Raw genomic sequence first — 144,179 nt, forward strand, 5'->3', positions numbered from 1 at the left:
TGCAGCTAATTTTTTTTTATCAGAATAGAGTTTGCATTTTGACAATAAAGCAAAAGCAGAGAGGAGACGATTGGGCATGACAAAAAAAAAAAACTGCACTTTGTTTAATTTTGCTTGGCTGAGTTCTTATCACAAGGGAGACATGTGGAGAGCTCTGCTATCTGGTGCCACAGTAGATGTGTTGTTGTGGAGCTTCTGTTCGTATCACACGCCGTCAGACCGTGGCCTTCGCTGAAAGTTTTGAAGCCGCGCTGCAGAGTTTCACCCGCACGGACGCGCCGTCAACAACCGCATTCATCAAATGCAACACGCTGAGCACACGCCGAGACTTTCAAACCTGCAAGATATTAAAAAAATCGGCTTTAAAAAGCGCCCGGATTCCCTTTATTAACCACACGCCTCCCGCTGGGATTAATGACTGCATCGCTAAATTCAGTGCTATCTAATTTTTATATATTCACACACCACTGGACAGAAGAAGATGAAGCTTTAGAAGCTGGAAAAAAAAAAAATGAGAACACGACTGGATACTTGTCCTCAGATTGCTCAGATCGTAAGATACGGCTAAATTGTAGTTTTTAATTCAAAATGTTATCAGACCTATCTCATAAAAAGAGGAGACGCAGACTTTGTAGCAGCTGAAGAACACAGAATGTCTTCTCTGTGGAATTTCTAGCTCAGACTGAACCTTTAACCGTGTATGTCCAGGTGGATGACGCGTGGGCTGGTGATAAGAGGTTGAGGGAGGAAGAAGAAAAAAAAAAAACCCACAACAAATAATACAAAACAGTATTTCTTCTCTTGTGCAGGAGCACAAGGCCGAGGCAAGGACATGATAACACCTGAAAGAAGTCCTTTGTCTGAAACTGGAACAGGTGGCTGATGAACCTTTAGAGACACAAGGTCTCTGCATGCGGGGACACAACAATGAGGACAAGAGACGCACATGTGGTAGCTGGATATTAATTTTGAATGTATTCAAAAGAAAAGGGATCTAACAATAAAACAAAACAATGACAACAATAAACCAACAAGGCGAGGTAGTAATTCATATACCATATATCTACTGAGTATATTTTTATTTATTGGGGCCAGACACATCGATCTAAATATCGGTAGAATCGATATCAAGGTATTAGTAGTATCGGCATTGTATCGACACTATCGTGATGAGATCGATGCTTTTTCTATACGTCCAGTGAATGACTTACTTCTCCGTCCCCGCCTGTAGTAAAAGGTGGATGTGGACAGAGTTTGACTCTCACATCTAAGCATCACAGCAGCATCACAGCTGGAACTGATGCTGTTAATGAAATACGTCGATATTAGGAAGAGAAGATACAGACTCACTTCTCTGGTGGAAAATGAATGAGGCAACATTTCACTCTGAGCAGTTTTTATACTTATTATTTACATTGTTGCTTTTGTTAATTATTTGCGCAACTGACTTTATTTATATTTTTGTTAATTTTTCTTATCTTGACTTTTTATTCTAAAACAATCGTGTGTAGTAAAAGGGGAATATTTTAATTTGCTACATATTGTAATTAGTTAAAAGGTTTATTTTCCTTCAAATATTTGTCCAGTGTTTCATCATAATCAACTAACTAAAGGCAAAATTACGCAGTTATTCAGTCGCCGATACTGGCCTTGTATTTACTTGGTATCAGATCGATACCAGAATCCCCAGTATCGGCCATCTCTATTTCTTATACACTTTTTAAAAGCTTTCAAATTGCTTTCTGTGAAACATTCCACGCTGTGCAACACAAAAGCTTTTCATTCTTGTGTGTGACTTGTAAATTTTAAAATTATTGTAAAATTTTAACCCCCATCCCGAACTCTACACTGTTTTTTGGATCGTGGGTGTTTAGTTTAATTTATTGTTTTCAGGTGGGCAAGTTTACGTGCCCTGCAAAACACTGACACCACCGTCAAACACGCAGCTCGATCATCACTCAGGATATTTTGAGGCAGCTTCAACTCACGAATCAGAGCAAACACAGAAATCGTCTTTTAATGTTTATTTATACGTATTTTTTTTTTCGTTTCATTTCACCCTCCGTCGCCTGCCGTCACTCATGGCCAACCTCAGAAACCCTGCAGTCACACCCGGAGGCTCGTATGAATGTTAAGCATGATGCTCGATCACGTTACCTGTTATAAATATCCACGCTGTGCAATCCCTGTGTGTGTGTATGTGTGTGCACACAACTCGCAAACCCCAAATCTCCCAGATAATGACATGTGTAAATACACGTTTGTGTTTTCCGGTTGACTCTTCCGATAACATCCATCCCTGTTGCAGCTGATTGCGGCTGAATGCCACGTTGACATATTTCAGGACCCCGGGGACGCTGAGTGCTGCTCCTCTGCATACAAACAAACATATGCAGACACGCTGGCGTTCATGACAAACCACATGTGAATATGTTTGAGGCTGGGTATGAATAAACATGGCTGGATAGATGGATAAAAGAGCGAAGGATTTGTTCATAGTACGTTCTCACCTTAAAGCAACAGATCACCGCATTATCATTAAAGGGTTCTGCTTGCTTTGCTTATTCATTCACGGGAGACATTGACTATGTGCTTTTAATGGAAGTGGTGCGTGGTGGAAGATTGGCTTAGCAGTCTGGGTTTGATAATTAGGTCATGTGCTTTAATCTTTCAACCTTTTTAATACAGGATTTCCTCCTCCGCGCTGTCAATGAAAGCTGTGAACTGACCTGAAACGTTGGTCCATGTTCAGACCTGATTCAGCCTGAGCCCTGAGTGATCAGATCGTAACGGTTAGCTTTAGCTGTAGCGTGTGTCTGTGCTCTACATCTGTCTTACACTGGTCGAACTGAGTGGCCAAATTTTCCCGGGGATGCGGACGACGCCATCTTGAACGTCAAATAACTAAAAGCAACTGGTGGTCGCCATTATCGTGTCAAATAACGAACTAAAGCAAAACATATCCAAAAATAGACACTCAATATTATATTAGCTGCCTAAAATAAATGAAACTATCCTTGGAATAATATATTTGACGTGTATTTTAGTGTTTTAGTTTGATCCAAGTCCCGCCCACTAATGTGGAGGAGGTGGAGCTTATGACCTATTATACTGCAGCCACCAGGGGGAGCTCTACTTGCTTTGACTTGAGAGTCGTATATTAGAGAGAGTCTGTCCAACTCAAATCATGGCGCCATGTTTGCTACATCAGAGGTTAGATTCTACAGTGTAACTCTATGGGGCGGATGTGATATGTTTAAATAAATGTCTTATTTCCACCATTAACAGGTTTATAAATGTTATTACCAATGTCTGTCAATATGTAAAAGGGACCTCACTTAAATATCCCAGCGTCTACTTCCTTTAAATATCTTAAATGAGCTGTAAAATACTTTGTAGCTCAATCACCTCATCAGTCATGGAGCTGTGTTTACCTTCTCCTCAGTCTCCGTGTTCATCCATCACCGTTAAAAGTTTTAAATTACTCAGAAAAATTATAAATACTCAGAAATAGTGAAAACTAAACCAGTCTTACTGTTATTTAGTATTATCATTGTAATATTAGCATGCTAGCCTTAATAACTTAGTAGTAACTGAGGTAAAGTTACGTGTTAATTAAATGTGTCTACATGGACATAAATTACATGAACACATGGGTTTCACAGTATATATGACGCTAGCTACTATTTTTCTAAGCCTTTAGTCTAGATAACTAGCTAGCGTAAGGCTAACTTCAAAGTTTATGCGCCATGTTAGATCCAATATTCCCCAATAGAGAAGTGACAATAACAGAGAACAAAGTTGGATTAAAAGTTAAAATATAACTTTGATATAAAACAAAGAGGAAACTCCACCGTTTCCCCAGTGAACTAAAACAGAGAAAGTTATGGGAGAAGAAGATTAAAAGGAAGAACTGGATGTCAGCTGGTTTCTCTCTATTATGTGATGAGGTAAATGTCAATGTCTCTCTTTGACGTTTGTTAAGATTTTATGTAGAAAAATAAAGTCATACCATCATTAATGTGATCCTTGATCTGAAATGCACTGCTTTACAAATGAATGAAGTTAGCTTAGCCTTATGCTAGCCACTCTTCTAAAGGCTTAGAAAAGGCTCAGTCTTTAATGTGGCTCAGGACACATTGTGTGTTCACTTTACCAAAGGAATGAGACAACACTCACCAGCACTTTCTGTACAACAAAGTTGGTTGGACTTCTCTCACACAGCGACAGGATAAACAGTTCTATCTTTTTTATTTATAAAGCCTTCACTGGTCATTTACCACCATATATATGAACCATGCTGGGTTGGACCACAGGAACTTCAAGTCCCACAGGTTCCTGCATTTATTTATTTGTGCACCAACAGCATGAAACCGTCTCCACTGACTCATTACTCCAGGACACTTTAAGACACTTCTCAAATCACCTCACCTCAGTGTGCACCTGCTTCACAGAGCTCTGAGTCCTGTCTCCTAATGTTTTAGTTTGTTTTAGTCTTTGTTTATGTATTTTTATGTCCTTGTACCTCGACATCGTTGCAAAGGAGGGAAACCTCAATGATTTTCCAGACTTAAATAAAGAAACGATGCAAACACAAAAAAATGCGGTCGAAACCACCTCCAAGTGTTTTATCTCTCACATGCATCTGAGATGTGTTCACACCTGCACTGAGCAGAGCCAGAGAGTCTGATGCCTCCTCAGCTTGTGTCATCTCGCTCTCATTTCATCATACAAACGAAGAATTAAACTGAAAGAGGACACAGAGCTCAGTTAAAGCCAATAGAAACATGTCTGCAAAAGCAAATTTGCCAAAGAAAAGAAGAAACTAAAAAGAAACTAAGGGCGTTCTGTCTTATCTCGTCGCTGGGAGCTGAACTAATAATTACAAAGTCAAAGATATTTAATAATGTATCTAGTTGGTAAAGGCCAGTCGACTAACGCAGTCAAGCAAAGAATCTGTCAATGTTCTTAACCCTTAAGCCATATTTGCACTGGACTAGTTTTATTTGGGGACCTCTTTCTAATAATCACGGAGGTCGTCTGTGATCTTAATCCCGTGCGAATCGTACTTGTCCGTGATTTGTTAGCTAAAAATTCCAGCATAAATTACCTCAAACATGATTCTCGTAACACAGAGTTCCTCTGATAAAACGAATCCAGTCAGAATCGACATCTCTGTGATTTAGAGGTGAGTTTTTACTTTTTCACAACTTTTGCTTGATTTGCGTTTAGAATCATGCTGGATGTGTTATGATTCAAAGTAAAGTCGAGATATCGCTGAACTATTCACCCATTTAGACGAGTGAAATCATTAAATCAATCATCAGTGTGTTCATGTGTAACATAGAAGCTGATTTAAATACCAACAGGCCGTTTGGTAATTAATTCCTCAGGATGAATAGTCAAAAATATATTTTTAGTATCCATTATAATTTGCGAACTGTGTCTGACACAGTGGAGTGAGATGGGAAGTAGCAGAGCCGTAACAACGGAATATAAATTTGAGTAAAACACAGAGTTTGTTGTGTGAATGAACCACATGAAACACAGACGTAGGGACGTATCTGAAGCACAAGACGTCATCAGGTAAAACTAGTCCCGTGCGAATACGGCTTTAGATGCATAACTGACCACAATTTGTTTTTTTTTTTGTTTGCTTGTTTGTTTTTTTGCAATACCTTTTGTAATTTTACATTTTTATTGTTTAATCTTCCATGTACTCCTTGATTAAGTTGTCTTTGCCATGCAGCCATTTGGTTTTGCATTTAAATTGTTATAATTTGAAGTAACTGAATTTGTTTTTGTATCAGCACCACACTTTACCGTAGATGTGCTCAAAAGTGTCCCCCAGTATTTTCTATGGAATATCAAAGGTTAATTCTAGGAACTTTAGATTTTTATTAGCTGTGACCGTCGGGTACATTTACTGTTGATCTACACATCTAATGCCACGAGTCAAACCACCCTGAAGGTTATTTTTACACAGCAACACAAAACGTACCATACATCCTGATATATGTGCTGTTATAAAATAGTAACAGCTCCCCTGGTGGTGGTGGTGGTGGTAAACTACCTCAGAAGTCTTATTTAGAAAATAGATATTTAGAAAAGCGCTACATAAAACCGATTATTATGTAAAATATGAAATCATTCTCATGTTCACCTTTCTGAAAAGCTGATAAAATGTGAATTAAAAAGTGATGAAATAATTCTTTTGTTGACTAAAATATAAAAAACTTTATCTTTAATCACGTCATCATATGAAATTACAGCATAAAACACATTGATTCTAACTGATTCTAAACATTTTTGACTCCACCCATGTAAGAATGTATGTAGGTGTTGGTGGATCATGTGTCTAAGGGTTAATAAACTAAATGTTGGTGCAGAAGCTGAGTCACTCTTGAAAATGGATTCTTCTTCTTCTTCTTCTTCTTCTTCTTCTTCACAGCAAGAACATTTCATCCTGCTGCTGCCTGCATGATCCTTATCAGCCACCCTGGGCTGGCATTAAGTGAGGTGGGGGTGAACACACTGTAAATCAAAGCTAACCCAATGGGGGTTATTACTCCACAACCCTCAGGACGTGTGGGGGGGGGTTAGAGAAACGTGAGAGGCCAACGCTGCTGAAAGAATTTAATCACTGCGGTAAGTGTTGATTTTATGACACCTCCTGCCTCTTTTTCTTTTTTTTATTTTTTATTACTTGCGTGTGTCTGTTTCCAGTGTATTACGTAAACAACACGTTGTATATTTAAGACGCGTTCATTTCTATCTCTGTTTATTTGCGCAGTGCAGACATCTAGGAGATAAAACACACGGGGCTCACGCTACCATGAATATCACGACACGCTGTACTTTGGAGGAATTCAGGCCGGCGTTGCCCTGATCCTTATCGGGTCACATTTCGTGGGAGTTTACAGGTGAATTGTCACATGAACTGAAATATTTTGAGACCAGATGAGTCATTTGGTCAAGTTCTGGTTCTTTTCCAATTGCCGGTACCGTCGTTTAGGACAGTTTTATCGTTTCCGGTTTTTATTGGTTGATAGATCTATTTTTTTACAGCTATGCATTTGGACTTTTTGCTAAATCTATTTACATTCCAACTTTCTAACTGCCGTGCTTTCAATTCTACCAATATTAAACCTCATTTCAGCTGATTTAACATCATCTAACGTCAATATTTCAGCATTCAATCAACCTGCGTTTTCTGCAGTGAATGTACTTTCTAGTTGTCATTTTCCGAAAACAGTTTAGACTTATTCCTTATTCCCCACCCTGACCCCTGTCCTTGTCCTGACCCCACATTCCTGGTCACGTCTGTCAAACGAGAGACCCGAGAAGAAGCATGGCTGTTGACGGACATACTGACACACTTTGAAGAAAAGGTGAGCTGAGGACTATTGAAGGCAGCTTCAGTCCATTACCGCACCTGCGAACTGGTTTGTTCGACATGTGGCGACAGTCTTCCTTTCACTATCCATCGATCTGGAGGCAACAGAGTGGAACTCGAACAGGACGTAGCTGAACCAATGAACTCCGAGCTGTCCCTGCCTTCACACTGAGAACACTTACGATGATGATGATGATGATGAGTTGCTCCAGGTGCATTTTTTTTTAAATGGCATGTCATTCCTGTCATTCTGAAGTGGGGGTTTGGTTGCTCTAAAGTTGCCTTTCAAAATGTTGCAGTGAAACACGAGGAACCACAGCAACAGTACGACTTCTGGTCAGATTTTGGAACAACTTTGCATTTACGTGTTTAACCTTGCCAGGTCTACAGATGGAAAACAGATGAAATGATATGGAAATATCATTTGTCATTTTGATTCAGAGTAAAATATTTGACATATAATTAGTTGCGGAAGATGAACCTTAATGAATTTGGTGATGCAATCATCTGAAATCAGATATGTTTGGAGCTCTAGCCGTGGAATTTGGGTGTCATTATGTGCAGCGTTTCGACCAATCGGGAGAAAAAAAAAATACCTCTACACGCAACTGGATAGTCCTGCAACCAGTCAGAGCAAGAAAGTATGTGACACCCAGGTCATGGTGTTTCCAAAAAACCAAGCTGAGACATGGTCGGCCGGACTCATTCGGTTTCCTGAAGTCACACATTGCATCACTTTTAAAGTCTCTGCATTGACTCGCTGTCTGCTTCAGAATCGATTTTAAGATTAATGGTTTTTAAAGCTCTTAACAGTCTTGGTCCTAATTATATATCTGATTTGTTTTTAACATATGAGCCCTCGAGAAGTCTCAGGTCTTCAGGAAGCAGCCTTTTAATTACGCCAAAAATTTTAATTAAAACATACGGTGAGGCCTCCTTTTACTATCATGGTCCCTGTTTGTGGAATAATCTGCCTGAGGAAAAGTAAAGAAACTAAAGACTGACCTTTTTAGTCTGTCTTTTAACTGAATTCTACTTATTTTTATCTTTTTAGTGTTTTGTTTAGCTGATCTCATCTTCTATTTCCGCTTGTATGAAAATCGCTTTATAAATAAAGTTTGACTGATTGAATTCAACCAGTCTATCTCCCTGTAAAGCCTGAAACAACAGAAATCGGTTGTGAAAACAAATGTATTTAATGTGTACTAGTGTTTTAGTCTGGCCCATCCACTAACATGGAGGAGGCGGAGCTTATGACCTATACAGCAGCCAGACACCAGGGGGAGCTCTACTAGCTTTGGCTTCACTTTAGAGGTGTAAATATGGTGTCGCCACTATCTAGCGTCAAATTGACCAAAAGGCAGCAAGTGGAGACGAGTCATCCATTTAAAAAAATTTTTTTTTTTTGTGGGGTTTATACTGTCGATACTAAAATATCGATACTTCTGATACCAGGTCTTTATGCTCTAAAATCAACTCTTGAATCAAAATATTAATATTTTCGATACTTCAGTGATTGAAGGTGATGTAGGAACACGGTGGAAAAGAACTAAAATACTGAGTTGTGGCAACACAACAAACCTTGTGAAACAAACTCGGGTTAAACCACAACACAGAACACGAGGCGTTAATGATGAGGAGGACAGAAGAGGAGAGAACAGGGTCACAACTAAGATGCAAGGTTTCATTTTATAATAGTTCTTAATAGTTAAATAATAATTTCTTTTAATGGTCTCATTATTTTGCTTATTTCCTTACTTATTTTAACATATTTTGTATGATTGTGTAGGCCTCTACCTCAATATACTTCAGAGTTTAAAATAAATAAATAAATTACACTACTTTTTTTTAGGTTTACCGGACACATTAGGGTGGATTTACATGAAGTATCAGATCAGTATCGAACATACCAGCCTCAATTTTACTCAGTATTTTATTAGTATCAGATTGGAAAGAAAATCGGTGGTATCGAACATCACTAGTGTCCACCAACGAGTTCAGGCTTTTAAGACCATTGTGTTAAAAAATACGATGATCAAATATTTATCTTGTTAGTGAGCCAAACTAATGAAGCAGGATCAAATTTCATGTGACATTCTCGACGTCCGTGCACGTAGCAGCAGGTCGGTGGTCGTGGACGGACCTCGTATTGAAGACGCAAAATAAAACGATAAAAGTCGAAAACACTAAAACCTAACATTTGCTACATTTTGTTCCACCCAGGACGGAGCTCTGGAGCCGAGTGACCCTGGGTGTAAATGTAAACGTGGAGCGGTATGGACCGAGCAGCGTGAGGCGCTGGGTTACACAGGGAGGATTGTAGCTTTTCATTTCCTCCAGGCTCTCCTGCTCTCTGCTCAGGTTCACCTGCTGCCGGTGGCTCCATGCCCACCTTCTGTTGGTGTTTATTTCTGGATCAGACCTCCTCCCTCCTCTTTCTCCTCTCCTCTTCTTCATCTGTCTTTATTGCTCCCCCCCTTCACCTCCCTGTCCACCTCTTTGGATTTCACATTCTCTGTCTTCATCAGCATTTGTTTCATATTTCCTTTTTCCTCCCCCTCCTCCCTCCCATCTGGTTCGGTCTCTCCAGTATTCCCTTTAATTAGCTTTTCCTTTCATTTTACACCTTCTCCTTCCGTCCTCTTCCTCTCTCCACAGGTCAATGTGTCCTCTCTGTATCATTAGGTCTCTTTACCTTGGCCTGGAAATCCTGAACATGGAGCCTCGGGGAAGCTTCTGCTCGGCTCCAGCTTTAAAGGGACAGTACAGAGTTTTAGTCGGCCTAAAGCATTTCAAAATGGAACGCTTTATAAAGGTCTTCAGCTTCAGTTACATTTGAGTAAGAATCACACTGTAGATTTCATTATGGAGCCTATTTCAACGTATTTCATCTCTGCACGCATTTGTATGGTCCTATAACCAGTCAGAACCTCTTCCATCAACAAATTCAAGGTGCTCAGTTATTCAGGTTGTGGAATATCCATAAATCAAGTTTAAGCACCAGTGTTTTAGAACTGAAAATGTTACTTGGATGTGAATAAAGATCTTGAAGAAAGTCCATATCTTTTTCAAAAGAAGCAGTTGTGGAATCGACAGCCATTGTGTCGTAATACTGGCTCTTCCTAGCTTCCTAGCCTTGCAGCTAATAATGCTCTCAAGTTTTAACCTTATGTACTAGTACATTAATCAAATAAAGGACAAATTCCTTTTTTACCAAATGAATTACACAGAGAAACACAACGCAAATTTGATGTAAAGATGTTTGGGGCTGTAGTAGAACAACGTCCAAGTTTGAAATTGTTTCAGAGTTTGAGTTTTAGGTCTCAAAAAGAGGACGACTTATAATAATAGTTCCTCCTAGCCTCCCTGCTAATAGCAGCGCTTCCTAGCCTCCGAAGCTAATATTAGCCCTTACTAGATTGCAATTCAATAGTAGTTCCTCCTAGCTTCGTATCCTCCCAGCTAACAACAGCTCTTCTTAGCTTCCGAGCTAATACTGGCACTTTCTAGCTAAGGGTAGCTCTTCATGGCCTCCCAGCTAATAGTATCTCCTCTTAGCTTCCTAGCTAAAACTGTACTAGCTCTTACTAGGCTCCAATTCAATGGTAGCTCCTCATAACCTCACAGCTAACTGTTAGCTCTTCCTAGCCTCACAGCTAACTGTTAGCTCTTCCTAGCCTCACAGCTAACAGTATTTCTGTACTGAAGTGGTTGCCAGCTTGGATGTTTGTCTTTTTCCATTAACAACAGGCCACTGTAGATCCATAGTGTCCCAGAATCAAACACACTTTCAAATCCCACTCAAATGCCTCTTTCACCTGTTTCTTTGACAAAACTTGAATCCTGATACGTAGAAATTACAGTATGAATGTGAAAGTGAGGTCTCAGATGAATTGTGTTCTGCTCCTCTGTCAAAAGACACCTGGCGTAAACAGAATAGTGTCATTAAATAAGATTTTCCATGCTCAACTGCGCAAATGACTCTAATGTGTGGCATCTGCAGCAGGTTTATTTGGTCGTTGATCACGACTCGGCTCACGCAACAATCCTCCCTTTGTGAATTTCTCTATGAGAAAAGACTAATAACTTTTAATCTAATAACTTTAGTTCATCATGATGATTAATTACGTCTTTATCACCCCGTTGCACCGGAGCCGTAGTGTAATCTGATCTGATCTGTTGTCGGCTACAGGCCGCTTTAAGCCGAGCCTCGGGTTCGTCGGTGATTTTGCATTTCTTTACAAGACAGAAATGACTTAATGCCTCTTTATTCAGACATGTACTGTAGATAAGGAGCCGTCCCCACCACCCTCATTATTCCTCCCCTCATTCCAAACCACTGGTGGCCCAAGGCCAGCAGTTAGGGAGCTATCTGCAGTGAGTTTATTTGTGGTGTTTACACAACAGCAACACAAAGCCTGTGGAGTTTCTCCTGTAACGTTTAATTGCCTCCCTCCATTAGGGGGAAATGGTTTAAAATGAGTATTATCACTTCAGCTCGCAGGTAATTGTCTAAATAATTAAAAAGTTAAAGCATATTTTTATCAAAGTGAAACCTGTGGTTTTCTATTGATTAGTTGATTATGTGGCTCCAGCGCCTTAAACATGAGGAGCTGCTGTTTTGTAGGTTTGTGTTTTGTCTCTGAAAAGTATTTATTTATCTAGACATTTTGTTATTTTATAGACTTCTATCTGAACTATCAAAAGATCGCTCAGGAAATAAGATGAACTGTCAGTGAAGGAGCCAAGTCAACGCCTCAGATCCTCGTGTAAGTTTATTTAACACTAGGACGCACACATTTTGTTTTTCCAGTCGAACTGTTTTGGTCAATTTATTTTTCTGCTCGTCAGTTCTTTAGTTTCTGCTCTTGGGCCTGTTGAAATCTGTGCAGAATCAATCAAACCACTCGCAGCAGAGAAAGGCTGATTGATTAGGCCGTCTCAAATGTTTAGTTGAAAGGGCGAAAAAATAAAAGTGTTTCCCCTTCCCGCTCAAATAAAAGGATCTGTTTCCATCTGTGGTTTCAGCTGAACTAACCCTTTAAGTGTTTTATTGCTGCTGGTTGCCCTTAGAGCCCTTAGACCTGCACTCAGGTCACAGACCCCGTTCAGACCTCGCAATAAAATCTTAATGCAATTGTCCTGCTTGAATCTATCCATGTCCACACCTCCTCCTCCGTTTGTCCCCAGGCAGCACTGGAGATCTGATCTCAGTTTCGTGCTCTGTATGCAAATAAACACCGACATCATGTAGTGCGCTGGAGAGTATTATAACAGCAAATGGCTCCCTAACTACTGCTGTTTCAGAACCACAAACATTTTGTGTCACGACTTGGGGAGATGATACGTATTTTGGAACAAGCTGTAAAGCACACATATTCAGTTATTAATTATTTATTTAATTTAATTATTTTATTTTATTTTATTTATTTTGTTATTTTATTTATTTATTTTTATTTTATTGTATTTATTTTGTTATTTTATTTTATTATTTTGTTGTGGGATTTATTTATTTTTATTTTTTATTGTATTTTTTCAGGTTATTATTATTTGTGCATCTGCACACTGATGTTAATTTGCTCAGAGATCTGCACAAAACTCAAAAAATGATTGAAGCTTCTGAGCTCCATGTACATGATTGCATTAATAATCATCCACATGCTGATAGTTGACATCGCTCAGAAACCCAAACCTTTTTCCCTTTCAGGTGATAATTTCTACTGGTTTTTGAATGAATGAGTTGAACTCCTCTTCTCTGGGTCTTTAATTTGACCCAGGACTCATCGTGTGTTCACACTAACTAAAGGAATGAGGTCAAATGTGTCCCAGACCTTCATCTCCACATGTGGACTGAGACCAGATCAGGTAAATGTTCACACCTGGACTTGAAGCTGGTCACTCATGATCCGATCACACTTTCCTTTCATACTGAGGCAATTTATGATTTACAGCTTAAAAATTAAATGTCAATACTTTGAAAACCTTTACCAGTTTCATTCCACCCAAATAAATAAGCTTACACGCAATAAACTAAAGTATGTCAAAGTACACAACATTTGCTGCATTTTTATTACACATTTTATTTCACCTTCTGCACCATTTTCTATATTTTTATATTTTATATTTTTATATTCTTTATGCATATATGCTCCGGCTTCGTTTGTATGTGCGACACATAAATGAACCTTGAACCTAATTTCCAGCCTTATCTGAACGTATCTGAGCCAGATGATCCTTATTTCATCTGCTGCGTGTGTTTTTCTTGCTCAATTAAAGCATTGTGGCAAAGGGCCGATATATCGGCTGGTTGTTGCTTCATGTTAAATGCCTGTGTAGGTGTTCACGCTTCACTTTTAACATTAATGAGAGAAATAGGTCAGGTCAAGGGTCTGGCAGACGCATTATGTGGACGTGCGTGTCGTCGCCTCCTCCTTTTATAAAAGGTCAGATTTAAGTCGGGGCAGGTACGTTACATAAAGTCTGCAGGGATGGAAGCATGAACCGCGCGTTAGGATATCGGTTTGTTTCCCTTACGGTTGTTGTGTTTGCTAAACCTTTCGGCTAATCCCACGTGCAGTCAGACCAAAGGCGATTTAAATCCCCTTTTTTAACAAATTGCGCTGCCTCGTTAGAGATGTGGTATCTCTTCAGGGTCGTGACATTCGGAGAATTAACTGAAAGCAACACCTCGACGCCAGAAGGCCTCCGGCAACGCTCGGGTCGAGTGAGGTTGAGTAGGAGCGAGTGGAGCCGTTTTCTTGATCCCAGAGAAATGACTGGAGTAGATGTACAGTATCAACACACACACATATATAATTGCACACACACACATGCACACAGCCTAGTAGCTGAGTCCTGGCCGAGGCCCAAAGGCCTGAGCCCACAGGCAACATGGGGGGAGGCTCCCGACAATCTGGGCACATGGAAAGGGTGTGTGTGTGTGTGTGTGTGTGTGTGTGTGTGTGTGTGTGTGTGTGTGTGTGTGTGTGTGTGTGTGTGTGTGCGCGCCTGTGCCTGTGTGTGTGTGTGTGTGTGTGTGTGTCAGTCAGAAAAGAGGTGGGACAGTGTAAGAAGTGGGTGGAGATGGGACTCCTGAGGGAGTGTTGAGGTGTCTCAGCAGCACTTTGTTGCAGAGCCTTTTGAAGAAACACACTCCTCCAACTCATGTGCATGTGTGTTTCCCACAACTTCTTCTTCTTCTTCTCCTTCTCCTTCTTCTTCTCTTTGAATCCCCTCATGGACTTTACGCCGAGCCACCATGGGAGCACGCCGGCCGCCGCCGTCCTGTCAGAGGATTCTTTAAGTTGGTGAAGCGTGACAGGAGTAGACGAGTATTCCTGGAAGAGTGGCCTAACTGGACCTCGGGTGAGTTTTTCTTTCTTTTTTTTTTGTAAACTTGACGCTGACGTGCACGCCACTTCACTCCACTCCACTTCACTTCACGCTGCTGTTTATTATGGAGAATAACACCACTATTTAGTATTACGGTACAGCTAAACACTACCCTGAAGTGTGTGTAAACAGAGTGAAAGTGTCTCTGTTTATACAGATGAACTATTTTTTTTTTTTTACCTGCGAAGCATAAATCTATCGGCTGGAAACGGAAAGTATTTTTTTTGCATAAATGATTTTCTTAAGTTGTGTTCAGGTGTTAATAATGAGCATGCAACCTGCGATTACAAGATTGCAATTATCTAAATATGTTAAAGGAAGCTGACTTGTGTGTGTTCAGGTGCCTTTGTCTGACGTTTTGGCTTTTAATCTGACAGTTAGAGCTCAGAGTGTGAGCACATGTCGATGCGTGCAGCCGAGCTGTCGATCCTCCCTCCCTCCTCTTATTTATTTTTTTGTCCTGGAGCTGAGATGCCGTGCGAGCGCCTAAATTGCTCAATCATATTCTCGCCGCAAACGCAGTCACGGGGGAGAAAGATTTGTCCCTCGAGCTGAAGGTGTATCCACGGAGGTCGACCTCCTGAGTGGCGCGCACCCCTCAGACCGACGGTAACACCCGTGATGGATGGGTGGATAGATAACCTATAGAGATGGTGCATTTATTTAAAAAGGGACATTAATGGAAAGTGACCTGGTTATTGTGTAAACGGTTTGGAAAGAAAACTGAATCTGATGTGACCCACCAGATGCCAGAGGCTACAGAGTCTATAGGCGGCAAATTAGTGGTGTATAATTTGTTTGTTTGGAGACTTTCCTCAGAAAAGTTTCAGCTTTTTAAATGATCTGATGGATAATGTGGCAGACGCTGAGCATCATTAATGATCAGATTAAGTCCAGACCTGGACGGAGGTCTGGACGTCTGCTCTTCCACTGGCCTCTTGACCTGGACGACTGTACGTCTCTCTGGCCCTTTTGAAGGGGAAATGCAGGAAAAATGACCAAGAAAAGTGGTGAAATTAAGCGAAAAGGAAAAGACAGAAAACCTGCCTCTCCCACCCAAAACAAACACACACTTATCCAACGCCTCCACGCCCACTCACCTCACACAGCGGGGTCCCAACGAAGCATCGCGGCGGCTTGAATGACCTGGACAGGGGGTGCTGAAGAGGCATTTGTGACCCTCCCTGTAATTATGGTATTTGCCCCGTGAGACCAGAGTGACCCTGTGGGTGTCAGGGGGTGTAAATGTGTGTGTGTGGGACTTTAAAAGGACCCTCGACCCCCCCTCATCCTCTCAACCTTCTCATGACATGACTTAAACTCGCAGACAGCAGCTCAGAGAGGACGGGCTCAGAGAAATTACAGAGTTAGGAGAGAGAAGCTGTTTGTCTCCTTCTCTTAAATGCTACTTTTAAAACTCTAAATGAATGTGAAAGAAAAAATAGAAGGTCGAACAAGAGCCAATTTGTCGTCCCCGCTTCTTTTCCATGACTTCAGCTTCTTTATGACCGCCGCCTCCGGTGGCACGCCGCTACAACTTTTACAGATGCTGCGACAGTAAAAAGTTTGCGATTGCAGAGCGGAGCTTGAAGAGTTATGCAGAGTCTGTGTTTAAAGGCATAAAAAATAAAAAAAAATAAAAAGTTGTGGTAACTGGGTGTGGGGTGAGAGGAGAGCCACTTGAAAACAAGAAAACAAGACTTTAGTGCAGACTTTAAAATAAAAACGTGTGTTTCTGTGCAAAACTGCAGTAAAACTAATAAAATGTCAGTCAGTATTTTACTACCTCGCGGCGCATTAGATCTCTAAGGACGACGTCGTCAGGGGGAGTTTCAACAAGAATTAACATAAAAGCATAAAATAAATAACACAGAAACAATAAAAAACATTTTCACACAGACCACCATCGTTTTAAACTCAGGGACACGCTATGAGCTTGGACTGTAGTTTGTACTTAAAGAACCACATCCTGCAGCTTTTCCTCAGACTTTAGAATAGAAGAGAACATGGAGAAGTCGTATTGTGTTCTAATTTTGGCGTTTCTCTAACATCTGCGCTCAGACGGTGTTAAGTGCATCCGGACCGAGCTCCGGAGCAGCTCGGGGCTCTTAACTCGTCCCAATATAACCTCCACAGCTCCAGTTAAAGGAATCCTTGTCTGGGCTCCTCTGGTGCTGTGGGTGTGAGAGAGGTTAAGCCCGGGGGCCGCACCCTTCCCAACCCTTGATCCCGTCCAGACAGTCGGGGTTAGCGTCGTAACCTCGCCCTGACATCACCCGCTACGTCTCATCTGAAATTACACTTCTGTCAAAGTTGTTTTTGACCGTTCGTTAACAGTTCAGAGTCATTTTTAGCTTTCACGCAAAATTTACTGCAACTCCCGGATTAAATGCGATTTCATTTTTAAGGAGAGTTGTGAGGAAGCTCAGTGCATTTTGTTTAGCTCTGCACTGATACCTGTGTGAGAGCAGAGTGATGGAGTCCGTGGAGGTGGAGGAAGGGCTGGACTCATCCATCGCTGATAACCATCTTGCAGGAACAAGGCAGTGAAGTCAGAGAAGAGCAGAATGGTTTTTTTGGAGGCAGTTTCCACAAACGAGAGCAAGTCAGAGCGAGGTGAACTATGATGGAGGCTCAGATCCCCCAAAGCCTGGTTTTAATTGGTATCTGGAAGAAGGAATGTGCGTTTCACTCGAGGATTTCTTTCCAACCTACATTTGTCAATTCTCCCTTGAAGGTGTGGATAAGGCTCGAGTAAGCTTTATAAAAAATATATTGACAGTTGCCTCCTTGTGGACGTGGACGTGGGGTATAATGCAGTGTGCAGCAGACCTAACACACTGAAAACAGTAGCACACACTGCACGCACCACCCACGGCCACAGCCTGTAATTATTCCACTCATTGCATCACTGTACATTTCCAGTTTTTTATTTGTCTAAATTGTATAAATGTGTCGTGTGGCGCTGATGCACCAGGTAACATTTCTGTGCGTTAAAGAGATTCTGATGTGTGTTATCGGTTTTCTGGGGCGAACCCGAACCCTAACCATGCAGCATGTAGCCCTCAGGCGCCTTGTTGGATTGAACACAGCTGTGTGGGAACCTTCGATTGGATTCCAACGTTTTCTGTGGGGGTTTCAGTTCTTTTCAATGTTGCATTGAATCGATGGTGCTGGTGGTTTTCAGGCTCGTACATCGGGGCGCGACCTGAGGTGTTTCTGCGTTGGTTCTGGTGGAGGACGTGACTCGGGTGGAGGTTTTGTACGTGGTTGCGTCTTCTCGTGGCAGAGTTGGGACAGTAATTATTGGGTCGAGTCTCCTGCATCGCGGAAACCATGAAATTACCAGAATACCTGTTTCTTCTGAAGAAAACATGTCCACACGTCCCTGCACATATGTCTCAGTCTGTGTCCACATCGTCCTGGTTCTTGCATCTCTTCGCCTTTAACAGCCGTCACCACCATCAGTCTACCAGGAGCCCACTCTTCTCAGTCTTCTCATCTTCTTTCCATCTTCTATAGTAATGTTGAATTTCTGGACTATTTAAAGCCTGACTCATGTAGCTGATCTTTTTTTTTTACCCGGTTCAGTTTGTTGGCTTGCAGATAGATTTGCTTCAGTTGTGGATTCATGAAACGTTTTATTGTCGTCTCTTTCTCACGTTTAGTTTCCTACGTTGTTTTCTCTTTTATTGCATTTTATCCCTTTCTGGGTTTTTTTTAATTTAAGCTCTGTGTAACCTCTTTTTTTTAAAGTGCTGTATAAAGTTAAATGGGTTACAGACAAGCTTCAGTCTGAAAGCACAAGGCACTGATCCATCTGATCTGCTCCAGAACAGCAACAAAAAAAACAGCCAAATGAAATCACGTTTACAATCTTAATGCTTCAGAAAAGTTTCACAACCCCGTTAGAAATAAAAAACCAAACGTATGAGAAAACAACTGTGGATCAGGCTTCTCTATGCAGGCGCTACCAGCATGAAGTGTGAGAGGACGGTTTGTAGATGCCGGCTCTGAGCTGGGACGGCGCACGGTGTTCCTCAAATACAAAACCCGTATCCTGCAAACAGAGTTATTCTGCTTCTGGAGATGGAGACGATGACAAAGTGTTTCAGAAGTCCAATAAGTCAGTGAACGTAGTGGTCGATGGTTTGTCTTAAAAAGGATAAACTGATGAAAAACGTGCAATAAAAACATGTCATATAAACAGACTGATCTGGCTGCTTCATCTGGGCGCCAGTGAGTTTAGCTCTGACCCTGCACCTGCATGGATGGAAGTGAACCTTCAAAATGTCGTTGTGTCAAAAGTTTGTCTGGACTTCGCCTCTAAAGCTGCAGACTGGTCGACCTGCAACAAGGAGGAAACACCTGGAATTAGATTCAACATCTGACCACGCACAGCATTTTATTGAAAGATTTAAATTAATATTATGATCAACTTGCATGTAACAAAATGCCTTCTGGATCTGAATCTGGATGTTTTCCATTCTTTAAACACCAGCAGCGCTGTCAGATAAAACCTTAACAACATCCCTGATGTTAATGCAAACGTTCATGTCGCTCGCACACTTTCTGTTTCTCTTTTCCCTCACTCATCTACTACAGTCACTGTAAAAAACTAAATAATAATATATTTATGAATTTCTTTTATTTATTTAACCAAAAATAGGGGGAAAATATGTATAAAAAATACAAGATAGATGATGATGATGATGTACAACTATATGAGATAAAGAAAAATATGATAAATGCATGAATAAATTCTACCTAAAATGTGCTGTCATACGTAATCATATGAAATGACTCCTGTCTGCAGAGTCCAGGCAGTCGTGGAAATCCAAAATAAAATGCAAAAATCTTTGAGTGCAGCTTTAATTACGCCCAGAATCATTTAAAAATACATTTAAAATCAAAATTCGGAATAAACAAGCATGAAAAATAACTCACAAACAGGAAATATTCACCTCGTGTTTCATGAAAATGCTTTAAACGTTTTCAGCCACGGTGTTTTTTTGTTTGTTTTTTTAAATCACATGCTATGAAGCAGATTCCCACGGTACGAGGAAAAGATTCCAGTCTATAAAGACCTCACATTGTGCAGAGAATAATACGAGATATTCTACAATTCAAATAGCTTTGTACAATTTTCAGCCTTGCAGATGCATGTGGGGATTAGCGGGGATTATAATTATTTGTCAAACCCATCTAAACTCTGTTTTTACCTCAAATGACAGGTTAATAGAAGCTTAAGCTTCAATATTTAGTTCAAACACACTGAGAAAACATCTAATATGCTACTTGAACTTCATTTCGTGTAACAAGTTGTGACTCTTTGATTGGTCGCTGCTCGTCGTGTCTACAAAGACACTTTCCCAGACGCCAGAAATCTTTAAACCGGCTGGAAAAGGCTGCGGGAGTTTCTCATAAAGCCGAGCAGCTTTATGGCTGCGGTGTCTTGTTGTATCTCGTGAATGTGACATTTTCAGGTTAAGAAAACATCACTTTGTCGTCAACAGGTTCAGAGGCGTTTTTGTCTAATTACAAAAAGTGGGCACTTAATAGACTGACACCGGGTGAGGCCTCCCCATCCATCACGGCTCAGTGCGACAACACAGACTCATTACTGCGTTAGATTGAAAGAAAGTGCTGTTGTTTTTTTGTTGTTTTTAATTGAACACTGCAGTTATGCAAATACGAGATTAAAGCCTATAAAAGTCCCACAATGCATCAATTAGTGGTTTGTCTGATCTGTCGTTTTAACTGTTTGTGCACCTTCACAACCTCAGCTGAGTTTCAAGAAGACGCGCTGTTAAAGGTTCATGGTCCGAGTTCGGTTTCACCCTCTAAGATAACGAAAAAGAGAAAATGTAAAAAGAAAATTTGCCTTTTATCCTTTAATATATGAAAAAAACAGGGTTATTTGATAATTTTTGTAAGTGTAGAAGAAGAAGAACTTTTCTCTTGGTCTAAACGTAATTTTGGAACAATATTCAGATGTAATTTTATGCTCATGTTAGCAACTCATTTATGCAGCACCACATTAAGCCCCGCCCCATGCAATTTGATTGGTTCTCACAATAGACAGTATAGTAGTACTAGTGGTATTATATATATATATAGTAATATAGTATAAAGATGGACGACCCAACAGCTCCTCTAAGTAGAGCTCCCTCTGGTGGCTGGAGGCTGCACTATAGGTCATAAGCTCCACCTCCTCCATGTTAGTGGGCGAAACTAAAACACTAAAATACATGTCGTATATATATATATATATATATATGTGTGTGTATATATGTGTATATATAAAGGATGGATTCTGTCGTTTTAGGTAGTTAATATAATGTTGATCAGTTTTGTACATGAGTTTAGTTTTAGTTTCTTATCTGATGCTATAGAAACAGGATGTGACATAATGGTGACCACCAGTTGCCATGCCAACCGTGCCGTAAAGCGGTCCAGTGGAGCCATGAGAGTTGTAAAAAGATAAATTTAAACAATAAGTTCAGTGTATAATCCATTATTTTCTTGTAACCGATGGAAGTAGAACAGAGCACAGCATAATTACAAAAAAATCACGTGTTTGCAAAATAAGTTACTCAATAAATACATTAATTAAAGTTTATAGTGTGTTACAGTTCGTTATACGCCACTTATTAATTACAAGCTGCTTAAAAATTAAGTTAAAATAAAACAATGGTGAGAGACAGTGAAGATGGAGCCACTATATTATAAATATACACTAAACAATGGCAGTAATATACTTAAACACACTGTGCACTGAGCCCGGGGGTTAATATACGGTGGTTTAAAAAAAAAAAGGCTTTTTGACAGATAAATAAAGCATTAAATTAATTTATGTAAATTCACCTTGTCCCTTCGTATTTAATTTTTTTCAAACATTTCCTTAAAAACACCCACCACATCCCAAACAGTGGCACCGGCGGCAGCGATTACAGCGATATTATATTTCAGCCGAGTCCCAGCCGCCGTCTCTCTTTTCTCTGTGAAGAATGGGGGCGTAATCACTTGACAAAAACCAGGAAACGGGTTGATGGGATGAATACAATCACAGAAGGAGCAGGAGGACGAATAAAGGCGTATAGTTTTCCAGCGATAAAAGGAAAATCCTTTCATTCTCTTATGAGGCCACTTAGCATTTTACCTCATTCTACTCGTGAAGAGCTTTTGTGCAAACATATGGAGATAACTACTTATATGATACCGCTGGGGCTGCTGTGTGCTTGTTAAGATCAAACCTCGTGCCCGGTGCTTTCATTATGACCCCCCCCCTCCCCTCCCTACACCCACACTGGTTTTACAACGCGATACTGGCAACTACTACTAGTGCAGCCATGACTGAACTTGTCGTGGCTGCACTAGTCATCAAGCAGGAAACAGGATGACTACCTTTGTACTGAGTCAGGTACCCGGGGGGGGGGGGGCTGGTTGGTTCCCTCAATGAATCAGCAGAGCATGATTTTAATGAATAGGTAAATGATAAGACCGAGGATAAGTGACCCAACAAGAGTGGCGACTAACAGCTACTTTCCGTAACCGATGTTCTACTCTTTTTTTTTTTTTTTTTTTTTAACATTTACCAGCCTCTTTATCAGGTTCTCAAGTAAATATCTTCTGATATAACCGCTCTTCACTGAACGTTCATCATGACTGCTCCAACGTTCACGTGGAGGATCTAATTTGTGCTGCTGTTAAACTGGATTGACTTGGTGCAGGATTCTGAGGCAAAGAGAAGATATGAACAGATTATGCAGAGAGTAATGAAGGATATTCTACGATTCAAACAGCCTCAAAACTATTAACAGTCTTGCAGCCACATATAGGGATCACTGAGGGTTATAACATGTTATTTTCAACTATGACAAAGCTGACTACATGCAGTTTTTACCTTAATTAATAGGAAGTTCCCATAACTCTTTATAGGGCACTCATTGAAATACTTTAAAATCAAGATTAAGTGAGGTTAACATATCTGGTTCCTTGTCCTTCAGTGGTGTAAACAAATATAAACATGTATTTAGAGCATTAGAACATCAGAGCTGATTCAGACACTCGTTAGTCAACATTAGGGCTCTTCTTCTTCTTCTTCTTCTTCTTCTTCTTCTTCATGCAGAGGTGGACCTTGTAGACCACATTAGACCCAGGTTAGTAACCTTCAGGTGTGAGTGATGAAGCTCATGCTGAAGTTCAAAAAGCTGCAGTTCATTGAGTGGCTGCTTTGAGGCTCCAGAAGGGAGTGTTTTTTTGGCAAAGAAAGTCTTTGGCAAATTTTTTGACAGAAGTTCCTGTTGCCATTGTTGAAAGTGACACAGGAAGACTAGTGTTTGGGTGGAGTTGTTACAGAGCGGGTGCACAGAGTGCACAGGTATAAATGGGTTGCACCAGGGCAGGTTATGACGTCTAGTCCTGCAGTACCTTAAAAGAGCCTTACATCCCCCCAACAAAACGATTGACCTGGCAGATCTTTGCAGGAGAATAATCAGGTCCCAACTAAAACAAGACTCCAGACCAACTTTCATGCATACCACAACCAGCAAACTGACATTAATGTGAAATCTGATTGACTACTATAAACTTCAACATATTCGACAGACATGCATGAATTCATGCTGCAAAACCTGCCGTCCGTGAAGTCGTTGCGGAACTAAACGAGATGAGAGACACTGTGTTCGTGTTAACAAAAACATGATTGAAACGACACCCCATAGATCACACAGGACGCTCGTCTTTCGTCGTATCAGGACAGGACAGAAACAAATGAATCCAACAGCTCAGCTTTCCCTTCCGCCTCGTCACCTTTCACACAGTTTTTTTTTTGTTATCCGTTCACGGTGGAGTGCATTTGGCAGTTTTTGCAACTTTTTACTGACAGTTTTAAAAAATCCATCGACAAGGTTTGCAAACAAAGTTGAGATGAGTCTGATTTCAGCTTAACTCTGACTTTAATCCATGAATAAAAATTAGCATTGAGGTTTAATTTAACTATTAGTTTATATCCTTTTCCTTGCACAAAAACGTGTCAAGAACCTTTACATATAAACTTCCAGTTATATCCTGATAAACCCGATAAACAATGACCAGATGAGATAAGAGCTGATGCACCAATCCACTCTGCTGAAAAATGCTCAAGTGCAGCAGAGAGTCGGCGAACATGAAAGATTCCTGAGCTGTGTGAAGTGTATTTCAGCGCTGTAGAGAGTGACACGCTGCTGCCATGCTCACGCTGACAGACAGATTTAGATGAGGAATGAAAAAAAAAAATGAAAAAAAAGAAAAAGCTGCAGAAACTATCTGTACCCGGAGCCTTCGGGAGCTATGGGGGTAATGTCGAAACGCGATCCAGGAAGCCGGAGTCGAACATGTGGCTGCAGGTTGCAGCCTGGAACACACACGGGGAGGGGAGGAGGCAGAATGTGCTGGAGAGCTGACCTCAGTGACGGCGCTAATAGCCCCGAGTTTCTGCCCTGCAGGTCCGGTTGTTTGGATGAAAACATGAACGTTACAAATTCTTTTTTTCAGTGTCACTTTCAGGTTCAGATGTGTTTTTCCTGAGGCGTTGAGTGACAGTTTGTCATGACAACACATGTTGGGAACTCGGATCATTACAGGTTTCGTTCTGACGTTTTAATTATTTGAGCTTCTAATAATAAATAAATGTAAATTATGAGGTGGATTGAAGTTTTATTGTTGTGTCCTGCATCACGGGGACAAGTCAGACCTTTTGATTGTTTCAGCTCAGTGGTCAGAGAGACGGGCTTTAACATGATCATCCTGATCAGCATCATACAGGAGAGGCCAGCTCCGTATTAGCCTCCCAGCTAATAGTAGCTCTTACTAGCTTCCTAGCCACCCAGCTAATAGTAGCCCTTCCTAGCTTCCTAGATAATAGTAGCTCTTCCTAGCATCCTACAGTCTCAGCTAATAGTAGCTTTTCAAAGCCTCCCAGCTAATAGTAGCTCTTACTAGCTTCCTAGCCACCCAGCTAATAGCAGCGATTCCTAGCTTCCGAGATAATAGTAGCTCTTTCTAGCATCCTAGCCTTCCAGGTAACAGTAGCTCTTCCTAGCCTTCCAGGTAACACTAGCTCTTCCTAGCGTCCTAGCCTCCCAGCTGTTTCCTCCTTTGAAGGATGAATTAATCCTTCAACTACTGCCACCTGCTGGTAGGAAGAGTTATTTTCTTTCACACAGTCCCAGGTCGTATGTACCAAAGATTATTGGCTGTAATCTTTACGGTGCTTTCAAGTGCAACGTCAGTGTCTCAGTGAAGCTGAGATACTTGTAAATCCGTTATGTTTTGTGTTGTTACTGTAACAGTCCTGCGTTCGACACAAAGCTCCACTTCACACAAACGGACCGGGACTATGAGCAGGCGATGATGAAGCAGATAATGCTGATTTGTGGGCTTCATTACATGTCTGACGCCGAGTTGATGAGATTCAAATGGAACCAAATATTTTGGGTGTTTTCAGGCGGCGTGTAATCCATCCTCATCTCCGTCTTAAATCACCCTCCTTTATTTCAGCATCAGAGGAGCAAATATTAGTATTTACCCCGTGAGTTATGAACTTGCCAGGTTGCGTTCGATTATCCTGCAGAGCAAAGTGCACAGAGCACGTTTCTCACATTATATGTATTATAGTATTGATAAACCTACTTATCGTAGCGGATTTTTAGACATTGGATATTTGTCTTAAAGTCAAATCTTTTTCCCGTATACTAAAGCAGCGTACGGCTAAATTAGACTCATGTTCATCACAATACTAAGAAGTGAAACCTTTTAAGGATGACGTGTGTAGAAGAGGTTGATATGAAGTACGAAAAGTCTGTATTATGTCCAGAATGAGACAGAATAAGAAAAAGAAACAGTTTCCAGATAATTAGTGTATCCAAACGTAAACCAGGGCAACTGAACTTTCACCTGTAGGAAACCTTTTCCACCAGCTACAGGTAAGAAACCGGGGTTCATGCCATTTTTCAGTGCACAACGCCAACGCATGTTCCTATTTAAACTCAAACATTTAATCTTTCAGAACAAAAGAAGCTACTTGAATGAAACGCCTTCAAGAAAGATCAGTACCCTTGTTTCAGCTTGTCTTTTTTGGCTGGATGATCCTTTTCTCTTTACCCTACTGTCTCACAATAGAGGACAATGGCGCATTGATGCCATATGATAGATTTGCAAATGAAACCAAGTTGCCTCTGCCCAAAATTTTTTCAAGGACAGTCAATGACTCTGCATAAGCTTTTCTAATTGGCTCTGATCTCCTCTGATTTGCTCTGCCGTGCCGCTTTTATCGAGGGAGAAAGATTTCTGAGATAAAACTTTTTTTGTATTGTTCTAAAAGTTTAAAAGCCATTTTCAGCCAAAATTACCAAAAGATTTTCTATTTTTTCTTCTCCATTTGAGACTATTTAGTTTTGTGGCCATTTGCATGAACAGACGTTTTAATCTGAGCCAGATTAGGTAAATTACTGCTTGAGCCAGTGTCAAAATTTGACAGATTTGGTCCTGTCTGCAGGGATAAGCACATCCAGGTTTTTCCCGACGACAAAATCCCTCTTAAATCTGTAATTATTGCACCAGAGGATTGCTTCATGCATCATTGTGACAGTCCTGCAGATCTGTATCCTCGAGACTGAGATCAATGTGAAATCTTATGTATGGGCACGTTCTATAAACTCCGAGCCAAACCCTGAAGTAACCCTGAAGTCCAAAAATAACACGCTGGAGACGGAGAAGAGAAAAGAAAAATGACACAGCAGAAAATCTGATGAGATGCATCAAATCTCTTTCCAAACCCAAACAGTGACCCCCCGACTGTTGTAATCTGATTGAGTGAGTGGAGATAAGCCCCACCACATACCTGTCACCCTCCACTGAAACCACCAGCGCCAGCCTACCTGGAGACGCAGACCTGAACGTTCAGGACGTCCCACGCCCAGGGAGAGCTGCTGTGTTGTAGTTTGTTCTATGCACCCTCATAAATCGAGGCGATGCGTGAACCGCTGTGAAGACATCTCTCGGCTTTGTGTTTAGACATCTGGATACCAGCGGTGTAACTGTCGAGTGGAAGACGTTTGCTCTGCGTAATGAGGATGAGCTCATTTTGATCAAGCTAAGACTGGTGTAATTCATTGGCTTCATTAGCCTTCATGCTTATCCATTCCCCTTATCGATAGTTTTCATGACGAATCTTTACATCCCAATTGCACCTAAAAGTTGTGCCATAAAACGAAAGAAGAAGAAGAATCTTTACTCAAAGCAATTCATGCAGCACTGTTATTTCAAGCAAAGGGCGGCAACACCACCAACCATGATGAAGTATTTGTCGATGACGCACAGAATTAAATATAGAGCGCCATGTCTCTCGCCAAGTCTCAGCGGAGCAGAGCCGGTGACCAATCTCCTATTTATTTTCTTGCACACGCTCTTATCTCTTGTTTAAACCACAAACACCTACTTTTCCTAAACCAAAAATTCACAGTCGCAAGGGAATCGATAAAGAATTGGATCGATGAGCAGAATCGATAATGGCGTCGGTATCTTATCGATGTCCATCCCTAGTGAAGGAGCAGTGGGAGGAGAGGGGAGGGAAGGGGAGGGAAGGGGAGGAGAGGGGAAGGTGGGAGCTTTTCATCGCTCCGATCTCAGCGAGCGGCGTTCCTGCCCTCCAGACTGTTCCGTGTGTGTGGATTGGGTTTTTTTTTCTGCGCTGGATGAGCTGTCAGCGAGGCAGCGAAGGGCAAAGAGTTCTGCCCTCCAGTTCCCTCTCTGTCGAGGCCTTTTTGTGCTCCATTAAAGGGGCACGACGTGCAGATGCACCTCGAAGCGAGTGTCAAAGCAGAATCTGGGGCTTGTTGAGTTTGTTTTAACTCCCCTCCCCGATGCATGCGGCTGAAGCCACGTGAACACCGTTAAGAGTGGAGCCAGCATCATCCCGCCAGCAGCTACTGACACGAACTGGTTCTGCGAATCGCGATTTGCATGTGCAGCGACTTTCCCACCACGTCTTCATGCCAACACTCTGAAGTCTTAAAGATTTACCTGCATAACAAACAAAAAAAAAACATTCCACTTGTGGAATGTGAAATCATGACTTGAATCAAACAACTTGTTCTAGTGAGTCTGATTACATGGAAGCGAGGATTTAGATACAGATTAAGATCAAAAGGATGTTCTGGGATTGTGGGAAGATGCTTTTTTCTTCTATTTGCAGAGGATCAGTTTCAGCTGGGGCGTCCCGTCGAGGACGTAGCTCGTAGCTCGTTCCCTATTATTGGGTAAATTTAGCACTTTTTGCAGTTTGCACTTGCGGTTAGATGCCAAACTACATTTCGTTGTGTACGTTCCTGTATCTGTATATACAATGACAATAACGTTAATTTTAATCTAATCCAGTCTAATCCAGTGTGATTTAGAAATAAGCCCCCTACATCTGAGTTTTGTGAGGCGCATTCACACGGGATAAGTAAACTTTACTGACTTTCCTGTGAGTGGGTCTGCAAATTCCACAGAGGCATCTTGGCTTTCGTCAGAAACTTGATTTATATCGCGGCGTTCTTAATTCTGAAAGGACGAAACAAAACTCTTTTAAGGAAAACATAAATAAATAAAAACACACCCTATATCACAGAGATGCCGATTCACACTGGATTAGTTTTATCACAGGACCTCTGTTAGGAAAAATATTATCGGTAAATAAATGATTTTTACTTCAAGAATTATGATAGATTCCCTCGGGATTAAGATCACAGACGACCACAATTGCTACAAATTACTAAATGTCCCCAGGTAAAACTCCTGTGAGAAAAGGGCATTAAGCGGCTTTAAGCCCTGTTTGCACACGGCAAATTACCTTCCCCATTTTTCCTAACACAGAGGTCCTGTGATAAAACTAATCCAGTTGTGAATTGGCATCTCTGTGGTTTGAAGCGGGGGTGGGGGGACTTTTTGTTATGTTTTTTAAAGAGTTTTCTTTGACTCGCAGCTTTTTCCTGCCTCTTTTCACTAAAGAATTATGAAGGATGTGTTATAAATGAAAGATTCGACAGTGGCGTACGTGCAAAGTTGCACATTTAGAAGTGTGGGATTTTATTTAGTGATGTTATATCTGCTCATCGCATCAGTAAAGGTGGAGCTGATGTAAATACTGACAGGTAGTTGGGTGATTCTTCTCCGGGTTTAATACAGTCTCATTACATCACGTTTTATTTACGAAAAACAGTATGTTACTAATAGTAAACTAACAAATAACTTTACTCTTTAACATTCCTGTGGGTGGTTTATGGGACAGCAGCAGCTTAAAGAACCAATCAGAGCTCAGGACATGAGTTATGTTTGAGTAAATGTCATTTTCTTCTGCTCGACATATCTATAATTTAGGGGTGAATTTTTACTTTTCTGAGACTTCTGTTTGATTTGCGTCTTTTTTTCTGCCCCTCGTGACTTAAGAATCACAAAAGTTTAGACAGATGTTAGAGCACGTAGTCGAGATGTCGCTGAATAATTCACCCGTTTAGACGAATGAAACCATTAAATCAACCATTTATGTGTTCGTCAGCCAAGGTGGAGCTGATTTAAATACTCACAAGTTGTTGGTAATTTCTTCCCCAGGATAAATAGTATCAAAAATATATTTTTATCATCCATTATAATTTGCACGGTAATTTGAGACATGCAGTGGTGTGAGACGGAAAGTAGCAGAGTCATAACAACGGAACGAGAATTCGAGTAAAACGTTTGTTTATCCTGTGTGAATCTGAATCACAGGATGTCCTCAGGTAAAACTAGTCCAATGCAAGTACGGCTTATTCTTCAAAAGAGACCAAGGCCATGCATGAGCTCTAAAATGTTCATAAACAGCATTCAGTTTCATTTTGTGTATGTCCTAAATAGGTGTTTTTGTTTTATTTGGGGTATTTTTTGCTAAAATAAAAAAAAGGCTGGAATGAAAATAGGTAAAACTGTCAAAAAGTGCAGCGGTATAAATAAAAAAAGTATAGCTTAACTCAGACATCAGGTGGACCATAAGCAGGAGAGTTAAATTGTTAAAAAGAGTTTATTTATCCTGTGCGAATGCGTCATACAAACACAGATGTGATGGGGGGTAAAATCATTTCACCTCCGCGGGTAAAACCAGTCATGCAAATATGTCAAAATGCCATTTAGTTTGAGCTTTTTATAAAGAACTTGTTGTTGACAGAAAGAGCAAAACAATGTGTGAGACATGCATGTATTTTCACATCATCCAAGAGTCCATCTCTTATTGGAGACTAATGCCACAGAACGCGTAGCAGACATTTACAATCAGGACTGAACCGCACAATTTCGTGTCATGAAATGTCTACAAATCCCTCGTTGCAGCTCTGCAGTGACAGAAGCTCAGCAGTAATACTTTCTATGAGTGTTTTGTGGCTGGTGCTCGGCCTCCGAGGGAATAATTATGGGGAAGCCACCTGTCTGAAAAGGCTTCGAGGCAACTTGCTGATCCTGAAACAGTGTGTTGTTTTACTAGTTTAACTTTGTTTTCGAGGCAAGTTGGGACACGAGGCAGATACCTCGCCACAGGCCTCCCCTCTGCTGTTGTGTCATTGTGTTCTCTGAGTCCATTTTGTGTTCTGTGTCGAGCTGGAGCTTAGGGGAAATTATCGGACTGTTTGCTAACTAGTGTGGTCGTATTATGGGTTTTTCCTGCAGACACACAAGGTAATATGTGCGGGAACAAATGACTCTGTTGTATTTCTGCTTCTGCTGTTCCTGAATTATGGGACATTACATGAAATGTAATACCCTCCTTTTCTTTTCTTTTTCTTTGCAGGTCTGTGGATGTCCATAGATGTACTGAAGATGGCAACTTCAGGAGCAACTTTCCTCACTTTAGTCACATTCCTGCTGCACGTGGCGAGATGTCAAGGGACACTGGGGAAAGGAAAAGACAGCTCTCCGCTCAGGTTTACACACCACCTCTACAACGCCACCATCAACGAGAACTCTGCCCCTCGGATGTACATCGAGACGCCAGTGAAGATGGGCATTGAAGTGACAGATCCGCTCTGGGACATCAAATATAATGTCGTCTCTGGGGACGATGACGCCTTTTTCCAAGCAGAGGCAGTCAAAGTCGGAGATTTCTGCTTTCTCAGGATCAAAACACGCAGCAGTACCTCGGCTCTCCTCAACCGGGAGGTCAGGGACACTTACACTCTCACTGTGGAGGCAACGGAAAGCACTTTTGACTTCCAGGCGAAGACAAAGGTGCTTGTCCAGGTGCTTGACACCAATGACTTAAAGCCTCTTTTCTACCCCGCCTCGTACAATGTGGCCGTCAGGGAGGACACTCCACTCAAGTCGAGTGTGGTGAAAGTTAGTGCCACAGACGCAGACATCGGAAGCAACGCAGAGTTTTATTACTCCTTCACCAGCAGAGCTCACCCTTTTGTCGTCGACCCATTCTCTGGCACGGTCAGCCTCGCCAAGAAGCTCAACCACACCCGGACGGAGAGGTACGACCTCACCGTTTTAGCCGAGGACAGGACGAAAAAGATATCTGGTCTCCAGAAATTTGGCAACGTTGCTCGAGTTACGGTGAATGTACAAAAGATGTCGACGGGCGTTCCGGTTATCACGCCACCCCCAAAACCCACGGTATCCACAGATGGGAAAATAGCTATCGATGTCCACGTGGAAGCAGGAGTTAAGCCTGTGGAATCCCTTAATATTGTTGGAGGGGATCCCCACAAGTGCTTTGAGATAATCCCCTTAGGTGTGCAGGGCAGTGACTTCCAAGTGATCTCTACAAAGAGGATTATCTGGTCTCAAACTCCTTTTGGGCTGAATCTCTCCCTTCAGGCTAAAGACAGGAGCTCCCCAAGTTTACTCTCTTCAGTTACACAGGTCCACATACCAGCCTATCATTTCACCCCTTTGGCTTTCTTGGAGGACACCTACATTGTCCCACTGAGCGAGTTTTCACCCCCTAAGACTCACGTAGTCAAGGTTTCTGTCAATTCAGTTCCATATAATGTTACTTTTAGTATCAAAAACAACCCAGACAGTTCTAAGTTCAAGATAAATCCCAAAACTGGGATTATTATTACTACAGACAAATTTGACTTTGAGAGAAAGGCTCGATATGAATTTGATGTGGTGGCCAATTATGGTGAAGCGGAGACTCACGTCGTGGTGGAGATAACGGACGAGAATGACAACAGCCCACAGTTCATGCAAACATCCTATCAGGCCACACTGGATGAAAACGCCCCCGTCGGCAGCAGCATTTTAAAAGTTACAGCTTCAGACAGAGACAAAGGCAAAAACGGCTTTGTGACGTATTCCATTGCAAATTCAGGCCCTTTACCTTTTGTAATGGATCCCTTCACAGGTGTCATCTCCACCTCCGAACACCTGGATTATGAGCTGATGAAACGGCGATATCACCTGAGAGTTTGGGCGTCCGACACCGGCAGCCCCTTCAGTCACGTCAGCGAATGCCTCGTGACGGTCACCCTGAACAACCTCAACGATAACGGCCCTCTTTTTGAGAGGGTAGGCTGCAACGTCACAGTTCCTCTAGATTTACCCATGGGACACACAGTCGCTGAGCTGTCAGCCATCGATTTAGACGAGCTGCAGCAGCTGAGGTACGTCATCGAGTCCGGGAATGAGCTCCAAGTGTTTGCCATTGACTCCGTTTCAGGAGCGATTACTCTGAAACAACCGATTCCGGCGCAAGAGGGTTCGTTCACTTTAAGAGTCATAGCTACTGACGGCAAACACCGCTCCGAAGCCTCAGTTGTTAGGATAACTGTCACAAATAAAGGCGAAGACGCAACGTTACGTTGTCATGAAACGGGAATCTTCAAACAGCTGACCGATAAACTGATAGAGTCGATCAAACCCGTTTTAATCAATCAAGAGGAAGAGACGTTCTCGGATATCCACATCACCAACCGACACTCACCCAAGTTTGACCTGGGCATTCCCGGTACAATTGATATCACAGAGGACCACCCATTAAATTCCACCATCGTTCAGTTCAAGGCAACGGACGGCGACTCTGGGTTCAATGGTAAGCTTGTGTACGCCATATCAAGTGGCAACGAGGACGGCTGTTTCTCCATAGACACTTTCTCTGGTGACCTTCAGATAGTCTGCCCTCTGGACCGAGAGAGTAAGGAGTTCTACATTTTGAACATCACCGTTTACGATTTGGGAATCCTGCAAACATCCGCGTGGAAATTCGTCGCTGTCAATGTCATGGACGTCAATGACAACCCTCCTGTTTTTGATCAGCCCAGATACGTGATACGTGTGCCTGAAGACACATTAGCGGAGTCTATTATCTTTAGAGCTCATGCACGAGACTTGGACACCGACACGAATGGTAATGTCCAATACTCCCTGCTCACGTCCACTGACATGTTCAGAATTGACGACCTGACCGGAGAAGTGACTTTGTCGGGCCGACTGGACCGTGAGAGCTCGTCCAGGCACGACCTCTGGATCCAAGCGAAAGATCAGGCCAAACTCGGCCCTCAGTTGTTCTCCGCGATTGATCTAGTGGTGGTTTTGGAGGATGTAAATGACAACCCGCCCAAATTTGTCCCAAAGGTGTACAAGATAAAAGTCGCAGAGGACGTTCCCGTTGGGACGCTGCTCGTCTGGGTGGAAAGCGTCGATTTAGATCTGGGCAGCGGCGGCCTCGTCACGTACAACCTCAAGAACACCGAGAGCGGGATCTTCCATCTTGACTCCTCCACGGGCGCCCTGACCCTCGAGAGAGAGCTGGACTTTGAGAGGCGGCCGTCCTACAACCTCACGGTCCGGGCTGTCGACCACGGCCTCCCACGCTCCCTCTCGTCATCCTGTTTCGTGGAGATCGAGGTTCTGGACATCAACGAGAACGTCCACCGTCCCGTGTTCTCGGAGTTTGTGTATGAAGCCGCTGTAATGGAGGACGCAGCAATTGGCACATCTTTGGTGACGCTTACAGCTTCAGACAAGGATCTGGGCCGAGATGGAGTCGTCAGGTACCACATCCATGGTGGCTCTGGTCTTGGAGTGTTCACCATTGATGAGGAATCAGGTAATCAACAGTGGGCTTTTGACTTTTTTTGCAGAGTTGCTCAATGGTGTCAATCAAAATCTAGAGTTAACTTAATTATATAGGTTAGCTTAGCCTAGCGCAATCACTGGAAAGACAGGGAAACATCTGGCTTTGCATGGAGAGAAATGCCTGTTTAATCCCCTAATCTTCCACCAGTCTTTTAGACCTGAAGACTTCGATGAAATGACTTGAAGAAACTCTACAAGTCCACAATGGTTTTTGGATATACTGTGAAATAGATGCCTGTGAAATAGAGTCTTCACAGACAGGATACAAATTAGTTTCACCGGGGAGTTATAGTCAGTAGAGACTCCAGGGAGTAACTTGTCTCGACTACGATCATGTGATATGATTAAAAGCTCCAGAGCCGACACTAAATGCAGCTTGAGATTGATTTTCCAGCTGACGATCGCACATTTTAAATGAAAAAGTACATGTCCTACATGTAGTTTCCCTGGTTGAGTGGTTGTGCATTATCGCGCAACATATTAATGTTTCCTGTGAGTTGACTGAGACATAGCTTGTCTCTTTTTCCATGAGTGTGTCGTTTGCCGAGGAAACCCTGTAACCTCATAGTTACATTCCATTAGTCTGCTGATGCACTTACGGCTCTGATAAAATCAGGGCAAACGGAGTTCTCTGTCATAACGTGACTGTGCTGAAATATATCTTCTTCTTTACGTCTCTACTTTTTGAGTTCTCCCTCTGGGTTGTCCTCAACTAAACTACGCCTGAAGGCAACTATGCACGGAAAAAATTACATTCATTTATTCTTAAGACACATATTGGAAATTTCCTTGTCACAGAATTAGGTAAGAAATATATGCAAAAGACAATGTCAAATTTGAAAGAATATACAAAAATTGGAATATAACATAAATGCTAAGATTTTAAAACGTAGACAGTGAGGTAGTTTGTGCAACAAATGCAGTGCAATAAAAAGCAGATAATTTTGCAAAAAGAAAAAAGCTGGTGTCAAAGACAAGTCTCAGGTGCAGGCCCCTCGATGTACAGCAGCTACCGTTTGGTTACACTCTTGTATACAACAAGTACATATTCGAAACACAAATATGTCACCCGCGTTGATAAGTGGAGAATGCAAAATATTTCCCCACTTACCTCTGAGCTCCGATCCAGACATGTTAAAGTGTGAACAGGCACCTGAAGCTAGATGAAAGTCACGGTGATTGATATTTCCTGAAGGGTTTCTAGCTGCTATTTAGGATGAAACTGATTTCGTTGAGTAATTGTTGAGTAATTCCTGAGGCACAGAAGGTTTGAAACAAGTAGGCACTGGTGTGTAGTTCACAACTCTGTTTCATCTAATCACAGCGTTTAACTGTTATTGTTGTGACGTAGGTGTGATTCGTACAACCGAGATGCTGGACCGCGAGACGGTGCCTCACTACTGGCTCTCGGTCTACGCCACCGATCTGGGGACCGAGCCTCTGGTCTCCTGGACTCACGTCTTCCTGGAGGTGATGGACGTTAACGATAACGCTCCCGAACTCTCCCAGCCGGCGTACTTCACGTCCGTCCAGGAGAACGTGGACAAGGTGAAGTCCATCGTCCAGGTTTCGGCCACAGATGCGGACACGTCCTCTGAGGGGAAGCTTTCCTTCCAGATGCTGGAATCTCATCGAACGTACTTCGATGTCGACCCTGAAACAGGTAAATATAAGTTTTGCAAACGTTTTGAGCTGCAAGGAAACACAATCTCATTTCACCAGTTTTATACATGCACAGCTCCTACATAAAAAGAACCCAGTTGATGCCAGCTGGGTTTTCTCATCTGTTTTACAAACCAGATGCTCATTCTCAGCCGCTTTGGATCCAAGATGTGAGCTTGACAAATTTGAAGTTTTGCTTGTTCGTAATATGTGAAACCTGTGAAAGTCTTGTAAGAATGGATTTGATATTGCCCCGCGAACCATCTTGTGTTTGCGACTGACGCTGAAGTCGGCGTCTTGTGTGAACTTACCTGCAGCTATGAGTGTTCTTTAGGTGAAGTTGTCATTTTCAACATTTTTAAGAATCATCTCCTACAAATGTAGCTGCCTGTTTACTTTCATAGCTCCTATGAAGCGCTGCTTGTGTTGTGTTTCCTCTTCTGTGATCTACATTATGTGATTTACAATTTACAACCAGATGGTTGCTATTCTTCCACCATAGTACCCCACCACAATAACCCGTGTCCTGTCACAATAGACCAGAAAAGACGAGTAGACTAGAATCCAAAGTTCAGTGGTTCCATACGATATATATGTGCAGTTTAGCTCTTTAATGCTTTAGCTTTAACTATAGACTTCAATTGAGAAAACTAACAGCAAGTTATTTTAGTCAAAGTCCACACTGTTGAAAGTTGTACTTACAAACCATAGAAAATGTTCTTTTTTGAAAATGAATACAATGAAACAACATGACGTATAATTGAAGCTTTTAGGTTAGGCCGATATACAGTGACTCTGGGATGTTGGGTGTAATTAGATCAGTTTACACGGTGTCATCCTTCCATTTCACAAGCACTTTAAACCGAAATACAGGCTGCGCGCTCCACTTCGGATTGATTTACATCTTTATTCAAACTCCCTTTGTGATCGTAAGACATCTGGAAGACCTCTTCTGCAAATTGTTTCGACGTATATGCGTGTTACCACGTCCCCGTGGTAGATTTACATTTTGATTCACGGCTATTACTGTAGCAGTAAATCTCAAAAGTGTGTTATTTCCAACAAAGGAAGAGGGGGAGGAGGGGGAGGATTGGACTGAATATTGTTGATATCACCTAATGCACTTTTACAAGTCTGAGCACGGTAAGTGATGCAGAACCTGGGTGTGTCGTCGAAATGGCAGAGCTGAAAAATAATAATAGGAAAACTCTCTCGGAGGTCATTCACAAACTCACTCATGTGTGATTCTGCAAAGAAAAAAAAAACTTTACATGGCAGGAAGAAAGTGCCTGGGATCCCCTCGGGTACCTGTGCGTTTTATCGCTGACAGTTGCAGCTGAATCACCTGGTGCGGACTTTGATGTTAAAGCAAATGAGCGCAGCACTTAGCTCTGCTCTGGCGATACAAGCCACCACAAGTCCCGTCCCCTTCTTATAAGCTGCAGTTGTTTGTCCACACCCTGAGGCCAGTATGCTGAAGGATTACAGAGAGAAGGAGAGAGAGGGCGGGTCTTGGTTGGCCGGGGAAGGCGGGGCAGGGCGGGAGGTGTTGAAACAGCCGCCGAGTGTCACATTAGAACAAGCTTTTTCTTGTGTTAATGCAGGTGTATTTGAGATTCATTTACTCGTGCATGGACACGAGCACGGGATAAAACGCGGATGGTTGAAAAGGGTTATTGTGTCTCTGTGTGCTCTTTGTATTGAAAAGATTTCCCTCAGTGCCACGTCCTGTCGTCATGGGAGTGACACTGACCTAAAGGTTGGTTCTTTAAAATAGGAACCAACAAGGAACCTTCTCACACACCAAGCTCATGGTTGATTGTTGTCTGGTTTCATTGAGAATCTGTGGTCAGGCCCTTTTTTTAAGCAGCTTTTTCCAGATCTTTCTGATTGGCTGCTGAGCTTCGAGAACCAAAGAACCAGATCTTTTTATTTTACTTCTTCATCTCATTAGACTATTTAAACATTTTTACGACAACACGGTCAATTACGACCTTCAACAGCGACGTAGGAACAGGAAGTTCCTGCTCTGTACGATGGTTTGTGGCAATGTCTGGACTGGTATCAGACATTGCCTGGACATTTTTTAACAGAATCCATGGAGTCCACTCAATCATAAAAGAGAAAAATCGCCAGGTTGGGGAATTTATGGCAGCGTTGGAGGACCAGAACATCTACAGATTTCTATGGATTTGTTGGACTGTAGCAAAACGATCTCTTTTCTCTGGTTTTCCTCTGTGTCGTTTAGAGAATTTCTCCTTAAAGATCGGTCCATTGGCGCTGTTTCTGCTAGAGAAGAAAAAGAGGCGGAGCATGCGCATCAACCATTAACTCTGTATTTCCTATGAGTCACTATGGGTCATATCAGATGTTGAAACCCGCCCACCCAACTCTCCGCTAACAGTTAGCTCAGGCTACCACCTGTCACTCAAAGCAGGAACGCCCTTAATTATGCAGAATTTTAAACGTTAATAGAATAAAAAACAACTTAGTTACAAAAAATTCATCTCCAGTACAGTTGTCATGAATAGTGAAATAAACTATTGGGACCAAAATCATGTTTTGTACCAGGCTGCTGTAAAGTTGGGCTTTTTAACATGGGGGGACTATGGGGCCTCTAGTGGCCGATCGATGAACTGTAGTTTTTTTGCACTTCTGCATGGGCTTCATCGTTTAGACCTGAAGTTTGCTGCTTGGCATCAACCCTGCGCGCTCTATGCAAACATACAGCCCAGAATCCTGATAAAGCTCCTGGTCAGTGGTGAAGCAACAGTATTTATTGGACCTTGGTCAGTATATGATGCAGCTCCGTCACCACCGATGTTGTTATGAGATGTTTGGGACCAGAGGGTCGAGGGGTGGGGCGATGACATCATCGTGTTCCTATCAGGCGTCCACATGAATGGAAAAAAAAAAAAGAAACTGCACAGGCTCCGTATTTGTCTTTTTCGAGGTGTGGTTCCAGTCACTGAGAAATCTGGATCATCCGTATTCATGTAAACGCGGCCTAAGAGAACACAAAGGAGACAAGAGAAGACTTTAGGAATCTACAGGGGAGGAACTTTAAGGTTTCCCCACCGTCTAGCTACCGAGCTGCTCGTTCCAATCGTCCGATTCCCCGTCGCGTGACGTACAAAGATCACTCCCACCTCCATTCAAGCAGCTGTAGCTCCTCTCAAACATGGACCCCGGGTGTGAATGAATGAGTTCATGTGTCATCGTGACCATTTACCACTTTGACCCCAGACGTACAGTGGTACGATGTCATCCTGGTTCGTCTTAATGCTTTAGAGGCTCTTTACAAACATACAATAGTCTGATGCTACGTTCAGTTATCAAAGCCTGACGACCATAAAGAATACGACGACATCTAATCCGTGGCTGTGATAAATCCGCGCAGAGGGAGGGAGATCGCGTTTCCTTGAACGGCGTGAACGTGCTGTTGAAGCCAGGTCTTTGGAACATGACCCGCCTTGTCTTCTTTTCTCGAATGAAGCCGCTCTCACTAATGCACGGGGCTGAATGGTGTTGAAACTCTCGTGCCTCGACAGGACCGATATGACTCAGGGCCGTTTCTGACTAAGCCGAAGCATGAAGCGCACTTCATTCTCCAGCCGTTACCTGCTCGATGATAAGCAAGGACACATTCACAGGCTGTTTTTATTTATTTATTTCCATTATTACCGAGCTGCTTTAGAAAAACCGACGTGTCTCGGCCAACCTGAGTCACCCACACACACACACAAACACACACACACACACAAAAAGAAAGTTTATTTGTTGACAAGGCCGGGCAAGTTAGGAATGTGCCCAGTTCATTAGCATTTTGGAAGAAGCAAATACCTCAAATTACTGCAGAGCCTTTCAGATCCTCAGACTGATATACTGGGAAGAATCCTGGCGTCTTGGTTGAATATCTTAAAAATCCACAGGCCACAAGTGGAGATGGGTTGTAATTAAGGGATGACTCTCGACTGCGCTGCACTTTTTTTTTGTGTTGTTAACAAATCACATGAAATGATCCAGAAACACAATGAATAAGATGCAAAAAAAAGCCTTTCAAGTGTTGCTCCGGTTTGTTTCGCTTCAGCCTTAAGGTGTAAAATAACGCTCCTGCTGCCAATTTAGGTTAATCCCGAACAAATGCATCAATTCCTCCCGTTTGAGTCCTTAAAAAAATAACGAGATCAAGGATCGTGACTCACGGTGTCTATTGTCCTTCGTGCGGTAAAAATAGTAGTTTAGACCACACAATGATTCGTCACCATCGTCATCAACGTCGTCTTTCTTCTTCTACTGTTTCTTCCTCTTCTATTCATCTAATTCATCTTCTACTTCTACCTCCAGTTCTTTTTCGTTTCCTCTTCTTGTCTTTCTTCTGTTTCTTCTATCTTCTCATTTCTAGTCCTTCTTCTTCTACTTTGTCTAATTCTCATCAGAATCATCTTCTTTCTACTCCTCCACATTCGTTTTTCCAGCTTCTCTCCTTCTTCTAATTTTTCTTCTTTGTGTTTTCTTTCTTCTTCTCCTCTTCTCATCTTTTTCTAACTCTTCTTCTTTTCTCTTTACTACATTGTAATTATTCCTGTTCTACTTTGTTCTACTTTCTCCTCTCGTATCTTCTCCTTCTAATTCTTTGTTCATTCTTCATTTTCTTCTTGTAATTCTTCTTCTTCACGTTCTTTTTTCTCCTACAAATTCTTCTTCTTCTATTTTCCTTCTCGGTCTGATTTCTCTTCTCGTCAGTCTTGTCTGTGATGATAAAGAATGAAATGATTGAATAAATTCCCAAACAAACGTCACATTGTTGTTGATCCAGGAGGAGTCGTAGCTCCTTTATCGGCCGGATACAAAGAGGGAAGAGATTTAATAGTTTTAATAAAGAGTTTCTTTCTTACACGATCTCCAGCTCATTCATCCACTGTCTTATTAATGGTGGATCTGCAGATTCATTGCGGTACTCGACAATTAGAGTAAGAAAATTAACTTTAACTTTTAATTCCCGTTCCTCAGTATCCCACAGCTTAGGGGAATCTTTTCAATTTATTTTGACTTTTGAAGTTAAAGCTCCTCCAGAATTCTTCTGTCTTTGGCCAAAACCAAATCTATCTATATCTATCTAAGTTGTATTCATATTTGTTTTTAAGTATTATTATCATGTGAAGGGAAGCAGACAGATTTATGATCATATTTAAGTTATCAAATAAAATTATTTATAATATTATTTATTTAAACTCATATTCTGGCCAATTTGTCGGCACTTTTCTTGTAAAAAATAAAATAAAAAATTAAATAAATTATTTAGGGGAGAAGATAAACCCAGTCTGAGCTTTCACTGTGTCTTACTAAAAGTTTTCTCAACTATTAAAACTTATTCATACGGTATGTAGCACGTAGAATATTGATTTTGTATAAATTACCGTAATAATTACATTTAGCAACAAGTAGCAGCAGTTTGTGATAGATGACGCTTTTAATGAATCATATATGTGTCGATATGTTTTTAAAGCTTCTTCCTATGACTGACGCCCCTGAGGCTGAATACAACAGACCGGTTAGGGGAGACCTTTAAATGTTTTCAGCGTCTGTCGTGAAATAAATCCAGTGAAGTGGCGTCAGTTCGGAACAACTGTTTCACTTCAGACCGTCTGCATTTTTCCGTAGATATTTTAAACACTTAAAAGCCTCTTAATTACACTTTGTGTCTATGAATGCGCCCTAATAGCTGTTCCACAATCAGATGTCTGTGATCTGATCAGATAGTGGTCTCTTTAACCTCTTATCATTCCAGACTTTTTGCAAAAAAAGAAAGAAAGAAAACAAAACCCCCTATTTATGAACCTGTTCATGAGCTCATGCATGGTCTTAATAATAATAATTTCATCCAAGGATCTCAGAGCGCTACAAGTTAAAAGCAACAGGTATAAAAGAGTGCAGGCTCTGTGCAGCCTGAGGCGCACGAGGAGAAGATGAGGAGAAGACTCGGCCTCCCGTGGTGGGAGCTCGGTGCTGGGACACTCGGAGGAGGAGGAGGCGTCCTGCAGATCAGGGGGCATGTGTGGAGGATTGTGATGAGTTCTTGTAGGTGGGGGGGTGCGCACCCATTGAGGTGTTTGTGGGTGGGCATTTTATAATCAATCCAGAGTAGGACAGGGAGCCAGGGCTCATATTTATGGACTCTCATCAGGATCCCGGCTGATGTACTGGTCCTGGTCTCTTTTTAAAGCAGAGACTCTGACGTTTCTGTCAAAAAAGTCCCATAAAGTTAAAGACTTAACTATTTTAATGCTGTTAGACAGCTGCTTGCTCATCCACCACCACTTGGTTTGCATACGTTTGTGAATTTGGCCTCTTCTTTCTTTACCTGCGTCTTGATATTCCATCTCGTCTATTCCGTCTTTTGTTAAGACGTCTCACTTGACGATGGGATTGTGACAGGGAGCGAACTGAGCGTTTTAAAACGAGGAAAGGTCAGAAGCAGCAGCAGCAGCAGATGTGGATCTGCAGACCGGCTCTGGATCCGAAGAGAAAAGACAAAGGGAGCAAACAACCCGGGTCCCGACTTGCCAGAGAAGCTGTTTATCTTCATGTGGGTTTTGACAGCGGTCCAGCACGGCTGAGTGAAAACAGGCGACGAGGGAGCGACTGTTGATTCCCACGTCTGCGCTAATGACAGAAACACACTTTCTAATGTGGCCCACCTGTCCTAATGACCCCCCCCCAACTCCCTCCCTCCCCCAGTTGGGCTTGTTTGCACTGTTGTAAAATGAGACTGAACGACCCCACTGAGGCTCGTTCAGTCCACTTGTGGACGCCCCCCCGTCCTCCTCCAGGTCTGTCTGAGGACGTCAGCTCACACCTAAACAAACCTGTGGGTCAGACTTTCTACCTCGATGCATCTAAACTTCTGGTTTACGCTGTAAAACTTTTGTTTAATGCTCATTTTACTAACGGGAAACACCCACAAATATTTAGTTCAAAAAAAAGTCCTGCAGTTTAAAAAGTAGAAGTATTTCAGCAGAATGCAACAAAACTAAAAGTACTTGTTGTGCAAAACTCTACTGCAGCAGCAAATACTTTCCAGAATAACCCGTAACGCTTCAGTTTAAGCTTTAAATCTTTTGATTAATGCTCATTTTAATACTCACTAATTACTGCAACAGAAAAATATCACTTAAAAATAAAAGGTTTGCATTTAAACTGTTATAAAAGTAGAAGTATAGAAGTATTTCTGCAGAATGCATCAAAACTAAAAGTACTTGTTAAGCAAAAATCTACCACAAATAAGTAAATATTCTGCAGAATAACCTTTAAAGATTCAGTTTAAGCTTCAAATCTTTGGTTAATGCTCGTTTTAACACTGGGAAACGCTCACAAATATTCAGTTTAAGAAAAAGTCCCTCATTCAAATAGTAGTATTTATTAGTGCAACAGAAAAATGTTATTTAAAACTCAAAGGTTTGCATTTAAACTAATATAAAAGTATTTCAGCAGAATGAATCAAAGCTAATGTTCTCGTTAGTTAATGATATAATCCATGATAATCGCACTTTTTTCTCATTTCTATTTTTTTTTTTTATCGTTTTAAATCTCTTATCAACATTGGAGCAAACAAAGTTACTTGTTTTATCAAAATGTTTATTGTTCTTGCTCTAAAAGTCAAAGCTCCAGACGTGAGCTTCATCTCAGACTTGGACGTCGGCTCCTTGATCTCACAAAGTGTCTGCAGGCGTTTCTGCTTTTATACGTTAACCACGCCCACTTCCACTTCCTGACCAATCACAGAACAGTAACCAGACACCACAAGAGAAAAAAGTTTTAATGTGTTGAGAAGAAGCTGCAGAACAAAATGATTAGTAGTAGCAACATGTATGTACACATGTTTGTGGACGTGTACAAAGCATCAGGCTGGAAAACGTTACAAAACCGTCTCCAAAGAGTTCAACAAAGACGCTTCACTACGTCCAGGAGTTGAGTCATTTTTATGCAGAAATGTAGAAAACTCTGAGCAGTGCAGATATTTTTAACCCCGTCCTGAATACGTCCTAGTAGACTGACCTCAGATCACCTCCTAAAAAACAGAACGGCAGCATCTGAAACAACACGGAGGTGAGATGTGTGCAGGGTTCCTGGTGTGTGCAGGGTTCCTGGTGTGTGCAGGGTTCCTGGTGTGTGCAGGGTTCCTGCTGCTCTCCCTTAGCCCCCTGTGGTTTACAGAGCTGCTGCTTCAGTGGGAAAGTGTAAAAACGTTGGTATCCGAGCGGCGATCGGACGTATCTCCATCTGTGCCACATTCCTTCCTTATCTCAGCCAGATACGAGCAGAAAACCTGCAGCCACAAACCACACGGCGCATTCATACGAACACTTCCAACCTCAGGCTGTAAATCAGCCCGACGGTTTTATTGATGCTAATTATCCTCGATACAAACAGGAAGAGGCCGATGAGCACGGAATAAAAGATGAACGCGTTATTAAAGGTTCCTCTTTGTGAAGGTTGAACGCAGCGTTTGTGTTTTATTGTGGATCAACTGGAAGTTGTTGATCTGGAAAAAACATGTGTCAGTTAATTCTTCTTCCTCTTTGATTGTTCTTCTTTGTCTAATTCTTCTTCATCGTCTTTCTTCTCCTCCCACACTTTCTTTCCATCTAATGTTCTTAATTCTTCTCCTTCTCAGATTTTTTTCCTCTTTATTCTGTCTTCTCCATATTTTAATTCTTCTTCTCATTTTTCTATGTATTAATTGAGTTTTATTCTTTCTCCCAAATTCATCTTCTTCTAATTCCTCTTCTTATAGTTATTCCTTTGCTGCTTCTTCTTTTTGTATTTTTCTTCTTCATCTAATTTCTGTTCCTCGAACTCTTCTCTTCCTCCAAATTGTTCCTATTATTACTCTCTTACTTTAATTCTGTCTTCTCTTTATTTGATTTCTCTTCTTCTACGTCTCCTCCTCCTCCTCCATTTTTGTAGCTTGTCTTGTTGCAGCATGTATTTTATTTTATTTTATTACTATTATTAGTTTAACCTGGTCGTCCTGATGTGAATCCAGTCTGTTCAGTTCTTACAGATGAAATCATTCTGTGTTTAGTTGATGATGATGATGTTTTACTCAACAAGTGAGTCGACTTCATCCAGGAGCAACAAGTTGTCATGTGGTTAAAAATGAAGGGATACTTCTTCCTTCCATCTCTGTTCATCTTCATCTTCTGCTCCTCCTCCTCCTTTTTCTTCTACTTGTTCCTTTCTTCCTCTTCTCTTTTGTCTAATTCTACTCAAAAACATATCCTCATTAGTCTCAATGAAATAATAATCACTCTGTAGGTTTGTGTTTCTTGTTTTATTTTTGCAGCAGTGAAGTCGTCTGAACACACAAACACACTCACAGTAAAACCCTCTGGTGAACACAAACACACACCAACACAACAGAAGCCAAATAACGGCCGTAAACCAGGTTGTGTTTTCTTAGGTTCAGTCACAGAGACTCAAACACCTACAACAACACAACCACCATAACCGGCCCTGCTGTGTTTGTTTAGGTGCAATTAGCACTTTCACTTCCTGGGATAGTGACACACTAACGCCACCGTTTCCCTGTGTCTGTGTCTGCAGGTGTTATCAGCACTCTGTCAGCCCTGGACCGGGAGGATAAACCAGAGCACAGCATCGAGGTGAGAGCTTCGGTTAATATCTGTCCTCATGTCGCCGGCTCAAAGTAGAGTCAGTCCACATGTGGAGTTGGTCTGGGGACACGTCTGAGCTCGTTCCTGTGGTGGTGGGAACACGCAGTGAATCCTGGGTCACGTTAAAGACCACGACTCAGTTTGTCCTCATTCCTTCAGAAATAAAAACACAAAACCGCCTCCGTAGACGATCACCTGTGAAGGAGAAAGCAAAGTGTAAAATGTAAAATATCGCATCCATGTAGCTGCAACTTAGACTTTTACTTTATTTATCCACAAGGGAAATTTGTAATTGTCATTTGTCATTGTAGCTCATTTGCACATAAAAAAACAACAGTAACGGAAGTAAAAAATAAAAAAATAGTACAATAAAATAAAATAAAATATTAGTAAAAATGTAGTAAAATAAAATATAAGTAAAAAAAAAATCAAGTACAATACAATAAAAGTAAAATAAGTAAAAAATCTAGTGAAAAAAAATAAAAATAACATATGAGAAAAAATATAGTTAAATAAAATAAAATATTAGTGAAAATCTAGTAACGTAAAATAAAAAATAAAATATAAGAAAAAACAATCTAGTATATTTAAATAAAGATATTAGTAAAAAAAAATTGTAAAATAAAATGACGCACATGCAACAAATGTTGGTGGTTCTGAAACAGTAGTAGATCGAGATCCGTTAGAGAGAGAAGCTGTTACTACATTTAAAATATCAGGTGTGATCGATGTATTTTGAGTTACTCAAATAAACAGTTTAACCTTCGTCCTCCAGACTGAAGCTAAGTCCTTCCGTGACATTGTTTTGGGATATTTTACTCTGGAAAGTCAGAGACCCTGCGTCCTCATATGAGGACCTTAGGTTATACTACTACTTGTTCAAAGATGATGCTTAGTTTTTATACATCTTAGGTCCTATTGATCCCAAATATCTTGGATAAATTAAAAATGCATTGGAAAGAAAAGCTCATGTCTCAGAGAAAAGTCTAAAGCTGACCTGTTTTTAACTCTCAGGTGATCGTGTCAGATAACGGCTCGCCGCCTTTACGCTCCACCGCCACCGTCGTGATCCGAGTCCTGGACGACAACGACAACCGACCCAAGTTCACCGACAAGCTTTTCCACGTCAAGCTGCCCGAGCAGCGGCGCCACGGAGGCCGACAGGAAGTCTGCAGGATGGTGGCGCGCGATGACGACGAGGGCTCCAACGCCGTGGTGACCTACAAGCTCCAGGACGACGCGGACGGACGCTTTCAGGTCGACGCGCTGACCGGGGTGGTGACGTCCCAGGGCGACTTCTGGCCCGGGAACTACAGCATCCTCACGGTCAGTGTCTGGAACAACCCGGATTCATTAGTGATGTTCGATACCACTGATTTCCTTTCATCAGCGATATCAGCGATACCGATACGATATGACACCGATACGTTGTGAAAATACACACCAATCTATTTTAAATCATAGTTTCATAAAGAATGCACCTGAAAAATATAAATAAAATAGAAATATAGAGACATTCTGTGTATCCAGTGTGGAACGGTGGTTAAAATAGCTTAAATTGATAATATAATTTAAAATAATTGCTTAAAAATTATTTTTTTTAAAAAATCTATGCAGTGTTGAAGTAGTTTTTTTCTATATTAATTATGAATACTGAGCAGAAAAAAACTTTTCAAGATGAATAAAAGTAAAAATGCAATAACAGTGAAGCTTTAAAAATGGCCGACAATAGGCAGAACAGAACAGAGGGAGCAACAAAAAACAGTACTGGGTTAAATTCCAGTAGGAGGATGAGGCTGAATCAGGAGAAGGGTGAGAATGAGAATGATTCGGCTGATAATAGTTGGGTAAAAAAGGTTTTGCAGAAAAGCATTTGTCAGCTCTAAGAGATGAACAACAAACTAAAACCAGCAAAACAAATTAAATCTAAAATCTCTTTTATTGTCTCTCGTCAGTTTTATTTTTTTCGTAAAATATTGATTTCTCTCATTAAATTGTTAATTTCTACGTCGACTTCCAGATAAAAGCGACGGACCAGGGCATCCCGCCGCGCTCGTCCACCGCCCGCCTCGACGTGGAGTGGATCGCCCGCCCACCGCCCTCCACTGAGCCAATCACGTTCGAGGAGCCTCACTTCACCTTCGCCGTCATGGAAACGGAGCCCGTCACTCACATGGTGGGAATCATCATGACGGAGACGCACGGGCTGAGGTGGTTCGACATCGTAGGTGAGTGGCGATACCAACCCGATACTGACTAAAAGTCAGGCTTGTATCGGCGATACCAACCCGATACCGATACTTTGTGTAAATGCAACCTAATGTGTCTGTTAAACCTAAGAAACTAGTTTATTCCAAATCATAGCTTGTGTAAATACTGAAGTATCAGAAGTGCCGATATTTTGATTTGAGAGTCGATTTCAGACCTGGTATCAGCAGTATCGATGTTTCCGTACGGATACATCACAACTTCACAGGATAAAGTTTGAAGCTTTGGTCAAAAACGAGGCGTTGATCTGTAAAAGAAGACAAACGACGCATATAAAAACACCGTTCATATCTCTTCCTGCGCTGCACTCGGTTTGACAAGAGGAGGAATCCTGAAATCTGAACTCCCTGATCACGCAGTAATGGCCTCCCATAGATCACAGGGGGAGAGGAAATGATATCTGACAGTCACCGTATTGCCACTTACACACAAAGTGCTGACTTGTAGCGAGCCGGAGAAAACAAACAGGCCGCGATCATCGTCCATCCTCGTGAGCCTTCACATAAACTGCAGACGAGTTGCTTTCTAAAAGGTCAGCAGAGTCTCGCAACAGTGACTGATGTCGGAGGACGAGTGTTGTTTATTTCTTTAAAGCACGACACCTTTCACTGGATCCACTTCACCCGGAGGTTTCCCCAGGAAGAAAAGAGGCTTTGTCAGCCTGAAAGAACTTTCTTAGAGATTGAGGCTGCAACAGAAGAGACGTTTGGGAGAATAATGAACAACGCTGCAACATCTCCCGCCTGCATCTTCAAACATACAAAGTAAATACATGAAAAAACCAAAAACTTTACAAAGAGGAGGAGGAGGTGTGAGAATTCAGGGTTTCAGATCAGTGCAGTTTTTTTTGCAGGAAATATTAGGGTGTGGCCGTTTTTATTTATTTATTTATTTTTGTTTTTTATTCCACTTTGGTTTACATATTTACTTTACATGTCATTTCTACGGTGCACAAGTGGTGTATTTATTCGCTCATTGTTATTCTCCCTAAAAGAAAAAAATAATAAATAAAAATAATGTAAAATAATAAGAAGAAATCAAAAGAAAAAAAATTTTTTTTTTATTCCACTTTGGTTTACAGGTTTACTTTAACCTCCCTAAAATAAAAAAAATAATAAGAAAATAATAAGAAAAAATTAATGAAAATAAAATATATAAATAAATTGAGAAAAAATATATCTCTATAATAATAATAATAATAATAATTCATGACTTGGTCCATGCAGTGAATGAAGATTACACATATATACATCAACACAACCTGCAGGGTTCATGTCATGTTCCTTGTTTAGTTTAGACCCACATAACATTAGCCTCATACCACAACTGTCATTTTCATTTTACTTTGTTAATGAAAATACCAATGTGCTTGCTTTAAATTCTTGTCCTCTGAAGCGTTCAAATATGACTCAGGCATTTGTGCTGTCGTGTTAACTAATATGTGTTTGCTCTAAACTAAACAAGAAACATAACGTGAACACTGCAGGACGATGGACGAGGTCGGTTAAAGCCAAAACCCACGTCTGCTATAAATAAATAAATAAATAAAAAAAAGTCACGCCCTGATATTTCCTGCAGAATAGGGTTAATTAATAATTACAGAGACAGATTAAAGATGAATAATAGGAAGTGTTCCCGTAGCGATGGATGAACAGAGGCCTTCCTGGTGTGAGCACGATCAACGGGACGTTTTCTCTCTGTGAGGATAAAACAGCAGCGCTCCTCCTTTCATCACCCGCCAGACGACTGCAGGAGGGACGCTCCTCCCTCCTCCTCATCCTCCTTCCTCCTCCTCATCCTCCTCCTCATCCTCCTCCTCCTCTCAGAGCCCAGAGAATGAGGACCGTCCCTGTCAGTAGAGAGAGGAGGCTTTATGGAAAACAAAAGACGTGGAAACATTTTTTTCCAGTAGAGGTGGAAATCGGCCCTGACTCCTGACTCCCGCCTCCGGAGGTGTGTCGTTTCCGTTTTGAGCCTCGGGAGGAGAACACGTGGGTCGTTTGCCAACTGCCTCCCGCCAGGAGGGGGCGGCGTGAGCAGAGAAAGGCCGACGTTCCTCCTGTTCGGTTCGCCGTGCCAAACTCGGACGGTGCCAGAGCTGAGAGGAACACAACGGAGACGCTCTGCATCCCACCAGAGACGCGAATATCGCAACCAGCTCTGCACATGTCGCCTAAATCCTCGTCCAAATGGTTTCACTGTGTGTGAAAGTCTCGTTAGCTTAAAGTAAGACTTGGATAACTCCACCTAACTCAGTCCCAACATGGTCATAAGTAATGAAGAGTGAGTGGAGTCAATCAAAGCAGCCACGCCCCTTAATTCCACACACACCGATCAGGCATAACATTATGACCACCTTCCTATTATCATGTCGATCTCCCTTGTGGTGACTTGTGTTGAATGTTGTTAGTGGGGGGTCTTTTTGTGTCTGCATCCTGCTGAGGATGGATGCTGCCATTAAGGAGTGTCATTGCTGTGGGTGGGAGGTGTGGGGGGGGGGGGCTCTGGTCTGGGTTGGTCTGGTCTAGGTGGGTGGCAGATGACAGATTACGCTGCTGCTGCACATTCTTCAGAGGAGTTGTGCATGAAGGTGAAACAGTTTAAAACCCAGACTAGTCCTGGTTTTGACTAAGTTGCGTTGTGTTGTGGTTTCAGTTGCCGTGACAGTTCTGTGTAATCAGTCAGAGCTGAAGTGTTTGTTGTAGCGTTGGATAATTGTGCAACATTTTTCTCTCTGTGTGGCCTGTGAACGTAACTCGGTAATTATCACTGAGCGCTTGTCAACTGTCCCGTCACTCAATCTCCTCTAAGTTTTAATTTACTTTTTTTTTTTTTTTTTTGTCTGTTCTGGCTGCGTGACGAGTCTGGAGACAAGCTGTCATGTTCCTGTTTTATTTCGGGGCCATCTCAGTCTGCTTCCCCGGCCGCGTATCGCTGACCCTCATCTCGGCATCGCTGAGATGAGGGCTGTTGTGTCACAGGTTCCTTCTCTCCCATGCAGATATGATCAAGCATTCATTGCCCCTGCTTTACCTTCCTCCTCTGCAGCAGATGCCTATCGCGGCTCTCTGGCCGTGAGATAACTCACGGAGACAAATGAAGACTTCCCTCGCTGTCAAAATAACTCAAACACCTCCCGTGGATCTGCACAAAAACAACAAAAACACCTCGTTTATAGAGCCGAGGGGGAAACACAAAAATCGGCGATAGAGCAGAAGCGGGAGAAGGGATTTCATCTCCTCTGGCTCCACTGCACCATGTGTCCCAGCTGGGTAGGGATGAGGGTCAGCGCCTCCAGGTCCAGGGCCGTGCTTCTCTGCAGGAGGACGAGGGCTGGTCCCGGAGGGGGGGGGGGGTGGGGGTTATGGGGGGAAAACAGTGATGAACCTGAACCCCCCCCGACTTGTTGTGAAAAGTTTGGTTTGACATTAAAACCCCCGGTAAGGGTTGGGTTGTCACTGACGAGCGTTGCAGAACGTTTGTCAGTTTAGCATGAAAGCTGGAACAAAAGGGCCTGATTGTATATTAATAACATAAATCAGAAGCTGTCAACCACGCGTCTCGCTGACTTCGTCATCGGGAAAAAAATCACCCGCGGGTTACGAACGCCTGATAAGACATTAGCATTAATGTGTCCAACGTTTGGCGTGGCGGTCTAATCCCCTCGAGGAGTTTACGTGATTAATGTAGCAGGGATTTGCGAGATGTTTAAAAACAGCAAAGAACATAAGTCCATAAAAATGTGCGTTGCATTGTTTTGCCTCTCTGACGCTTTAAAGAAGAGATTTAGAACCTTGATGAGGGACTTGAACCACAAGCTAGAAACACATGATAAAAATCTGGTTTTAGATTTAATGACTTAATGTGCGGCAATTATCTAAAATAAACATTTTTGCTCTTTCCCGGGTTTTTATTGACACAGCAAAGTTGGGTTTCCAGTGTTAACAGGCTAAAGTGTTGTAATTCTCCTTAAGGTGTCAAGTTGAGTTCAGATACATTCTCGAAATTCATAAACGTCACTATAAACCTGGTGAACCATCGTCATAACCACTGACCGAACCACCTTCTAAAATTTTACTTTATTTCAGGAATTTCAAGCATTCCCAGGCCAGTTGGGATGTGTAATTCACCAAATTCAGCCCGATAAAACTTAAAAGAGATTTTACTTTACTCTAGCTTCCTTAAAAAATGAACTTAATTTGCTCAAGTTACTTGCTTCCTATAGGCTGAAGCATGGTATTCCAGTCTGTCTGTGAAGGCTCTCAGTCATCCAGGTCATGATAATCCAAAAGGAGTTTAAAAAAAGGCAACTGGGCTTCTAGAATTTTACAGAAACAAGTGAAGCACCACAGAGTTTCCCTATTTAAACCTCAACTTCCCCCTAGTCTCTCAGAACTGAAGAAGCTACTTGGATGAGCAGCGAAACGTCTTCAAGAATGTCGGCGTACATAACCGCCAAATTCAGCCACATAAACCATAAGATTAACTCGGTAAACCATCCTCACCATATAAACAAACCACCTCAACTTGCAGCTAATGACATGAAATCTCTGTCCGATGTTCGTCATCATACTTTGAATTTAGGTCTCTCTGTGTAGCAACGTTTTCTAGTTCCCAGAAAGGAATTTCAAGGTGTTCCTGGGCCACTCCAGATATGTAATCCCTTCACCAAATTTAATCACTAAGATTAAATCGGTAATCCACCTCACTAGATGACCAAGCCACCTCTGCTGGCGACGTTCGACATGAAGGAGCAGGCGGCTCTAGACCTAACTCCTTCTACAATAAACTTCCAGGAACTCCAAGCTGATCCCAGACCAGCTGAGATAATCTTTCCTGCAAATTCAGCCCAAATAAACGTCCAAACGGAGGCACCAGATTCCAACCTCCTTCCAAGATGACCTCTGTTTACTAAACTAAAGTTACTTTTATGTCCACATAATTTATCCAGAGTCAGCTCACATTGGCCACAGGCTACAGGCTAAGGATGGTATTTCAGACTTCTTCCCTCTCATGAGGAATCCTGAGGCGCTTCCAAACCTGTCGAGATATAAAATCCCTCCAGCAAACTCAGGGCCTCCTCTCAGTCGGTGGCGCTCGGTAAATCTCCAAAGGGAGGCATCATGGCCAGATATCCAAACAACCCAAAGGAGCAGTGGCTTTACTCCGAGCTCCTTCCAAAATAAACTAAATTCGTGTTCAAAATTGAGATGATGTTGACGATGAACACCCAAAGAGTCAGTGATTTGACGCTGAAATAGAATGATAATAAGTAATGAATGTCTGCATTTGTCTTGATCCTAGACAGGATTGTCCGTCTCTAGCACAGCAGGAATTAAGACGGAAAAGGAAAGAATCGGTCGATCCTCATTTCCCTCACCTGCTGTCAGACCTTTGGTCGGGGACTCGATGTGCACAAGATAAAAAATGACGTTTCCTCAGCAGGAAACTTGACCTGATTCCCAGAGCACAGTGCGACGTGAGGCCCTTTTCTCCTTCTGCTGCGTCGAGCTGTTCAGGCAGGTCAGCAGAAAAAAACCCAGAGGCAGACGCCAGATAAGTTGAGAAATGAAACCTCCCGGTATTGTGCCCGGAAGCAATTACTGGAGGAAGTTGAAGGAGAGGAGGACATCTGTTTTGTGGTCATTTTAACTCATCCTCCTCCTCGTCTTGCCCTGAAGGAGCATCTGCTGCTAACTCAGCTGCTTCGATAAAACCCAGAACTCTTTTGTTCAGGCTTCATTCTAAACCTTCTAAACATTATTCACACAGTTCTTGTTGAGCTCATTTTACCTGAAGTACAAACAAATAAAGTTTGTCTTAAGGATAATTTAAAGTGCTGCAGGACTACACTCCGTAACCTACGTATGTAGCTGTAGCTCACTCTGTAACAACTCCATCCAAACACTAGTCTGCGCTGTGTCTTTTTTGCTTCACTTTCAACAACGGAGACTGAAACTTTTGAAGACGAGTCATACAAATGTTTGTATCTCCAAAAGTTAACATTTCATCGATGTTGTTCCATCTTTATTGATCCAAAACTATCAGTTTGAAATTGTGGAAATGGAAAAGTAGCTGGAAATACTAAAATGGAAACATGTAACTACCAAGATGAATGTCTCACTTATTAATATATTAGTCACTTCATGCACAGTAGGTTTTAAAATGTAAGCGTTTTTGTTTTCAGATCAGTCGACAGGAGGTGAAAATGACTTTGTCAAATAAGTTCTGATGTAGCGTTAGGGACAGTTCAGTAGTTTGCTTCAATAGAGTTGATACGTGGCATAAATTTGAATATCTCGGAAGCATTTTAACATTTTAGCTGTTTGGGTGTTTTTGTGTGTGGCTGTCATGATCGTAAGAGTTGCTGAGGTTATTGATACGTTCAAACGATACGACACTGTTGCTGGTATAACTTCCAAACTCCCAAACAGAAGCTCAGTGGCTCAACTTTAAAGCTGCTCTACAGACACAAATTGAACCTAATTAATTAACCTAATCAATTTTATGAAATTACAAAATCTGCAAGACGGTGCAAGTCAATGGATAAAACTTTACATTAAATTGGGAATTAGTTCATTGGTCTATTTGTTCATCTTTTGTGTTCGTTGACAGAACGTTTTAGATCAATTTTTTATTTTATTTTTTTAAATGTAGGTCATCATTATAGGTCATAATCAGACTCAACAGGTAGATTCCTGCAGCAAGTTTTTAGATGTATTTTTGAAGTTTTATTACAGTTATTTTAAAGTTGGTCTGGCGTTATGTGGTGATGGAAGAGAAGAAGAGTTTATTTACAACTGAATGGCTCTGATGTAGTTGCTTGCAGAGGTTAATGTGGTTGATGAAGGGGCAGGTCGTGTACAGCTGCTTGTTTGTGTTTTAAAAACCCTTTAATTTTTCTGTTGTATGAAATGTTCAGGGATGTTTTTTTATTTTATTTTTAATCTCACTTTGCTTTAGCGATTATTGTGTTTTCAGTTCCATGTTGACCTGCCTCCCTTCTTCCTACTTCCTTCTGTCATTATTGTTCTACATGTATTAAAGTGTGGAGGTAAAGTCAAGGATGCCCTTGCTTTGCCTTGTTGTCGTGTTTCCCTGACCCAGATAAACATGAATGGATGGATAGATAGAAGAACATGTGATTGAAAGTCGTTTTTCCCCCCACTGCCACGAGTAAAGGATCCTCTTTGCATCCTGGCCTTGGATGGAGAGGAGCATCCAACCGTGGCAGAGCTGTAATTCTTTCTCAGAGACGCTGGGTAAAGTGAAAAATATCTTTTACACTACGTGTTGCTCCTGATGTGCCGAGACGATAGCAGACGATGTGCTAAGCTTTTCTATTCCTTTATGTGTTTTTTTTTTCTTGAAAGACTTCCTGGGTGCTGACGTGCATGGAACAGGAAGTCAATCCATGGGTTTAGAAATCTGAATCAGTTCAATGGAGCCGTCAGCGAGGCCTGTTAGTCTGCAGCGCTTCAACTCAATCATTCACCTTCAACTGTCAGAAACAGACTCTAGAAACAGACTCGACCTGATTGTCTACAGATGAGAGCGTTCACTGCTTTTAATCTACTCTCTTTCTGCTCGCGCCTTCAAGTGCAAACGTTTGCATTCACCTCTGCGAAAGGTGGTGGATATCTTAATAAACACCATCTGGCCGAGCAGGCGTGAGGTTTACCTTTCTCCAACGCAGCCTGCTGAGAGAGAGAAAGACGGGAAGAAAGAAGAATCGAAGGAGGTGCAGGATGAAGAGAGATGTGCAGGGAGGATGGAGGGGAGGATAAAAGGGGAGAGGTAGAAGACAGATGGTCTGAATGAGTCACAATGAACGCAGGTTTAAAACACAGTGTGCTGCAAAATGAGGTGATGTGTGACAAAAGGAAAGAAGAAAAAACACGCGTTAGGCAGAATAATTAGGTAAAGCAACGTAAAAAGGGCCGATGTTAATGTTAGTTATGTTGGCAGCAACACCTCATCAAACACTGTTTTATTTCCTATATGGAGAAATTCATTACTTTTCAGTAAAAGCTTAGAAAAGGATGCAAAAGGAAACAGATGCACTCGTAAAAGTTAGCTACAAAGAAATAATATATAGTAATTTCCAGTGTCTTTTCGAGTAAAAACACAATATAAAGTAATGAAATCTATGTTCTTGACCTGAAAACATATCGTAGCATCTCACACAAAGAACCTACGGAGGCTTTTCTTCACGGTAACTGAAGCTTGAACACAAACTACAACCACGTCGTTTTTTTACATGATATTACTGCTAAATATGCATCAAAAAACAACCAAAAAAAAAACACGCTGCTTCCTTTCTTTCATCTTGCTCTTTTTTTTTGGATGACGAGAACCTTCACAGACGATGTCGTTGGAACTTTCTGGACAGAGAAATAGAAAGAAACACGTCAAGGTCAAACGTAAATTTAAAATCAGACAGTCGGGTGAGGACGCAGGTAAACAGGCAGGCAGACAGATCTGGATGTCTCGCTCGGTTTCTCCTCTCTGTCAGTAAATAAGAAGCAATCAAAATGTCATGCTGTGATGGATGGATTCATACGAAGCAAAGAAAAACTGTTTTTCTCTCCCTCTTTCTTATTTTTGTTCCATTTTAATCCTTGATAGGTTTATCAGAACCACTTAAGCATGAATTTAAATAATCAACTCAGGTCATGGTTATTTTACATATAAATAGCAGCTCATATTTACACCTTAAATATAAAGAGTTTAACAGGTTGTGTGTCCCAGCATCAACTTCCCTGAAGGTTTCTTCTTGAAGTTTGGGTTTTTTCGTGTTTGGTTCATTAACAGCAGCCTCCACCAGGAAAGAGCTGCTCCGAAGGACGAAGCCATCGTGCATCAAACCTGCAGAGTGTTGACGCATCTTCAGAGATATTACAGCTGACAGCTGGACTCAGCCCGATCCATAACAGCCCCCACGTTCTGCCGCCTCAGCAGCTGGTGGGAAAACAAACTTCATTCTCTCTTATTTGTCTCATCTCATGTGTCTCTCAGGCGGCGACGAGGAAAAGGACTTCGACATCCAGAGGAACACGGGGACCATCTCCATCGCCCGCCAGCTCGACGCGGCCCGGCGCTCCAACTACAACCTGACGGTGCAGGTCAACGACGGGCACCACAGCACCACCACGCAGGTTAGAAACCGCATGTTCAGTGAACCTGTCCAGTTTAGTGACGAGGGTGGTTGATTGTACCTTTTTCTTTATATATCTATCTATATTTTTTAAATTTTTCCCCACAAATTTAAATTTCTTTCATGAATGCAACATATTTTAATGAATGAATGAATAAATGGAGGCAGAAGACGGTGCCTTTCTATTACACGTTTAATATTTGAACCTTCGTATTATTGAATAGATTAATACTGAATGCAAAGTAATTTGCCAATAAAAGAAGAGCTAGCTCCGTCTGTACGCTATGAATCCACTGTAATACAGGAACCATCACACACCAGCGAGTATCTGGTCATTAACAGACATTAGTCCAGCAGGCTACACCCACTATTCAAACCCCAACTCCTCCATCAGTCCTTTAGAACCGAAGACATGGATGAAAACGTCTTCAATAAACTCTACGCGTCCAGCTGAGTTTCTGTCACATATTTGGATGTTTACGTTGTCAAATGTTCAACCAGAGCCTGGAGCATCCACAGAATAAAAAACTGTAGAAACATGAATTGCAGAGCGATGGTGAAGCATTAAAAATCAAGGTTTTCCTGTTTTTCCTGGTAGAATTGACCTCTACAGCCTCTTTGGCCTCGATCAATGACGTCTATAACCTGTAAAAGGATAAACATGAGATGTAATGTTGCTTTTCATTTTAACTCTACATAGATAATTTCTCTTCAATAATTTGTTCTTTTAGGGAACAAAATGTTTCAGCTTTTCACATTTTATCATATGATTATGGACACATAAACACACCTGGCCGTGGGAATTATGACTCCTGTCTGTCAGGAGTTAAGATACATGAGAAATTCAGAAGAAACAAGCTGAAACAAGGACAACTTGTTCCTTTCCCGTCAGAAACTCACACGACTAGTGTCTGTTGACAACCAGATACTCGCCTGTTCAGTCCTGTCCTCTTTCCCCAATTAATTGTTCTCTAATGAACCATTATCAGTCAGAGGCTCCAGTTTAACCCTGACAGATGTTTCTATTTAAACCAAAAGGACCCACCGGCCCTTTACAACCGAAGACTCGGATGAAACTTCTACAAGAAAAGAACGTTAAACCAGGATTAGTTAGATGCTTGTTTTCTTTCTCACATCCTCTAGGTTTCTAAAATTCACTTAGAAATAAAAAATGTATGATTTGTGTTAGAAATAAACCTTATTTCCTGAACGTCTGCTCAGGCTGCGTCTAAGATATGTTTTTCTGTACGTTTGTGACTAATTTATGTCAAGCTACTTCCCTCTTAAGTGACAGTAAAACGCAGCAATGATCGATTTAATGACAGAAGAAAACTCAAGAAAACAAAGAGCTTTACATGTGAATTCCTGTAATTTCCTTCCTCTGAAGCCTCCATTGATTTGTGTAGAGTTCCTCAGTCTATTGTGCGCGTCCATCTCGCCGTCAAACAGAAGCGCGCTGCAGCTTTATCTTACGTCGCCTGATTTACAATGTAATTTTAAATCCTGAAGCTCTGAGGCACCACATTCATTTTCTAACAAACATCCTATCTGTGTTTTTTTTAATTCCAAACTTCAGGCCTACGTCCGTGTGCTGGACATGAACGAGCATCGGCCCGTCTTCCTGAAGCCGCTGTACGAGGTGAGACTCCTCCACAGGGAGATAATCCTGATCCTAACGTCCTAATATATGACTTTAAAAGGGGTTTTTCACATTTTGACGTAGCTGAAATAACTATTAGCACCTCTGGTTTGCAGTGTAGTCAAAGTTATATCATTGTTTATCCCTGGATTTCTTTGATGCAGAAAACACGTAAAAATGTGAAGATTCTCTACCAGGTTCTGAATGTGAAGCCTTTGTCTTTCTTTGTGTTTGCTGTTGGGCTTTTCGGAGATAATCACGGTGTCTGTTTGCTCTCAGTCGAAGGCTAAAGGTTTTAAAGTAATGGCCTCTATGACCTGTGTTGTTTCTTTACTTTCCATCTTACACATTTACATGTCATCCAGACTGTCTGGAGACAATCACGCTGAGCTTAACCTGCATTAGTGTCTCTGCTGCATTAGCTCCACCCTGCACAAACACTGGACCATACAAAAAGATAAAACAGCTAAGATTTGGAGAGAGGGTCTCCACGTAATTTTTTATTTTTTTGAAGCTTAAACAGCTCTTTCTTCTTGCTGTAGCTCCTTTTATCACAGTAATCCACCACCACCTCCATGAATGATCATTTAAAATGTTTGTCCTAAGGTGAGGGTTCCTGAGGACACGTCCCCGTGGAAGGACATCCTGCAGATCAGCGCTCAGGACGCCGACGCCAACAGCAAGCTGGTGTACTCCATCCACAGCAGCCTCCACCCGGACAGCACCAAGTTCTTCCACCTGGACCCGAAGAGCGGAGTCCTGGTGATGACCGAGGAGCTGGACTACGAGATGCTCTCCGTCCACACGCTCATCATCATGGTAAGAAAACACATAGTAATCAGGGGCAAGGACTTCACCTTGTTTTCCCAACAGTAATATTAGTGTAAAATCAAATGTAGTTTTCATTGTTGCCTCAAGTAGAACACGTCAATGAAGTTTAAAAGTGCACTAAGAATAAATCATTTATGCTTTATTTGCAATATGGCAAACTCTACAGCCTGTGCCCTCTCTTTCAATTTTCTCCTGCAACGCTTCAATTCGGGTTATTTTATATCTTAAATATCTGTATTTTATAGTTTGGCTACAATTGTTTTAATTTGTTACAATTTTTTTAGGATATTTTTATGTTTAATTGTATTTAACATTAACATTTATAAAACCACTTTAGTCAGTTTTTGTTGTTTTTGTCTGTGCTCGAAAGATTCGTAATATATTTTTCATACTTTAAATTCATAGAAAACAATCTGTGGCGGCTTATTTATCATAAAATAACAGCTTTAAACAGCTGAGGAGGTAAATATTCATCTGAAAACAGAAGAGCAGTTTAGAAAATGTGATTAAAGTTTAGAGAATCATTTGAGATTCAAGAAGTTCACCGTCATTGTGAAAACTGCAAATCTTCCTTGATGACAATTGTAAATAAATAAGAATAAATATCAAACCTAAAATGAATAAAGTAAAAACTTCATAGAAAAGTCATAGAAAATTAACATTTCCTCCGTTCATCTTCAGGTGCGTGACCAGGAGATACCGGTGAAGAGGAACTTTGCAAAGGTGGTGGTTCACGTCGAGGACTGTAACGACCACTCGCCGGCTTTCCTCAGCCCCCGCTACGAGGCCAGCGTCTCTAACCTGGCCCCCAAGGGCTCCGAGGTGGTCCAGGTCAAGGCCCTAGACAAAGACATGGGAAGCAACGCAGACGTCAGCTACTCTCTTCACTCCGGTGAGCACAAAGGAACCTGCTGTTGTCTCTTATTCATGACTGCTTCTTCATACTCATAGGGAGCCGCTCTCCTACAACCACCACTAATTTGAGAAATAAGCTAAGTTGATGTCCAAAAAAGGTGAAACGAGGGAAACCGGACTTTTTAGAGTTTCTTGAAGATGTTTCATTCGAGTAGCGTCTTCAAGAAACCCAGTTGTCTTTATTGCAGCTTTTTTTATGGATATACAACGTGGATGACTGAGAACTTTCCCAGATAGGCTTCATTGTTGTCTTGTCTGACCTTTATTTCCTGTACACAGAGGAACAAATATGTCAACCAGCAACTTCAAAGGCCTAACTAACTCATTACATGTTCTTTGTTTTAATAGTTGTATGAAAGAACAAGAGGCTATTTTTGTCTGAAAGCTGAAAACTCTATTCCAGAAACAAAGCAAATACCTTTAGATCTTAACGTACAAGTTTTCAAGTGTTTTATGTATCGCAAAGTGGGATTTGCAGCGTTGTAGCAGTTTAAGGACAGTGCACACAGGAGATAATAACGCAAATATTTCAACAAGTACATGAAATCTAAAATTAAATACAATGGAAGTATTACAATTGAAATAAATCATTTAATTAGTTGCATCTTTTCCTTTCTCCCTGCAGGCAACATCGACAACGTCTTCTCCATAGATCCAGAGCTGGGCTCCATCAGCATTTCCAAACCTCTAGACCTGCAGCCTCAGGACCAGTTCCACCTGACAGTGAAGGCCACGGACCAGGGCTTCCCTCAGCGCAGCGACCTCTGCTCCGTCCACGTCCGCATCCGAGTCTCGGACCGCACCCCGCCCACCTTCCCTTCGGACGAATACTTGACAGAGATCAGTGAACTGAGCACCGCCGGTACACCGGTGGTCACCGTGTTGGCCTCGAGTCCAGCTGCAGTGCATTATGGGATAGAAAGTGGCAACCCAAATGGGACGTTTTACATCAACCCTTACACCGGGTTGATTTCGACCCAGAAGCATCTTGATTTTGAGAACTGTGAGTCCTACCAGCTCAAGGTTACGGCCTCCACCATGGCTGGAGCTTTGTCCAGGACCGTTGTCCACATCTACGTGATTGATGAGAACGACAACGCTCCTGTTTTTCGGCAGAGGAAGTACTTGGGTCAAATAAGCGAGTCTGCTCATGTAAACAGCATGGTGATGGGGGACAGAAACACGCCGATGGTCGTTCAGGCCTCAGACGCAGATCGAGATTCAAACTCTCTGCTGACGTATCAGATCATCGAGCCTGAGGCGCTGAAATTCTTCAAGATAGACGCGAGCATGGGCACCATCTCTCTGATTTCACCGGTGGACTTTGAAGCCAAGGCTGAGCATCATTTCACGGTGCAAGTGAAGGACTCTGGGGAGCCATCACTGTACGCAGCAGAGCCTGCCAAGGTCACCGTTCGCGTCCTGGACCTGAATGACTGCCCTCCACAATTCACCAGCCCAGTGTACGAGCCATCCATCATCTTCCCAGCTGTCAGAGATACAGAGGTTGTACGAGTCACAGCCCATGACGCCGACTCCGCAGTCTCATACAGCATCACTGAAGGAAATCTTCACAATGCCTTTACAATTCACCCCAACACTGGAGTCATCGTTGTGAGCAATGTGACTGAATTCAGCCCATTTTACCAACTGGTTGTCAAAGCCTCCGATGGCCTCTACAAAGACTCGGCCACTGTCAAGGTGAATGTAACGAACCTGACAGCAACCGATCTTGGATTTGAGCAAAGCGTTTATTCAGCTAGTGTGACCGAAAACCTGAAGACAGTCAAAACTTTGGCAGCGCTCAAGGTCACGGGATGTTTTTTAAATGAGCCTCTTATATATTCCATTGTAAACCCAACAGGGAGGTTTTCTATTTCCCAGACGTCAGGTATTCTCGAAACCACAGGCGTCCCTTTTGACCGAGAGGAGCAGGATGTTTATGATGTAGTAATAAAAGTACAAGACAGGAGGACACCTCCCAGAACGGCTACAACCCAGGTCAAGGTTTTCATAGATGATGTCAATGACAACACTCCACAGTTTCTAAACTTGCCCTTTTCAATGATGATCTCTGAAGACTCGGAGCCAGGAGATGTCTTGTATCAAGCCACTGCCATCGACAAAGATCTAGGAGAGAATGGGTCCATCATGTACTCGCTGGAGGAGGACTACGACCTCTTCAGGATAGATCCTGATGTTGGTGACGTGTCCCTTCAGAGACCTCTCGATTTTGAAGCCCTGAATAAATATGTATTGACGGTGTTTGCTATAGATGAAGGCGAGCCTAATCACATCACCACGGCTCAGCTCAGTATCCAAGTGAGGAATCGGACCAACCCGGTTTTCCAGACTCTGCTTTATCCACTGAAAGTTCCTGAAAACGTTCCCCAGTTCACCACCATCCTGCACGTCCAGGCCAGGAACCCAGAAGGGTATCGACTCATCTACAATCTCCAAGAGGAAAATGCCTCAAAGCATTTTCACATTGATTTCAAGACCGGTGTGTTGACCGTCACCAACCCCCTCGACTACGAGAGTCAGACCATGCACGTGCTGACGGTCCGGGCTACCGACTCCGTGACGGGAGCTTTCTCAGAGGCCACGATTGAGATCGAAGTGGAGGATGTGAATGATAATGCACCGGTTTTCTCAAAGCCTACGTACAGCGTGAACATCGCTGAGGGGCTCCCGATAAACACCTCCATCGTTCAAGTTTCTGCATCAGATAAAGACTCTGGTAGAAATAAAGACTTGACTTTCCAGATCATTAAAACAACAGAGGAGGAGGCAAATTTCTTTGAGATAAATCCTCTGAGTGGTTTGATTGTGACTAAACAGGTCCTGGATTATGAAAACACAAAGCATTTTAAGTTGAAAATTAAAGTCACGGATAATGGGACCGTACCTTTGAGCAGTGAGGCCATAGTTTTTGTAAATGTCACCGATGTCAATGACAACCCGCCAGACTTTGTCAGTCCCGGGTATAAAGCCACACTAGATGAAATGGCAAAGTGTGGTCACATAGTCATCAAAATCCAAGCTTCAGACCCCGACACTGGTGACATAAATGACCTCAAATACAAAATCCTCTCAGGGAACGAAGGCCGGTACTTCAATATCAACGAATCCTCAGGGATCATCTCCTTCTCTAACGTCTGCAAGAGAAATTTGGATCCTCACTACAACCTGACTGTGGCGGTGTCTGATGGAGTGTTTCAGAAAATGGCACCGGTCAGTATTGACATGATAAACAGCAACAGGCACAGTCCACACTTCAAGCAGAGCATCTACGAGGCAGAGCTGGCTGAAAACGCCGAGGCAGGAACTCGTGTGATCCGATTAGCCGCGATCGACCCCGACGACGGGCCGTACGGCAGTGTTGACTACACCATCATAAACAAGCTAGCGGATGAGAAATTTGCCATTCACAAGGATGGGCAGATTGTCACAACTCAACCGCTGGACAGAGAGAACCCAACACAGAGAGTTATAGCAATCAAAGTGATGGCCAAAGACGGTGGTGGAAAAGTGGCCTTCTGCACCGTCAAAATTATCCTCACAGACGAGAATGACAACGTGCCTCAGTTCAAAGCATCCGAATACCAGGTTTCCATCCAGTCAACTGTGAATAAAGGCTCCCCGGTCATTCAGATCATGGCTTACGATGCAGATGACGGCAAAAACGCAGATGTCACTTACACGGTGGATGAAGCAGAAGAGGTCACCGAAGACGTTATCGAGATCAACCCTTTCACTGGGGTCGTGAGTGTCAAAGAGAGCCTCGTTGGCATGGAGAACAAGATCTTTAATTTCAAAGTCAAGGCTCGCGATGGCAGCCTCCCGTTCTACAACTCTACAGTCCCTGTTCAGCTGAAAGTGGTTCCTCCTGAGGTCCCCCTCCCCAAGTTCTCCGAGCCTCTCTACACCTTCTCGGCTGCAGAGGATGTTCCCATCGGGACGGAGATCGGCTCGGTCAGGGCGGACTCCGACATGCCACTGATTTACAGCCTGGTGAACGGCAACACGGTGGAAAGCAACAAGGACAGAGTGTTCAGCCTGGACCAAGAAAGTGGAACTTTGTTGCTCCAAAAGACCATTGATCATGAAAAGACAAAGTGGTACCAGATAGATGTGATCGCTCAGGGGAACCACAACGGGACCGATGTGGCGTCACTGGTGTCCGTCAGTATTCAGGTCCAAGATGTCAACGACAACCAGCCGGTGTTTGATGCGAGCCCATACAGGGCTTTCCTGGCTGAAAACATGCCTGCCGGGACCACTGTTATCCAGGTGAGACCAAATAAATATTTGAGTGGTGGTTCAAACAAAGGATTTAAAAGGAAGAACTTCACCTACTCCATTATTTGCTTTAGGGCTGAGCTTGTAGCATTGAATGTCACTGACAAGGATGCTAAGACTTTATTGCTTTCTTTTTGAGTTGCTTTAATTTTTATTTGCAACTTGACATTAATCAGGATGCAGGAAGAGATTTGCACTATTGACAAGTGGTCCAGACTTTGTTCAGGTGTAATTTAAGACCTCATCTTCCTGTAAATACTAATTAGATGCGGTTGAGCAAATGGGAATGTACCTAGACATTTCAAAGTTTTTTTTAAAGTTTCTGAGTCTTCTCAGAGCCCAATACAAAGGGTGATCCATGAAATGTTTGGTCTAGCTTAACACAGTAACACTGGAGTGGCAAAACTTGCTTTGTCAAAGATGCCGTCGAGCAACTGCCATTAGCTCCAACAACCATAATTAAACCCAACCTTGCTTATTTAGTGCTTGAAGATAAAAGATGATAAGACATTATGGTCCACTGACTTGTTATAGGACATCTTGAATGTGTTTAACGTACAACGCGATTCTATGGGACTATTTCAGAGCGCTTTTAGTTATGACGAATCACCAGGAAGTTCTTAGATGAACTCACAAGTTGTTTGCAAAACCGTCAAGGTACATTTAAACAAGAATTTAGAAATGGCTGTTTATTTTTAAACACAAAAGCCCACTGTAGTTGTGAGCCAATTATTTCTTGTTCAAACCCTTAAGTGAAAACTAGGTGGAAAAAAAATATGTCTGGAATTTTTCAAACATCCACAACATTTGTCGAAGAATAAACCTCTGCAAGAAATTGCAACTGGCCCACCGGTTTAAAAATGCCAGCCCACAACAGTCTTTTAGAACTGAAGAAACTACTTGGATGAAATGTCTTCAACAAACACTACAAGTCCTGTTGCCCTTGTTTACTACTATCTGGTGCACTGTGGCTTGGATGACAGAGATTCTTCACCCATTGGCAAGAAACCAGCGGTGAAGTGCTCTGAAACCACTTCACTGGGATTTGTGTCTAAGTGAAATCCAACATTGTTCCTTTGAGGTGTACACAGATTGTCTGTATCTTAATTATCTTGTCATGTAACACAGTTGCTTTCGGCTTCTTAAAGAATGTAAGCACAAGTCAAGACGGTGCACAACTGTTGGATTAATGCATGAATGCTCACGCAGTGAATTAATGGGAGTCCCCCCGACCCCACCCTCCCACTTAGCTTTAGAGTTGCTCAACCAAGTCCTGCACCAGTATATAAATACAGTAAGGGGAAATTCATAGTGAATGAATAAAAGAAAAAATGGAAATATTTGGTGTTACTACCCTTTGCCTTCAAACCAGTTTTTGCAGTATCGTAACTGTCAGAAACCAGTGGGACTCAGGTTCACCCATCTACTGTCAGGAAAATCAGGCCAGAAGTGGTCTTCATGGAAGAGTTGCAGCCAAACATCCGTAACTCTGACATGGAAACAAGGCCAAGAGCCTTAACTATGCACCAGAACATAGCAACTAGGCTCAGAAAAATGGCAGCAGGTGCTTTGAGATATTTAGCTGTAGCAGAAGGCAGTTTGGTTGTGAGTGTCTGCAGGCAACAATGATGCACGGTGGAGGTTCCTTGCAAGCTTGTGGTCACATTTCTGTAAATGTACGTGGTGGTTTGGTCAGGATTAAGTGTCCTCAGTGCATTTTCTTAATTAACTTTTCCATCCTTAGTTTACAGCATTGTTTTTTGAAACCTTTGCACAGAAGTGCTACTGTATATATCACTTTAACTCCTTTTAAATACAATTTTTAGGTTACTGCAAATGACCCGGACACGGACACCAATGGTCTGGTGACCTACAGCCTGGAGTCTCTGCCCGGTGACGCGGCGTTGGACATCACTGAAGTGTTCTCCATCGAGGGCGACAGCGGCTGGATCACCACGGTCCGGGAGACGGACTGCGAGGCTAACAGGGTCTACAGGTTCAACGTGGTGGCCACGGACCACGGCGGCGACGCCAAGCTGTCGTCCAGCGTCCTGGTGGAGGTGATGGTGACAGACGAGAACGACAACCCGCCCAAGTTCTCCGAGGACGTGTACCGCGGCTCGGTGGTGGAGAACAGCACCCCCTTCGAGCCCATCGTCTCCATGACGACCACGGACGCCGACGTGTCGCTGGAGAACCGCCTCGTGACGTGCTACATCACAGGTGCGTGTTAAAGAGCGTGTTTGTCGGATCACATCACCGTTGCGCTGAAGATTTTCTGCACTGTGGGGTTTCATCAAAAACATTAATGAGGCGAAATGAAATCTATGTTTAATCACCCTCAGCGGAGCCGCGATATTAGTCAGACACAGAGTCGACTCAAAGAGGAGCAGGCTGACAACACAGGAATACCAACCCAATGCCCCGCAGCCAACAACAAAAACACAACCACAAATGAATGCAAATCCTCCGTTTCCCTCCAGACAGTTAAACCGTTCTGAAGGAGCTCGCCGACATGAAATATTAGTTTGTTTTTGTTTTTTTTGAAGAGGGGAGTATTTGAATTGGAATTATTTATAACGCTAGGGCTCGGCTGATGCCGACACTGGCTTGTCACGAAGGAACAAAAGCAGAACTTTGGATGTTTGTGAGTCCAGAGCTGCTTCTCCAACAAAATGCAAAATTATTCAGTTGACGCCTTCACATCATTTTAATTAAAACATAATTAAAGCTAATGTTTGGTCTTCATATTTACAACATTCCTTTTTTTTAAACTATATTACTGTGCAGCTATTTCACAAGAAACATCAAGCAAATCTAAACCCAATATGCAATATGAAGTTTACTTATGTGATACAATGATTTCCTTTGAAAGGCTTAGTTTGGGAACAAATTTTCAGCATTTGCAACTTTCTTTTCTGGTATTTTTTTCTAAATAAACTGACAAAAAAATTATGCAAGAGAGTTTCCTGCTCCTCCAGATCCTCTATATGAGGAACAGTTACATCTGTCTGTTGCAGTGCCAGATGCAATTAGTAAGTTATCTCCGATAAACACTTCAGTCACGCGACCTATGCAGCAGCTTAATAATTAAAAAACGACTTGCTGCTGGAGGTTGTTTGTTCGTTTGTTCACATTCCTGCGGCGGCTTCATCTGTACACCACACCTGTCAAACAAGGTGTGTTCAAACACTCACCGATGGCCACTTTCAGAAAAATCTGGGACAAAAAAAAACAGATAAAGTTTGTCCCGCAAAGGTAAAACTTTGCACGGCAGAGAGGAGAAATGATGAAATGCAGAAAGTGCACAGGTGAGTCGGCCTTAAAACATCCCCTCGATACAGGAACTGAGACAACGGCAAACAGAAGTTAGTGAATTATTCATCAGGAACAACATGACAGCAGTGCTCAGTATCAAAGAAGATGCTGAATTGCATAAATAAAACATTATTACTCGAAAGGAAATACAATGTTAGAGAACCGGGGAAAATATAAATAATATTTCCGACCGCTTTCAACCCAACCTCATTTCCTTTAACGTGAACAAACAATACAACAGAACAAAACTCTGGCTGCACACACTAGTCATTCTGATACTGATTGTTGATGTGTGGTGAATCTTTTTATCAGGAAGTTGAGGCCAAAAGATCAGGATTAAGATTAGGATCAACAACAACACACGTCTAGTTTTAGGACCATGTTTAATGTACTTTTTAAGGCGGCTGTTGATTTGTTCCACTACTTTAAAGTTTTATCCCCCAACGTGGAGACCCAAATACACCTTTCACATTTAAAATATTCATCGATGTTTATTTGAAATGTGGCAACTTAAGTGCCACAAAATCCCACTCCCTATTATATTTTTATTTCTAGACTCTGTTGAGTAGTTTGCTTACTTAGTTTGAATAATTTTATATGCAGGAAAGAGTTTGTTTTCCTTCTCTGATCACATTATAGTTGTTGCAGTAACGTCCAGGGGTTTGGGACAAATCCATCTTCTCCAAGTCCCAAGTAGCTACAAGGACAAGGTGTGTCAACAGCAAAGAAATACATAAATAATAATTCGACTCCAGAGTTAATCCAGGTCAAAATAACAAACAAAACGATTCTAACTTAAGAACAACCAAAGTCTAACAGAGGAAGAATCTAAAGATAAACTGTTACCTGCCTCAACGGATCAAACAACAGGAGGAAAAAGGAGTCAGTTCACATAAAGACCTGGTATCGGAAGTATCGATGTTTCAGTATCGACTGTTTGTCCCACAGACGGAGACCCTCTGGGCCAGTTTGCCATCATCCAGGAGGACGAGGGCGAGTGGGGCTTGATTGTGAAGGAAAGTCTGGACCGAGAGACCAAAGACAGATACACGTTAAGAGTCACGGCCACGGACGGGAAGTTCGAGGCGCCGATCACCGTGGACGTCCACGTGCTGGACATCAACGACAACAGTCCAGTGTGTGAGCAGGTGAGGTGTCCTCCTCCTCCTCCTCCTCTTCCTCCTCCTCCTCCTCCTTCTCCTTTGAGAGCCTCAGGATTGTTGTAAGCCCCCATTTAAAAACATTAATTCACGTCTCCTGCTGTTTTCCATTAACCCGTCTACAAGAAACCACAGCACTCAAAACATGGAAATATGCACAACCACCAGAATATAAAGTCTGGCACCGGCGTCAACTATTTGTCAACTACTAACGGCTTATTTATCTTTATCAGTATCTATAAATATTGTAGTAGAACTGATTGATTATTGCACACTAATAGTTTGGTCAGATTGCACCAAAATCTTTTTGGTTTAAAAACTTTTTTTACTGCAAAACTCAAATATAATAGAAACATTCTTTAAATTTGTTTGGTTTTTGCTTTAGTTTCTCAAGTGCACCAAAAGCTAAAAGTTACATTTTAGGAGAAATGCGGTGAAGACTGAACCTTGAACCCTGCAGTTAATGCTCCACCTGTTAAACTTAAACTATTTAAAAACTTAAAGTTTTCAAAAACGAATGCTAAAATATTCTAAATGACCTCTTCTCAGTAGCTGAAACTTTTTATCCAGTCGTCAGTAGCTTCTCTAATCTTCAGAATCAGAATTAGAATATGTTATTAATCCTTCAAGGAAACGGTTTTGTTGCATGAAACCAAAATATTTGCAGAGGTAAAATGGTGTAAAGGAACGTCACATAAATGGAGGCCTAACTATCTTCCTGTTTCTTCCAGCTGGTCTACACGGAGGTGGTGATGGAGAACTCTCCCCCCGGGATGTTCGTGCTGAAAGTGTCGGCGTCGGACCCGGACGTCGGCGCTAACGGACAGATCTCGTTCACCCTCCACGGTCCAGACGCAGACAAGTTCCACCTGGAGCACAGGACAGGTGAGACGGGCGTCTGTTTGGGGTCTAAACTCCTCATCGGCTTGAGAGTCGGGACGATACCATCGGCTGCAGCTGAGACAAAAACATTTTCTGCCGTCTTCTTCTTCTCTGCACCCACCGACATCCATCACACTTCACGTCTGTCACAACATGTTTGTGCCGTGTCCTCTTTGAAAACTGATTTGCTCCCAGATATCAGGCGGATTTTCGGCTGCTGGGGTCGAACTGAAACAGGTCGTTTCTACCTGTGACACTAGAGAGACTGAATTTAGAACAGCTGTAGTAATGAGGACAAAGCCTTTCAGGGTTAATACTAATGTTCATGTAGTTCAGATTCTTGTTAAGAAATGAACATTCAGAACACTCCGTCCTCTACACAGGTAACAGGTCCTGCAACATGACCTGAACTCAAAGCAGTAAAACAAGTGTAATATAAATGTCAATGGCAACAACTCAACTTAACAACTTGCTCAGCACCTATGCAGAATTTCAAACAAGTGTCAGGTAACAGGCCAGAGCTTTAAATCAGGATCTGAACACAGAAAGAAAAACACATTCCAAAAAGATGAGTAAATGAAAGCAGGTGTTGCAGAATTTTCCATTACATTCAAAACTGTTTTGAAAACTGTTTTTAAGCGTTGGTATAGATCATAATTAAGAGCTTTTATTAATGACACTGAACTTCCACACCACAAGTCTGTGAAGGTTCTTTATGAGGAAAAAATTAGAGGAGGTAGATTTTTTTTTTCATCATGCACTTTGAGACAAAGTTGAAATTTCAAGAAAAAATGTTGAAATTTCAAAGAAAAAAATCAAAAATTTTGAGAAAAAAATCTGAATTTCGAGAAAAAAAGGGGAAATTTCGAAGAAAAAAGGCAAATTTAAAGAAAAAAGTCATAATTTTGACAAAAAAAGTTGAAATTTCAAGAAAAAAGTTGAAATTCATTGTCATGAAGTAAACCTTTAGACCAGCGGTACCGTATGCATATAGTGCCATCAGTACTCTGCAGAAGAGTATTGGGGCTTGATTAATAATTAATATTAATTAGGATTTTATTTGAATTTAAAATTGTATTGTGATTATTTTTTCAGTTATATTGCTGATATATTATATTGGTCTGGATATTGTCACACACTGTTGCCTTGTCCACTGAGGGAGGGAAGTAAACTCAACTTTCGAAGCTCTCAAACTTGCAAAAGTGCATGATAAATTGTTTTTTTCCTGATGAGTGGCTCTAATACTCTTCCGTTGTTCTCAGACATCCAGGTCATGGAACGTCTAAAAAGAGTTTAAATAAGGCAACTCTACAAGTCCGACTGCCTTTTTTTTTTTTAAATGCTTTTTGGACATGTGCTGATCCGTGGTTGTGTTTCTCCAGGCGAGCTGTTCACTCTGGCCGTGCTGGACCGTGAGAAGGAGGTGGAGTTCAACCTGGTGGCGAAGGCGACGGACGGCGGCGGCCGCTCGTGCCAGGCCGACATCCTGCTCATGGTGCAGGACATGAACGACAACCCTCCGCGCTTCTCGTCCAGCCACTACGAGGTCACCGTGTTCGACAACACCACGGTCCGCACGCCCGTCGCCGTCATTTACGCCAAAGACCCAGACACAGGTGAGAGGGTTTTAAATGTCACGTTTGGGCGCAGCGAACACGGAGATCTTTGTTTAGTTCCTCTCAGGTCAGGACATGCTTTGGCAAACCCTAAATCCTTTGCACATCATTAAAGCCTAATGCACCGACTTATAATGAGGTCTGCTGAGCCCCAACATAATAAGGGATTGAGCTCTCTGAAACACCCACTCGATACCTTTCCTCTATGTCATTCCAGATGTTTTGGTAATTATTTGGATTTTAAACCTAGCAGCCGCATTAACTCTCACAGTGACGTCGTCTTTTCCAGCTATTACGAAAGTAAATACTAATGTGTCTAATTAGTCTCTAAATATGTTTTTACTTTGCATAAAAATGCCTCCTGCAGATTCCAGCGCTTCTGATTGAGGCCTTTACTTCTCACCAGTCTGTTAAACCCATCTCCTGTCCTCATATAACTTTCACAAAGCAGATGAACAGTCGTCTGTTGTTTGAACCATCCGTTAATGTGATGTCCTGAAACAAAAGGAAGTCACTCAACACAGCCGCCGCTTTCATCTCACTGATGTCGCGCTCATGAATTCCACAGTTATGCTTCATTTTTATGTAGAACATTGTTTCTTACGCTACGTCTGGTTAATTTTTGTCCCTTTTTAATTTCGCTTTTTTCTTTTTCGACTGAACTTCACACTCCCACACTCCACACAACTTTTAGCCTTAAACTGTTTAGTTATATAACATGAAATCATCACAGATGGAAAAAATAGCTATAGAGACCAAAACTGCTTTTGTACCACGTTTTTTTTCTGTCGTCAAACTGGAAATGTTAGCATGAAGGTCAATGGGGATTTATTCACTTTTGGAGACAGTTTTTTCTGGTTTTCCTGTTTTGGCCTTTAAAGTTGCTGCTTAGTTTATTTGTTGAGCCATAATTCATTACAATTTAAAACACCAACGGGACCATTTTTCCCCCCAACCTTTGTTTGAATAGACGGTATAAAGATGGAAGTGAAACAGCTCCTCTAAAGTGAAGCCGAAGCTAGTAGAGCTCCCCCTGGTGTCTGGCTGCAATCTAGGTCATATGCTCCTCTTCAAGTTACTGGGTGGGACCTGAAAACACTCAAATAATTTTATTTCTAGGATGGTTTCTGTCATTTCAGGTAGTCTGTATAATGTTGATGCATGTTCAGGTGTCAGTGTTTTAGGATAAGTTCTGCTTAAGTTAGTTATTTGACGTCATAAAAACAGGATGTGATGTTTCCATGGCAACTGCCCCGATAAAATATTTACAGTGGATAATCCAACGTTTCCTTGTAGCTCATGGAGGTGGAGCAGAGTTTAGTATTAATTAAACAAATACATGAATGAGTCTGGAGGACGTGTGGGCGGGGCATCGATATCGTGGCTCCGCCCTCGGACCATAACGATCAGACTCTGGCTCCACCCGCATCCCTGGGAAAATAGCTTCAGTCTGGCCAAATGCAAGGAAGTGGAGACGCATCGTGCATATTTATATACAGTCTATGGAGGATCTTTTGGAGCCTCAAGTGGTCGTTAGAGGAACTGCAGTTTGTGTCTCTTTTTATTTTCATCCTCAGAAGTTGTTTCTTGCTCTGTAATATCCTTGTTTCCTTCTGTTCCCTGTGATTCTTATAAACTCTCACACATTTTATATTCTGTCAGTGCTTTTTTAAATCACGGAGCAAATCTGAACCAGTTTCCTTTGATTGAAGGCAGTCGGCACAGTTTGGTGCAAATATCCTCTGCAGTGTTTGCATGTTTTATTTATTTGCTCTAGTGGATCTTTATGTGTTGGAACAGTAAAGTGGGATGAAACAGACAGCGTCCTGTTTGATGTGCCTTTCAGACGCCCCATGATTTCTATTAAACACTAAAAGAGTCAGTTTTAGGGCTGATAGAAACCTGCGTAAGCCGATTCTGCCCCTACAGCTGCTGGCAAACACACCTTTTTCTTTTTAACGTCGGGGCAAACTCAGACAGGCGGCGTCTGCATGCGGCAGCTTGTCCTCTTTCTCAACACTGACAACTTTCTCACAGACAACAATGACTCGCAAATATCCACCTTTTTTTTTTTTTTTTTTTATGCTGGGTGGTTTTATTCACCAGATAAATAAAAGAGCGTGAGGGGGTGAAACCGAGCATTTAACACTTTAACCGTCTCTTCAACTTTGAACCAATCGGTTTGTTAAACTCCCCAACGCACAAGTAAAATGTGCTTTTCTCCCTCAAAGGCTTGTCAGAGTCGCGCCACCTGTTACAGCTTAAAAAAAGAAAGAAAAAAAGAAAAACGAAAGCCCTGACCTTAAAATGGTGGCGCTCCCATTAACCCGCGTAATTATCCCAAAGCATCGGCTCCACCGCGTTTTTAGCTCGACCTCGGAGCTTTCTGTTCGAGTGCCTTTTTAAAAGGGATCCTGGTGAAGGGCATCGTTAACCTGTGAGCAGCTTCAGACCAGAGTTTGATTTATTTCGATAATTAGCGCATCTTTTCAGAACCTTTTAGACTTTTTCTTACGACCTCCTGGAACCTGGACTCACACTAGACTCATGTTGGAGTTTTATGCAGCTCTGGTATAAAATTGCACACGGATGCTTTTTAATTTTTTCTACATGCACGGGATGTTTCAACAGTCACTGGCCTCCTCCTCCTTCTTCGCCTCCTTCTCCCCCTTGTTCCTCCTTAACCTTATGATTTATTACATTTATTTATTTAATGAATGAATGAGTAAATCCTCATACTCCCTCTCCTTTCTCTGCTTTATTCTCCTCCTGCTCCCTCTTTGTCCTTCTTCTCTTAAATCCTCTTCTCCTTCCTCCTCCCTCGAACCCTTTTCTACTTCAGAGTTTGTTTTATTTGAATAATCAGCACAAGAAAAACACGTCTCTTCAGAACCTCCTGAACTTATTTTTACGACCGTCTGCAACCTCTGTCTTTAAAACTACCCTCTAGACTCTAGATTGGAGTTTTTTCTGCAGCTCATTCAGATGAAAGCACCGGCACAAAAGTGCACACGGAGGCTTTTTACTGCTCGATAGCTGCGCTGTTATCTACATCTGCTGGATATTCCGTCACTTACCATCTCTGTAACCACTCCAATGAAAAAAGTTTCTCTCATTTGATTGCAGGGCTTGAAAGGTTCATGTTGTTTTAGGCGCCTGCACTTTTAATCACAAACACTCATGGTCAATCTGATACCAGTAAATACAGGGCTAGTTTTTTTGCCTTTAGTTATTTGATTATTCAACCCCCAACCCCCCAAATGACTTCCTCCCTAGTTTCTGCCGTCTACGTCCACCACATTTAATGTCCAACGTTATAGATGGTTGTTGCTGTTTGTCTTCCTTTGTGTTTGTGTAGCTACAGCCACGTGGAAACAAATAAAGTCTAAACTCTGTGCTGCAGGTATAAACTCGGAGGTGAAGTACTCCCTCCTGACCGGCGACGACGGCTACTTCTCCCTGGACGAGTTTTCGGGGATCCTGCGCCTGGAGCGACCTCTGAGCCCCGACACGCCGCCCACCTTCGAGCTGAAGGTGAAGGCCACCGACCGCGGCCTCCCCCGTCACCTCTACTCCGTCGCCACGGTGACGGTGGACGTGGTCTCCCTGGACGACTACCAGCCCGTCTTCCTGAGCTCGGAGTACACGGCCCAGGTCCCCGAGTCGGCGGCGGTCGGGTCGACGGTGCTCAGCGTCTCGGCGCTCACCAGAGACGGAGGAGGACCGGACCCCATCGTGTACCGCGTCGTCTCCGGGAACGAGGACGGACGCTTCCTGCTGGACTCGCACACAGGTCAGAACATTTATCATCGCTAATACTTACAACTGGAGATGGGATCAGATGAAGACGTCTTGGTCGTTTTCTTCTACTCTAGACTTTCAGGAGATGGAGGATTTTCTTTTCTACTCCTTCCTCTTGTCCTTCTACTCCCCTTTCTTCTTCTGCTACATCTCTTTTCTTCTTCTTCCTCCTTCCTTGTCTGCTTCTGTCTCTACCCTTTCCTCTTTTTCCTTTTCTCCTCCTCTCGTTTTTTTCTTGTTCTTCTATATCCTTTACTTCCTCTTCCTCATTATTTATTTGAACTTATTACTTATTTTCTTGTTTGTCTTCTTCTTCTGGGATTGTAAATAAAGTTGGAGGAAAAAACTTCTTCTTCTGAACCAAAGCAAAGACGCGTGAAAGATGAGAACTTGGAAATAAAAAAACAATAAATCTCTGAAACTTTTTGACAAAATTGCTGCAGAATTTAAATTCCTCACGTTCTCTGAGCATCAGCTGAGTTTGTTCCCTCCTTTGTTTCCTTTTTGAAGCAACTCAACCTCATTTTTCTGCACAAAAACAGAAATCGGCATTGATTTGATTTCCCTCTGAGGTTGCTCGGGGCGACCAAGTCTCTGCACATTGCTTGGGTTTTAAATTAATAATTATTACAAGATAAAGAATTTTCTCAGCATTAAAATGCATCAGTGTGAAATACTTTGGGGATTTAATAGTTTGACATTTAAGACTAAAACAATATTAGTTCAATATCTGTTTAAAGGGGGTTCTTCCTCTTGAATTGTTCTCCTGAATAAATCTTCTCATCTGTCCTTCTTCACTATATATTTTTTTATTCTCCCACAAAGCTGCAGTTGTACAAATGAGCTTCTGACCTTCAGTTCCCAGCTTCTGTCCCTTGTTGGGTTTTAAAAACTTTCCGTCTCTGGCTTTTGGACGGTCTCACAGCCTCCTGCCAGTAAATCGGTAAAGGCCAGCTGGTGGGAGGAACTCGCTCATTGATCAGTGTCCGCCGCATTAGGTTTCATTATTTAGTGAGACTTTAGAAGTTTGAAAAGCAGAATCTGGAAATAAAGTTGGACAAAAAGACATTTTGGAGGTTTGGTTTGTTGACTGAAGACTTTATTTGGGAAAGAAAGGGACAATGCACATTAATGTAAATGTGCCAGATTATGGCCCAAAGGCTGGTTCCCTTCTGCAGTCACATTGGCAGGATGACAAAAAAAATACATATATATAAAATAAAAAGAACGACATATCACTAAGAAATGCAGTATTAATGAAAGGAAAGAAAGAGATAAAATGTTAAAGTGATTTAACCTCCTGAGACCTGAGCTTTTGTTTGTTGGTCTGCATTTTTAATTCCTTTGAGATATTTGGGATCAGTTGGACCTGAGACATATAAAAACTAAGCATCGTCTCTGAACAGAAAAAAAAAAAAAAATGTCCTCATATGTGGACAATGGGATTATTTGATTATTTATATTATAATAAAGTCACCAATGTGTAACAAAATATAGAACTGTTTATTTTAATGGCTGAGCAAAGACAGAATTGCAAAGAATGAAGTCAAGCGAGTACTTGCTAATTAGCATAAATTGCTAATTTGTTAAATTTGGGCATCACATCAAACTAGAAACATTAATAAGCATAAATAAATACGTATTAACCTTTGCTGCCACTAGATGGCAAACTAAACCATCCCCCAGGGGGTCCGTGGAGGTAGGCCTACTGCAGGGCGGTCACAAAATCTTAAGTTCATTAGACATTTCTTTTTTCATTTCTTTTTCATTTCCCACCCACGATTTTCCAGAACAGCCACCTTACTGTTCCGCATGTTTGAAAATATATATAAAGAACAGTTTGGTTTAAGACTCTGGGTTTAAATGAAGCAGAATAAGCTGCAATAAAACCTAAAACTTAACGTCCCCATATGAGGACGCAGGGTCTCAGGAGGTTAAAGGTGTCAAGGCTGGAGCTTTCCCTTATAGAAGGAGGTCGACTGTTTCACACTGAACTTCCTTTATAAGACGGCACATTCTGACCAAACAAGGTTCTTCCACTCGTGTCGGCTCTGGACGGACCGAGTAGTGTTAGAAAACTGATATTTATTCACGAAACAAGTTCAACAAGGGGTTTTGTTTTAAAAAAAAAAAAGAAAAAAAAGATGGCCTCATTAAATCTAAAGTTTAACGGTCCAGGGCGTCTCCTTCTCTACAGCTTCCGCTAATCCATAAATGATTGTCTCCGAGGTGTTTTTTCAGGCCTTAACACCAGCTTCTCCGAGTTCTTGTCTTATTTACAGTTTGGATTTAACGCTTCAGTGAATGAATCCATTCACCGCACGGTCGCTGACAATCACATTACTGTCTGAGCTGCTGAATCAGCATCTGTGCAAAGACGTGTCAGCGGCGGTAATGAAAACTCAGTCACAGGCAGGAATTGATTCATGGCCCAGATGTGAAACGAATCAGAATCACTTTGGATTGTTTGTTTGTTTGTTTTTTCTTCATAAGACATTCAATACCTGTGACCAATTTGATCAAGGTTATTCTAAATGAAATTATACTGATGCTTCAACATTTTTAGATGAAATAGCCCCTATTCGTTCTTTATGCTAGCTTAGCTTAGCATAATGACTAGAAACTACCTAGCCTGTCATTTTCACATTTAAAATCTTTAATTAGATTAAACACACAAGATAGATGCAACATGTTAGTCGGGTTGGGCAGTCGTGCTAGCTGTGTCCACTTGTTTCCAGTCGTTATGCTAAGCTAAGCTAACAGTTTCACAGCCATAGCTTCGTATCCAGGAAACGTAAATGGGAGTATTTTTGGAAAACAAGAAGATGAATATATCTCAAACATGTTGATTAATACCTTAAATGTATTATTATTATTATTTCCCTTTGAAGTCATGCTTTCTGTTCCAGTTGTTATGCTAAGCTAAGCTAACTCTTGCACAGCTGTAGGTTCATAAATGTGACAGTATCACTCATCATCTAATTCAGGCATAAACAAATACGTCAATATCGCCCCGACTTGTTCTATTATTCCTTCACGCTATCTGTTTCAATTGTTATGCTAAGCTAAGCTAAGCTAAATCTTTGCTGTAGGTTCATATCCAGAAAAAAAACATACGTGCCAGTATTACTCATCTCCTGATTCAGGTCTCAACAAGATCACAAATACTTGCCATCGTGTTGAACTATTCTCTTTGGAGCCGTGCTAGCTTCAATTATTAGTGGCTATGCTAAGCTAAGCTAACCTTATCACTGCCATGGCTTTGTCTCATCCATATTTGTTAAAATAATACACTTGAGGGACTCTAACACAACAAAAACTTACTCAGATTCGTCCCTTTTAACTTATTCTTGGCCAAACCTGTTGAGGATTAGTGATAATTCTTCTGTTGAAGAGTTTTTGGAGGGAGTTTATTTTTGTAGCGCAGCCATGAAGAGAAGAGCTCTCAGAGCCTGTTTGTGTTCGCTCTCTGCTGAAGGAGCCAGAGATTTAATTCACTCTCAGTGGAAGTGTTCAGACAGATGTATTCAGGGACGTGGGGGGACATGTCCCCCTCAGACATGTACTGACCACAGTCCACTGGGGCTGCACGATTAAGGCCTAAATGATCATCACAGTTATTCATCATGTTAGAGAAAACTTAACTTCTTTAAGATAAGATTAAGATCTTTAGGTATTTGGGATTAGTAGTAGGACCCAAGAAGTATAAAAATAAGCATCATCTTTGAACTGGAAGTAGGTTTTGAAATAAATTATGTCCCCGTGTGAGGACGCCGGGTCTCAGGAGGATAAACAAACAATATTCAAACAGTTTTCAGTGTAAAATGAAACTTTAAAGTAAAACAAATGCTTAATAATAATAATTTAAAAACATTTTTTTTGTTTTGTTTTTGTTTGAAGAAGAGGAAGAGGACGGTGGTTAAGAGGAGGAAGAACAAGGAAGAGATAGATTATAGAGTATGAGGAGGAGGAAGATGGAGAAGAAGAGAAAATCAGATTTAATCACGTTACAAAATATGCAAATGAATCATGTGAAGATTATAAATGAAAACTGAAGGAACATTAATTAGCTCTTATTGATAATTAGTTCCTTATATTTAATGATTCACTGCTTTGTCTTTTGATCATTTTATAGATATTCATGGTTCATTTTTAAGGTTTAATTTAACTAAATTTTAATGTTGACTCTATTTTCCATCCAGTAAATGGATTTGTTTTTGTTTTTTTTTATATAAAGACCAGTGAAAGACGTGTTGATTGAGAAGCTGAGCCTGTCTGGACCTGATGTCTTGGCTCTGCTCTCTGTTATTTTGGTTATACGCCCAAACGCCAGCTAACACAGATGTGCGCCAACACGTCCTGATACACCACGGTCGGATTTATGATCCAAACTGACATTTTTCTTTTTACTTTCAATCTTGCATTCTTTATTTTATGCGTGTTTTTCTTTCCTTATAGAGTTCAGTTCATTTTATAAATGATGGTTTGTTCAGATTTGTGAACGATGAAACTTGAACGAGCTCAGAATGAAGCGAGGAGCCGTTATTGACAGAGAACTGGCAGCGAGCTGACGAACACCGATCGTATCTGTGTTTACATCAGAGACCTGCCACAATAAATCTTACACATTAGAATAATCACCTGAACGCAGCACGACGACAGGTACAGAGAGCAGAGAGGACGTGGAGGGAACGATTTATTTACAGTAACGGCTCAGAAAAGTTAGCACTGACAGATATTTATTTATTTATTTATTTATTTATTTATTGCAAACTTTGTGTGTACATAATGTGTGCGCTACTTCTGGTGCAGATAAGATGGCGCTGTCCCTCTGATGGTTCTTCTACTGGCTCTGTTTACCTCTCTCGGATATTTTTGTTCGGGGTTGTGGAGCGTGCACGTACGCGTTGTCTAGTTAAAGTCGGATTAAGGCGTATACATGCTGGAGAAAAATCCATTTCCAATCTCATTATCTGGGCGTTTTAACCAGATAAGGAGAACTTTGATTTTAGTCGGAGTAACGTGTTTATGTGCATTTAAGTTGTCCAGTTAGAGTCGGATTAAGGCAATAATTAATTATTTTTACTATGTACTATGTAAAAACATTCAACACCCTCAGGAAGCCGTTCTCTGATGAGTCATCTCAAGGAAAAACCGACACAATATTAGGAAGGTGGTCATAATGTTACGCCTGATCATTTTTGGACCTTAAAGTTCAAAAATTGAAGATGTTTTGTTTCAGTTTAGACTTTATGAGCTCCTGAAGCTGAAGGCTGACAGAAACTAAACGGGTCTGTTCTTGCCCTTTTCTTTGACACCTCTGTTGCTTTGTTATTAGTCTGTATTCTCGGTTGTGTAATTACGATAATTCAGTGAAACGGGGACATTTTGCCTGCGCTTACTTATCCACACAGCTGTTTGAGTGTTCAGACTTGATGTTAGGGTGCAGTGACAACGCTGGAATGATTTTAAAATATCTAGTTTTCTATATTTCTGTCAATAAATCTGTTAAAAGACGAGCGTGAGCAAGTGTTGCTACGGTGCGTCTAAAAACAAAGCTGAAAGATTAATAGAAACATCTGTGAGTCTGTTCAGGGCCCAGAGTTCAGCGCGCCCCTTGTGGCTGGTAAAGGTAATAACAACCAGTAAAACTACAGTTTATTTGTACCTGGATACGTTCAGTCCTGTTTCTTCAATAATGAGAACATCAAGGCAACAGAAAGATTTTCAAAATAAAACTCTTTTTGATAATGTTGTAGTAAAAAAAACATCAGATTAATTTACATTTAAGAGCAGCAGATTATATTATAGTAAAAATATTATATAAGTTTTGCAAAACAATATGAGCTGCAAAGAAGAACAAGGTAATAAATAGGACTTAATTGTTGGTTTTCCAGATTTTTGTTTTTGTTTGTAAATTTTACTTCAACCTCATTCTTATTTTATTTTATTTTATTTCATTTTATTTTATTTTATTTTATGTATGTGTTATGTCTATGTTGTTGTTTTTTTAATTCATTGATTAAAACGAAAACAATTCAATATAAACACAAATATTGCCAAAGGATCAGAAAGAAGAATAATCTGATATAATCTGCCCCTTTATCCACAATAAGCAGCAAAAGAATGAGAATAATAAAACACTGACTGTCACATTTCCATTTTAGTTCCCAATTCATCTATGTTTTTTTCTATGTCGTAACTCTTGGACAAAAAATTGAATCTAAGCTGAAAGGAATAAAAATGGATCTCATTTCAATGAACACGGCAACAAACAAGTACATATATGGCTTCAAATTGCTTCCATTTATTTTGCCACCTTAGGTTTTAATTTAATTGCTTTAACGTTTTTAATTCTTCCTTATCAGCCGCTGGTTTTCATCTGGTCACATTTACACGTGAACATTAGCTGTGAGATAATAAAACGATCAAACTGGACGTCACTGTGGGAAAGAATCCACGGGACGGATGTGAATGAGATGTGAGGCGCTGATAGAAATGAAGCCCTGGAGCTCGGCCGTATGAATGAATAAATATCAGCACGTGGATCGTTGTGAGTAGCTGCAGGAATCACCTTGATCTCAGAACAAAAAAAACAAAAAAACAAATCGATGAAGTGAGACCTGTGTGAATAATTTACCTGTAGTTGGAGGGCGGTTTGTGTTGGATCCCACTTTGCTTTCTCTTAATGAAGAGCCCTCCAGCAGACTGGCTGGCAGCCCGACACACTCTCCCCCACCCTCCCACTCTCACCCTCTCACCCTCCCACTCCCACTCCCACTCCCACTCTCTGCTGCAGTGGGCAGATCCACTCCGGCTCCGTGGGCTGTAATAAACTCACTCAGTGGTGTCCCGTGAACGCTGAAAAAGAAAAAGACAACAAATTACAGTTTGCTTACCGTCTCCAAACAGTTGAGTTTGTAAAAAGCTCAGAGTGACGATTCCACCAAAACAGTAATTACGTGTTTAGATGTGGTTTGCTGATTGCTGAGAGATTTTCGGATTTGAAGGGAGTTTTTACTGGAAAGGAAATAGACGTTTTCTTATAAAAATATTTCATCTAGCTACGAGGTGTTTGTGTTGGCCGACGGGCCGCGCTACTGTCAGTTCTGATCTTTTTATGGCGCTCTGGTGTTTTTATGTTGCCTTAACTTAACGGACGACTGTTGGTCTTTCTTAACGGATAAAGCTTTGGATTTATTTTTTTGTTTTGGGAATAACTTCGTTCAAAAAGCCCCAGACTGTGTGGTTTACGTTCAGTATTTGGTCAGAGATGTGCAGCCTGAAAACTTTCCTGACACCTGGCAACAGTGTTTTTTTGGGGAAAACCATATCTAAAATAAGATGATCTTTTCTTTCTGCGGTGGATTAACGCAGATTCCGTGTGCAAACTGGAGAAGCAGGAACATTTAAGATTAGAGCTCAAACTGGACTTTGTTATTTGTGTGAAGGCAACGAGATTTATGGTTAATAGACATTTATGTTTCCATCAAAATGAAATTTTGGTGCAATAGCTCAGTACTGAGCAGAAAGTGTATCTACAAGTATACAGATATAAAAAACTTCGTATAAAAAAAAAGATAAATATAGGATAAATATATTACACAGTATTATTTATATAGAACATTGTAAGTGGAAGTGGAGCCGTCCTGTGGAGATGAAGGAGAGAAGTTTATGAGTTTATGTGTTGTTTGTTTTTATAACAAACATTGAGGCATCTGGAATTCAGACATTTCAAGAACTGGAGAGGAGCTGTGGTTTAAATAGGAACATCTGTGGGTGGTGCACAAATGAAACTCACATCTGTAATGAACAAATACTCACCTGCATTTAGGAGAAGTAGCTCTTCAGGCCATGATTCAGTTGTTCACCTGCACCTGAAGGACAAGACTCAAGCCAGAGAAAACGTTTGGTTAGAACCAAGAATCTATTCCTCAATGGAAAACCATTCTATGAACAACGTAGGACTGAGATCTGCTAAACTCTTGAGTCTTTCTGGGAATTATTGGGTCATTAAAGAACCACAAATTGTGTAAAACAAACCTTCCAGGTTGATCTGAGCAGAATATTGGGTCATGAACAGGCCCCAGTCACGTGAGTTTCAAACGAACCCACAGATGAAACCAGAAACATGCGGGTTAGATTTCTAGGGAGCTCAGTTTGGGTCTTGGAAAGAACTTAGTTATAAACCACCTGTTACTCTTCTGTCCATCACCTCATTAAGCTCCACCCAAAGGATTTGATTGGCCCAGCAGAATCACTTAAGACCAACTGTCTACCACAAAATGTCTTTGAGGAGGCTTAAATTTGTCTGGTTAATACCAAATTATGTCTTTTATTTGATATAAAAGTGTGTTTTCTCCTACAACATTTATGGGTCATTCTACAGAAATGGTGCAAAGTTAGTTGGAGTTGGAAACATCTGGAAATAAATGTGTCTTTTCCCCCCAAAACTTTTTATGTACGTTAGTTCCGTAATATCCACCAGGTACATATTTGTAGTAGTTGTACAGTTTATTCTGATTTTGGAATATTTTTTCCTCTCCCAAAATGTGTCTCCTTCTGAAACAGAATGAAATATCACATGTTTAAGCATCATTTGTCAGAATAATTTGATTTTGAATCCAATTTTTCTTTGAAAAGTTATTTAAACTGATTAGAAAGTTAACAATCAATTAGTTTTAATCTACTTTAAACCAAACACCAACATAACATCTTAGTTGATCAATCATATTTTTGACAAAACATCCCATGTTTCAATACTGAGCACAATATCTTGTTTGTCACAGCTGAATAAGACTGTCGTCATTTTATGTTAATAAAAAAACTCATAAATGTTGAACACATGCAATCAGCGTGTGGTTATATATAGCAGCATCATTTATAACCGCTGGAAGCGTCTGGTAACAAGTCTGTTGATGAAATGACCAGCGGGTGAAAAGGTCTATCTGTTCAGGTCCAGCAGTTTCAATAGCAGACTCAAATAAAATAATAAAAATAAAAAAAGGACATTCCTCTGACGCCTCTTTATCACCGCCGCCATAAATTGAGGTTTCACACGTGGTTGACAGATACATACATACCTCTGCTGAGAGATTTAAAGTTCCTGAAAGGTTAAACTCACAGCTTCACTGAACTGACAAAAGTAAGACTTCAGTAGATATCTCATGCACACAAGGTGCTTTTGACTTACAGGGAGATATTACCATCCAAAGCGCCGCGCTCGTGCCCTGAGAACATCCATTTTGAACAGCGCATTATATCTGTCACTCCACATAATGTGGGTTTTGCATTCCAGCGAGGTGTGCGATCAAGCAGAGCAGCAGTTCACCAGGAGGGTAGAGGACGGGGAGGAGGCGACTGTTCAGATGTGCAATTGAAAAAAGCAGCGGCGCCGAAGAATGAAATGCACAGACTTCTCATTTATATGTCTGTCCTGTGTGGTTTCATTCAGCACAAGAAAAAAAAAAAAAAACACATCAGCTCCTGACAGAATACTTATCCATCAAACAGCTGAACGCCCATCGGTAAAGACCTGTCTACATTTAAAGCAATTCACTTGTTGCTTTGTAGCCGACACTCGGTTGATAATGGACGGTCCAGGCTGTGGATGCCGACGTGGCCTCTTGTATATTTCCCACAAGTGAAACTGTTTCCCTCGTGTTTGGTGAATTCTGTGTTTGCGTCATATTGGTCGTCGCATCAAAGTAGAGATTAGTTTAACTGGGTGCTGCCTACTCTGTGTGAAATGACACCCACATGCTAAATACAATAGTGCTGCGTTATTAGCTATTTAAAATGTTATATTACGGTTAAATGTAAACGGTAACACACAAAGCTCGGACATTAGCATGCTAATCAATGCGTGTATGAATTTTTGAAGCTCAGTGTGGTGTCTGCAGGCGTCGCCATGTTGGCAGTGTCCGACTCTCCTATGGATAATTCCCCTTTAGTAATTCCTCCATTGATAACACAACTGCATGGGGAGTATGTTTAAATTATGTCAAGGCTTAAAGATGGACATTTTAACGTGGACGTCCATGAGGTTTTTGACACTTTCCTCGTTTGCCTTGTTTTTAATTGAACTTTCCCAGAAGACAAACACTGATGAAAGCCTACTAGGAGTTTATTTTATCCAGTCGTCCTTTCTCTGGTGAACTGGATCTTTTCCAGCAGGTTGAACCAAACACATTTATCACAGTGAAAGCAAATTTAAGCCGAGGTTCTGTGACTCCGTGTTCAGCCAGCCGGTGTGTATTTGTAATGACGCGTCCACTGGTGGAGGTGGAGAAAATTGAACAGCAACGCACAACTTCATCAGGACTTGTGAGTCTCACAGTGCTTCTGTTTACAAGCTGCAGCAACAGTTAGTTGACTCGATGTACGAACTCCATCAGAAGTAATTTCATCATCTCCCAAGTATTTGCTGTAACATAACATCGACCTCTGCACAGGTCTCTGCACACACTTGTATTCAATAATAGTTTGTTGTGTTTTATACACAACAGGAAACCGAAGAGGAGTTGAAGGATATGTTAAGTCCTGTGAGCTTTCTCTTGATCCCCCCTCAAATTGTTTTTCCTTCCACAAAACAAACCAAAACCTTATTTAACTTTCGTCACAGGCCTTCTGACCCTCGTCGCCCCGCTGGATTTCGAAGTGTCCCGTGAGTACTACCTTTCCGTGGAGGGCAGTCGCGGCAAGTCGTCCCTCACCGACATCACCATGGTTATCGTCAACGTGACGGACGTGAACGACAACGCCCCGGTGTTCGGACGGGGCGACTACAGCGGCGAGATATCGGAAGATCTGACGCCCGGGAGCCTGGTGATGAAGGTAAGATTGGATGTTACGAATACATCAGCCACGATGGTTTTCATGCCTTCAGTAGGAAGTAAACATTCCTGCAGCAGATACACATAAGACAGATCACATAATTGAAAAAAAAGAAATGATTAAACACAGAGATTTCAGCGCATATTATTAATTCTGTACACGCAGTTGCAGTGTGACTGCAGGAGTTGATCTGGCTGCCTGTTCATGATGTACATGTGTAGTAAAAAAAAAAAAAAAACCCCAGACAGTTATCCGACAACATGTCAGCCGTCACCTGTCAGGCCAGCTGCAGAGATAACGCAGCAATAACACAGCTCGGTGGCTCGCTGATGGCGGCACCACGGCTGGATGACGAGGCTGTAATCATATGGTTTCATATTCGACATCTGTCTTCCCCCGCCGCCTGCTCCTGTCACCGTTTATCTGTAGCATGTATGCAGACAAATGGCGTACAACGCTAGAAAGGCCTTAATTTATTTCACATAATTAGGAGAGAGGCTATCAACTGTCTGTGGCCTGGGAGGAAATAACAGGATTCATTGTTGAAGTGAGGAAATGGCAGTAAAAAGGAAACCGGGGCATGCTTTTATTCAGCAAAGATTACATGGAGCTAATGTGGCCAGCAGCATATTGTTGAGGCCTGAAACCAAAGCATTTTATAGTGTAGGCAGAGGAAGGTAGAAGGAGCTACTACTAGCTGGGAGGTTACAAAGAGCTACTACTAGCTGGGGGCTATGGACTTAATACATTTAACTTATTACATTTAATTTAGGAGGCTAGCAATAGCCACTATTAGCTGGGATGCTAGGAAGAGCCACTATTGGCTGGGAGGTTAGGAAGCTATGAATAGCTACTATTAGCTAGGAGGCTAGAGAATTAGGAGGAGATGCATTTAACTTATTACATTTAATTTATGAGTCTAGAAAGAGCTGCTTTTAGCAGGGAGGATGGAAAGTTATGAAGATATATTATTAGCTGGGAAGCTAGGAAAAGCCACTATTAGGTGGGAGGCTAGAAAGCTAGGAAGAGCTACTTTTAGCCGGGAAGCTAAAACAAGCCACTATTAGCTAGGAGGCTAGAGAATTAGAAGGAGATACATTTAACTTATTACATTTAACTCACAAGTCTAGAAAAAGCTACTATTAGCTGGCTCCTATTAGATTTCTAAAGCTGTCCAGACCTGTAAGAAAATGGCAAAATAACCTTAAAAGTACACCAAGTTTCGCTCTGACTTTGCAAATTCATCCCACGGGCCTCATTGTACCCTCTAGCGGGGTGTTTTTGTCCTGCTGGCTGTATGTTTGACACCTCTGCACTAGAGCCTAGAACCTACAACTAATCTAAGAAACGATAAAGGCAGCGTTCATCCTTAATTTATCTATCTTTCCTATTTTTTTTTTATATATTTCACAACAAACTACATGATTATTAAGCGTCCATGCTATTGGACTGCATGTCTTTGTCAGTACATTGTGTTGATCAGACTTCTGACTCCATTTGAATCTTTCTCTTCAGGTCACGGCCACCGATCAGGACGGTCCCATCAACAGCCTGTTGCGTTACTCCATAGTGAGTGGAGACCTCCAGCAGCAGTTCTCCATCCACCCTCGCAGCGGTGAGATCACGATCCGCACGGCCCTGGACAGGGAGGAGGTCAGTCTGACTTATAAATGCACTCTTTCATTCCCTAAATGAATAAAGACAGTTTAAACTTCTTTCTCTTTTCCCTCCTCCCCAGATCCCTCATTACTCTCTGACGGTGCAGGCGGCCGACGAAGGACGTCCTCCTCTGTCCTCAGCGGTTGTCATCACCATCTCCGTCACAGATGTCAACGACAACCCGCCCGTCTTCTCCCAGATCAACCACAGTCTGCTGCTGCAGGTACGACGGCGTCAACGTCTCCGCCAACACACGCAAGGATGCAAAAGTCAAGTTATATACACTGTGTTGCTTAAAAGCATTTGCAGCCCGTGGAATTTTCTAGATTTCTGCATAAAAATTACACAAAAATATATTTTTAAAATCTAAACTGGCGAGAGATTTATAGCGTTGCTGAAATGCCAAAAAAAAAGAAGGTGGAGGAGGAAAACAAGAAGAAAGAAGATGAGGAAAAGGAGGAGATGAAGAAGAAGATGTAAGAGGAGATGAAGAGGAGAAGGACTAAGGAGGAGGAAAAGAAGAAGAAGAAGAAATTATTAGCTACTATAAGCTGGGAAGCTAGGAAGAGCTACTATTAGCTGGAAGGCAAGAGGATTTGAAGGAGATACATTTAACTTATTACATTCTGGTGTCATTTGTTGCGTTTCCATTACCCCCAGAAATGCACGAAACCTAAACATAGCAATGTAAAACTGGCAACAGATTCATTGTGTTCCTGAAACTGACAAAAAGAAGGTGGAGGAGAAATACAAGAAGAAAGAAGACGAGGAAAATGAGAAAGATGAAAGAGAAGATGAATATGAAAACAGATGAGGAGGAGAAGGACTAAAGAGGGGAAAAAGTGAAGAGGGTGTAAGAGAAGGACGAGGAAGGAGCAGGATTGTGTTTTTGCACAACTCGAAGAATTAATCTGACCCCTGCAGGACACCGTAGGCAAGTCTGGGACATTCTTCCCAGAGAATCCTTTGAGAAAAACTGTTTTTGTTTTCAGCTCGAAAACCAAACACATTATCAGCCTGGAGTCCCTGGAAATAATAAGTAAATAAATAAATTAAAAAAAAAAAAAATGCCTGCTGTAGAAGAACAAATGCCTGCATCAACAAAAAGTCAACAACAAAAATAAAAAATAAACAGTAAATAAATTCACCCAGAATGAAGTGCCTGCTCATCAACTCCCACAAATAACCCCCGGTGTCCTGAGAGGGGACGGCTGCATTCAAGTGTGAGGTTTGACAACTCAATGGAAAAACTCAAAGTATTTCCCATGGTGCCTTTTATTTTGAGGCATTTTACAGAACAATAGAACAAATTCCCCCCCAAAAAGCTTCTAAATGAGGCTGGACGGAGGCTGTAAACATCCATTAACACGGCCGTAGTGAAAAGTGATGAACTAACGAGGGGAGTTAATTAATTAGAGAGAAATCAGGACTCAGACTCTGTTTCTGGTTCAATCCTCTTTCTCCTTTCTCTCTTCGTTGTAAAAAATAAGCTGACCTGCGAGTGAGCTGTGGCCAACCAGAGCTCATTAAAACCGTGCTCGGAGTTCAAGAGTGAACGTCTTCAGAGAGGAACTTTGTTGGGGGATCAAAACTGAGGGAAAAGATCAGCCGTCACGATGTGGGTTTGAGTCCGAGCAGCTCGCAGGACATCAGCGGTCCTCCAATTATAGCAGCTTCTAACTGAACCACTAAACCTGAACCTGCCTCAGTCTGGACCTCTTCACGTCTCCATGGCGACGTAGGTTCAGACTTTCTGTTGCTCATTGATTCTATCATCAGATCCACCAGGAATATTACAGAAGAAGTTTTCCCCAAAAACTTTATTTCCAACTGTTTGGAGGAGGAGGAGGAGGAGGAGAGGGACAAAGAAGGGTCAAGAGGAGAAAAGGTAGAAAAAGGAAGGAAAGGAAGAATGAGAGGAAGATGAGAAGAGGAGGAAGATGAAGATAAGTGAGGAGGAGAAAAAGAAGAACGAGTGAGGATGAAGAAAGGAGAAGGACAAAGAAGGAACAGGAGGAGGGAAGAGGAGAAAGGAGAAGGAGGTGGAAGAAGAGAAGAAGAAGAAGAGAGGCGGAGAATTAGACATGTCCTCCATCATTACCTCCAGTCCTGAATGTCTACAGTAGAAGAAGACTAACCAAGATGTCTCCACGTCCCCATCGTGGTGTCGCTTCCTCATTTTCAGGGACGCCGTCTGCAGCTCTGCCCCCCAGAGAAACTCCTCGTCCAGTCAGAAAATAACTTGTTCATGAGCCAAAACATCAGCGAGCGAATCCAGAGCGAACGATACGGAGCCATCTGCTCACGCGTCCTCCGCCAGAATCTCTGGTCACGTTGGCGAGACGAGAGGAAACGAGTCGCCTCGTTTCTGTTTGTTTCTCCGACAGCTGTTGGAGGTCTTCTGCCTCAGATACGTGTCTTTGTTTTTGACTGTTTGTCAAATCTTGGACCCTCACTCTTTACACGCTCACACATCTGTTTCAGTGGAGTGTTGGGACCAGATTAGGCTGCTGTTAAATTTGAGCCTTTCCCTAAAAGCAGCAGATGGACGCGTAATTCGTTAAGTTTGTAGGACGGTCTCAAAGGATTCAGCAGCGCGGCCATGAATCACGCTGCATCTGTGCTGGTGGACTCGCATGAATAATCCACGTGAGCGCATTTCACTGTCAAATGAAACTGGATTGGATTCAGAATTTAGACTTAGATTGAAATAATTAGCCCTCTGTTACTATATTGTATATATATATATATATATATATATATATATATATATATATATATATATATATATCAGCCACAACATTATAACCACTGAGGTGAATAACATTTCAGCCGTCCTGTGACAACTCAGTGGTCTGAAAACGTCTGGACCTGACATTCATTCATGTGGATGTTAGTTAGACGTGTAGCTCCCACCTAGACCAGACCAGGCCTCCACCTCATATCATTCAGTGTGTTTACATGCACAGCTTAATGGAGCTATGCTTTCTGAATGAGGTCCTTGTCCCAGTTTACATGCAAATGGAGAAAATCTAATAACTGAAGGGAACATGTCCTCCTCCTCCACACTAGGTGGCGATATGTGTCTTTTCAGCAGGTTAATACGGTCAACTTTCCTGTTGACCTATTACGTCACTTAATAAACAAGAGTTGTTCATGCAGCAGACCGGCATTCAAACAACAACCGGATGGATAACAGTTCAGCTTTTTAATCCCTCAGGTGGTTCTTCTGCCGGCTCTGTTTACCTTCTTCTTCTGCAACCAGCTTTCTCAATGTTTTTATTCCAGGGTTATACGCCAGCATGTGGAGCTTGTGCACACACGTTGTCTAGTTAAACTCTAACTAAGGCGTATACATGCCAGAGAAAATAGATTTTCAATCTCATTATGTGGGTGTCTTGATCAGATGAGGAGAACTCCGTTTTTAGTCCAAGTAACATGTTTACATGCACTTAAGTTGTCTAGTATCTGTGGGATGATCTGCCTACATTTTGAAGAATCTCTCAAATATCGCTGAGGTGGATTTTCAGACATATAAATATAAAAGTGTACCACAAAAGTGCGATGGAAACACCTTTTATCTTTTTTTGCATTCGACGCAGGGGGTCACGTGACCAGTTGATCTGAAGTCCATCTTCCTCTAATTGAAGTCTCACATGATGAGAATTTGAATCAAATCAAATCAAACTTTACTTATTTATATATATATATACATACAATTTAAGAGAATTATGGGCAAGACAAGACTTTACAAGAGTTACAGCTTTATTATTATTATTTATTATTATTTCTTTGCTGATGTTATTCCATCATAGAGGTGGAAACCAGGATGTTGTTAGTGGGGGAGACTTGAAATGTTACGTGGGATATTGATAATGAATAAAGCTTCGTACCATCTGGGTTTTGTCTGTGGTTCCACGTTGGAGGTAAAAGAAATGGCTTCAGCCTCAAACTTCAAACCACAATCAAACTCCTGACCTGCATATTCCTACGCTCTGAAGGAACCTTTTTTTTTTTCGGTGAAATACGTCCTGAAGGTGTTGCACGTTGTAGCCCATTAACTCCAGATATTGTATACTCTGCTGTCACCTGTCTCCCAGATTGATAACCCATTTTCCATGAACCACCGATTTCTATTAATTTCAGGACACTGTAAAAAAATAAAATCAGCATGAAAGTGTTTGAGATAAGGTGATCCATCACAGCGAGCAGTTTAAGGCCTATATTTTTATTTTTTCTTAAAGTTTCTGTTTCGTGGCGCTGAAGTTGTGAGCGTTGGGGTGTTGATAAACTTTGTTTCACTGCAGGAGGGCGAGTCGGTCGGCAGCACCATCCTCCAGCTCGTGGTCACGGACAAAGACACGCCCAAGAACGGTCCGCCCTTCTCCTTCCACATCGTCAGCGGCAACGAGGGCCGCCGTTTCCACGTCGACCAGGGCGGCCTCCTGACGCTCCAGGCTCCACTCAGGAAGAAGGTCAAACCACAGCATCAGCTCAAGATACAGGTTGGAAGATTCCACAAGTCTCTTAAATCTCAACTGAGATTCACTTCTTCATCTTTTTGGCCAGAATCTGTTGCTCATTATTCGTCACACCATGATAGACATGTTAAAAAGTGGATGCTGTAATCCTGCTGCTTGTAATTGACTGGAAATATTCCCATTGGTTTCAATTGGAAATGTATAGATTTCACATGGGAATACACATAGTTTTCATATATAATCCCATGTTTGTTATTTTTTTTACATGTAATACCAAGGTTCTCACATGTAATCATGTAGTTTTCACACACATCCCATCGGTTTTACATGTAATCCAGTTATTTTCAACTGGAAATGTATGGATTTCACAATGCACATGGGTTTCACACATAATCCCACGGGTTGCACATGTAATCCGATGGGTTTCTTGTATAATCCCATGTGTTTCTTGTATAATCCCATGGGTATTCACACATAATCGCTTGGGTTTCACATGTAATCATATGGTTTCCACAACTATTTCTGTGGGTTTCATATGGAAACATACGGGGCTCTCGCATTTAATCCCATGGGTTTCACATTCACATTCACGTGTTCTAAATCCACATGTTTCTCGTGTGATTCACATATTCAACATCTGCTTTAAACATGTTTAGAACATTCAGTTAGTTTCATTTTTCCTGTATGTATCCTCTAGATGTACATTTCAGGAGGTTATTTTAAAGTTACAGCCTTCCTGACTTTTTGAGCTGAATGTGCAAATTAGTGGACTGCATTGTTTGGATTCTGCTGGTACAAATCTATTTCAGGTTCAGAAAGTGATGATTGATGGTATTGGGCTTGAAATAGCTGCATTTTCCAGTCTGGCCTATGCGGTGCTGCGAAAAGTTTAATTACAAAGATTCCATTCGATTACAGGATATTTTATAGGTGTCTTATCTTTTTCCAGGTGACAGACAGCGGCCACCCTCCCCTGTCCTCCATCTGCGTGGTCAACATCAACGTCACCGAGCAGAGCAAGTATCCTCCCTCTGTGGTGCCCTTGGAGGTCTTCATCACCACCTCCGGAGGACTGTTTGCAAACCGGGTCATCGGCAGGCTCCACGCCACGGACCAGGACCTGCAGGACGTCCTCGCCTACAATCTGGTGTCAGAAAACCCCGACGGGAAACGGTTCTCCATTGACGTAGCTGATGGTAAAATCTGGGCCGACGAGAACCTGGAGGAGGGTTCGTACGCGCTCAACGTTAGCGTGAGTGACGGGAAGTTCATCGTCTGGACCGGGGTCAAAGTTCACGTCTGGCCGGCGAGCCAGAGAGCGCTGGACTCCGGTCTGACGCTGCAGGTGGACGGAATGTCGCCGGAGGCGTTTCTGGGCGATCACTGGAGAGGCCTTCAGCGTAGCCTGGGAGACGCTCTGGGTTTACCCCGACAGGAGCTTCACCTGGCCAGCCTGCAGCAGATACCCAGCACCCAGGTCCTGGAGGCCCTGCTGGTCTGGAGACCTCAGAGCGGACGTGTCCAGTCCTTTCCAACCAGCCGACTGGCAGGTGATCAATCATCCTAATTATTAAATCATGAAAGCAGGGGTGTCAAACTCTTTTTAGTTCAGTTGCCTCATACTGTCCAAATTGATGTCAAAGCGGCCCGACCAGTAACATTTAACATTTATGTGCACAAAAATTATAAATAGCAGTTATTAATACAATTGCAGGTGTTGTTCCATTTTTGTTGTGTGCCCGTCTGAATTGTTGAACTCTTTGACGCAGGGATCATATCAAAGATCGAGTACGATCTGGGTCTCAGCATCCTCAGGATGAGCCACAACGGCTGCCTGGGTACCGGCTGTCCGCCGCGAGGATGCAGGAACGCTGTGCGGCTGTCAGGAGAGCGACTGAGCCATTTCACCACAGCCAGAGCCGGTTTCATCACCCCTCAACACACCTGGGAGAGCGTCTGCCCCTGTAACGGTACGCACATCTGTCTAAGAGTATATGTGTGCCTGAGCTTCAGAAAGCCAATAATGATGTGAGCGTTTGACGGCGGCGTTTTTAAGCAGGAATGACAATGTCGACGCTAAGTCAAAGCCTGACGCCTTGACTTCTGAGGAGCAGTGTGAGTTTAGCCGCCTCAGACGAATCTGCTGCTGCTGACAATTGATCCGATTCAAAGCTGCGGCGTTGAATAACGAACTGAACTCCAGCAGAGTCATTTCAGCCGACTCTCTCAGGTTCTCTTTAACATTCACACCAAGCATGCCGTCCTCCCACGACTCCCATCCAAGTGTGGTATAGAAAAAAAACTGATAAGTTGTAACTGAAGAAAATTGGCGCTGGCATTTATTTCTATTCTATTGTCATTTATTTATTTATAAATTTACAAGAAATTCCAGAAAGTTGCACACGCCAAACAAACAGAAGTGAGGGAACTAAATATTAAAAGACACTTTTCATTTCAGCTGAACAAACACAGCGTTTCTATGACACTGAATTTCATCAGCTTCATTCTTAAATAGTTTATGTTGGATCCTATAGGGATATAATTACTTTGGTCCAGTTTTGCCTCCACACAAACAGAATCTCCCCTGTGTCTTTAGCTGAAGAGTTTTGTTAACTTTTCTTCATTGGATGGAGTGAGTAAATAGTCTCCATAGCACCTGTTCTTGTCAGGATTAGTAGCAAAAACAGAACTTTTCATGCATAAATCTTCCATCACTTGTCTCAGATTAAACTGCTGCACTCCCTGGGAGAAAGCTTGTAGAGAGACATGTATTTTCAGACAAACTAATGAAGATATTTCTCTTCTCCACAAATCAAAGTACCCTTTTCTTCTTCTTACCTGTTACACAAAGCTGTAAATCCGCAGGATTTTATAGACATCCCTAAGAACACTTTAGGAGAGAATATGATTACACAGATTTGATTAAAGCCAGTGAGACGTCTGAACCACTGAGTAGCGGCGCCACCTTTGTCGGCTCATCTTCAGCGGTTTTTATTGGCATTCCTGTGAGGATTAGTGCTGTGCCCAAAGAATTAAAGTCAGCCAGGGCCTCTTCAGGAGAGAAACTCCTTATCGTGTTTGGAGTCCTTTTTCTCTAGGACATCTTCCGACTTTATCAGCACCATATTTTGACTATTTTGGGGGGGATTTGTCAGAGAACATGAATGAAAAACTAAAGCTTCTTGAAAGAGGACGGTGCTACAATACAATTTATCTTCAGTGCCATCCAAATCTAACTGCTTCCTGCATCTATAAAATAACAAAATAAAATCTTCCTGTCATGCATATTGCATAATAGAGACAGCAATCACTCGATGGTATTTGAAGATATCCAGTTATTATGAAAACAACAGGAGATTATTTCATACAACCAACCAATGGACTAGTTGACTGATTGGTTGATTGATGGGTTGGTTGGTTGGTTGGTAAATGGTGTAGTTGGTTGGTTGATTGATATATAGAGTAGTTGGTTGGTTGATTGGTATATGGATTGGTTGGTTGGTCGGTTGGTTGGTTGGTCTGTTGGTAAATGGAGTGGTTGGTTGGTTTATTGATTGGTTGGTTGGTTTATTGATTGGTTGATTGGTTGATTTATTTATGGAAAACACAAAGTGAGGTCTGTGAAGGTTGTCAGTCATCCAGGTCTGGTATATCCAAAAAGCGTTTTAAGAAAGTGAGATTTGCCACTCATCCAAGTAGCTTCTTCAAGTTGAGGTGTAACAGGAACATCTGTGAATGTCGCCCATGAGAAACTTGCTGGACTCGTTACTGTTAAAGTTGGGGTTTTATCTGGAGACCTGTCCCAAAAGTTCCCATAGTTAATAGTAAGAGAAATAAAATAAAATAAATAAAATAAAATAATAAGAAATAAAATAATTGATCTTTGCATTTGAACTCTGTGGGAAGAAACCAACAGCAATTAGGTCACGAGCAACTGTTTATGTTCATGAAATTGTGTGTTTTATCGACCTTTGGTGACAGAGTGAGCTTCAGTTAATCTGAAGTTTGAAGAGAAGACCAATGGGAGAGATTGATACGGTTGATTAACCCACCATATGTTCACATGGTTGGATCTTTGGGTGAAACTCTCAGTGAAGGCCATGAGTGAAATCGCTTTAAATGTGTGAAAGGCTTCTTCCTTCCTTCATCAGCAATTACTTTGTGAAACAGCCTTTCATTGATTCTCATTCATCAACCACAGACGCCAGTTATTCTTGGGTTTCAGCTCTGGGACACGAAGTGAAGGCAGCTCTTAACTTCCTGATTAATTTGAACAATCAAACTATAACTGAAACAAAAAAATATCATCTGTACACATACCCCAGAAAAAATCACTAATATGCAGACGTGCTCATTATGAAGATTAGAAAGTTGAGCCAGTACCGCAAATTAAAAGAGGAGACTGTCAGAAGTCATTACGTGAACGGTGATTGTATTTTTGACCTTTTTAATCGAGCAAAATTAAAATAGGTCAGGGATTCTGTATTAAAAAGCAATGTTTATTATTTGTTTTGAGCTTTTACATTCGGTTGATCACTTTGGTTTGACTCTGCCCAGTACATCCACAGGTCTGGTGGCATTTAAGTGGAACATTTTGCCTCCACACAGACAGTCTGGGTTTCAAACTCTTGAGCTTCAAGACACAAACAAACATCAACAGATGTTATTTTTTTTTCTTTTTAAAATACACTTTCTTCAGAGAGAAATCTGTAGCAGAAAGTAAAAAATAAAAGTTACTGGATTCAAATCCCACTTTGGGGGAACTTTAAAACCAGCAGACTTTGAGAACATGTTGTTATTTAACACCCCCACAGGCACCATTAAAGTTTCATCTAAGAGTCACAAAAAAGAAGCCTAAAAAGAAATTTTGTCTGTACACTAATTCACTCCCTTTTGCTGTTGGGCTCCTGGAGGATTTGTCCATTCATCTTTCAGTCATTTACTCTGGAGGCTTTTGTCGTTCAGACTTTTCGCTCCTCTGATTTTGTCCGTTTTCCAATAAAAAAAAAGATCAAACAAGTTTTCTATAATTCAGTTTTGTCTTTGTCTTCAGATCTGAGATAACACCCTAAACTCAGTCCACAGCTGTCATGTTTGGTGAGGGTGTAAAAACAGCACTGAAGATTAATAAAATCTTGTTCAAATAAACATGGTCAGTCTGGAGGACTTCTGTCTTCAAGTCTCATTTAACAGGGATTTACCTTAATTTTTTGCATCGTATTTTTAATTTTTACGTTACGATGAGAGATTTTAAAGTAAAAATATAAACTTGATTTTAATATTTTTAAGTTTATATTATATATATATATATATATATATGGTTGGGTGGTTAATTGGTTGATTGGTTAATTGATGGATTGGTTGCTTTGTTAATTGATGGTGGGTTTTTTTTTGATTGGTTGGTTGGTTAATCGATACATGGAAGGATTTGGTTGGTTCAATATAACTTATTATATTTAATCATATAATTTGTAAAACTGTGCCTCCCTTCCTTGTCCGTTTCAGATTCTGCTCTGAGCTTTGACGAGAAGTCCTACCTGAAGTATCTCCACGAGATGGACGAGGACAGCCAAGAGTTCAAACTGTCACTGAGGTTCAAGACCTTCAAGCCGCAGGGCCTCATCATGTCCACCAACAACACCAATGACTTTGGGGTTTTACAGGTATTTATCTCTCTGAGACTGATTTTTTTTTGTAGGAATATTCAGTTGGATACAGTAGTTTCATTCTCTTCTGTCTTTACATAAAGACGAAACAAACATAAACAATTGCTTCAACAGTTGATTAAACTTCACAGAGACTGAATAATGTAGGTAAAGTCTTCAGGGTAGCACTGGTAACGACACATGAGCTCACATGGTGAGTTAATGAAGCTGTGTTTCTGGTGATTATTCAGTTGCTGCAGCATTCATTTAAAACCGCTCCGAGGAGAAAAACCAGGAAACAAAAGACTTTGCATTTAAGGATTTGTTGGATTCACTGGAGAAATAACCCTCTTTGCCTCTCGGTTAGAAATGTCACAACAGCTCAGGCAGACGGAACGAGAGCGAGAAAATGAGGAGAAACACACAGGGCTGTAATCAAATCACAACTGGAAAAGAATCAGTATTCCATTCATTTCTAGGAAGTGCAAATATTTGCTGTTTTCTGTCCCCTGAGCTCAGGGCTCGTTTATTTTGCTCTTTAGGTTCTGCTGCTGTGGAGAGATTAAATCTTCCCTTAATTTTCAGAAGCTGTTAGTGTAACGTTGTTGTTTGACGCTAATTTACGACAAGAACCATAAAAACAAACTGATTTAATCTGAAGGATGTCTCACCAGGAAATGCCGACCACAGACGGCCACTTTTCTAGCTGATATCATTTTAAATGCCAGTATTTTATTCCTCTTTGTGCCTGCAGTCATGTTACCAGCGCCGGTGTCAAGTTTTTTTGTGTGTGTTTGTTTGCGTTTATGCGTGATATCTGGAGAGCCGTTCGCCGTTCACATTTTGTTTTTCTAATCTCGTGCTTGTCCTTTTCTGTGTTTACCGCAGACACAGATCCCAGAATAGCGAGCCTCTTTGTATCTGGGTCAACGCTGTCACAGTCACACTGCACCTGTTGACACCCTGAAACCTGGCAAACAAAATCAACTTGATTTGAAATTTTCCCTCTTGTGGAAAACGCTGACATTTTCGACAGCGTGGCGTCTAAACTGTGAATTAATCAGACTTGTCCTGGGCCTTTTCATGCTCCCTGTGCATGAGGTGTTTTTTTCTTTGTCTCCACATCGTGCTGGCTCAATCCTGCAGATGATCACGTGTTAGAGCGTATCCGTCATCTTTTTTATCTCCGTGCTGCTTCTTGTGTTTATGTGCCGAGTGCCTGATTGAATATCAGAGGCGTCGCTGAACTTCCAACCCTCACGTATCTGAAGCTCCACATCGGATTATGAGCCCAGCGATACAGGTCCAACTTATTATTCTCCCCATTCCCAGCATTTAATCAGTTCATCACTGCCCTTTTAACTCAGCTTGTGGCGACGGCACGTGAGCCGCATGTTTCCCTTCTTCCCTCAAAATGCTCCAGAGAAAACTCAAAGAAAACCTTCAAGGTTTATTGACTTGTTTTTTGTGGAACTGTCTGGGGGGAAAGGAGGATTCATCCCGGTGCTGCAATACAAGGTCTACTCTACCATATTAAACGGACTCATTGAAAGAGAATAATGAATTGTGTTCTTTGAGAGGCATGAATAATTCTCTAAACAGATAAAGAAAAAAAAAAAAGGCTTGATATGGACTTGAAATGCGGCGCGATGCTTCCCCTCGTGGCTCGTCTCATTTGTGTGACATCCGTATGCGTCTGAATATACAATCATTCTGATTCTGGGGAAACTTCAAAAAGCAGCGTTCAGTCTTTCCCAAGGTTCCACCTCTTGGGTTTCGGATCTTGGCTCAAGCACAAGCAGGTTCCTGCCTAATTCACTGCGAGCACAGAAAATGGCTTCAAATGGAATTTCCTAACGTGGTCATCGGAGAGATCGGGAGAGGATCCGTCGGCCGGGTTTTGTGATGACTTGAGAGAAACTTCGCAGAGGAAACATGACGCTGTTTGTGCGTTTCGTTCCCCTCGAGAATCTCGGCTGGATTCTTACAAACGACCCGATCTCATCAGTATTCTCCGCCGAGAGTCTCACCTCTGGGCGAAACTTAAGTTCAGACCTATTTGCTGCTACCAGTTCCCTTTTATGTCTGCACACATTGTACTCTAGATCATCACCTTTGAAATGGAAATTCTGACTGCTCGAATGAGAAGCTGCTTTGCTAAGCCGTGTGGAACGAGTAAAGGTGACTGATGGGTGGAGGGAAAACGTTGTCCTTGATGAGGAGTGACAGCAGAGTGCTTCACACGCTCGACACCGATCCGTGAATGCACAACAGGGAGGAATAAGAATCATAACGGTCCTTAAAAAGTTCATTCCCACACCTTTGTGTAAATATTTGACTGAAATATCAGCCCCGACTAACTGTCTATAAAGTTCTTCTGACATTTATGTGGATGCTCCACCACCTGAACACACACATCGGACCAGAACCAGCTTCTTCCATGTCCTCAGTCCTGTTCTGATGGGTCCGTTATAAGAGCTTTCATCAGAGATCTGCAGCTACAGAGCCTCATACAAAACAAACCGAGATCCACTGAGTGTTCAGAGCCCTTTCGTTCTATCAGAACCAGCATGTGAGCTCTTTAGTTGGATCAGAACCACACGGTTCAGACTTCTCAATGATCCTTTCGTGCAGCACCAGTCCTGTTCCTTCCTTTAGGAAGTGACTGACCCCTGCAGACGAAGAACATCCCACAGGAGCTGCACTCCTGGACCATGTTCTGACCCAGTCGTCTAACACATCAGCCTGGAGGACACGATATAATCAGTGTTATTTTGATTAGAACTCTCAAAAGATGAAAGTATTTGATCTCAGTTAATGCACTTTTTTTAAATATGTGTTGAAACAGTATGTGTTTGCCTACAAAAGGTATTTTTCTACTGCTCGGTTCATAACTCCATTCACAATGTTTATTGGCATTTTTGAAGCTATGGGGCGTGTTACTACTCTCCACAGGGTAAAATTATTTACAAGTCTGCTTTTCAGATTCTGCTTGCTTTCCCCGACGTTACTGCTCAATCGATTCCTGATTTCCCAAACAGCTGTTTAGATCGAGGACGTCGTTAGCTTTGATTGCCTGTATTAAAACCACAGCGGGTCATAATGTTGTGGCTGTGTTATGTGCACACAAAAGTAGACACAAACGATGACTCTGTCCAGTTTTACTACGGCATCGAACCGAGCGGCCGCTGCAGCTTTCCTGCATTGACTCTGTGTCTGTGAGAGTCTGCATACGCAGCATATGCCAGCGGAATCCGTGAGCGTCGCAGCTGCTGTCGCACGCTGAACTTTGCCCCGCAGCGTTCAAGCTCCCCGGTACGAAGCTCTCAGTGTTTGTGTCGGCTCTCGGAGGGGGTCTGTGATTTATGGAGCCACGAAAGCACTGATGCTGTGGAGCTTCGGTCCCCGTGGAGTTGGACTTGATTCGGTGCCCGTGCAGCGTCGGCTCTGCTGGTTCTGTTAAAAAAAAAAAATCCTCTGCTGTGCCATCGCTCTTCAAATATCCCCCATAAATCACTTGAGAAGTCACAGCAAGTCATGTAAAATAGATTAAAAGACAAGCGACAGTGTTTTCACTTGTTCCTCTGCCAGCGCTTCTGCTTCTTCCCGTGATAAAACCAAAGCCCTCGTCTCCCTCCGCCTTCCCCGTGTGCACTGTCATTGATCCATGAAAGGAATTTTTCTGGTTCACTCCTATAAAAATGAATCATTCCTGTTTATTTTTCACAAATCAGACTGTATCACTGGCAACGGGAGAAAGCGAGCCTGCATCCACGGTATCAATAATGCATCAGGGCGAAGGGGTGGGGTGGGGGCGGCGGGGTGCTCGGCAATTTGCAAAATACACACTCCTATCTGTATATTTAATAGAGGGAATATGAGGAGCATCCCGATGCATAAAGAAAACATGAGTAGATAAAAGGTGCCGGGAAGGGGAAAAAGAAAAAGCTGCTGCCTCGTTTCTTTTTGGGGAACGCTGAGTGTGCAGTAAACGCTAAGAGGCTCCTGCTGATGTTGATGAAATGCTGAGTAAATGTGGGACTTCGCAGCAAAGGGAGTCCGGCCGCAACGCCTGATTTTTATTAGCGCAGAATAAACCGCCTCAAAACCTGCAGATGTGAAGCTTTTGACGTGAGCTCGTGGGTTTAACTCTCTGTCTTCTCCTAGAAACCCAAAATAAATCTGCTCAAAAGAATTTAAGTGATTTAACGTGAAGCAGCAACGTGACGTCTAGACGTCCGTCGACCTGCAAACCACTAAATCAGTCCTTTCAGAGGAAGATTAGCACCAGCACCAATTACAATAATTAAACCCAATCAATTTAACAAGCACGGAAACATGGAATAAGCAAAAAATGTCAATTCCTGATTGTTGTTTAAACGTCAAACAGACCTAAACTGTGAGTTCCTGTTAACATCCGATTGTTTTGGTCTTTTAGAGAAAGACATTTAATTCGTTTATTTCTAAACTCAGAACGTTTATTTAACCGGAGCTTCGGCGAGAGTCAAGGACCCGGTTCAGAACCGTCCTATAGGCACAACTGGCCAGTCTCCACACACGTCCATGTACGTTTGGATTTTTTATCCCTTAATAATAGAGGGTATGAACTGAAGTCACTGCCGCCTGAGTGACAAAAACATGGTGAAATGTATCAGTAAATACAGGTAAAATGTGGATTATCAGATTAAATTAAGGACAATTGGACTCGACAACAATCCATACGAACTAACAAATAACAACTGGTCTACAAACAGTGACATGTGGCCAGAAATCAGTTCTCCTGTTATTTATATGGACCTGATTTCAACGCTGGGAAAATACTACAAGCTTTATACAACACGGCTCCAGCAGCTTTGTACTAGAGCAGCGTTACTCAACCTTTTTAGTGCCACGGTTTAATGTCAGACAATATTTTCACGGACCGGCCTTTAAGGTGTGGTGAATAAATACAACAAAATAAAATGATACGACCGGCATAAAAACTGGTATTTTCTCAATACGATAATAAACGTGAATCTACTGTGTATGCAGCTTTATTAGCAGCGTAACATCGCGCCAACGTCGTAACATGAGTAACGGCCTCTCAGCCTCACACTCTCTGGTCGTAACAGTAAAGGTTAAACATGCCTTCAGCATAAGATACACCACAAAAACAAATATAAAGTGTAAAATACAACTCACCATAACGTTAAATCAGTGGGAGCTCTGAGCTGGTTTCTCTGCAACGAGGCATCACCCTGCGCAAAGAAACTCTGCAAAGACGTATGTTTTCTGTTCATTTTACTAGCTTCTGGGTTTCAATTAAGTCGTAATGGATTATGTGTTACTGCTACGAGGCAAACATCTTGATCTGTGTCAAGAGTGAGTCATAGTTATGTATTCTTTCTGTGCAGCCCGGTACCAACTGACCCACGGACCGGTACCGGTCCACGGCCCGGGGGTTTGGGGACCACTGTACTAGAGGATCCTCTTATTTGGAAAAGTAGATTAGCCTCAGTTTCAGTTAGTTTTAGTCCATTTCAGTTGTGATAAATGTAGATAAATACTTTACTGAGAAGTAACGTTATCCATACAATACTGTAGCGTTAAAAGGATGATGAGGAGTGATCACAAATATTCAGTTTATTGTTTTATTGTTATTTATTGTTGGAACTGAAATAGTTACTGTCGGTCGTAACTACGACAAAACAACAACATCCACAAACTTATCTGACAGCCTCCACAACGTAACTTAAGAAGTAACTTAAGAAATAACTTATGACTTCATCAATAAAAACAGCATAAATTAATATTATCTGACACTAAATGAACCACAACACCAGGTTTCTGTGTCTGGATTCCAGTTGTTTCTTCTAATGCAGTGATTCATTTACTTCTCTGTTCTTTGACAGATCCCTGTAAAAATATAAAATATATTTCTGACTGCTTTTAAATCTGTTGGTTCAGTCAATCACACAACAGCTCTTCATCTTTTTTTATTTAATTTAACAATTTAGACTCTATTAAAGCCTATGATTCAATCTAATGCTGCCAATCTCAATGCTCATCCGTCACTTTTTGCCGCTCAGTGGCCGTAACCATGGAGACCTCTATAAAAAAAAACTTTATTTAAAAACTGCATTTTGTGTTTACTTGTGTTATCTTTGCTTTATTTAAGCTGATGATGTTGTGAAACATTTAGGTGTGACAAAGTGATCAGTGATCACCTGACGAGTAAAAAGCACCTTGAGTGACGTCTGTTCATTCTGATTTTTCCTCAGCTGACCAATGGGGAGCTCCAGTTCAGTTACAGATGTGGGAACACCTCCCCGGGCTCTTTGCTGATCAGATCTCACCCGGTGTCAAACGGCGGCTGGCACAGCGTCCTGCTGGAGGTCAACGCCACGTTCCTGAGGCTGACCGTGGACCAGCAGCGTCCGGCCTCCGTGGCCCTCAGCGAGTCGTGCCGGATGATGCGCTCCCACGGCGCTTTGCTCTTCGCCTCCCTGGCTCAGGACGCGGACGTCCACAAGCGCCCGAGCTACTTCACCGGCTGCCTGGAGGGTCTGGAGCTCAACGGGGAGGCGATCAGAGCGGACGGCGACGCGGCGGCGGAGTGGGCGGGGTCAGGGAGCCGGCGGGTGTTTGGGGTGTACCAGTGCTGCAGTAAAGCTGGAGCCTGCGACAGCAGCCCCTGTCAGAACGGAGGGACCTGTGAGGAGGTCGCTAACGGAGGTGAGCGAAGGAAACATAAACTGAGAATTCTCCCTGAGATTTGACGTATGAGACATTAATGACATAAGCGTTGTTTATTTATCCCACGTATGGGAAATATACACACATAATTAGACAAGAATATTGTTGTGGAAAAATTCAACCAGTGAGGGATTCAAGTTCAGAACAACTTTATTAATCCCTTAACCTCCTGAGACCCTGTGTCCTCATATGGGGACGTTAAGTCTCATTCTGCTTCATTTAAACCCGTTGTTTTATGCTTTAATCTGCCATCTAGTGGTAGCAAATGGAGAAGGAGATAGAGAGTCTTCTGAGCATCCAAACAGAGTCTCTGTCTGGAGAGACAGTGTCTGATAATATACCCCAGAAAAAAAGAAATAAAATGGAGAGATTACTGAAGAGTCCCAAAATGAATGCGGCATCATTCGAACCCTCTGGCTTTTTGAGAGAATATTTTCATGCACATTCCTTTTGAGTCCTTCAATTACGTCATGCACCAACTTTGATTTGACCTTCGGCCCTACTTCTATTTTGAGAAATGATGCAGGACAGCGAGCAGAAACTTAAGTCCCTCAAAGGAAATGAACAAAGTAGCTAGTCCTTGAGTTACCGCTGGAGTGTGTTGAGTCCCAGACTCAGTTAGTTTAAAATGTCTCAGGTCTGAGCTCAGAGTTTTCAGTGATAGAAACACTCTTTTGGAGACCGAGGTTGTCACCCTGCAACAAACTGCAGCGCTGATAGCGAACTGCTCCGTCTCTGCTGTGGTCTGTGATTCCAGAAACCCTGAAAAAAACACCACATGACTAGTTCGTTCATCACACTCTGGTGTAGTTTGAGTCAATAAGCCATTAAAAGACTCACGTTATCACATATGGATTCAAGCCGCTTTCAAAATAGTCCAACAATAATCACTGAGCTCGTATCTGTGAACCTTCTACTGATGATGTGACTCTTCAGCTGGAACCAACTGGTTTTGGAAACAACTCTAAAGATTTATCCGACATCCTCGTCTGACTCTCGGTCGTCCTTTTATCTTTTCAGGTTATCACTAATTGGTCGCATGCGTCACTGCTAAAAGATAATATTTTTTTTTGTCGGAGAGGTTTGCACAGTTTTTAATATCACAAAAGAGGACGATTTATACCTGAACCAGCAGCTGATAAGCGCACCTGCAATTTTACAGATAAAAGACCAGAAGCTTTTAAATATTGCACTTGTGACGTTTTTGTGAGACTGAGGCACAGAGCGAGCTTCCTTTTCCGGCGAGGTAGATAAATAGCCAAACATAAAGGTGGAGGAGATGCATATCTGTGTGAACGAACGAACCCTGGAGCTGTTATCAAAAAAAAAAAAAAAAAAGCAGCCTGATGGGATTTCTGTTCCGCCGCTTTACGTGTTAGCTCACATAATTTTCTCCGTTTAGTTCATTAAATAAAATGCCCACGATGTCTCTTAGGACTCAGGACAGAAGGTTACAGCCTGGTTTTACCTTTCCCCAGGACTTTATTCATCATCATGTCAAATCACATTTCAGTTAGACTTCAGGCACCAAATAAAATTTTATTCCCCCAAAAAGAAGCTTCCAGGTCGAGCAAATGTAATCAGACAGGCGGTAACAAATAGTGTAGACTCAGGATGTTTCTTTCCTTTTTCTTTAAAGGCAGAATGTGCAGCCGTTCCCCCGCTGTTTTACCAAGACTTCCATTTACTTTGCTTCCTGAGATCCTAACAAAGGCATGTGGAGTAAAAGTAAATACCAAGGCAGATGGAAATAGTTGCATTTAACTTGTTTTTCTTCTTCTTCTTCTACCAGTTTAGGCCTTTTGAGTTCTTGGTTTATTATGTTAAAGATACACAATTCACTAAAAAGACATCAACCCAACAGGAAAAACATGAATTTATTTCAGTTTAGGGGTGTGAAACGGTGACATTGTTGGATTAATCTGACGTCTACGTCGCTCAAATGTCTGGAAAGTTGGTGGATAAACAATAAGCTCACTGTGGTAACAGTCTATGTGCCATAAGCTAATGTAGGCTAAAACATATGGATGTACCAGCTCATCAGATCTGCACTGATTCCTTTTGTTGAGTCCATTAAAAGTTGATAACTGGAGGTTTAACCATCCTCAAATACATAGATAATGACCTCAGGATTTAGAAACATTTTGTGCAAAACCAAGCTACAGTTTATTAGAGTTCCTAGGATACAAAATTTAAGCTGGTGAAGCATCTTGGACGTGTCCTTAGGTGCTTGAATCCCCAGTCCTTCATTTTTAAAACGTGTTTGGCCAAGACACTGAATCCAGAACTGCTAAAAAAGTTTGTGTATGTGTGTTTAAAAACAAGGAAATTCACAAAAGCTTCTACCAAATGACAGTGATATCCCAATATTAATAACTGAGCTTCAAACCATAACGCCGTTATTTCCTGCTTCTGTCTGTGTTGAACTTCCTTGTTTCGTCTTCTGTGGTTTTTCTTCTTAACTGACCAGCTCCAGAAAGAGGTGACTGATAAAACGTGATGTTTTCCTGTTTGTCAGACTTCCTCTGTAGCCTCTGGTGTTGCTGTCACGTGTTGACTGTTCAAACAGAAAGAAGAAAAACCAAAAAAAAAAAGAAGAAGAAGCTGTTAAATTGTGTGTGTTTTTTAGGGTTGATTTTTATCCCTTTAAATACCAAACACACTCCCGTGTTCTCTGGCTGGACCAGGTTGACCTTTGCTGTGATTATTTTCTGCCCGTAGGGGAAACTCGACGTGGCTTTGATCAGTTGCTCTTGTCTCAGATGTCTGGGTGTGTTTTATTTACTCTGCAGAGCTGCGCTGCAGGTGTGCAGGACTCTTCCACGGCAGCCGATGCGAGCTGGCCAACCCGTGCGCCTCTCAGTCATGTGCCGACGGCAGAGTGTGCGTACCCAAGGGTGAAGGCTACATGTGCAACTGCTCGCAGGAGAACCCCCAAGCAAGGTACGCACAGATCACAGAGTTGGATATGTGCTGAACTGTCCTTCGTTTAGTGGTGAAAACATTTCATTAGTCCGACTTCCAGGGGTTTTAGTGTATGTAAAAGTGGTCATGAAGTATAAAGGTGTTAAATATGCATAACTGCAATCAATAGCGAGTTGACGTAATCGAATACGACAACACGTCATTATAACCCCATAGATGTAAACTCTGTGCTCTGTGGCAGCAGAACAAACTAAAAACAAAAATACTTTCCAATGGATTTATATGTAATTTCTTTTTTTTTAACATGTACACACCTATAAACATCATGGCTAGCCAATGCTAATGGATACCCATTAGCAGTACCATAGTGCTTTGTGATGGATCTATAAGTTGCAGGTTGCTTGTTGTTGCGCATAGAGATATAAAACTAAACACTGTAGATTTCTGTTAATTCCATTAGCATTGTCCATAGCTAGCCAATGCTAATGGATATCCATTAGCATTGGCTAAATTATGCACTTTAACCAACATAGATCTAAGTTATCCTAAGTAACCTTTAGATCAGTGTTTCCAAAACTGAAGTCATACTCAAGACTATTTATGCTAATTAGTGACGGTACATAGTAAACAACATGTTTCTTTATTAGAACAACACTTTGGTTGAATAGTATCAGTATAATAGTATTCTTTCTAGGATCATAGTAAAATATGTTATAGGGTTAAGTTGGGAGAGTTCAGCCACAGCGTCGTATTCTTTTCAAACCATGAAAAATAAATAAAAGATGCTCCAACAAATAAAAAAAAAAGTCATCAGCAGTGGAGATAATTACCTGCAGTGGTGACTCTCCAAATGTATTGTTGTCAAATTGATGAATAAGACACAGATTTTTTACCACGACTTCAACATCCAGCATGATCCTCATTATATGCGACATCACTTGCACTGGATTCCGTAAAAAAAACAAAAACAAAAAAAAAAGACGACATGCATGTCCTTGAATTTCATCGTAGATGTGATTGAACTCTTCAACACACACGTCGCCCGTCGACCAGCTCGTTGCATTCCACTCACACCACCAACGGCCGCCAAACGAAATTACAGCTGCATTTGCATATTCCCGCTTTCATTAAAGCTGCCCGTGGAATTGCGTGGCTCCTCGTGGCTATTAACAGCTGTCCACGTTTTGCAGATGGGCGGGGGGGGGGGGTTGATTAACGACGTGAATGAAAAATGATCCACCCTGGATCACTATTGAAGGAGTGCTGCTGCGTGACTTATTAAACATACTAGGATGTTTTTATCATGCTGTGATGCGTCCTGTGGTAATCAGTCAGTGCAGTGGACCACAGCACATAGAGGGGGGGGCGTATATGTACGATGTTCATGGAAAAGTTTGATTGAATACCATCCATGGGAACAGACATCCATTGTCATCCACTGAAATAGTGTCAAATATTAAGAAAGGTGCAGGACAACAACTTTTCTGTCCCCTAATCCCACAACATGAAAACATATTAAGTGCGGTATTTTGCCCCCTAAAGTGCCGTTGGACTATACTTTCAGCGAAGCACAGCTGGGGAATTTAGCATCTGGGAAATGAGAGGGTAAAGCAGAAAACTAGACAGTTTTATGTAAAACCAAATGATAGGTTTTTGTCAGTATCGCAGCACTGGCACTTAGCAATCAGCGCTCTGCCAGTAGGTCCTCAGGGTGGTGTTTGGTGCCTGCGCGGGGAAGATGTAGGGCCTCGGAGAAGCTTTTTAGTATCATCAGCCAAGTTCGGTCTTTGCTCCCAGGGGAGGAGGGTGGGGAGGGTGGCAGCCTTTGTGTGCCTCTTCCTATTGTAGTGCTCATGTTCACACTCCACACTGACAGCCGTTGGTTCATTAAAACAGTTTGAAGAGACAACGCTTTCTGATGAGTTTAAAAGTTGTAACGCAGATTTCCATTTCTACCCTTGGCATTAGCCAGGGTTAGCCACATGTAGCATTATCATGATGTCTTTGGATGCATTAACAAGTTAAAAGTAGTTTAGTTTTTGCACATATAGGTCTATAAAACTACACGTTTCCATTAACGCCATTAGCATTAGCCATGGCTAGCCAATGATAATGGATATCCATTAGCGTTATCATGATGCATGATGCTAGTTATGTTTTTGCACATATAGACCAATAAAATCCAGCAACGCTGATTTCCATGAATGGCAATAGCATCAGCCATGGCTAGCAAATGCTAATGGTTACCCATTAGCATCACCGTGAGGATTTCTGATGCATTTATAAGTTTTAGCACAGAGACACCTATAAAACATAGCAATTTCTGTTTATGTTATCATATGCAAACTTTAGCAGATCATTTACAGCTAAGTTTCCAAAATGTACTCAACACTACATATGCTAATTAATGACAGTAGATAGTAAATAATACATTTCTTATTTAGGACGATGATGAATAAACTTACGTAAATTATGTTACTGTGAGAAAAATGTTTTAATAAGTGAAGTTGTGTTTACTATTTAGGACTAATGAGAACTCAATATACAGAAGAAAGAATAGTTTGTAGCAACACTGATGTAGTTGAGGGTTTCGTGTTTTCAGCTTTCAGTGATTCACGACTAAATGATTAATCAAGTAATCCAATTAGTAGCATTCATTGAATCAGACCACACAGTATTAATCAGCAACTCTGAAAACTCTTGATTTTTGGCCATTATTTTTGGCAGTTTGGCGTGTAGCACAACACTATTGAGGAGAAACAGCAAATTTAATTTGTCATTTTATAATTTTTCAATCTGGTTTTATGAAGATTTAGGACAACAACTTAATTCTTCATTATTTTAATTGTCGTCATTAATTATTTTTAAACAATTCCTGCTGAAAGTGCCACATAAAGTAAGACTGATAGTTGTTTATTGTTGGCGGTGTTAACATGCATGAGCAGTGGTACATGCTGCATCTCATTTACTGAACTTTATTATGTTGCACGGCGAAAGCCATCAAAATAGCGTGGTAAATGCTGCATCCTCGATGCATGTCATGCATCTCAACGACTGTGGGCATTGGCACATTAGCATACTTACATTATTATTATTCACATCCGAGCTCTGCTCCAACCCTCGGTGCAGCAGAAGCAGCATTAAGAACTGACAAAAGCAAGAGTGATAATGTAGTCTGTGATGTCTGAACTCTAAAATGACCACGGTGCTAAAGAGAGCAACACTTCATTTGGTGTTGCCCTCAGGCCAGAACATTTTGCTCCAGAGGAAGCCTAAAAAATCTCATAATTTGGGGTTCACAGTGTCTTTTTTTCTCCTTTATGTCAATCTTTTAATCATTTAGGTGCCATAATATGCTTGAAGATTGTTCTCCCAGTTCATGTCCGAGAGGGTTCGACTGTAAAGTGACTGATGGCTCCATCCACTGTGACTCGCTACCTCTGGTCAGTGGAAACAACAACTTATGTTCTTGGTTATATTTGTATATATTTTGTTTTGCAGGACATTTTCTTAATCACTGTCAATCCTTTTTCCCTGTCAGGTGTCGCCATTGATCGGCCACATAGAAATCATGGAGATCGCTGCGAGTGTGCTCGGGTTGCTCTTCTTAGTTGGCATCTTCGTTTGTGTCAGGAAACGATACGTTCAGAACAAGAAGAAGAAGCCAGTTTGTGTCCAGGACTCCAATGGGTAAGAGCGAAAGTCTGGTGTCTTAAAATGAATCAGCATCCACTCTTTTAGATGCTGGGTCTTGCGGGACCGACTCAAATGTTCAAAATCTTAACAAACTTACAGTTGAAACTATTTATGAGGAGGAGGTTTCCACCTAAAGCTCTTTTCCAGCAACAAGACAAATATCAAAATCTATCCTGCACCTTTCTTGACTTCTCTCTGCACTGTATTTTTCATGAAGCTCATGTGCATTTTATGAAAAAGATAAGAAGACGTAGCCAGCCGAGAACAGAAAGTGGATTCTTTTAAATTTTAAAACTGTGAACTTGTGCAGAGACTTCAGTAGAAACTCAAAAGTCTCTTCGAAACACAAGACCAGGCTAGAAAAAAAATCAATCTGCTCATGTTTCTTTTACTTTCTTGTTTTGTTTTTCGCTTCCTCCCAACAGCCTGATCATCTACAACCTCAGTTAAAGTGGAATTTATAATTCTTTGGTCACAAGGGGCCTAAAAGCTCTAAGATACTGTAAAACAAAGAAACAAGCAATGTTATCGTCCATTTGGCGATATTATTCCATGTTGTTCAGGTTTTTCTTCGAAAATAGACTTGAAAGGCTCCACTGACTCGTCCCATTTGACGCCCACAGCTACTTCCAGCCGAGCCTGGCCAAGGGTCTGAAAGCCGACTCCCAGGAGGTCAACCCCATCGAGATGAGCTCCCTGGTCAGCCCCACCAACGACCTGGACCACACCCCCTTCAGGTCCCTCCGGCCGCGCAGCCACATCGGTTCGTCCGGAGGCCGGTCGCCGAAGACGCAGGGGCCCGTCGTGTGCAGCGTGGCCCCCAACCTCCCGGCCAGGCCGCCGTCGAGCTCCGACAACGACTCCATCAGGAAGAACCACTGGGACATGGACTATGAAGGTGTGTGACTGGTTTCATGTTGGTGTATTTATCATATCCGGTGAATACGTGACGATGGAGAGGTGCATGAAAGTCCTCAGGGATGATAGATGATAGTCACACCGAGGAAATGTGCAGGAACCTCTGGTCTTAGCAATGACTTAGCGAGACGTTGGTCTACGTCACTAGACTTGAAAAGGTTCGGTCACAGTAACGTATTTGCAAGATATGCTGAAAAACCTTCGCTCAACGACAGATCTGTCAGATAATGTCAGATTATCGTTGTCAGAAGATTTTTTTCTTGCCCACATCGCCCACCTAAAGTTTGGTTCTTATTAAAAGTCAAATGCTAATCATATGTCGCTATCATGTAGCCATGTCTGATGCTGTTCTCATTAAGTGATGTTTGGTTTTATTGGTTCCATGTGTAAAAACAAAACTATTTGCAACTTGTAAACGCACCAGGGAGCATCGTGGTAATGCTAATGGATATCCGTTAGCATAGCTTAGCCATGGCTAGAGACGTTAAACACTGAATGGGGTCAACGCCTGTTGTGGAAACAGGAAAATCGATACTGTTTTAACAACAACAGACCATTTTACAGAAAAAACTATTTGAAATGTTGCCGTAAACCCAGCGTTCTCCTCTGCGACACAAAAGGTGAGAACAGGACGTAGTGTTCAGTGGTTCAAGGTCACGCTGTAAAGTGTTAAAATGTGACGCGGAGCGGTGCATCATGGGAAACGCCGGACCGTCTTGTCTGTCAATACACGAAGCTGATTAAACTCTGGAAGATGAAACGTCCTCAGATGAGCGTGGCGGATGCGATAACATCAGGAAACAAAGTGATTCATCGTCTTTTTATTTTCCGCTTTCTCTTCCTGTGATTGCTTCTCTCTCATCTTCCACGTCTGCCCTTCTTCCTGTGCGTCTTTGGTCTCTCGTTCTGTTCCTCTTTCTTATACCATTCCCTTTCTTCTGCATTGTCTTTTGCTCTTTTGTTCCGGCAGTCTCTTTAAATCTTTCCATTTCCCGTCTCTTGTCATTTCCTCTCCACTCAGTTTTGCCCTTTGTGGCGTGTTTTTTTTTTTTTTTTTTTTTTGTTCTCAGAGTCTCTCTCATATTTTCTCCTGCACTTTTCTTCTGTCGTCTCCTTTCGTCAGAGGCCTCACATGAATCAACGCATTAATGTGACCAGTTTCAAAAACGATTGCAGTGAATCTGAGGAGACAGAGATATGACCATCAAGTTCTTTTTGCCTCCCAATCCGATAACGGTCTTTAAATATCGAGTATCAGCCGATTCAAATCCTGATGAGATATATTTAGATCAGTCCAATAAATCTGCAGTAGAGAGAGCAGCTTGTACCTTATGTTCTCTACTCCAGAAATGTTCTGGTTCTCCAACGCTGCCATAAACTCCCTGACCGTCTCTGGGAGATTTGTCTCCTTGACGCTGTCTCCAGGAAACTTTCTCGTCTTTTAAACGCAGCGTTCGCTGCTTGTTGTTGTTGTTTGGGTGCAGTCTTTGTAGAAAACCTTGAGGATGTTTGTTTTGTTGAGTTTTTCCTCAAGTGTTTCCTGTGTGTTTTGTGCTTCAAGGAGTGTCTTTGCTATGGTCTGGTGTAGGTGGGTGCTACATGTCTAAGTAACATCCACGTGAATTAATACCAGGTCCAGAAGCTTCCCAGCAGAACATTGAGTTGTCGATGTTCTTCACATCTCCTTCATTACGACAACAACAAAAAAAAACAAACCCTCATTTAGACTTTTCACCATCCGAACAAATCGCTCCTGACGTTTGTTATCGGCGCCTTCGTCACCGACCCGAGACGTTTCCCTTTGTCCTGGGGAGCGTCACAGAACGAGCTGCTCTTCTTCCTGACGAATGCAAATGTCAAGAACAGTAACAGTGGAAATAACAGGAGCTCAGATTCCACCTTTAAAAGGTGCCGTCAGCTTTCCACCACCTTAGAAACGTCTTCGTTGTCTCTTTCCTTCCTCCTTCATTTGCTTCGTCCACCTCTTTTTCCTCCTCATCCTAACCCTTCGCCCTCATCTTTCACACTTGTCCCCCTCCATCTCTTGACTTTCTGATTCACTTTGCGTTTCGTCCCGACATGAGCAGCTGCTCAGTCTGACAGCAGGAGACTTTTCTTTCCTTTTTTATGTCATTTTGTTTGCAGAAACCCTGTAATGTGTCGTTCTTGTTAGTTGGAGGTTTTGGAGGGTGGAGCAGCAGTTTGAAGTGATAATCCTGGACAATCCTCATTCTGGTTTCACATTTTTCTGCAGACTCTTTCTTGTCCGTCACCATCTAACTCTTACTTTTTAACTGACTGATATCATTTCTTTATTGTTCCTGCGGTTCCAATTCTTTTTATTAGGAAGTGACTTTACTTGTGCATTTATTCATTGGAGGAGTTTTAGCCTGTGGCTCCAGTTGTGAGATGTTGGTGGTTTCCTCTCATCAGCTGATGCTCCAGCATTTCTACTGGATGAAGGTCAGGACTTTGACTTGTTCCTAAACATTCATCTGGTTCTTCTGGAGAACCACTGGTGTTCTTGGGCTCCTTGTCTTCCTCCATGACCCAGTTTTTCTTCACATTCAGCTCATGGACTCATGTCCTGACATTTTCGTTTAGAGTTCACTGACATTGTTGTAGCCTTGAACCCAGGCCAAAGTTCTCCTGTCCGTTAGCTCTGGAGTCTCTCTGTTGGGAGCTGATTCTCAGGATCAATCATATTTTTTAGGACGGGACTTAACGTGGTGATGGACAGAAGAGTAACAGTAGTCAGAATTAAAGGATAAATGGCTGAAGCTCTGCTGGTGTCAATCAAAACCAGTGGTGCATTGGAAAAGGAGCTAATGACTGAAGGAAAATGGAAAAATTGTGCAGAAAAATGCATAAAAACTCCAGGTCCAGGCACTCAAACAGGTTTGAAAAAGTAAAAAGCCGTTACTTTAATGACTCCAGCTTGTTAAATTAAAGGGCTTTTACTTTTTAAAATCCATTTCAGTGCCTGGACCTGGAGTTTTTCTGCATTTTTCTGCACAATTTTCCCATTTTCCTTCAGTAGAGTTAGTTTAGAACAAAATGTGCAGGATCTCCTTCACAACTGAACCCATTGACTGCAGTGAGATTTCTAATGAGGATGCTGGAAATGCATTGCATTAAAAATAAATAAATAAATACATATATTCTATGATTTGATTGAAATAGGTCAATGCTGTTTATGGAGACTAACTCTGCAAAGAGGAGTTTATGTTTGAATCACTGTAAGATCGTAAGCAAACTGACGAGGATTAATCTGCTTTAATTCTACAGAAGATGATTTAAAAACTCATCCTGGATGTAACTTCTTACTCTTATTTAGGATTAACACATCAAAATATGTGCAAAGACAAAAAAAATCTATATTTCAAGGACTCGGCTTGAGGTTAGTTTGAAGGAAACAATAAAGAAAAGACACAAGGGCAAAGAGAAAGCAGCAGGAGCTTATTTTTAAAGCTGCTCTTCGATTGTCTTAATGTTAGTCGGCCACAGGAGGAGGAGGAGGATTATTATTATACTCTGTGGTCTGTAGACCTGTCATCTGCCTTCAAGTAAAACGTCTTCTACTAAAAACCCACAGAGAAGGATTTAATATGCAAATAGTGGCGTCTACCACACACAGCTGCCGCCTGACACTTTATCAGGACGAAAACTTTCCATGTTTGTTCCTAATCTGACTTTGTGACAGTTATTTAAAATGAAACACGGAGTACGGAAGCCCTGAGCGGCCATGTGTTCATGTCCTTATAATAATAAGGATAATGAGTTAATTGTCTCGTTATTTATCAAGTTCCATCATGCTAATTGATGGATGCCCACAACACTATAATGTAGTAAAATAATGTGAGATGAGGTGAGATGTTTGTTTTAATGTTTGCCAGGTAGATCTCGAGATAAATAACTTGTTTCACGGGAAAACGGAGGGAAATAATATGTGCACACATGGCCGCTTCCGTACTGGAGGCTAAAAGCTAAGCTAACCTTGTCTAAACTCTTTCAGATGTGACCATGCCCAGGTTGCCATGCACCAACAATACGACAACAAAAAACACGAAGCGAGTCCTCATCAAGACATTTTACCATCCGAACGAATCACTCCTGTTATTCTTGTTCCTAATCTGACTTTGTGACAGTTATTTAAAATGAAACACTGTAGTACAGAAACCCTGAGCAGCCATGCGTTCATATAATTTCCTGGAGGGCGTCATCCCAAAGGGATCAATGATAATGAGTTAATTATCTCGTTATTTATCTCATCATCTCCTCATGTTCGGAGGGATTCTGATTCTGATTCTGACTCTGATTCTGAAATAATATGTGCACACATGGCCGCTTAGGACTTCCGTACTGGAGGCTAAAAGCTAAGCCGATCTTGTCCAAACACTTTGGGATGACGTGAAGTCCTCATTAGGACATTTTACCACTGACTCGTCTGGTTGACTTTTCTGTATTTTTTAAATTAAACATTAAACAAAGCTCCAGATGTGAACCCCTGAATGCACCAGGATCAGATGTCAGAGTATTATATAGAGAGAGCATGAATTAACCGCGGTGTTTTTCTGTCCTCAGTCTACCCGGCCGACCCCGACTACTACGGCCGCCCGGCCATCAAGGAGTTCCCCCAGTTCGACATCGTGGAGGACACTTACTCCACCTCCACCGTGGACTCCCGGAGAAACTCCCGGTTCGGCGGGTTCCCGTTCCCCCTGGACCGCTGCGACCGGCGCGCCCCCCTGCCCCCGTGTTACAGCAACCAGAACCTGGACGACTTCCTGGGCCCGGACGGCCTGCCCCTCCCCAGCTCCCAGTGCCCCAACGAGTACACGGCCATCAGCTACTACCCGACCCAGCACGCCCGCAGCCTGGACAACGTGTCCGGGGGCTACAAGAGACTCAGCATGCGGCTGAGCGTGGCCATGCCGTCGTACGCGGAGCAGGCCAGTCCGCCGCTGCCCCCGCCGCCCCCGAACCCGGCCCAGCCTCAGACCAGACCGGCGGGACACAACCCGCGCAGCTACGACGGCTCCAGCATGGTGGAGAGCGACTACGGGAGCTGTGAGGAGGTCATGTTTTAGGTTTTCCAGGGTTTTAGTTTCTTCAAGGAACCGGAAGAATTGTGAGAACGTCCTTCCTGCGTCAGACGAGTGAAACGATTAAAAGTCTGAATCCTTTCGTTTCCAACGACGGAGACGACGTCTTTGGTTTGTTTTGACTTTTTTAAAAGTGGTTTCGTCTCGTTGTGCCGGACTAGATGGAGGCGGTGCTGCTTCAGGACGACGCTCCACGACGGAAGAAAAAGAGCACGTGTGTTTTTTTTTTTTTCCTCGTTGAACTTGTTCGGGTTGTGGAATCATGAACAGTATTAGTGACTCGTCTGTGAACTGTTTCAAAGTCGGACCAGGGCTCGAGAAGAAGTCTTTTTTTTTTTTTTTTTATTTCAAGTCCGTCTATGAGAAACTTTCAAAGCGTTTTCAATCAGCTTTACATCCCCTGCATTTCAGCACATGCGTCCAACAACAACAACTAAAAAAAAGAGTCTATGAAATCAGATTTGGTCCTGAAACATTCGGCGTTAACGTCGTCCCGCTTATTTCAAACATCAAGAAACGTATTAAAAGAGACATTTCATGCAGGAGAAACTTTTCTTTAGTCTTCTTACCGTTGCTGTTGTTTATTCTTGGTGTCTGTGACTTGTGATGATGAAGAGGCTGGATCCTCGTTAGAATAAAAAAAAAAAAAAGATGAAAGCCATAAATGTTATTTGTGAAGTAGATGTTACACTAATACTGTAAAAAGATTTAAAACGCCTCCACCGTCGTTACAGTATTTCCTTTAACTGTTTGATCCCGTCTCCTCCTCCGCCTCCTTCCTGCCGTGGTTTTGTCTACACAGCCATTTTAAATGGTGTGAATTTACCAACACTGGGACGAGTCGTGTCCTGAGCAGAATATTAAAACGTGAATGTGAACAGCAGCTTCGAGAAATGAGCCGCAATTATCTCAATTAAATTCTTCTTTCACTCGTTAATCGACATCAATTCAAACAAATCTTCTGATTAATTAAAAATGATGCAGATCACAGTTTCACAAAAACATAAAAATATACTTGTTTTATTGAAGTTTGCTTTCAAACTGTAAATGAAAACTGAAAAAAAAATAAAGTGAAGAGAAGCAGAGTCAATATTTGACCTAATTTTCTTTCTACTGACATGATTTGAAAAAAATAAAAGTGCAACAAGTGAAAAAACTGAAAGAAAAACATGTGTTTCCCTTAAATGAACCTGAAAGTATCAAACGTTTCCTCCTTTAGTTTCTTTCTGGTTTCTTTTTTCATCTATTAAATGATAAAAAAAAAAATTAAAAATGGTACAATTATCAATAAATCAATTAACAGACACATTTCTTTTTTTTTTACTATTATGATGAAACACAAATTAAAAGCAAATTAACGCAGCAGCAATAATCGCATTACTTCACAAAATGTTCAACTAAAACATTTCATCCGTGTGTTTTTCTAATTAATTGCACCTTTTTTATATATATATTGTTAGTTTTTTTCCAGTAAATTGAGTGAATGTTAAACCTGCATGGATCAGCTGAATTTTGGAGGAAATAAACGAGACTCGAGAACCAGATATTTGCTGTAACGCTGACGTTATTGACAGACGTGAGGCTGGATGTCTGTCAACAAAAAGAAATGATGATAAGAATGTTTCATTCATTTTTTAAACCCCTGACGTCCGTCCAACATAATGGCCCCAATCACAGCTCCCCGCTGGGTTTCTCTGCCGTCCTGCTGAGCAGCTGCTGAGTTTTATGAATAAAGAAACGGAGACGGATTAAAACCTGAAAGCTTCTCCTCCCGACGCATTAATTAAGACGTATGACTTCCCAGAGTGCGTCATCGAGTCTTATCTGCGACGCCTAAAACTCCCCACCAGGATATTTTGAACATTTTTTTTTTTTTTTTTTTACCTAGAGTTGAAGGAGAACCTCTTTTAAATATGTGTGTTTAGCTTAGCCTAGCGTAGCTTAGCATAGTTAGCAGCAGCTGAAACTGTGAGGTCTGGATGCAACAGCTTAAATACATTTACCGCTGTTTGATCCACAATATCTCACATAATGTGCATAAACTGTTGGACCGATGCTAAGCTAGCAGCTAACACCCTGTTATCATTAGTCTCCGTTCCTGCTCTTCAATGACTTGCTACACCAATGACTTTTTTTTTTTGTTTTTTTTTTGTATTTCTATCACTGGTGGTTTGACTGTGACTGTTGTTTGTACAAAAGAGTTGTGTATAATCTATAGGTGTCGTGTTGTACATAATGTCCGTGCGTTGCTGTTGTTGTTGGAACAAAAAAAATATGAATAACTTGAATGTAAGTTACATCCATAGTTTATTTTTGTATCAATGTGGGCCTCCCCATGTTTTGCTCGGTTGTCGTCTCCGTTTATGAGAGATTTTTATTGAGATGCCCTGTTTCTATTTGTTTCCCAACATTGTAAAGAGAATAAGAATAAAGATATTATCTTGTATAAACATTAGTAGAAGGTGTCAGACTCTGTTTTCTGTGTGTTATCAGAGGAAATCAGGAGTAATTTGAAGGTAAATTGATAATATTCAAAACCTTTGTGGAAACTATTACCTAAAACATTTAAGTTAACTTACATTTGTGAACTGTCTGTAAATAGAAATTTATTCAAACTTAGATGTTCACATTTTCTTTTTCTAATTAAGTTCTCTGTACTTTACAGTTATATTTTATATGAACTTAAAAGCAGAAATAAAACTTTTAAATTCGCTCTAAATAAAACCTAAAGTCAATTTACACTTTTTACAGTTCACATTTTAATTTTTAAGTGCGCTTTAATTTAAAATTACAGCATTAGCTGCTACTCTCTCTGTCAACAGAGTCGACAATAAGTCAAACCTGAGATTTGGCTTTTTTTTTTTTTTTTGTGCTGCCTTCTCTTGCACAAACTACTACCTCACTCGTTGGGTTTTCACGAATAAAAGCGATATTTCTGAAATTTCAATAAAGTAGAGTTGCTCGCAAATAAAAAAATGGCTGAAAATTAGGCACAAGCAAACTGTCATATTTACATTATAGAAATGTTTATTAATCTTTATTGTCTCTGCATTTTTTTCAACCACCAACTAAACTAAAAATTAAATAAATAAATAAAAACTGAACTGGTCACCACATGACCTCCTACCTGGTGACGGGAAAATGGGAAAATTTTTATTGCACTTTTGCTATAAACTTTAATATCAATATGTCTGAAAAACCACCTCATGAGAGCGTAAAAAAAAATGTTTCTTATCTTTAGATAATTGAGAGCTTTTTAGAAATGTAGGCATTTACATTACCAGTTTTTTATTGCAATATTTAGGATTTGCACATTTCTAGGGGAAATGGAAATACAGCAACTGTCTGCATCTTATGATCTTAGCAATTAAATTAAATTATATTACCCCATTTTAACTTCACCCTATACAGAAAGTCTCTATATTTCTATTTTCCTATATAAATGTACGATGTCTTATGTCTTATTAGCTATGAGGCTGTTGTTATAGGTGGGAGGCTCAGTAAACAGGAAGTTCTACTATACGGCTCGAAAGGCCACGTGATCGTGCAATGCATTGTGGGTCGCCGCAACAAATCTGTTAAATTTAACGAGTAGCCAGGTTTACATGGAGACTTTTTTCTATTTGGCTCCATATAAACCCGGCTAATGTTTGTGTCAATGTGTCTAAAACCGTAAAAAAGTGAAATATGACCCGAAGAGACGAGCGCCTCCTTCATACTCATTGCACCATTTTATATCGCTAGCATTAATGCTAACGCGCTAAAAGGACAATAAGCTAAGCCCACAATGCATTGCGGTTTTTGTCCTCCCCTATCAGCTGTTTGTGTGTCCTGTGATTTTGCAGGAGTAGAAGTTCTTCACAGACTTAATGTCTTTAACATCTTTAACCAAAGAACCACCAGCGTCACTTAAAATGAAGAAAAAAAAACGTCTCGCGTGCTGCGTTCAAAGTCCTGGTGAATCCATGTGATGTTATTTTGTTCTTCCAGATATCAGAGCTCAGTCACTTGCACCAGCGCACATAAACACATCCACACTTAAAGTCATCACACTACGAAGAACAAGTGTTGATCTGCTTTATTTCCTCCTTTGAAGCTAAAAGCTGAAAGGGTGACTCATTTGAAAGGCACTTCTGATCTACATCCGTCGATGCCGTTCAATCTAATTCCTTATCGAGTTTTCACAGAGCAAAGGAAAATGTGAAGCAGCGTGACGCCGCGTTACTCACACACAATAAACAGAGACGTTTCCAGAGTGCGGCGTCTCAGTTTTTCACATTTTCTTTCACTAAAAGCACTGAAGTGAACACGTTGATGGAAATCAGAGAGAAAACGCAGAAAATAAACGTATGAAATCGTTTATAAAGGACGAGAGAAGTTCTGGATAAACAGTGCGTGGACACAACTGTGGCCCACTGTTTCCATGGGGACCTATATACTCCAATCAGCCATAGCATTATGACCGTGACCCATGAAGGCAGCAGCAGATCCTTGAGACTTAGGCCCTTGTTCCACCCTCGCATTAATAATATCCAGCCTGGACAATCACAACACAAGCATCCAGCTTTAAGTTCGAGGAATTAAAATGCGCCTCCACATGCGTCCTCAGCCACCACTTCAGATCTGGTCTCAGTTTCTCTGTGTGCAAATAAACATTGACATCATTTGTGGTGCAGTGGAGAAGTGTGCAAACAGCTAATATCTCTGATAGATCTCTACCTGCCGTTGTTTCAGCGCCATGATACAGTCACATCATACAAGTTGTGGCAATTAATGAACAGAAAAGTCTTGTTTGCTCCCTGAAAGTTCACATCTTAAGTTGTTATTTATTAACTCAGATTACGACTCGAACCTTGGACGCATCCACAGCCTGTGCTGCTTGAAAGTAGTGAACTCTCTGCATAGTCTTGGGATTCAGTGTGTTTACATGCACAGCTAAATGGAGCTACGCTTGATAGTCGACTTTGTGAATCAGGTCCTTGTCCAAATTTAGAAAGAAAACCATGAAAATCAAATAACTGAAGGGACCATGTCCTCCTCCTCCACACTAGGTGGCGATATGTGTCTTGTCAGCAGGTTAATACCATGCTAATACGGCCCTGTTGACCTCTACCTGCTGCTGTTTCAGAACCACGAACAGATGTTTTCTGTGTGTGTGACTTGAGGATATGATTCATATTTTACGTCTAAATCGTTGGAGTCAACGGTTTCTATCACTTAATGCTTTACCTACTACTTCCTGTAGTAACTTCCTGTTGCACACAAACATCCCTCAGGTGTGAAGGTGTGAAGGTGTGAATGGTACCGATCCCTCATACTCTTCACCTCCTTCCACTCACAAACACTCAGGGAAGTGTGTAATGTCACATCCTGTCTTTAGACTAAACAGTCCAACAACAATCCGATACCAAGTGATAATCAAGGCTGATATCCTGATACCGATATCGATACTTTTAGACGTCTTCTTTCACTATGATCATTTGTGAATGTAATTATGAAAATATATTTTATACTTCTGCATAAGCTACAGCTCAAATAACGTTCAAAGCTAAAAATAACTTATTACCAATAAATATGCAGATATTATTCAGTATTCATAAGGGGTTAGTATTTTACTCCTGATCTTGGTGGAGATGGGAGGAGTTGGTTGAAGTGTAGTTGCATGTTCCATCACTTCTTACCTGCTGCTGTTAGCTAGGCTAGTTAGCTGGAGTCTTCTTGCTGGTTGCTAGCTGGTAGCTAACTGCTAGCCTGCTGGTCGGTTTCTCAGTTGGACTGAGCTTCTAAATGAGTATTAATGAAGGGAGTTATTAATTAACTAACTTTAACAGTCAATTAATTCGTACAACCAGGGAAAGTTCTTGTGTTTCAGTCGGCGGCGTGAGATTATGGAACAGATTCAACACGGAGTTAAAGCAACGTCCAAACCTGAAATAGTTTAAAACGAGATACAAAGACACTATTTTCAAGAGGGACAGGGATGAGGGAGATGTTGCATATATTTAATATTATTGTATTATCTGAACATGTAAATGAGATATAACTTTATTCAATTCAATGTATGAAACTAATTCAGGCAGATATATTTAGACCAGGAGAAGTTATAATAAATTTCAAATCAAATCAATCAAATCAAACATGTAGTTTAAACCTCTGTATAAGTATGAAACAAGCTGCCCAACTTTTTAATTAAAGACAATCTGCAAATCAACAAGTTGACTGAAAGAAATCTCTATCAAACAAAAATGAAAATAAAAACAGTGGCTGTGACTTCAGTATAAATCTTTTTGAACCGGACAGAGTCTGATGGTTCGACAACAAAGGTCTCATTTTACATTCTCTGTCATTTCTCATTTATAAACTACTGGAGCTGGTTTGTGATGAACTGGACAGAAGAGTGAAAGCAAAGAAACACATGTTTCTGGGAATAAACTCTCTGAAAAATATTTGATTTCCATTTTAGAAAGAAAGATGATTTGATGATTATTTTTTTTAACTTTCATTCAGAGTAAAACGAGACATTAAACTGCTACATTTCCATAAAAAAAACGTATTTTGATGCGAAGTTCGATTCTTTAAAACCCACATCTGGATCATAAGTGTGGATGTTTCTGGATCGATACCCACGTCCGTCCTCTAGACCTCAGCTGTGGAGCTGCCTGTCCTCCCCAACCCACTGTCAATCACTGTCTCCATCACTGTCATTCACCGAAGAGGAAACACACAGAGCGTCTGGTGTCACACAGCGAAGGTGTTAGTGTGTCGGTGAAAGGTTCACGGAGCAGAAACGACTCTAACGTGTCTGAGGTTCTGACTGGACTCAGAACAAACACGAAACCACGAAGAATTTACAAAACCGACGATGGAAACGTTTTAGTGTTTGTTAGCGACGGCAGATTTCTACACTTTAAACATTTGAGGTTCTTGGGAGTTTATTATTAAAGAAATGTAATACAGAGGAACATCTAAATATTAATAATATTGTATTTTTGCACTGTTGTTCTCTGGCGGAGATAAATAAAGTCCTATCATATGTTATCTTGTCTCATTTTATCTTATTTTATCTTTTCTTGTCTTATCTTATCGTGTCTTGTCTCGTCTCGTCTCGTCTCGTCTCCTCTGTTCTTCCTGGAAAGTTCAATTAAAATAAATGAATTAAAAGCTCCTTTGTCACAGAGAACAGCGTGACGTAAAATTCATCAAGGAGCAAAACAGTGAAGGTCTGAAAAAGAGAAGATTAATCCTCCTCTCTGAGATCAAATGTTATCTTCTCACCTGCAAACACACGATCTACACTTTAATTAACAATACAACAGCAAAACACACAGCGTGCGCCTCTTATAGTGCGTATTGTTGTGTATTCGTGAAGACTCTCCTGACCAGAGACAGAGGACGACCGGAGGCCGACGTCCTGAGGCCAGAGGTGAACACCTGCGCCATTAAAAGGTTTATATTTACACCAGCGTCGTGCAAAACTGTGGAAAAGAAGATTTTTACTCAAACACAAACTAATCCTCTCAGCTTCATTTATCGTTTGTGCATAAAAGCTCTGCACAATATATGAGAGTCGAGCTCTCAGGCTGTTTTAGTCCTAACGTTGGTTCGTCGTCTCTTTACTGGCGTCTCACATCATCACCTGTTAACTTTAAATATCTCCACAGAGAAGTGTAATCACAGGATGTGTCTCAATAACAACACAATCATTATATCCTGATGTCTGGTGAAGTCACAGATAGTTAAGTTGTTTTAAAAAAAAACAAACAAACAAAAATGAAAACTTTAATTGAATTTTTATTTTTAAATCTAAAGACAAAAAGAATTAAATAAATAAAAAGAGAAATAGAAAAGGTTAATATTAGACTTAATTTTTTTTTTTACTAATGAAACTTGAAAAAAATAAAATGCAACAAGTCAATCATTTTAAAATAGTAATTTTTCTTGACTGAAACAGACAAAGCTCAAAGGATGTTTGATATTTCAAGTTTCCTCGTAGACTTTAAGCAAAGTTTATTTGATTTAATTTTTTTTAAAAAGCAAAACAATAAAAGCAGCAAAGATGCAAATGTACCTTCTCTTAATAAATGAGAAAAGTTTTTTAGAAGAAGAAGAAAAAGTCTGAACATGACATGACTCTGGAACAATATTCAGACGTGATTCATCTGAATTTATCTCTGTCTTATGAAAATTAAAGTCACATAAACTTTTACTTATTCATGTTTTATTTTAGAAACTAAAACCAAACTTTAAATGTCACAAAGTAAACAGACCCTGAGAGACTATTGGTGTAATAAAAGTCAAGAAGAAAACTTTGCAGATATTCTTCTCTCTCAGCTCAAATACAGACATGATATGAGAATAAAAACTCTCACATTAAACACACACAGTTCAGGATGGTTTAGAGTCTGAAAGTAAATTAATGCAGAAAAGTTTTGTAAAAGTATTCAAGGAAGCAAAAACTTTGCGTAACTGAATTATTTTGAAAAAAATGGAATTTAATCTGAATCTGAATTGAACTGATAATAAATAAAAGTGATCAGCTGACCTCTGAGGTAGAGGTAAAATATTCATTATTCATTTATTTAGTTGGTTGTTTATTTTATTTATTTAAAATATTTCAAAATATAAATATATTTATGCAAATAATAAAAATAAAGTATGAGTGTATACAATTGAAAATTTCTATATATTTAATTTTTTTTTTTTTTTTACATTACAAAATTGTCCAATACATGTAAAACATGTAATAAAATAAATTCTTTATTTAATTATTCTTAAATGACCTATAAAATAGTAGAGTAGTAAAGTACCAACTGTTTATGTTTTGGTGTTTGAAATGTCTCTGCTTTAATTTTTTTTGTTTTGTTTTTGTTTCTTCATTTGTTTCACATATAAATAAATACAAAGAAAAAATGTAATGCCCCGTGTGAGGCTCGAACTCACGACCTTCAGATTATGAGACTGACGCGCTGCCTACTGCGCCAACGAGGCCACGTTCAGCGTGCGCTGCAATCGCGTACGCGCGCGCGCGCACACTCACACTTGCGGTAAATGTTGAGATTGGATAATCAACAGTAAACTTGCTAAATTTGAGCCTTTCTGAACAGGGGAAATCACCAGCAATGCAAAACGTTATTAGGCGCCATTTCTGTGCATTCGGAAAATGTATTTATAATGTGAGTCAATGGGGCAAAAACAGCCACGAACAGTGTGTGAGGGAGTTTTAATGAAAATCTGATGCTGCACAAAAACTAAATAAATGTATAAAAAAAAATTTTTATTATTATTTATTTGCATTTAGAGGGTTAATTTTTTTAAAAATATTTTTATATTTAGTAATTCTGATCAGTTCTGAGGTTGATTAACAAATTTAAGCAAAACAAAAATAATAAAAAATATTTATCTGATATATTTTTCAAAATTAGAGGCTGTTGGAAGTTTTTTGCCTATTAGTGTATTATTGACCTATGATTTCAGCCGAATGTTGACGTCATATTTTTGCTGCTGAACAGTGGACGTTATAAGGAAAGAAAAATCCCTCGTGGCTGTTTTTGCTACAAACTCTACATGAGGGTTAAAACCAGACATTAGAGCTCAGAGTGGAAGAATATGTACAAAACGTCTGTGTAGCACAAATCACAGTGGGTCTAATATTGATCCCTGATGGACACCTCTATTGATCTGAAACCATCTGCAGTGTGAATGTCTGAGGATTTGAAATAGCTGTAAACAAACGTCAGAGAAAGAAGGTTAATTACAGAAATGTAGCGATCGATGGATTGAAAGTCGTGAAAGGCGCACTGTAAAACGATCGAAAGGGTTAAACACTCAGGATGACTCATTTCATACTGACAGCAGGGACCAGGTTTAACAGGTTTCATGTGTGTAAACTGAAGGTGTTTAACATGGACGGTAAAAAAATAAAATGTGTCTTCATTCACTGATGAAGATGAACTCACATCTACCGCAAATAGAACAGAAGAAGAAGACAAATAGGAATAGGAGACAAAAAAAGGTAAATATGAAATGGAGAATGGATGGAGAGAAAAGGAAGTAGAAGGGGGGAGAGAAAGATGAGGAAGAAAGAGAAGAGGAATAAAATGAGGTAAGAGAAGAAGGACGAAGAAAGAGCATGAGGAGGAGAAGATGGAAAATGAGAAAAGTTAAGAGGGTGGATGAGGAGAAGGGCCCATAAAAAGAAGGGAAGCGTGGAAGAAGATGAGGAAGAAGAGAAGAAAAAGAAGAAGAAATGGGGGAAGAAGGTGGAGAATAAGGATGAAGAAGAAAGGAGAAGAGATCTTCTTCATTTCCATCCTGAAGCAGATGAACCCAGATGGATTTATTCCAATAACCAGAGAGTTACTATATTTAATGTAGTGGATCCTCCTGTAAAAAAAAAAAAATACGTTGACTATTCACTTATGAATTTTCCATGTAGCGGCGCCTGGATCCTCTGCTGAGAATAATTACAGCCTACAGGACTTTAAAGAGCAGCAAACCATCACAGACGGGGGAGAAAAATGTAAATGGAGACGACCTCACTTAAGGAAATGACCTGAAATGTTCCTGACGTCGTTCTGATATACATATACGTTTCTACCCACAATCCCCAGGGAACGGGGAACAACCGAACTGGCCTATTTACTTCTTCCTTTATTTAAATCATTTTCACCTCAGAAACTTGGACATGACAAAGAATAATTGGGCCTGTGTTTTTCCCCCCGAGGCCAGAAACAAATCTCCACATTCAGATTAATTCCTAATTTTGAGATTTGCACCATGAGGACAAACAACAACATGGTTGTTAGTTCAAAGAGCTTCAAACAGACAGTGTTGAAATGCCAAAGCATGAAGTAGAGGGATAATTGAGCGGTTAAATGGATGAAGAGGAGGATGTTTCTGTGTAGAGGCTGAGCGCTGACATCATTACTGACGTGACTCATTCCCTTTGTGTTGACGCTGTTGTCGTTGTGGCCGGGGTTAATCTGCTCCGGGACTCTGGGGCAAAAAAAAAAACAAGATGTGACCCTCGGCTCCAGGCTTTTTGTACATTTTGTGTCAAGTACGCAAATCGTCAGGCATCAAACACGTGGCAGCTTCATCACATCCTGCTCACAGACGTCACATCTGTGTGATGTTTGTCTGGAGACGTGAACCAGGGAAACACAGAGGTTTATGGCAACGCTACTAGATTATGTGAATGTTTGTGAAAGGTTTCAACCGTGGGCTGAATGATGAAGATGGACGGTGGAACTGCTCCTCTAAAGTGAAGCTAAAGAAAGTAGAGCTCCCCCTGGTGGCCGGAGGCTGCAGTGTAGCTCACAAGTTAAGGACTTGGGCCAAAGTACGACACTAAAATACACATCAAATCATTTTATTCAAGGATGGTTTCTGTCTTTTTAGGTAGTTAATATAATGTTGATGCATATTCAAGTGTCAATTTTTGCTTCACAACCACTCAACCTGTGGTTGGCGTCACAGAGGCGAAAAAAAGTATAATCAACCATCTTAGTTTGATAAACATACATAAAACAACAAACTAAAGTTTCTGTTTAGACATGTTTTGGATTTATCACTGTAATAATACCTAAAAATATGTTTTATTTTTCACTCAAAACTGCATAAATGTTGTGTAAATACTGTGCATCTTGTATTTTAGGATGGAAAATCCACACGTGAGGCTAGAAATGACACAATTCAGTCGCTCTTTTTGTGCCAGCTTTTGCAAAATATTACCTTTTGCGATTCCGTACACCATGCACATCTTATCTTCCGTACCGTTTAATCCTCGCTAGAGTCGTGGTGATTGCTGGAGTTTATCCCAGCTGACATCAGGTGAGAGGCGGGGTTCACTCGGGACAGGTCACCAGCCTATTGCACCATTCGACACGGGGAGAACATGCAAACTCCACCCAGAAAAGCCCGAGCTGGACTCGAACCCGGACCTTTTCACTGGGAGGCATCAGCGCTGATCATCAGGCACAACTCCTGCAACACAAACAAGACAATCTGACCCATCGTCACGTCCCAGATAATCTTTAACAAAGCTGGCCAACAGAATAAGCTCTTTGTTCTTTTAAAAAACACACAATCTGCACACACAAACACACACTCCTGTCAGGTTGCGTTATTCTCCTGTATGTTGGAGTTCCCTGAACGGCATCAAGGATCAGACATCTATCAAGCGTCTTCATACCTCGGCCCTGCTGGTGGTTCATTATACTTACTGGGGAAAAAAAAAAAAAAGGTTAATGCATGTGTGTGAATAATATCTGACGAGACATCAAGCAGCTTCAATTATTTCAGGACCCCGGGTGTCGTCCTCATTATCCACTTAGAGCGACCGGTGTGAACGCCGGCGTTTTATGGGAGTTAACAACCTCGCCACCCCCGTCACCGCTGCCGCTCAGGAGCACAGAGACAATCATCACCGAGAGCTCATTTTAAAAACCCTCTCAGTGATCAGGCTTCAGGAGAAATAATATCTCCACTACCCCGACGTTTCTTCAGCCGTGGCTCATAATTTACATTAGAGGAATCCCACGGCACACCACCAGATAAAAATGTCACAAAAGCTATAAATAATGAAATAATGATCATCTGCTCACAATCTACTCACTCAGTGTGAAACGTGGCCCTTGAGATTTGAGGAAAGACTCATATGAAGTTATTCCTCAAAGGCTCCGCGTCTGTTTTATTTATCTATTTTTTACGGGGTTCATGCTTGGAAGGTTCAGCTTATTTCTAAGCAGGTAGTTTCATTGTCTCTGCTACGGTGTGTGGCTGTTTTAATTTGGAGATGAGTTCAGACACTTGACGGCTACAGCAGCTTTGGGAGCTGTTTCATTCATCTTTGTGGTTTCCCTCAATAAAGTCTGTTCACGCTGTTGAAAAAAGTGTTCTGTGTTGTTTTTGTTTAGAAGGGGCAGTGTGTTGTTTGGAGATGGTGTTTAAGTTTTCTTGGAACTATATAAATTGAATGGAAAGACTTTATTTTTTTTTTTTGCTTTCTTCTGACTACTACTCGTACTAGGACCTTCATTTGGGTCAGAACTTTCTCTATCACCGCTGTCTCACTCCAATTGTTACGTGCCAGGCAGCCAGGTACTCTGTGTGTTTGTGTCTCCCCTCCCCCTTTCCTGTTATTTCTTCAGGTAATGGCTGCAGAGACGCTGCTCACCTGTGTACACAGGCTATTGGATGATTACCTCGTCAGTTGGCCAATCACAACAGAGGAGAAACCTTAAGATGGAGGACGTCTCAGGCCTTCACTCTCTTTTCTCCTGCCTCTTGATTTGGCTGCACATGATTTTGCTGTCCTTGTCTTTTAGTGCTCTTGCAGCGACTTTTGTGTATTCAGGTTTGTGTTGGAGGGTTTTGGGACTAGGTAAGATGGGGTACCCTGTACATATTGTGCACTCACGTAGGTGATTATTGTTATTCCACTAGGTTTATGGGTTGTGCCACTGCTGTATTGTTTTGGGGAAAGTCTCTTGGTAGACAAGTTAGGCATTTTTGTTGATTTTCTTTTCCCAGAGGTAGCTCAGATAGGCCGTCTTTTGTTATATTAGTTTCATTTTATTTGGCACAACCTCTTTGTCCCATCCTCCCTCACCTTAGCCTGTTTTCCTTTGTTACAATAAATCACGCTTTCTCATTTTCACAAGACTTGTTTGTTTACTGGTTGTCGTGTTGTCTGACACCTGGTTTTACCAGGTGGATGTAACACCAATCATCATGACTTATTCTGTAGTTTGAGGCCAACAAATGAATGGAGCGTCTGAGCTGTTCCTCTTTGCTGATTGGTTCTGAGCTGGTCACATGTTTTATGGCGCCATGTTGGATACATCTAACCAATATTCACCCATAGAGAAGTGGCAATAACAGAGAATAAAGTTGGATTAAAAGGTAAAATATGCCACAGTGCTGCAGCACAGGATCAGGAAACAAAAATGAACAAAAATGGAGAAAGTTATGGAGCAGAAGATTAAAAGGAAGAACTGGACGTCAGCTGATTTCTCCCTATTATGTGATGAGGTAAATATCAATGTCTTTCTTTGTTAAGATTTTATATAGAAAAATAAAGTCACACCATCATTAATGTGAACCTTGATCTCAAAAACGTGACTTTACACATGAATGAAGTTTGAAGTCATATAAACTGTGAAATCTTATAAATTTATATAAGAATTAATGTTCCCAGAAAAAAAAAAGACAGGCAATCAACACGTTAGCATGTCTACAAACATGTGCGACAAATTACAACACCTGTAAATTCCCCAATGGTAGCTTATTTGCATAACAAGCTTGAAATATCAACCTTTTCCCTTTTACCTCCAACCATCATCCAATCAATCAGCAGCTTGTTTGTTCAGCCGTATTTCAGAGTGTTAATGGGATGTTCAAATGACCATTATTCCGGTTCAGGTTTATTTGGAGAGTTGCCTAAAACGTCCGGCCTCTGTAGTTTTAATGAAATGACTTTTGAACAGGAGCTAAAACTTCAGCCATTGTGGACTTAAAACTTAACAAACATGTTCTAGTGATTGTCTGGAGACGCAGGATCAGTGGTAATGAAGGAACACGGCATCGATAACCAGGGAGCTCCGGAGGGGATTTCGCCAGGTTTTCCTTCTAAACAAACAAAAAAAAATAACGGCTTAGCTCAGCTTAGACCGCGAGACCTGTAATTATTCAAACCCAAAGCTGCTCAAATATAGCATATGATTTGGACCAGATTTGGTATTTGTCCCTGGAATTACTTCTTATTTTTGAATTTCCACCGATATGTGAGATCAACAACATGACATAAAAGTTTTACAAAAAACTTTTACAAAAAAAAAAAGTTCTGTATGATGATTTTTAGCTCTTCCTAGCACCCCAGCCTCCCAGCTAACAGTAGTGCTACCTAGCTTCACAGTCTGCATGTGACAGCCCTTCCTAGCCTCCCAACTAATAGTAGCTTTTAATAGCCTTCTGGCTAATAGTAGCATTTCCTAGCTTCCTAGCCTCCCAGCTAATGGTAGCTCCTCCTAACTTCATAGCCTCTCAGCTAGGGAGGCTAGCCAACTTCCCAGTCTCCCAGCTAATAGTAGATCTTCCTAGCTTTCTAGCTTCCCAGTGAACACTAGCAGTACCTCATTTCCCAGTCCCCTAGCCAATAGCAACTCTTCCAGCTAACAGTTTCCTAGCTTCCTTGCCTCCCAGCTAGTCATAGCACTTACTGTCTCCACTATTCATGAGGCAGGTAGGCATATTTATATCAGGTTGTTGGTTGTAGTCTTTGCTGCGTACTCAAGTGCAACATTTTGGACCCAGGAGATGTCAAAGTCGGCCTTTGTTGCAGATACTTCTTTGGATGTTGGTTTGGTGTGTCCACACCTTTAAGAAACCCATTTCCCATGCGCCCCAGATACGTGCAGGTCATAGAAGAGTTCATAAATGACGTTAATTGTATGTGTGAAACGTCTGCCACACAATGAATGAATGGATCAGCAGCAGCAGCACTGACGCATGTGTTTAACTACAAACCATGTTGTCGGCCGGAAAATCTGCAGCAGAGCGTGTAGCTGTAGCGCATGAACTCCATTTCCCTGTGTCCTGCTGTCGTATTGATCGGCTAAACACGAGCTGCTGGTTAAAGAGAAAAAACACAGAAGTAATTAGCGTTTGATTGGTTTTGTGTTCTTGTGCAGGGTAGAAAACAGACCTGGCCTCTTTTTAAAATGCTGTGGCTGTTCATTGCCTTTAAGCTTGAAGACTAATATTTGACTTACTGAGATGCTGGGCCACCACAGGCTTAGTGTTTAATGTACGAGTCTCTGGAAATCTACTGGAGGGATTAACGTCAGTCTTCCCAAACCTATTTTCTCATTTACTGTCAAGCCTAAAGATGGAGGCATCTTCACCTCCATCACGTTCCCTCATAGTTTAAAGATGAGGTGACAGAAAAGCTCTGTTTTAGTTCGAAATGGCTCTTTCCTCAAACTGGACCCAAACCATGGCGGTAGAAGTCCACCAAGTGAGGAAAGGAAAATTCATCTCAAAGCATCAATTTTCTTTACATTGCTTAACTCTTAAACATACAACGTTTTATGCACTGCAACTATGATATTGCTGGGGCTAAAACTAGACAAGCCGTCCATGATATCACCCATCATTTTTCCAGTTTGCCATCTTAGTGCCCGACTCCACCCGGCTCTTCCGTAATTATAACTCTTGACATAATTTTAACAGTTAAATTATACAAACATGTCTTTTTTAAGGTGTAAAGTTGAGCATTTGACATGAATGTATGGGGATTGACTCACGTTTGGAGCTCATAACGATAAAAATGAGCTTTTAGTCATTACACCACCCTCACTTATAATTTAAATCAGTGTGTGGGTTAATTGTGAGACTATTAATTGAGCAGCCGTTCCTCTTGTGAACAGCTGGTCTGACTTAAGTGTTTCACCGTGAGATTCCTACTTGGATTTGATGCTTGAGTATTATGTAATCGCATGGTCTCCATCCTGTAATGTTACAGTAGAACAGACACAAGATGTAAACACAGGATCAAATAAAGCTCACTGTAACATTGCTGAGATGGACAAAAGACAATCTGCAACCAAGTTCAATGAAAGGTTATCCAACAAACTAGTCCAACAACCAAAAACAAAGCAAAGAAAAAGAAAAACAGGCAAAAGATGTGGTAATGAAACCAAAGAAACAAAGACAAGAGAAGAGACAGGGCTACATATTCACAAGGGCTCATTGGCTAATAAGACACAGCGAGCAATCACTCAGGTGGGAAAACCCAAGGGACAGAAATGGACCAAAGACATGGAAGTAAGTGTTTTTAGAAGTATAATAGGAAACATATACATGAAAACCGGCTAATGGTGAAAATGATATTAATTGACAATAAATTGATTGATTGATAATTAATGTTTTTGTCCTGGGAGATGTCAATGTAAGCCTTTGTTGTTCATACTTCTTTTGATGTTGGTTTGATTTAGCTCTACCTTTAAGAAACACTTGAGAAACACTGAGCCCATAGAAACCTGCAGGTTATAGAATTCATGACAGGGGTAAAAGTCTTTTTAAAAGTAAAACAGGAAAAACATACATGAAAACTCTTCCTAGTCCCCGGGTAGTAGAAGCTCTTACTAACCTCCCAGCCAAGAGTAGCTCCTCCTAGCTTCACCGGCCTTCCGGCTAACAGTAGCGCTACCTAGGTTCCCAGCTAATAGCAGCTCTTCCTAGCCTCCTAGCATCCCAGCTAACAGTATCTCTTCCTAGCCTCCTAGCTTCACAGCTATTAGTAACTCTTCCTAGCCTCCCAGCTAAGAGTAGCCCCTCCACTGGTTTGATTTGTCTGCACCTTTCAGATAGACGATGAGCCCTAGATACTCGCAGATTATAGAAGAGTCCATAACAGGGGTAAAAGTAATTTTAAAAGCATCACTAATTACCTCATTCTTAATGGCTGATGGTGAAAATGTTGTTAAATTTACCGTGATTTGTTAAAGTGGTAACCTGAGTCTGTTCTGCTTGTTTTCTTTTTTAAATAGTTGCATCCTGATCCTAATAAACATATGGAATGCAGATGTTTGTTGATTGATTTAGTCAATAAAAAGGGAATAATATCGCTATTATAATATATGTATGGGGTTTATCTTCTCTCTGCTGGTCGTGTAAAATATATTTAATACGTATTGAATGCTGTGCCACTGCAGCAGCTCAACACAACATGGCCACGGACAACACAATGGATCCAGTCACTTACAAATAAATATGCAGCCGTGACATTTTAGTGCCCTCTCTTATTGATTCCATGCATTTCCTGTAATTCAGGACCATTTTGCAGCGGTGAATTACACCTTGTTTCCCTCGTATACGGTCCTATAGGTGCAGAACAATGAGGTGCATTTTAAGACCATATTTCCCCGAGTTTCCTCGAGTCTGGGACGAGCCTCGTCGGGGGACGTTGCCAAATAGGTTTTCTCTCACCCCTGACCTCCCTCTCTGTCCTTGCGGCTCATTACCGTCCACAACCGAATTGCTGTTGCCACAAAACAGATTTATTAAAGCACCACAGCGGAGACTACATGTGCAGAAACACACATAATTCCTGCAGAGCTTCGTCACGTGTGTGAACACGTAAAAGTGGAGTGCATTAGTGCTCTCAGGGGTCACGTCGAGCGTGTTTGATTTTGACCGATTCCCAGGAAATGTGCAGGTATGTTGAGTAAACGAGAGGCGGAAAGGGATATTTCAAAGAAAAAAGCTCACCCATCATCATTTGTAGTCCGTGAATTGAATATGCACCTGGTAAGGTTTAGAACTATCGGTGGAAAATCACGCATAATGAGTGCAGACGAAGGATGATGAGCAGTTAAATAAGTTTGATGTGGCCTTCCGGCTCACCTTTATCTCAACATGAATGAATCTGGGGGGCAATTCTTTGGCTGCTAAGTGCACTGTCACAAACTATCACAATTAGCTACTATAGCTAGGAAGCTAGGACGCTATGAAGAGCTATTAGCTGGGAAATCCATCTATCTATCATTAGCTTGGAGGCTAGGAAGAACAAGAAGACATGTCCTCTCCTGAATCAAGCCCATCAATTGGTTAAAGTCTATTAATTCTGGAAGATCATGTCATTTGAATGTTCAGATGTAAAACGAGAACGAGATTCTTCTTCTAGAACTTCTAGAACGTTTCACCGACTGTGGTCCCTTCCTTGAACAACCAGAGCAGAAATACCGGAGGCTACAAAGCGAAACAATTCTCGTAATCACGTAATTACGGCGTGCCATTATTTTTCCTTTGCAGTAGTGTGAGTCTGTTATACATAGGTGTTTTTTGGTCTCCGGGGGAAATGTGTAGCTTTATAGCTGCTAAACGCTTCACTATGTTCCCCTGCTAGCCTCTGTAAGTGCCTGCCGCTTGCTGCTCAGTGTCCAGTGTGGATTTGATAGCTTTCTCTATGAGAATAGCTACCTGCTGTGGCTGTAAATAATGCTACGAGCCGTCTGTATCTTTGTAATAGAGGACAGCTACACAATAAGCTGAAAGTTTCTGTAAAGCTCTGGGGTGCTGGAGATCCAGGTGATAATTCTTTCATTACTGCCCGCAGTGATGAGTGACCCTGAGACGTCCCTCGGTTATGCTGCTATAGGCCGAGGCTACTGGGGGTGGAGGCACTGCCATCCACTATTTCACCCTCCACACTTGTAGGAACTATGGCAAATTTCTCAGCAGCCACAAAAAGCACAAATGCTCATAACGAAAGGCCAAAAAGTTGCACTTGAACACACCACAAAGACTACAGCAAATGATGGGCTGGTATACCTTAATACCTGCAGGAAGCTAGGAGAGCTACCATTAGCTAAGAGGATAGGAAACTGCTATTAGCCAGGAGACCAGAAAGCTAAGAAGAACAAGAGCTACTATTAGCTGGGAGGCTGGGAAGAGCTAATATTAACTAGGAAGAGATACTGTTAGCCAGAAGGCTAGGGAGCTAAGAATACTGCTACTACTAGCTAGGAAACCAGGAAGGCTAAGCTAAGAAGAGCTATTAGCTAGGAGCTTAAGAAGCTAGGAAAAGTTATTATTAGCTAGGGGGCTAAGAAGAGCTACAATAGGCTAGGGGGTAAGAAGAGCTACTATTAGCTAGGACCTGAAGAAGCTAGGAAGAACAACTATTAGCTAGGAGGCACGGAAGCTAAGAAGAGCTACTATTAGCTAGGAGGCTAGGAATAGCTATGATTAGCTAGAATTATAGGAGTAACTACTATTAGTTAAGAGCTTACGAAGCAAGGAAAAGCAACTGTAGGCTAGGAAACTAGGAAGCCAAGAAGAACTAATTAGCTAGGAGGCTAGAAATAGCTACTGTTAGCTAGGAGGTTAAGAAGAGGTAAAACCGCTACTGATCAGTTCATCTGCAGTTTATTTATTCTACATGACGTTGTGGTCATATTGTGGATTTGAATGTTGAGATGAGATGAAGATGTAAAAGGAGAAGAGCGTTCTGTGTGTCCTTTCAACTTCCTGGTTTTCCTCAACAGGCTGAACGGCTTTAAAAGACGATGCAGAATAAACTGCTTTTTATGAATGAAAAAGAGGGTTCACTCACATATAAATGACACCACAGCTTAATGAGTTAACAAGGAGATGAATTTAGACCAGTGGCTTGGAGGAGGAGGAAGAGGAGGAGGAGGAGGAGGACCAGGGTTAAAAAGACAAGTCGGTTCCCAGAGAATCTGAATCATGCATTTCTGCATCAAACACAACGTCTTTGCATTCTCATCTAAATAACCTGGCCTCCCTCATCTAACATGCACTTTGCCTTAAACAGCCGAGTCTCCTCTGTGAATAATGGGAGTCTGTGCGTGTTGAATATAACACAACCAACGTATGCAAAATGCAGCTGTCCTTCTTTGAGATGATTAACCGGACGCGGCGACGCTTTCTGTGCTTGACAGCTGTTGAACGAGAGGAAAAACAAAGAGATACGAGCTTCGTATTAACATATTCCATCTCTGGCTGCATCGTGCATAAACACCTCCATCAGTGGTTTAAGGGCACGTTCACGCTCGGCACGTTCTGAGAGGTTTTAGTCAGAACCTGGGGCACAACTGGAAGGGAAACGTGGATGGATGCACTTAAAAAAAAAAAAGTCTGGGTTGATTAAATGAGAATTTGTAAACTTTTTAATTGTTAATTTGTTGATTTATATACAAAGCTTCTAAACTGTTGCTGTTGTTGTTGTGAAAACACACTTCCTGGTTTCTTATTTCTTTTGCATGTCAGTCACACTTAAATGTTTCAGACCATCAAACAAATTTCAAATATTTATCAAAGATAACACAAGTTAACACAAAATTAAGGTTTTTATACTGCTGAGCTGTCTTGTTGTTGGCTCTTTTGCTTATAAAATCTACAAATTACATCTTGTTACACTCATTGAAGAGACTAAACTAACTCTCGCTGCGTTTACATGTTTACATGCAACAGAAACTATTGAATAACTGATGGGAACATGTTCTCCTCCTCCTCAACACTAGGTGGCGATATCTGCCTTTTCAGTGGGTTAAAACGGCCCCTTCCTGGTTCCCTTATTACATCATATAATAAAAAAGACTCGTTCATGCAGCAGACAGGCAGTTTTTTTAATCTCCTACGTTATGAGTTCACTACTTCTGGTGCAGATAAGATGGCGCTGTCCCTCAGACGGTTCTTCTACCAACTCTGTTTCTTCATGGAGCTTTTGCAGGACTATAAACCAAGCTTGGGAACCACCTGTCACTGACTGTAGCCCTGTCATTTAAAAATGTTTTTAAATTTGATAAATGTATTTATTTCTGCTGATCTAAGTTTTTAACATAAAGGTCTAGTAGGTGTGACTCACTTTCAGAGTCAGCCTCTAGTGGACACGTTTAGAACTGCAGTCTTTTAGTCATCTCTGCATTGTCTTCATGTTTCAGCCCAAACAACAACAGCAACGAAAACTGAATGTTTAAAAGTAGAGAAACGTTTCCTGGAGACTAATCTTCCAGAGTAGAGAACACGAGGTACAAGCTCCTCTCTCCACACGACATTAACTCTGACTTAAAGAAAGATTTATTAGACTGAATCCAGGAAGATGAGAGAAGACTTTAGGAATCTACAGGGAAGACAAAAAAAAAAAAAAAAACATAATCAGGACATCAATAGACGGTGGCAAGAAGAACTTCCTTTACAAGAAGAAAAAAACATAACACCATCCGTCTTCCACTAATTCTCAGTTTGTTCATCTTCCAAATATTCAGCGTCAGGAAATGAGGTCAAACTTCTCAGAATAAGAGAATAAGTCCAGGTTAAACAATCGGAGACGGAATAAAACAAACTCCTTTACACCTTTAAGGCGCAGAGACCAAATATTTGGAGACCTGTTGAGCTCTCTCACCTTCACAGAGAAAACTAAAAGCAGATTTCAGTTCTTCTTCACTTCTTAATCAGCAGTTCAGCTGCCTGGATGTCAGCCAGCGTCTTCTCCTGGACTATTACAGCTGCATAATGTGAGTTTACATCAGCCTTTTAAGTCTGATTTCACAGGCTGTGATCCAGGTCATGGTGTTTTTAAAAAGATGTTTTAGAAGATTTTCCATCGGAGCAACTTCTTGAGTTCTAAGGGGCTGGTGGGAAGGTCGAGGCTTAAATAAGAAACTCTAACTCATCACAAACTGACCAATTGCACCTGTTTGTAGTCAAAGAGAAGAAGCTACTTCTTTCTTTTTCTTTTTAAAAAAACACCTTTTGGATTTCTGATTCCAACACACAAACCTGAACACACTATGACAGGACCTTAAATTTATGTATTTAAGGGGAATGAAACCTGCACATGAGAGAATAATGAAACATAAAAAGGACAAGAAAGGGATGAAATGAAATAAAACCAGAGGCTCAGAAACTGAGCACATCCCCGCTTTGATGATGTGGACCAATTGTGTGTGAGAGAAACGCTCCACAGCCCAGAGAGGGAGGAGAGGGAGGGAGAGCGTCGCTGTTGGATGCTATAAGGCGCGTAAAGCTGCTCTACGCGGACTCAGACGCTTTCAGCTGGAGCCACTTTCCTCAGCGGAGAGTCTGAATGAGCGGAGCGGAGCCAGAAATGAATGAAGCTGTGACGGTGCGTGAATAACGGGGGCGGATCTGTGAATGAAACTCGATCCACCAGATGAATCGGGCAACAGGAGACCAGCAGCTATCCAGGAACTAAGCGATACATCAGGACGGTTTTCTCTCCCTGAATGTTGCTCAGGGAAGAATTCTCCTCGACCTCTCACTCTGGGTGGCGACACACGAGTAAACACTGGCAGACAAGTCACAGATAAAAAAAAAAAAAAAAAAAAAAAACACGCCACGTTACCCGAGATGTCCTATAATGCCTCGTTTGGGGATTTGCGCGCTTAAAGGACGCGTCGCTCCGGTGCCATTGCGCGCAGCCACGCGCACAGCTCCAGGGTGCGTCTAGCCCGAACCCTCCGTGCGTTATGCTGAATGGAGCCACGTTCCGCGGCCACGAACCGATGCGACTCGTCGACCCGAGGCACCTTCCGCAACTGATGTCCCTGGAGGACCATGAGCCCACCATGGTGGAAGGGACCCTGGGGCCGCGCAACTCCACGCCGCCGGGGGAGGAAGGGGCCCCGGGTCAGCAGCACCAGTCCTTCCCGTGGGTGGTGACCCTGCTGGCCGGAGTCCTGATCACGACCATCGTGGTGGACGTTATCGGGAACCTGCTGGTCATCGTGTCCGTGTTCAGGAACAGGAAACTCAGGAAAGCAGGTACAGCTGCTGGTCCAGAAAACCAGCTCAGCAGAAAGAGTTCAAATCGTTTCACTCTGCGTGTGCACGCGTGAAAGTTTGATGTCCACGTAGTGGTTTTAAACTCTTATTTTATTATTACTATTATTATTATTATTATTATTATTATTATTATCATTATTATTATTATTATTATCATTATTATTATATTCAGTTCGTTAAAATCTTTCCAATGAACATTTTTTCATATATTTTTAATTTTCCTGCACATATGCAGATATTTCCTGCAGGGAAATTAAAAGAAAGTGGTGCATTTCTAAAAAGAAATGAATGTTATTATGACTTCCTACCATCTGGTTTTAAAGTGGACACATCTGCACACGCTCACTGCTCAGAAACCGTTTGTAAAGTGCAGCAGTTTTTCCTTCTTCAGAAGATTATAGGAGATTCTTTGCAACTTTCTCCTGATTACTGCTTCTTTCCTCTTAAAGATACGTTTACGAGCTGTTGGGTGATTGCACCCATGATGCTGCTTGATATTCTGCTCAGACACAACATTATCACCCTTCGTGTCTTACAACAGCGATTATCCAGCCCGCTGGACACCGCTGTGATTTGACATCCTGTCTCTGTCTCCGTCAGCCAATAGTCGGTGACTCGATGTACAAATCTGACGGGGAAGACTTGTCGATTTTACGCACTCAGCTCTGCTGTGCATAAATAAGTCACGTACAAGGGCGAATCAAACACAAACAGAGAAAATCAATCCTGACTCAAATTTTGATGAAGATGTTGATGAGTTTTTTTTTTTTGTTTTTTTTTTTTTTTTTTTTTAATTCCACATCCTGGAGCAATAATGAAGCTTAACTTATCCAGGCAGGAAAATCAATTCACCATGTGGTCCCAATCGAACACGCCAAAAAAACCACTTGATGTTGATGGAGCTTGTTTGTGAAAAAGGTCATAAAGGTCACTAGGTCAAATCCTACAACTCCACGTTAGTGTCCGTGTTAATGGACACGGGGAATCGACAGGAGGCTGGTGTTCAGGGGCATTAACGCTCCGGCGAAGGTTTGTAGATGTCACATTTACACCTCTCTGACAAATCCACAAAAAATATTATTATATCATTACATATTAATCCTAAAACTTGATTTTAATGTTATGTTGTCTCCTCAGTATCATCTCAGATTTTATTTGAATTTTTTCTTACTTTTTTGTGATGAAACAATTTAGAGTGAGAAGAACGTGGTGCGTTCAGTTGCTAGTGAGAAAAAAAATGGCATGCAGGAGTTAAATGTGCAGAAATACAGGTGGTAGTTAAACGTGGATTTTGTGCAAATGCCAGTATTGCGAAAGGTTTTGTAGACTCGTTCCCTCTGGTTCTTCCAGATTCCTCTGGTTAATCTGTGAACCTACATCTCGTCTCGTTAGCCCTGGCAACCTTTGTGAGTCTCCACAGCAGAATCTGTCACGTGAATCTTTGTTAAGACTCTTGTAGAGACATAGTAACTTACGTACATGGCCACTTCTACTTGCGCTCTCGTCAGTCTGTCTCACTCCAACAACTCCAGCTAAACACTAGTCTGCGCTGAGTCAGGGTTCATTCATTTTTATTTCTACGTCAAGGATGGAAAAGGATGGAATTTGATTTTAATAAATTTCAAAGTCTGGAAAAGTGAAATGAAAACTAGTGTTGCAAAATCTTTGTATATATTTTCCCCCCAAAATGTCAACTAAATACACATTAACATGAATCCCACATATTTTAGTGAAGGGATAGATGGAGGCAGAAGACGTTACCTTTCAGTCAATCTAAGCCTCCTGTGCACAGTAGGCTCCGCCCCATCACTGCTGAGCCAATCACGAGGCTGCGTATTACACGCTGACTCTGTCGGGTTCCAATAATTGGCCGAGAGTCTTTTCTGTCCACAGGTGAAATCCTAGTGGCACGCTGCAACATTAGCAGAAGAGAAGCTAACAGTGCATGATATATATATATAGGCAGGTTTAGGTCAGGTTTGTTTATGGCAGTTGCACATGTTTAAAGAAATGAATCTTTGAACCTGTGTATTACCAAGCGAACAAATGTGGCTGTAGCTATGGTGTCAACTTAACGCAGACGTCTGAACTGCCTCATAGAATCCACAGTGACTGATTCAAACGCCTCGTTGATTTCAAATAAACTCGGACCAAAACTCAATAAAACAAGGACAAACCACATCAAATTTCTTCCCCTTCCTCCGTGCAACTTGGAAGTTGCGCCACAAATCCCAACTTCCAGATTAGAAAACAGAATTGTTAGACTCTTCTCACATCGTCTCATTGATGTTTGACCTCCTGACCTCTAGGAGGCGATACAAGTCCACAGAAACATGCACCACCAAAATATTTTATAAGTCTTTTGCCATGTGTTTAATATCTACTGGATTCTGGTCTTGTGTTTCTGGAAGTTATCCACCTCAAACACCTGAATATTTGACGACTTCGGTTTCTTGTTCACGGATCCTCTTTGGATCGACCTGTTTTTGGCGTAAAATTAAAGTGTAACGTGCAGAACAAAAGAAGAACTAAAGGAGAAAATGTAGCTGTGAGTTGTATTTCTTATAATTTTGTGCACACACAGGATGTGTTGCAGCAACTTTATGGGCCAGTTGATTATTTTTAATTCAAAAAAGTCACACAGAAACTGTTTCACATTGAACTGCTGAGTTTCCTGTTAGTTTAGTTGTAGACTTACTGGCTGCAGACTGATACGTGAAAAATTAAAAAAGTTAACGCTGGCAGGTTCCTAAGTTTCCCATCCTCTTCTCTAACCGGGACCATTTTCTGCCGCCTCCAATCATTCGCTCTTTGTCACGGTGATAAATTAGCATGGCCATGAATCAATCCATAAAAGCTCCCATCCTGTCATCCCCTCACCCGTCAGAACTGTCCGTCACCTGGAAAAAGATGAATCGCTGCTTCTCCGTGGGACGATATCTGGAATCTGAGAGTGGGAATGTAACGATCAAGGGTGGAAAGAAGCCGTATGATTTGTTCGCTTCTCTGTTTTTTTTCCTCCATCCTTGTCCTCTCTTATCTCCCTCTTCCCCTTCTCTTCCGTTGGCCCATCTCCTCAACTCCCGGCTCAATTTATCTCCTGCCTCTCCGTTTGATTCATCCCTTCAGACTCTTCCCTCTCACCTTTACTCCGCTCCTTCTTTCAACGACTTCCCTGTCTTCCCTTTATCGCTCCACTCTTTCTTCTTGGCTTTTTCTTTCTTCTGAGTTCGATCCTTTCTTCCTTCTGAATTATTCACCTCTTTTTTCCGATTGCCATCCTCCCCTTCCATCCATCTCGTCGCTCCATCCCATCAGACCTTCATCCATTATCTCCTGCCTCTCGCCTAAAACTCCTGTAAATACAAACTTTTTTTCTACATAAATCTCTTAAACCACCAAAAAAATCTATTATTTTGAAAATTTTAACCCTTTAACAAGGTCGATTACTTGAAATAAATAAATAAATAAAAAACATGACGAATTTGCTATTTTCCATAAAAGTAATGTTCGGTGGCTGGGACATTTTTTCAGATCAGTCTTGGGTCTGACCAAGATTATCTAAAAATATTGACTTGATTGCATTATTAGTTTTTGTGTAGCATTAGATTTAAAATTTACTAACTTCTTGTAACCTTAGTGGACAAAAATGTCCCATTGACTTCCACCAAAAATAGATTTTGTGAAATCTC

The 144,179-nt window shown here is 41.4% G+C and overlaps 2 protein-coding genes and 1 non-coding gene across 4 annotated transcripts in view; 2 read left to right on the forward strand and 1 right to left on the reverse strand.

Moving 5' to 3' along the window:
• Positions 1–14,472: 14,472 nt before the first annotated feature.
• Positions 14,473–119,608, forward strand: fat2 (FAT atypical cadherin 2). Of its 2 annotated transcripts, none has more exons than XM_047584860.1 (29): positions 14,473–14,761; positions 30,627–33,893; positions 35,274–35,585; positions 45,194–45,252; positions 46,279–46,590; positions 47,285–47,492; positions 56,551–56,690; positions 58,266–58,328; positions 58,935–59,147; positions 59,841–60,051; positions 60,700–64,367; positions 66,203–66,599; positions 68,643–68,842; positions 69,586–69,739; positions 71,119–71,352; positions 74,756–75,145; positions 85,778–85,989; positions 87,505–87,642; positions 87,728–87,871; positions 91,956–92,153; positions 93,079–93,679; positions 93,899–94,099; positions 97,635–97,792; positions 104,035–104,488; positions 107,302–107,452; positions 110,778–110,877; positions 110,976–111,124; positions 111,754–112,028; positions 116,633–119,608. In XM_047584860.1, exons 2-29 carry the CDS (start codon positions 30,635–30,637, stop codon positions 117,136–117,138), a joined length of 13,107 nt encoding a protein of 4,368 aa, XP_047440816.1. In that variant the 5' UTR covers positions 14,473–14,761; positions 30,627–30,634; the 3' UTR covers positions 117,139–119,608. The 2 variants fall into 2 exon arrangements, with proteins under 2 accessions (XP_047440816.1, XP_047440817.1); XM_047584861.1 differs by lacking the exon at positions 14,473–14,761 and adding an exon at positions 30,437–30,514.
• Positions 119,609–126,068: 6,460 nt separating this feature from the next.
• Positions 126,069–126,141, reverse strand: trnam-cau. Its single transcript has one exon. It is a non-coding gene; the product is annotated as a tRNA-Met (tRNA).
• Positions 126,142–139,579: 13,438 nt separating this feature from the next.
• The window catches only part of mtnr1al (melatonin receptor type 1A like), a 22,703-nt gene continuing 18,103 nt past the window's right edge, over positions 139,580–144,179 (forward strand). The window contains exon 1 of the mRNA XM_047584431.1: positions 139,580–140,466. Within this exon, the coding sequence (XP_047440387.1) occupies positions 140,172–140,466 (295 nt within the window). The 5' untranslated portion in view covers positions 139,580–140,171. The remainder of the gene's footprint in view (positions 140,467–144,179) is intronic.

The sequence above is a fragment of the Mugil cephalus genome, chromosome 5, assembly GCF_022458985.1.
Source record: "Mugil cephalus isolate CIBA_MC_2020 chromosome 5, CIBA_Mcephalus_1.1, whole genome shotgun sequence".
Taxonomy (NCBI): Eukaryota; Metazoa; Chordata; class Actinopteri; order Mugiliformes; family Mugilidae; genus Mugil; species Mugil cephalus.

Excerpts from the sequence above, each read along its gene's own strand:
- fat2 (XM_047584860.1), top strand. The coding sequence starts at position 30,635 with ATGTCCATAGATGTACTGAAGATGGCAACTTCAGGAGCAACTTTCCTC. Across the intron at positions 46,591-47,284 it reads GGAACTACAGCATCCTCACG|ATAAAAGCGACGGACCAGGG; the intron begins GTCAGTGTCTGG and ends GTCGACTTCCAG. Across the intron at positions 92,154-93,078 it reads AGCATCAGCTCAAGATACAG|GTGACAGACAGCGGCCACCC; the intron begins GTTGGAAGATTC and ends ATCTTTTTCCAG.